The following is a 119,150-nucleotide window of genomic DNA, read 5'->3' on the forward strand; positions in this document are numbered from 1 at the left end:
TTCGACGGTCTGCCTCATCGGCTCGGGAGAACTGGTCCGCAATGTCCCACATCTCTTGAGCTGTTTGCGGACTGCATTCCACGAGCTTTTTGTAGAGAGCTCCGGGCAGGATTCCATTTTGGAATGCCGAAATGACAAGTAGATCATTGAGATTATCTACTTGTAGGCATTCCTTATGGAATCTCGTCAGGAAGTCGCTGATCTTTTCGTCGCGACCTTGACGTATAGAAAGCAGCTGAGCCGAAGTGCTTCGGGCTTCCGCTTTCTGAAAGAACCTCCTGTGGAAAGCATCCATTAGATCTCGGTAGGATCTAATGCTGCCTTGAGGAAGGCTGTCGAACCACCTTCTGGCGTTCCCGATGAGCAGCTCGGGGAACAGCTTGCACACATGGACCTCATTGAGACCTTGGTTCGCCATATTATACTGATAGCGTCCCAGGAAGTCATGAGGATCCACGAGCCCGTCATAGGTTATCGACGGAGTTCGGTAGTTCTGTGGAAGGGGAGTTCGGGTGATATCGTCCGAGAACGGAGTCTTCAATGCTCCGTACATGGCGAACCCGACATCTCTTCGGTATGGAGGAGATGGAGATCTCCTGTGATTCCGGTACCGAGGAGGTACAGGAATGTGTCGGGGTTGAGGATTCTTTTTCCTGGAAGACACGGCACTACTGCGGTAGTGACTTTCATGTCTGGATGAGGAAGGAGAATCCCCCGTTTTCTTCTCCGGCTGCTGGCTTTTTTGCAGGAAGGCTAAGAACTCCTCCTGCTTCTCGGCCAAAAACAGTTTGACAACCTCATTTAAATCGGGCTGCTGGGAAGATTCTGTGCGATGACTCCTGGAGTGGCTTGCTCCTTCGTGAGAACTGGAAGTAGATGTCTCCCGAGGCCGTTTTTCAGACCTGCGAGCTAGACTTACTTCCTCACGGTTGTCACGGACAGAATTATGGGTGTTACGTGATCTGGAATGCATTTTTTTGGTGGAGGAGGATCAAAAACTCGCTTTATCACAAATTTGGTTCTGAGTTTCCCACAGACGGCGCCAGTGATGAGTCCGCGAATTTCTGATGTTTGTAAATGCACAAAATAAATGTAGATCAACACACAATGGATTTACGTGGTTCGATTTACTGAAGTAAATCTACGTCCACGGGAAGAAGGGAGGGCAAGATTGTATTGCTTGATCTGTTTTCTACAGCTTACAAATACAGACTTGCTATTTGCTATATGGTATTTTTCTCTAGAGAGCTTCTAACCCCTTTCTACCAGATCTAAGTTCTATTTATACATTGAACTAAGATCGTGGCTTACATCATCACTCTAGGTCGTGGAGGTCGTGTAGGTCATGGCCTAAGATCGTGGCCTGAGTTGACGCCACGTGGTAGTGGGTGTGTTGGAAGTTGTGGAAATCCTGCATGGGTCCACTAACTCCTTGTTCGGTCGAAAACTGAGACCGAACTGCTTTGGTTGCCGATCTGAGAGTAGAGCTTGGTTGGCTTTTACCGAGCTGTAGGCTGAGGCCGAACTCTTTGGTAATGCCGAACTCGCAGAGCTTGATTGGTCGGCTTTTACCGAGCTGTAGGCTGAGGCCGAACTCTTTGGTAATGCCGAACTCATACTCTTCCTTGGGCTTTGGGCTGATGGGCCGTCATTGCTGTCGGGCTTGTTTAGTACGCACCCCATCAGTATTCATTTTCAGGATGATTCAAAAATAAGTTTGTCCTTTATTCTTTTACAAAAATCAACATTTTCATTTATTCAATTAGTCTTATTTATCCAACTAAAACCACTTTCTTAAATCTATACTCTACACTAATATAATGAGAGAGTTGACACTCTTCCCAAAACTGCCGTTTAGATGGGAAAGTCATCCATTGGGCAATAAAAAAAAAAGGCATGCACTATTGGAAAAAATTGGTCCAATGAAATACTCCTTCGTCCTCTATTAAATGTCTCATAATTCCTTTTTTAGTCTGTCCGTCAATAAATATCTCATTTCACATTTACTATATTTGGTAAGTGGACCGTACATTTCACTAACCCATTACACTCACATTTTATTATAAAACCAATATATAAAAATATGGCCTCACATTTCACTAGCTTTTCTAACCACTTTACTACATAAAGTAAAAAAAATTCTTAAAACCCGTGCCGGTCAAATATTGGATATTTAATCACGGGCGGAGGGAGTACAAAGAAACTAGCTTCTCAAAGAAGTTTTCAAAACACTATATATAAGTGCAACATTAATTATGCATTTATGTGAACTAGTTTTTTTTACTGCAACTTAGAGCATCTCCAATACGAATAGCCCAGCCATAGCCCAGCCACAAACTCCTCTTACCACATCATCAGCACTAAAACTCCTCCTGCCACATCATCAGGACAAACAACTGGATAAGCAATAGCCTAGCCATAGCCCAGCCACAATAAACAAAATTATTAAAAACAAATAATTAACAATCACACAAAATACGAAATTAAATTTACGACACATATACAGGAAAATTCAATAATTTTATTTAAATTAAAAAAAAGTAAATTAAAAAAAACTCTCTTCCACACACGAATTACGGAATTACAAAATTAAAAATTACAATCACGCAAATACGGAATTAAATTTACGACACAGATACGGGAAAATGCAATAATTTTATTTAAATTTAAAAAAGTAAATTATAAAAAAATTACAAATTAAAAAAAATCGGCTAGCCGATTCCGGGCCTACAATGGCGGCTAGCGATCGGCTAGAGCCCCGAATCGGCTAGAGCTCGCCGATCGGCTAGCCGTTTTGCCGCTCGCCGCCTACAATGGTTCGGCTAGCGACCGGCCAGCGCCGGGAATCGGCTAGCCGGTCCACTAGCCTATCATTGGAGATACTCTTAGCTATCATATCACATGAAGTGATTCTGCCCGGAATCAGGCGACCACTTCGGTGATCTTTCCGGCGATGAGGTGAACATACCAAATCAGCTAGAAATGTATAGAATCTTTCGATCTTTTTGAAAGTTTGAACAACAAAGCATTAGTTTTGAATTTGCAATCATGAAATAAAACGCAGAGAAAGAAATCTCACCATCGACGCCGACATGAACAGAGACGTCACGAGCGACGCGTAACGTAAAGACGGTAGCAGCGACACCAGGGCGGCGGTTGCATGAAATGGCGGCGCAGAGCTGTGGAAGAAGCGCCGACGAGGCAGAAGGATCGGTTCTATGGTCGGTGAGATGAATTTATTTTGACTTTTATCATATTTAAAGTAATAATAATAATATTTATAAAATAATAACTGATATGATATATTAAGAAAATTTAAAAGCATGATAAAAAAAATAACAGCAATAATAATAGTAATAGTAGTAATAATAATAGTAATAATAATAATAATAATAAATAATAGTAATGATGATGATGATGATGATGATGATGATGATGATGATAGATGTTTTATTGTATTCCTTTCGGATTGTGAAGATTAACTTCATGATTATTGTTCATGTTGTTTACAAAGAAGTGTTTTAAAACTTTGTTCGTTGTTTGCTTCTGAATTTTATTTCTACTTATTAAAATTTAGGTTTTTGGTCCCCAAAACTTATGAACTTCTCTTATTTATTGAAAATCTAAGTTATGTGAATAGTGCATGTTTCTTTTCACAAATTACAAATGTATTAAATTGTGTTTCGAATAAAAAATCATTTTTTAGATTAGGACCAAAGGATCATGCTTTTTTTTTGTGAGCGTATATAGTTATGGATGTTTTTCTTTTAAATTATTTACAATTTTCATTCATTATTTGGAAGGGATATTGCCTCTAATATTATGGAATTTTAAAAATAGTTGGGTTTTTCCCACGAACTTTAGAATTGGTAAATAATATCACGAATTTTATCCGAATTTGTTATTTCTCACCGTCCAAAAGTTATGAAAATAATACCATGATATAGTTTTTTTTTCGTAATTTCTTGACAACAATTTCGAGAGATTCAGAGCATCCACAACCGTGCTCTTGCCAGCGAGCACGGTTGTGGGCCCGGCGCCACTATTCCTGCCTGCTCTCTGTCAAGAGCACAACACCCACAGCCGTGCTCTTCCGCAAGGACGAGCACAATTCAATTTAAAATTCAATTAAACAAAACCACTTCCATAATATTAAAATTCATTAAAAAACCACAATAAATATTACAAATTACAAATAAAATAAAAAAGACATAATTAAAATCCTAAAAATTAAAAATTACATAATTAAAATACTAAAAATTAAAAATTACATAATTAAACTCCTAAAAATTAAAAATTACATAATTAAACTCCTAAAAATTTAAAATTACATAATTATTGGCTAATATTACTCGTGGAAGACTAGTGATCCGGCGGAACTAACCCCAATTATTTTTGGAGACCCAATATCATGGCCTCGTGCGTTTGAAGTTGCGTGGGGGTCATAGTTGACCTATCGGCCATATTGAGTTGGCCTAAGAGCATCCACAGCGAGTTGTTCGGGGTGGAGGTGGCGCATAGGGAGCGGGTTCGGCGCGACGGCGGTTGGCCGCCGCCTTCTTTCTTCCTTGCGGTCGGCGTTGGGAACCGCTCGGTCCGGCGTCGGGGCTACCCAAGTTAGCTCCGGCGAGTTGGCTAGCCACTTCTTCAGAGCCGGCGTCGGATAGGGATACCGACCTTGACCGTTTGGAGGAGCCGCTAGAAGAGGATGTTACGGCGAGCGACGCGCCACCAAAAGTGCTCGCCGGATTGGTTCGTGCCAACCACCGCATCTTCAGAGATTTCCAAGTACGCCTTGAACAATTTATCCATCTCTGCCGGAGTGTACGGTGTGCGGACACCGCGAGTAGGAGGAGTCGGAGTTTAGGAGGGGGCGGTCGGCCTAGGCTCCGGTGTCCACCCGTATCGCCCTTCGGAGGCACCTTGATCGTCGATTGGGTATGGCCGGTAGCCACCCGGAACGCCCGAACTTTGGGTTTGAGGAGGGGCCGAATATTCCGTTTCCGGACTAGGAAACGGTTGTGAACCGAACCATTCGGGGTTCCAACCATGAGAGGGCGGGTGGTCATCGCCTTGGCCGGACATTGATATGTTGTAGGGTGGAAGAAAGATTGAGAATGAATATGAGAGAATGAAGATGAGAATGAATATGCGAATTGTGTAGTTTGATGTGAATTTTTGGGTGTGAAAGTGGGGGTATTTATAGATGAAAGTGTGTATTTTTGGGGGGAAAAATAAAAAAATAAAAAGTGGTAAAAAGCGGTAATAAACGGATATATTTTTTTTGGGAAGTGAATTTTTTTTTAAATTTTTAATCGGTTTTTTAAATTAAAACCCGATTTTTAATAAATATATAAAAAAATATTCAAAGGCAACGGCTACGCTGTTGCCCAATCGCCCTTCGCCACGTGTCCTGCTCGCTAGCACGGCTGCGAGCCTCGTCCTTGCCAGCGGCGCGGACGGACGCGGGGCCCGGCGCCACCGTTGTGCATGCTCTCAAGTTCTTCAATATTTAAGGATGATTTTTCTTGAAGTACACCCTTCAAAATTATTTTCCAATCCATTAAGATAACTGGAATTTTTTCGTTGGTGGGAAATAACAAACTCATGTAAAGTTTGTGATATTATTTGAAAATTTTAAAATTCGTGAGAAAAATCCAACTTTTTGAAAGTTTCATGATATTAAGGGCCATTATCTTTTTTGGAATTGTCTTGGCTTAGCATAGCATGAGTGATAAAACTAGTTTAGCATAGCACAACACAGCACAACACGAGTGATAAAACTAGTTTTAAGTAACGAAATTTTTAAATCACTTTAATTTATATGATCACAATTTAATTAATATGCCATGAAACTAATTTAGGCGAATATATACCTTACCCATCGTCTCCGACTACCCACCGTTGAACATTAGTTCTCACAATCAATGTCCAACAAAATTGTACACGAAAACGACTGAATCAGATTGATATCATGCAATTTTTAAAGTCAAAATTACTGTTAATCGATTTCCCGATTTCATTGATATAAATATGTTCACCAAATTATTCCAAAAACCCACTCAGCCTCAACCTTCACCTTCTTCCCAGGTGAGCTCCATAATTTATTCTTAATTTTCTTTATTTTAATTTTCCGGTTCGTTTCATATTTTTTTTGCGAATCAAAGCTCGATTTTTTTTAATGAATTGCCCTCGTTTAAAATGTTTGGGTTTTAACAATTTGGAATTTTATGATTGCTGTGGGAGCTATTATAGTCATGCATATGTTTTCTGTTTTCTGTTGATTTAATTAAGTTTAAAAACCATAGTCTGCCAACATAGTATTTGGAGTGTTTTGTTTTGTTTTTGAGTAATGGCTAAAATTGGTCCTGAACATATGGTCATTTTACGTTTTTGGTCCTAAACATTATCTTTTGGATTTTTTGGTCTTGAACATATGAAAATTTGATCATTTTGGTCCTGGACTAACTGTTCCGTTAAAAACTAACGGTCAACGTAAAATGATCATATGTTCAAGACCAATTTTGGTCTTTACTCTTAAATCCTAACTGATTAGTTGAAGTAATGTATGTATTTTGGCATAAATGTGGAGTGGAATCATGATGTAAAAGCTTTATTTGACATCAATAGATTTATTAATGTTTGAATTTCTTGGTAGTAAGGTATGTATTTTGAATGTGGAGTAAAGTAATGTATGGATTTTTTAACGTAATAGTTAGTCCTTGACCAAAATGATCAAATTTTCATATGTTCAGGACCAAAAAATCCAAAAGATAATGTTTAGGACCAAAAACATAAAATGACTATATATTCAGGACCAATTTTGGCCTTTACTCTTTGTTTTTTTATAAAAAAATTGTTGTTGGTGTTCATAAGTTTGGAGCTGTGCTATTCCAAGATTATTGAATTTGTCACAGGGCATATAATGCCTATGTAACCATCGTTTTCCAGTATGCCGAGCACCTATTGGCAATCCGTGTAAAATTTACTGATAATTATGGTTGTCTTCTTATATTATTGTATAGCCGGATGTTACTCAGCACACCATGGCGTCTTCCGAATGGGCACCGCTTGTCGCTGTTCACTATGGCATCCCATCAACTGCATCGACTCTAGCTTTTGATCCCATTCAAGGCCTCTTGGCAGTAGGGACTCTGTACGTTCAATGTCCAAGTAGATGTTCGGTGCATTTGTCTTTTGTTATGCCGGTAGCTATTATTATTATTTCTGAGGCATACAAACTGGTGTATATTGTTTTACATTTAGCAATTTTTTACTTCCGATAATTTACCGATCTTGTATGTTCAGTTGTAACGTGCATCTAGTTTCAGTAGTTAATAAGCTACATTCTTTTACTGTTGCCTCATTCCTTCCAATTTAGCATAATTTGCTATTCCGATTGCAGTAACTCGTCATCTCAAGTTTGTGTCCATTTTTGTTGCCTATGAATTAACCATCATATATTTTATTGCTTGCTCTTTTTCATGTTAAGTGATACTGAACGAGATAGCTGTTTACATGGTTGAGTTACAGAACATCTGATCACAGTGGATATCTAGCCCTTAAAATGGTATTCTATCCGTACTTTTAGTAATCATTTGTTTGGATGGGCTGCAGGGATGGCAGGATTAAAGTGATTGGTGGTGGCAACATTGAAGCTCTTCTTATCTCTCCTACAGCTTTACCCTTTAAGTACCTAGAGGTTTGTTACTATAGTCGTAAGAAATAAGAACAATTTTCTTCCATCCATCTCCTCCTCTCTTCTGATTTCCTGAATGTTTCACTAGATTATGACTGCTCCATGTCAACCTTTAATACTGCTCTGTCGAATGCTTTCCTATTAATTTCCTATATTTACATGATAATGATGCTGACACTGACTGCATTTACATCAGTCACCCATTCATAAATGATTGAAGTTCTTATTATATACCTTTTGGTGTACACTTGCTCTTTTCAGTTCCTGCAAAACCAAGGTTTTCTAGTGAGTGTCTCCAATGAAAATGAAATCCAGGTATGTGCTCTGTCTAACTTACTGATGCAATTGTGCATGTATTGTACTCTAGCTTATCTTCTGGCAATCTTCACAATTTTTATAGTTACCATTAGGATATTCAAGTTCCGAAATCAGCTATAGATTCATCTCCATCTTATGCCTGATACTTGGTTAGATTTTTCGTTTTCTAATCAACCACCATTTTCTTCTTTAACTTATATATGTATGTAACTTTCTTAGGTATGGGATCTTGGGATGAGGTGTATATCTTCTAAGATAAAATGGGAATCCACTATAACTGCATTTTCTGTTATCTCCGGAACCAATTACATGTAAGAGATTTTGACTTCTAAAGTATTTTATATGTTTATCTGAAGTAGTGCATCAGACATGGCATAAATGTCCTTCCTATTACTGAACTTCCAGATATCTTGGAGATGAGTATGGCTTCCTGTCAGTGCTAAAGTATGATGCTGAAGAAAAAAACATTGCTCCATTACCATACCACATTCCTCCAAATCTTATTGCTGGTAACTGGATCTCTAGAATGACATTCTGAAAGTAATGCATATGAGTTTGATTTGCTAGTGGTGGTAATGCAAGAAGGCTGAGGATTTATATCTTGTGAAGATTTAGTGACCTAAATACTTAATAAATCTGCAATAATTGCGTAGTCCATCTTTGGTCAATTATTGTTTTTGCTAAACATGGAAAGTGTGCATCTTCAAAGTAAATGAGTGTGTGAAAAAAAAACATTTCAAAAGCTTGAAGGGACAAATTATATTTATATATATAGGGAGTGGTTATTTAACAAACCACTCTTAGACTATATATTAGGAACGATTTCAGCCCTTAGATCATAAAGATCTACGGTGGACATCACCTTGTTGAATTAATTCATGGTCCAGAGTTCGAATCCCACAGGTGACAATTTTCGATTTTCAAATTCATACAATTTCCTAGCAAATTCATACACATTCCACATCGGAATTCATGGTTCACAGTTTATATCTTAAAAGTGGTTTTCGTACCCATGTATATATACACTCACATATACATGGTTTATTCGACAAGACACTGTTAGGCTTATAAACTAGGAAATATGTCTTCATACGGTGGATTCATCACCTTGTTGAATGAGATCATGGTCCTGGGTTTGAACTCCAAAGATGACATTTTTTTTTATTTTTGGCTTCATGCAATTTCCTAGTGAATTCATATGTGCTCCTGTTCGTGGTTTATATTTTTATAGTAAGTTTTATTTAGAAGTGAATATTATAAAAATATCGTTATAATTTATAAAAAGCATTGTTATTTAAAAATGTGTTGTTGTAAATTATCATAAAATACATTGTAAATTGTAATATATACAAAGACCATAGTTCCTATGCTCCTACACTAAGTATGTTTTTACCAAATACATACCCAATCATCCTATATATATATATATATATGTTATATTTCTATGCTCCTACACTAGGTATAGTTTTTACCAAATACATACCCAATAATCCTATATATATGTATGTGTTATATTTATGTTTGCCCTTTGGCCTATTGGGCATAAATATGATTCATTTGAAGTCAATCTTGTTTCTGTTTTTCTGATTTGCACTTTTATTTCGTAATGATTAAAGTGCATCATTAAAGTAACTTGCCAATGCCATTAATTTTGTAGAAGGATCTGGGATTACATTGCCTGATCATCAGTCCATTGTTGGCGTGCTCTCACAACCTTGTTTGTCTGGAAATAGGTAAATATATTATGATTCATTGAATCACTTCTTAATTTCTTGGAAATTAATTACCTCAGTTCTGTGCAATTTCGCCTGGGGTTTGCAATTTATTACAGCTGCAACAATACTCTGCTTTAAGATTGTCATTAAATTGTGTGAGCCATCTCCAGCACAATCCTGGTGTTATAACTTTGGATGAGGGATAAAGTACAAACAGTGTTGATTAAAGATATTATGCTTCAAGTATGATAATGGGCTACTACACTATGTGAGATAGCCTTTCTACAAGTTTATATGTCATTGGGTTTGACCTATGCATAAGCTACAGAGTGTTGATGAAAGATTAATTTCTCTTTATATTTTTCCCCTTGTTGGCCTTAAAAAAACTAACAGCTTCTAGTATGTGCATTCAGATATTTTATCACTCGCTAATACTGCGGTTTCGCATCATCAGTTCTCTACTCTGACGCTCCATTTCAAATTTTCAATAATCTATATCCACAACAACATTCTCTCGAACCTACCTAAATTATTAGTACTCGAGTCTAGCCATTCAGTTGCTCTGTTTGTGCAAATTCTTCTTTCCAATTGCTTGGGAAATAGATTTCTTCTTTTTATCTTGCTTTCCAAGCTTGTATCGTTCTGATTGGCAAATGAATACCATTTGGTAGTTTTCTTATCAATTGTTTTAGAATGAAATTACAGCAAACCTTTTCTGTTAGACTTAGTATTTTGATCAACATTGATGAATCAGGATTTCACCTGTTAGGTGTGCTTAAATTTACTAACTTGTTATTCGCTGATTAGAATTTCAAATGATATAAGTAGAAAATAAATCTCATCAAATAGTTCTACATTATAGGCATGGACACACAAGAATATACACGAATAAGAAAAGAGTTGTCTCTGCATGGCGGTATAGAATAAATATTTGGAAGGTATACTCTAGAGAGTTTATAGCCATTGCGCCTCCAATATCTTATTTATAAAAGGCATTTAGTACAGATGTTATCCAAAGGTGAACAGGAAAAAAGAGAAACTTTTGTCGTTTGGTCATTTGTATACTTTATTCAGAAAAATTGTAAAACTTCTAACATGGAGAAGATAGATGATAAAGGGAACAACTTTCAACTTCCAAGACCATGAAGACCAATATAAGTCATCTATGATTCAGTTTTCAAGTATTAGCTTAATCTATAGGTATTATGTAATTAGCATGCTTCCTCAATTCATAAATTCCCAAATATTATACCACTACCCTTCTTCTAAACAATGATTACAATAATTCCTACATCCTAAACATTACAAATTCACACTAATTTAGAAGCAATATTTCTGAAACAGAATTAAGTTCACTTATCAACATGCTAAGATAATCAAATTAACTTTGTTTTAGCATCATAATTCATATATCAACAAATTGCTTCCTAAATTTCTAAAAAATATTCAAAATAACAAATTCCAAGTAAAAATAACATCACATTAATCATAATACACATAATTGGTAAAGATATAAGAAAAATGAAGGAAATCTTACCAAAAAAAGTGACGAAAATCAGCTGGAAAGGGAGGCTCGTGGTGTGTGTGTGAGTGTGGTCTGTCTGTTTGGGTAGAATAGGGGGGTATGCTGGTCCCCGTTTAATTTAAGTGGAAAATGCACATAGACTGCATTTTTCAAAACACACAAAGCGTGTGCGTCTTCAAAATGCACATGGTCTATGCGTTTTCAAATACGCAGCGTTTTTCCTGTTTCTGTTGATAAAAAATGGGACTTTTTCATAGATTGACCCCAAAGAAGAAACAAACCTGAGTTTGTGAGATGACATGTAACTCCGGAGGAGGGAAAGTTAATTATCTTCCAATCTTCCAACTTGCTCCGCATGTTCTTTAGTGTCTGAAAGATAATCAGGGATATACTCAGATGCTGGATTGCAGTAATTCTGTTAAGAGTAAAGGCTACCCACACAAAGTAGCACGAGATGTGCTGAATAACAGTGAATTATAGAGAAAGGAACTGGAAATTTTATTGCTGGAAATAAGGAAGGAAAAACAATCCTCACAAGGAGGCCATACGACAAAAGTCGTTCAAATATGATCACGTTCAGAGATGATTTCTCTCCTTCTGTTCTCTATATTTATAGACTCCTATATCAGCTGCTTGAAATTCAAATTACATGAAATTAGGAAATTGACTAACAACCTAACAACCTGAACAAACTAGAGAAATTGTTGCTAACAAACTAATTCGAATTCTCCTCTACTGTTGTTGCTACTTACTCGGCCAGATCACTCCTCTCTCTCCCCTCTTGTAAATCTTCCACTCCTTAACTGTATCAATTGCCGCACTCTCAAAACAGCCTTGCCCTCAAGGCTGAGCTCAAAACTGAAACCGATTACATTGTTCGGTGGAGGCTCCCATCAGTGTTGTCAAAATGTCGTTCGGGTCGCTCGGGTCGCCCGGGTCGCCTGGGTCGAGACCATCACTTCCCCAACATGGGTGGGTCGATCGAGATACAAGGTCGCCGCTGGGTCGAGTGGGTCGCCTGGGTCGAGTGAGTCGCCTGGGTCGCCCTAAACACATGCTATCTCTGATTTTCTCAAATCTCTCACATGTTTTCTGACTCTCTCAATCACAATTCTCTATATATATGCATGCACCACATCAAACTTTTCAAACCTACTTTCTACACTTAAGAATTCGGCCTCTTCACTCCTAAACAAATAAACAATTCAAAGATCTGTTGCCGCCACCCTTCATATATTCCTTTGTTTTGATATTTTCAGACAATGGTTTCAATTATTTATTGTGTTATGACTTATGAATTGTTTTGATATTTTGATCATTTCTATTTTCCATTTTATCTCTATTCACATGAATTGCGTCTACATTTATATTATTTGATATATTATAAACATTAGAGCAATATATTTATTTTATTTAATATTAAAAGGCAAAAAAATTAACCTAGCTTTGTGGGTCTCTCGACCCCGTCGACTCGTCGACCCGCGACCCGAATTTTCACCCCATCGACCCGGTGCGCCCCGCGACCCTAACAACACTGCGCGAAACCAGCACGGACTTCCTCTATCATGGAGTCGAGTTTTGACCCCAACGCCGAGACCCGTTCGTTCGTCTGCTGGAGCTGGGCGTTGAGTTTTGCAGTAGCCTTCTCCAAACCGTCTGGGCGTGAATCGCCCCTAGAGTTGACCATCGTTCACCGCACCAATTGTTAAGAGTAAAGGCTACCCACACAAAGTAGCACGAGATGTGCTGCATAACAGTGAATTATGGAGAAAGGAACTGGAAATTTTATTGCTGGAAATAAGGAAGGAAAAACAATCCTCACAAGGAGGCCCTACGACAAAAGTCGTTCAAATATGATCACGTTCAGAGATGATTTCTCTCCTTCTGTTCTCTATATTTATAGACTCCTATATCAGCTGCTTGAAATTCAAATTACATGAAATTAGGAAATTGACTAACAACCTAACAACCTGAACAAACTAGAGAAATTGTTGCTAACAAACTAATTCGAATTCTCCTCTACTGTGGTTGCTACTTACTCGGCCAGATCACTCCTCTCTCTCCCCTCTTGTAAATCTTCCACTCCTTAACTGTATCAAATTCGTCCTATCATATTTATTGGGTGCCTCCCAAAACTGTTTTGAAATGTATTTTCTATGTCATGCATGGCCATATTCCATTTTCATTGGGGTAATGTGTTCCAGGCTTGAGTTTTTAGGCTGTGTATACCTGGAATTACAATGAAATGAGCTAGTTTTCTGCTTAATCTACTTAGACAAACAGTTGAAATACAAATCTAAGATTCCTTTTTTGTACACTATTTTTTCTATTGCAAACAAATTTTACTGTTTAATTTTCTCTTTTCCAATTTCCATCACTTCATGTTATAATTTTGGTTAGTTTATGTTTGCAACTTCCTGTATATTTTTCATGGTAGTTCCTTGGAATGTTTTGTGATGCTGGTAAGTAAATGAATGGAAGTTTTTTCAATCTTCCTGATAGGATACTGATACGGAGTGAAAGGCGGGTGGACCGTGAATTCTAGATAGTATGTCAGCATAAGTAGCAGAATGCACTGTTGCCATGATTACTTGGTTGAACACAATTAGGATATAACAAGAAAGTAAATAGAAAACTCTTTCCAACAAGGAAAGCCTCGGCTAATGCCGTTCAACTACAAAGATAGATAAAAGTGATAATATCTCCAACTTTTAGGGACAATAAATAATACTTCTACCATGGAATTGCAAAAGTCTCTTATTCACGTAACTGTCATTTATTAATGATAATGATAATGGCTGCATTGAAGACTCACCATTCCCCCACCCTTTCACTTGACTCTTCAATACACGTGTGTATCAGATGCAAATTTCCATTTTTAAGTCAATTAAGCAATGGATATTGTGGATTTTGGTAGTCTCAGCTATTACAGTCAACACTGACCAGTCTGCTATTTTGCAGGGTTTTGATTGCTTATGAAAATGGTTCGATTATTCTGTGGGATGTTACACAAGACAAAGCTATCCACGTTAAAGGCTGTGGAGATCTGCAACTCGGAGGTGGTGCAGTTGTCAATTTTTCCGACAGTGAGAGCCACACCCATTTGAATGATTCTTTAGATAATGAAGAAACAGAAAAAGAAATAAGCTCTTTGTGTTGGGTGTCACCTGATGGATCCATATTAGCTGTTGGTTATGTGGATGGAGATATTTTATTATGGAACTTATCAGCTTCTGACGGTGATAAAGGTCAGAATTCACAGAAGTCACCTGATGATGTTGTTAAGATACAACTGTCGTCAGGGGATAAGAAGCTTCCTGTTATTGTTCTCCATTGGTCATCCAGCAAAGCTCATAATGGTTATGGAGGTCAACTCTTTGCGTATGGTGGAGTAGATATTGGAGCTGAAGAAGTATTAACGGTATGCTTGAGCCATGAATGTAATTGATCTTCTCACCTTCTTTGACATTATGCTTTTTTGTATTAGTATAGAAAAGGCAACCATATTTCCAGGTCTTAGTTACCAATCTTTTGATGTATGTCTCTTCGTATGCACCTCGGACAAAGTTGGCCTACTGTCAATCTTGAATCCTTTGTAATCAGATTGAGGTCCCATTTGTTCAAGTAGATTGATACAGGAAATAATACATACATAGATTGTAATGGGTTATGTATTGAACAATATGTGTCCCTGAGTCCAAATCTTCACTAAACTTCGTTTTGAAGTGTATTAATGTTCATACTTATTTGGTGATAGAGGAAATCACGTGACACACGGAGCTGAGAATGGTTTTAAGAATGAAAGTCTTTATGTGGAACTTTATGATTGCTTCATAGTTCTTAAAGCCAGAGAAGAATAATAGTAAGAGATATTGAGTTCAAACTAGTCTTTCATTGTCTGTTTAATCAAATTACATCTGCTATTAGGTTGGATGTTTTCAAACAAATTTGTCTTGGACCATCTCTATCTTTTTCAGTAAATTTATTGCTTACTATTTTCACAAAGTCTGTACAGAATTACAAGTGATTCCCAAATTTCCTTCATTCTAGCATTGTATATATCATTTTTGAAAGTTTGCTTGCGCAATGCAGATCCTTGACCTCAACTGGTCTTCTGGGTTATCAAGATTGAAGTGCATTGACCGTGTTGACCTCAACCTCCACGGATCTTTTGCAGATCTTCTTGTAATATCAAACAGTTATAAGGCAGACCACAGTAATGGCACTTCATTTTTTGTTTTGACCTGTCCAGGGCAATTGCATTTTTATAAATATGCTTCGCTGTCTATGTTAAAGTCTGAGAAAGGAAAGAATCATTGTATGCACGCCGCACAGTATAATTCACTCATACCCACTGTAGAACCATATATGACTGTGGGTAAGCTTTATATGATGGGTTCAGAGGGGAATGTTCTTGGCTCACTCTCAAAGGTACCAGATATTTTCTGCCTTGATTTGTGTGCAATACTTTTCTGTTTTCTTCCATTTTAATGATCATTGATAGTTTTATTAGGCATTTTCCCCTACAAAGCAACATCCAGATAAAATACTGACCGGTGGGAGTACAAAGTTGCCTCTTAGAGGTGGTGTTCCTTATCAAATTTCTGCAAGCGAATGCTATACTGTTGAGAGAATTTATATAGGAGGGTATCATGATGGGTCTGTACGAATCTGGGATACCAGTTTACCTGTTCTGTCACTTGTTTCTGTTTTAGGATTTGAGGTAAATAGAGTATTAACTATCAATTGTACTAATGGTTTTGGTGACTTCTCTATACATGCTGTTCAACAGCATAACCGTTTAATACATTGATGCACATTCCTGCTCCTTGTGCTTGCAGGTAAAGGGTATTGAAGTTACTGGTGCTAATGCTCCAATATCAGCATTGGATTTGTATCCTCCAAACTTAACCTTAGCTGTTGGCAACGAATCTGGTTTGGTACGAAAACTTTGTTGTCAGAAGCTTCATAAAAGTGGAGATATAACGCTGCTAAACTTTGATTTCTGTGTATAGATTTCCCTTTATCAGCTACAAGGAGACTCTTATCAAGCAACAGTTACCATCGTAACTGAAACAAAACATCAAGGTATTGTTTAAAATATGACGTTGAAGTTTTTGGTAGCTCGTTTGGCACAAACCAATAGGGATGCATGTGATGATGTTGATCTCTTGAGTTTACCTTAATTTGCAATTAGAACATGACTTCCAAAATGCTGCATTGAATTACTACCTTTTTTTTGCAATTACAACTTCCTCAAAACAGCAGTAAATTCACATTGTTTAATCTGCAATGTCTATTTAGCTTGCATGTGAGGCAAACTTCACATGGTTGCAAAAAGTTAAAAGGTGGTGTTGTAATCACAACATTCTAAAAGTCGTGTTGTAATTGCAGATCAATGTTGTGTTACTTGAGATCAATGTTGTGTTACTTGAGGCAATTAATTCATATATGGATTCAACTTCAAATTAGTTTGCTCTTCAGGTTCTTTGATCTCATATGTATGATAAGTGACCACAATTGTATACATTGGGCTTCTAATTAAGTGCGTAATCTAGCCTTAAAGTTAGGTTTCAGTATTTGTGCATTATGTAAAAATCTTCATGTCTCTCAAATGCAAATAGAAGTTCTTCCTAAGAGTGTCTATGGAAACATTTGGCTTCATTGTAAAACAACACTCTTAATTGTGAACTATATGCTGTTTCTTGTATGAACTGTGGATATTTCCTTTCCTTCATTGGGAGCAACACTATTCACAATTGTAGTTCTAATGCTGTCTTCAGTAGTTATGGCAGCTTACATATTTTAATATGACCATTTATATTATCTACAGTTTACCTTTGAATGAGTCTTGTTGCCTCTTTCAGTAGCTTATCTGACAGAGAATTTCTTTAAAGATATGATGAACATCATGTACCTTATCTACAGTTCAACATTGCCTACCTCAAGAGGGAAATTATTGTTCTACCATATATTTCATCCTTAGTTCTCCTGTGTGTGCCTTAAGGTTTGCTACTTCTGGAGTCAGACTTGTTGCTGGATTAGAATGTGGACAGGCGAGAACTGTTTCTACCAAATTAATAAACTAATAATTGTTTCGTAACCTGTAAATTTCATTCTAAAATTATGTTGTACCTATTGCAGATTGCAGTGCTTGACACCGGTTCAGCTTCAGTTGTATTTGTTACAGACTGTATATCTAACTCAAAGTCTCCTATCACATCTCTCTCTGTTAGAACGTGTCCAACTCGTCATAACCCGGCTGACAAATCTGACAATGAAACTGAAAGTGCATCTGCTCCAGAGGTTGTGTTTGCCCTGACCAAAGATGCTCAGATGGTCTTGATGGACTGTTCCACAGGAAATATGATCAGTTCACAGCCAACTCATCCAAAGGAAAAGTCTATTGCAATAAGCATGCATATATTAGGCAAGCGTGCTCCTTGCTTACAATTTTATGCAGTGTTTCAGACTCGGATATTTATATTTTCTGAATTTTGAGTGCAGACCAGTGTCATCTTGGTGATGGGTCCAAAAGTTCTGTTACATGCTCCCAGCATACCGAAGCTCAGAATGAGGCTTCAGTATCCATTCATAAGAATCAGAGTGGTTTGCCAAATGCTAAAGCAGTGGAGTCTAATTTTGGGCACAAGATGCTGGCATCTCAAATTTTACTTTGTTGTGCGGAAGCCTTCTACTTTTACACTTTAGAGTCTTTGATTCAGGTGCTTGTCTTTCAACTGGTTTTCTCTTTAATTTATGAATTTTCTTTCACACCTTATAAGAAATTCTTGATCTTTAGGGGGATAATAACTATTTCTACAAAATAGAACATGGAAAACAATGTTCCTGGAGTACAGTCATCAAGAGAGATGAAGAAAGATATGGACTGGTAGTATTCTATCAAAGTGGAGAAATTGAACTCAGGTTACTTTCTTATTCTGTTGCATATCTGACTTTTTTAGACCATGATACCCTCTTAGGTGGACAGTTTTCATTGAGATTTATACTGTACAAAGGTGATTTAATACCAAGCGAGGCTCTGTTAAAACTTAAGTGTGAACTGCATGGTATTATTAACTTGATTACATGTACTTAAAATGCTTCAAGTGCCGTGTTTGCAAATGGTTATCCTGCGAGGTACTTTATACTGATAAAAGGATATGATTTACTGATTTAAGATAGTTTTAAATTATTGAGAATGATTATCTTTATTAGGGGAGCATTGAAGATGTTAAAAATTAATATCAAAATGTGATACGAATCCCACATTGGTTCCACGTGAAAGTGTGGAATGACATATTAGAGGGAGTCAACCCTTTACCTTTGACCATGGTATATGCTTATCAAAATGATAAAATGAGATTAGGATGATATCACTGAATATTATCTGGCAATCATCCACATACTAAAAGTTAAAACTTAAAATTATTTTACTGTCTCACACTTCTTTGGATTCAGAAATAATGGTGTGCATCTCTTAGGTCTTTACCAGATCTTAAACTGCTGGGTGAGAACTCATTGATGTCAATACTAAGGTGGAACTTCAAGAACAAAATGGACAAGACAATCAGTGCTTCTGAGGAAGGGCAGATTACGCTGGTTGGTACCTTTACAGAATTTTATCTGCCCTTAGGTTTTACTCCCTCTGACCCAAGGTAGTTGAGTCGTATTCCTTTTCGGGTCATCCTAAGGTAGTTGAGTCGATTCCCTTTTTGGCAAAAAACTTTGTTCTCTCTCACTTCAGCCTTTGAACACCAATTTCTTAAATCCCGTGCCCAAAAGAAACGTCTTACCTAACTTGGGACAGATGAAGTACTTTATTGCATATATTTCTTGAATTAGTGGAATTAGATTCTTCCCATTCCTATAAAATTTTGTTTTTTCCACCATGTATTGACAAGAAATTCTGTACGAAAAAAATACTCCTGCACAGTTATTTAGCTTAAGTAAAACAAAGCATATTGTGCTGGTTCTCTGTCGAACACTACTCTCCTGCATTCATCCTTACACTGCAAATTCCAATTCTAATTTCCTAAATTCCCATCCAGCTTCGTATATTACTTTAAATTTTGTTATATCATCCCAACTCTTGATATGTTTTAGTGTAGCATACTGCATTTCAAACCAATATTTTCCATTGCCAATTATGAGCTGCAGTTTCAATCTCGTTTTGTGAGGGTATGTAACTTGCACTATGGTTTGTATCTTTTACAGGTCAATGGTTGTGAATTTGCTCTTGTATCTCTTATGGCATATGCGGATGAATTCAGGTCTTCTGTCCTCCTTCACCCCCCCCCCCTCACCCGAAAAAAAGAAAACCAATCTGTCTCTCTCCAATTAGTCCTGACTAGAAACTATGTTTTCTTAGGATTCGTAAGCCGTTGCCTTGCCTACACGATGAAGTCCTTGCTGCAGCTGCCGATGCTGATGTTAACTACTTTCAAAATCAAAAGAAGGAAGAGGTAGTCATAACCACAATCAGTTTATAGATTTCATTACCTGAACCTGTTTAAACTATATTTTTGTTTCCACTACCAGAGGGCTCTGCCTGAGTTTGTGAATAATCTGATAAAGGGATTGAAAGGTGATAAGGAAGAGCAACATATGAATAATGCAAAAGGTCGTGAGATGGTGATTGCTCATTTAGAATCTATATTCTCACGGTTTCCGTTTTCTGAACCCTTTAGTTTTGAAGACTTGGAACTTCAAATAGGTGAGTTGTGTTGTACATCTTTGTATCATACGTTGCTACTCTTATTTTTTTTTCGAGGAGGATCAATAATAGTTCCTCGTTCACCCCATAGTTGTGGTGACTTGAACTCCCAACCTATTAGTTGGAGAGGAAGCAGCGCCTTACCAACTAAGTCGCACTTCCCTTTAATTGTTAAAGAATTCTGAAAGAAAATTTAAAATAATTATGCTCATGAAAGTGTTCATTATTTGCAGATGACCTTGATATTGAAGAGCCTGTTCCTTATGTAGCATCTTCACAAAAGAGCACCGGTGGCTCAAAAGGTGAAGAGCCTGTTCCTTATGTATCATCTTCACAAAAGAGCACCGGTGGCTCAAAAGGTTAATGCTACAAATTTCTGATTGGACATTATTTCTAGATTGTGGATACATGCCCTACTGACCCTTGAACATTTGTTCCTACTTATGCTTTATCCAGATGAGGCAACTGAGCGGCATAAATTATTCGAAGGTAGTTCTACCAACACTAAACCGACAGTACGTACAACAGAAGAAATCATTGCAAAATATAGGAACAGAGGGGTAAACTTTTCCCTTCAAATAGATCCTGTCAGGCATTAAGATTGGTGAGGAAATGCATAGTCTGATTTTGTTAGTTTGTTTCAGGATGCAGCAGGTGCAGCATCACAAGCAAGGGATAAACTTATGGAACGCCGAGAGAAACTTGAGGTAATCGTTAGCACAGAAATTGGTCACTGCTAGCTCATGTGGAAAATGAAAAGATAATATATATGTATTCATGTCTTGTTACGAAACCAGAAACTCAGCCTGCGCACTGAAGAGCTACAGAACGGTGCTCAGAACTTTGCGGATATGGCTAGTGAGCTTGCTAAGGCTATGGAAAAACGTAAATGGTGGAACATCTGATTGGATAATATACGACGATCTCGTTTGTGAAGCTACCTTTTCACTATTTTGCACTCCATTTTCGTTCTCAAGGCATAACAAATTAGTAGGTTGCTAGTTGTTGATAGTAGCATTTATTTCTTCTTTTCCCACCTGGGATCAAGACTACTTTGTATGGGTAGAAAAATATTGTTATATTGGAAAATTGTTTGTTTGTTTGTATATAAACGATTTGAAACGACTAGGATGTTGACAAGATTCTTTTTCTTGTTTACTACTCTCTTCGTCCACCATTTAACTATTTTGTCATTTTAGTTTGTCCATGATTTATAGAACCATTTGTTTTATTCCACTTTTAATATGCGGACCTCACATCCCATCAACTTTTTACCCTCACAATCTAATATAAAACTAATACTTTAAATGGGTCTCATATTCCACTCACTTTATCCATTTACTTTTTTTTTCACAAAGTTAAACAATTTCTTAAAATCCGCGACGAGTCAAAATGGCTCTTTAAAATAGTGAACGGAGGGAGTATTTTCTCATTGAGAGCTACATGACATTTATATATCGCTCTCACTATACATTGAAGTTCGAGTTTTGAAAGTTCAAGTACCAAAGTACATACCAAAATAGTTAATACTAGTAGTATAAGAGCATCCACAATTGTTTTGGAAAAGCAATAGTCCAGTCATAGCTTAGCCACAAACTCTTCCTACTACATCATCAGTACTAAAAACTCTTCCTGCCACATCATCAGGACAAGCAACTAGACAAGCAATAGCCTAGCCATAGCCTAGCCACAATAAACAAAATAATAAAAATAACAATCACACAAAATACAGACTTCAACTTACGACACAGATACGGGAAAATGCAATAATTTTATTTAAATAAAAAAAAGGTACATTTAAAAAATTACATAATTAAAAAAAAACCTAACTCCGTGCAGTCCTCCGCGCCCACAACTCTTCAATTAAATCCTTTTGGAGTCGAATATGAGTTTCTACTTGGCGCATGTCGGCATGTGCTTGGAGGCGGTCGGCTTCATCGTGAGGTACCCCACTTCATACGTTCGGGGCGGCCACGCCGTGGCTTGGTCCGGCTTCATTATCGTCGTTGGCCCAACTAGTCAGTTGTATACCTTCATCTTCGACAATCATGTTGTGCATGATAATACAGGCGTATATTATATCAGCAATGCAGTCGACATGCCACAAACCGCGTTGGACCCCTAATTGCCGCCCATCGAGACTGGAGCACACCAAATGCGCGCTCCACGTCCTTGCGCGCCGCCTCTTGCCGTTCTGCAAAGTAGGCCTTCCTCTCATCTGATGCGCACCTGATCGTCTTCACAAAGACGGGCCACCTAGGGTATATCTCATCCGCCAAGTAGTAGCCCATATCATGCTGATTCCCGTTGGCGATAAAACTAATGGCCGGACCGACGCCCTGGCACTGCTTGTTGAAAAGGAGCGACGAGTTAAGGACGTTGAGGTCGTTGTTCGACCCGGCTACCCCAAAATATGTATGCCAAATCCACAGCCGGTAATCAGCTACGACCTCGAGGATCATCATGTGATTCTTTCCCTTGTAGCCGGTCGTGTAGAACCCCTTCCAGGCAGCGGGACAGTTCTTCCACTCCCAATGCATACAATCTATGCTGCCTAACATAACCGGGAACCTATGCTTCTCCCCGTGCATCTGCATCAGCTCCTGGCAGTCTTCGGGGGTAGGGCTTCGAAGGTACTGATCACAGAATATTTTAACCACGCCCTGACAGAAATACTTCATACATTCAAGGGCAGTCGTCTCACCGATGTGGAGGTACTCGTCCCACATGTCTGCCGCGCCTCCGTAGGCCAACTGCCTGATTTCCGCGGTGCACTTTTGAATAGGTGTGTGGCTGGGTTTGCCAGCCGCATCGTGCATGAAGCGGAAATACAGATATCGACGCTCTAAAGCGTCAACAATACGCATAAACAGGGCCCTGCTCATCCTAAAACGCCGCCTGAAAAGGTTGGCGTTAAACCGCGGCCGGTGCGAAGTAGTCTTCATATAGCCGCTGATGTGCAGCTACGTGATCCCGCTCAATCACTGCTCGGCGATGGACAACGGGTCGAGGTCGAGGTACCGTCGGCTGCAACGCCCTCTGTAACAGCCGGTCTATCTCACGGGACGTATACGCCTCCAACGCTTCGTTCATTCGCCGGTCGTACTCCTCAGCATCCCCACTACTACCACTCGTGCTACTCATTTCGCGTTGTTGCTCTTGTACAGAAATTAAGATAGAGAGAATACTCGTTAAAACAAGTTGTGCAAATGAAAATGACGTGCAAATCGCGTATATATAGTGTTTCGAAAATTAAATAAAAAATAAAATAAAATCCGCTTGTCGATCGCTCGCCGATCGGGAGCCTGCAATGGCGGCCAGCCGATCGGCGAGCGCATAGGCCAGCGGCCGGGAATCGGCGTGCGTTCGCCGTTTTTTCACCGATTTGGCGCTAGCCGGCTGCAATGGTTCGGCGAGCGGACCGGCGAGCGCTAGGGATCGGCTAGCCGGTAGGCTCGCCGCCATGGTGGATGCTCTAATTAAATGAATTAGAATTGACTACAATTAATAATTTACAAACCTGCAGAATTTCCAACACCAATTTCAATTTCGATGGCCATAAATAGAATGCGTCACTAAAACAAATTATCGACAAAACCCTTCAAATGGATCATCAATGTAAAGTTTGTCCCCACTAAAATTCTATCTTTCTCTATTGACTAAATGAGTTTTGTTCATAGAAAAAGCATGGTCGGTATTTCTCTCTCTCCACACACAACAAGCACACACGTTGTTCATAATAAGTTAAGTTTTTTTCTTTATCAGAAATGAGAAAAGAGGAAAAATGATAATTATCCCCCACACTCGGTACTGATTATAAGAAATGTGAAGAAAAGATAGTTGAAAATGTTAAATAAAATGTAAGTCTTACTTTTATGTACTCCCTACATCCCTGAAAAGTATGACCATTTAGTTCGACACAAGTTTTAAAGTATAATTGGTAAAATAAGAGAGAATGACACGATTGACAGTCTTACTGGAGGATGAGTTCCATATCATTAAGATTGTAGTGGTAATGAAAAGTTAATTAGGGGAAACGTGAGTCCTACTTTTAAATATTAATTTTATAATAAAATGTGAATGAAATGAGTTAATGAATTATAAGTTTCATTACTAAAAGTAAAAGTAGCATAAAGTAAATGTGCCAATTAATTGGAGACAATCAGAAAAAGAAAAAAAATTGATGTTAATTAACCAAGGATGGAGGGATTATTAATAGTACCAAAATAAATAAATAAATAAAGAGTTGACCAAAATTTCTGCAGCCGCCCTTTGAATATGGGCATGAAAATGAGTCTAGCTGTTTTGAATTTCCCACATGCGGAAAGGGGTCAAAATATAATTATTCACAATATAATGGGACTCTCAATCTATAACAATAAAGATGTTTGATGTATACCTAATATATTTCAAAGTCGGAACTTTGAAAGTGGAAAATAATTGTGTGAGTGGAATAAAAGAAAGATAAAGCTATAGCACACGGTAAAGTCATATTTTGATAACGCATTCCATGAAAGCTGTTTGCATCTCCTACAAGAGAATGAATATAGGTTGCCCTCCTGAAGAGATCTCACCTAAAATAAATCTTAAAACATACTCACAAAGATGTGTAATATAGACCCTACCATCATTTATTAAAATTGATCATGTTTATAAAATTATTTTATTTTGTTGTGAGTGTGTTTTAGGATTTTATTTTCGGTGATCCCTTCCGGTTGCCCTCTGGCTGTTAAAATGCAGAGTAATTTTGATATGGACACCGCTTATATTAGTTACCGTTATCAAAGATATGACATTTGAGTTACGAAGAATTCATATTTTAAGAAGTCAAAGTTGTGCATAATTATTATTCAATCCATATCCATTCCCTATAAGTGTCCTATTTGATTTTCGTACAAGTTTTAAGAAATATGAAGAAATTATGCGACTTACTTGTACTCCCTTCGTCCAGTAAGTCATTTTTTTCGGCACGAGATTTAAGAAAATAGAAATTTATCAGTTAAGCAGAAAAAAATAAAGTAAGAAATGAAATAAAATAGAAAAGATAAAAAAAGAAAATGCCAAAAAGACTCATTTATCTTAATTTTCAAAAAAGAATATGAATAATTTAACAATGAAGAAATGAAGTACTATACCATATATGACACCCCTACTTTAAAGTACATTACTTTAATAGTATTTTTTCTCTATCTTCCCTAATAACTTTTCTCCACGTGACCACTAATTATATTTCCTTTTTAAAATCTCGTCACTAAGTTTCATTTTTTTTTGAAAAAAAAGCAAAATATTCCATCACTTTTATTTTATTTCATCAGATATTTTAGTCTTTCAATTTTAATTTTCGTATCCAAAAATTTTGACCAGTTTTATCACATGCCTAAAAACAACTCGTTTGAAATAAATATACTAACACTTACTCAACATTCGTAGGACCAAAATCGAGACTGAAACCAAAATCGAAGCCGAAGTCAAATTAACCGACTCGATTTAGACCCTAAAACGGAGGGAAATCCAAATGCACCAACGGCCAACCCATCAATAATCAACGGAAAACCTAAATACTAATCAAATTAGATTTGAGGCTTAAGAATCACGTGATATTATTAGGCCTCTGTAAAATCGGAAATAGAGAAGAAAGAGACGATACGCGTTGGCTGGCTGTATATAAACATAGTATACAACAACCATCTCTCTTTCATGTTTCAACCCAGCCACAAATTGATCCCACTTGCATACTTCAGAGTAGTGAAACCCTTTACACAACTTGATTCCAACTTGGCCCATCAACCTCTCACCTCTATTCCACCAAAATCAACTTGCGCTCTGTTTCCATACACAAATTGTGGACTCCTCAAGTCCACAATTCTTTCCCAAACACACACAGGGAGAGCGCCCTTCTTAAAAAGGTGAAATCTTTATTGGATTGCCTCTCTCTCTCATGGCGAGTTTTGTCATATCAGGTTGTGGCCTGAAGCCTCTTCCAAGAATCTATCCTAAACCAAGGACTCCCCATTCTCTCTGTAGCTCCAATTTAAGAATTTCAAGGCCCAATCAGTTTTCCTCTTCGTCAATTGGGATTACTCAGAAACGGAATTGGGGTTTGGGAGTGAGTGCGCCATTGAGGATTCAGCCACTGGAAGAAGAGAAAAAAGAATTCGACCCGGCGGCGCCGCCTCCGTTCAAGTTGTCCGACATAAAGGCGGCCATTCCTAAGCATTGCTGGGTGAAGGACCCTTGGAGGTCTGTGGGGTATGTGGTGAGGGATGTCGTGGCTGTTTTGGGGATGGCCGCCGCCGCCGCCTATTTCAACAGCTGGCTTGTTTGGCCATTGTACTGGTTTGCTCAGAGCACCATGTTCTGGGCTCTCTTTGTCCTTGGTCATGACTGGTAATGTTTGTGGGAGGTTGCTTTTTGTGTTTTTGGTGGGATTTATGTGTTAAAGATTTGATCTTGATGTGCCTTGAATTGATTGATGCAGTGGCCATGGAAGCTTTTCTAACAACCCCAAGTTGAATAGTGTGTTTGGCCATTTTCTCCACTCTTCAATTTTGGTGCCCTATCATGGATGGTATGTTCATATTTGATGTCTGTTTCTCATTGCATTGGTAATGTTTATGTTTAGTAAATGAAGCATTTTGGCTGTTGATTGTTGATTGTTATGGTTGATTGATGTAGGAGAATTAGTCACAGAACTCATCATCAAAACCATGGGCATGTTGAGAATGATGAATCTTGGCACCCTGTAAGTTTGTTTCTGTGGATTCGAAAATCTCGATTGTTTGTTGATGCTTTTGTATGATGTCTCACAAAATCCGGAATTCATACTCTTAAATGCAGTTGCCTGAGAAGATTTACAATAGCATGGACAGTATAACCAAGAAAATGAGGTTTACATTGCCTTTCCCAATGTTGGCATATCCCATTTATCTGGTGAGCACCTTACTTCTTCGATGTGTTTTTTTCCCTATGAATTCGTTTTAATGTCTTGTTTTTTGTTGTTTGTTCGCAGTGGAAACGAAGTCCGGGGAAAAAAGGCTCTCATTACCACCCGGACAGCGATTTATTTGTCCCGGCTGAGAGGAAAGATATTATCACCTCAACAGTTTGTTGGACTGCAATGGCTGCCTTGCTTGTAGGACTATCTTTTGTCATGGGTCCGGTCCAGCTTCTCAAACTATATGGCATTCCTTACTTGGTCAGTCATTTCAATCCCGTTGATTATATGATATTTCAACTGTAAAATGTGGTGTCTTCTTCTTGTCAAAGATTTGAGCAGTTTTAGAATTAATTAATCATGAATTATCCTATCTCGGACTTCTTGGTAAAACTTTGAATTTGACTTGTGCTTCAGGGCTTTGTAGCGTGGCTTGATATCGTGACTTATTTGCATCATCATGGCCATGAAGATAAGCTCCCTTGGTACCGCGGAAAGGTAAAACTTAACTCATAATACTCTTTTCGTTTCCTAAACAAACTCTTTCCATTTTGGTCTGTTTCCTAAAAATAGAAACTTTCCATTTTAGGAAACTTTTTTCTCATAAAGATGGAACCTATTTGTTTCTAATACACTTTTTCTTTCTATCTCTCTTACTTTACCAATTTTGCATTAAAATCCGTGTCTTTTCAAAAGTTCTCATTTTTATGACCGAGAGAGTATGAAATCCAGGAGGAGAGAATGTTCACTCAACTTGTACTAGAAGTTATTTTTTAATAATGTCTCTATTTTCTTGGATAAAACAGGAATGGAGTTATCTGAGAGGCGGGCTCACGACACTTGACCGTGATTACGGGTTGATTAACAACATCCATCATGACATAGGAACTCATGTCATACACCATCTCTTCCCCCAAATCCCACACTACAACTTAATAGAAGCTGTAAGTTTTGTTTTTTTTCCATTTTTATCCGCACGACTTTGCCTCAGACAGTTGAGTTGGTTTTACATGTTTTTGACTCGTGACCTTGGCCGATTCTTGCAATGCAGACGGAAGCAGCCAAGGGGGTGTTGGGCAAGTACTACAGAGAGCCGAAGAAGTCAGGCCCTCTCCCACTCCACTTGCTGGGAGACCTCGTGCGAAGCATGAAGAAGGATCACTATGTGAGCGACACAGGCGACGTCGTCTATTATCAGACAGATCCTCAACTCAATGGGGGTCAAAAATCTTGAGCTGTGATGAAATTTTTTTATGGATTCTTTAGCAGATGCTAATTCTTTGAAGCTTTTTGTTATGACAATGGTCTGAGCTCATACTGCAAACATGCTGACCTTTGGAAAATATAGATAGTTTTTTTTTGGCAACACAATTGATTTTTTGCTTCATTGCTTTGATGGAGCAATCATATATTAGTAATAGATTGACTGCATTTGTCAAAGAATATAAATGATAGTGTATTTGATTTTTATGTTGAGTTGTAGGGTTATGGCATTCAAAACTGTATATTTGATTGAAATTGCAACATATATGTGCGTTTTATAGTCACTTTTAGGCTAAAATAAAGATGGACCTAATCTTTATCTCTTTCTTCTCTTTATGAAACATTCCACCATGACAAGTTAACCGTGACAAATGTTAAAAGACCGAACCAATAAGCAAATTTTCATAACTATTGAATTAATCGAATTAATTTGACTACTGATCACGAAAGACTATATGGAGTAACATATATATAGGGTAGTGATCGATAAATAACTAAATTATATTAATGTATCATTAGTGATGAAATCTCAATCATTAGATCAAAAATTGATAGAATGAGATTGAGTTTTAAAATTTCCTCATGTGATATAGACGAAGGTCATTAAGAGTGTTGATCAATTCCAAGGATAAAATGGTCTTTTCAGATTTGGAATGCAATGTTTTCCTTTTGAAATGATTGACATCATCTGGCATATTTAAATGATTAGGGAATGGCCTAATTACACCCCTATAATGATCGGAAACGGTTATAAAATAGTAATCTTATTCGCGTAAATTACATTACACTGAATTAATAAAATGATCTCTAGTTATGCATTGGGATCTAGTTATTTATAGATCACTATATAACTAAATGAGATACAATCAAATGCAAACTCTAAATATCGTAGAAACTCTAAATTATGATCTGTACCGTTAGAAAATGTCAACAGATGACAAAATAATGAAAACAGAAAATGTCAACGATTTATGTTGTATTGATATTGTGTTGACATGTATTGAGCAATAAACGTAGTAAGGTGAAGAAAATAATCAAGGGTAATACCGTTCTGGTTAGGCGGCTGCAAAAACAATTCAATAATAATCACTCCGTCTAATTTAAGAAAGCTCATTTTTAATTTCTTTTATTTTACAGCTAATTGAACTTTTAAATAGTGTTAATAATTGATAATTGATAATTTAGTGGGGTGTATAAGTCGTTGTTGGTCTACTTTGGTAGTAGATAGTGGCTTACAATTCAACAATTGGCACACTTCTTATATGATCCATTACCTAACTTTCTTTTATTTTCTTTCCTTTTGTTTAAATATTTGTTCATTGTTTGTATTCTCTGCGTTACCCCAAAATTTTGCTTCACATACTGACATACATATATATTGAAAATTGGATAAAATAAAATGCGATATCAAATTATAATCTAGAAATCATTTTCATCTATTAGATCATAGACATATATATTTGATTCATCACTTTGCATGAAGAATTTGTATTGCTCGATACCTGCTAAATATTACACATTGCACTTGTTCACTTTTATGATCAATAATATTGACTATTGACATAGTTAACTGTTAGCAATTTAAAATATTTAGCAACCTAATTAAAGTCATATGAGGAAAACGTAATTAAACAAGCAATAGAAATACAGAAATTCAATCCTCACATTTATTCATCGATTTGAATATGAGAATTACATGAAACTACTCCTCCAATTCCCAAGTAAACAATATATATTCATATCAAATAAAAAAATTTAACTAATCTAATATCCCAATCTAAAACTGATATTCCCATCAGTAAATCCTTGAAGCAACCATAGCTAAAGATATGGTGTTAAAAATGTAAGAATCAGAAAGAATATGATCAATTCCTAACGATCATCTCAAGCCTCTATCTGCTCCTGCTCTATGTACATTTGCTCGAGCCGGAGTGGCATCGCCGTTGGCGTCTACCCACCGGCAGCCTGCCTCTGGTGCGGACTATACATCCCCGTGTTCCCACTAGCCGGGACGTCTTTCACCAGCGTGTTAACCCACGACACATCTGGCTCCCCTGCATTAGAACGAGCGTTCACACCGGCACTGTCGGATCGAAAACCGAATGAGGCGGATTTCCTAAGCCTGTTCACTTCTTCATCATTGAAGCCCCATTCTAGCTTCCCATCAGGAGCACCCCACTCCGAGTGATTCGGCGGCATGACACCGCCAGGCGAATTGGCTGTCGGCCCGTAATGATATCCGTTGCCACCGCTGCGGTCGATGAAGCTCTGGCTCCGTTTCGAGAAGGCAGCTGACCGTGAATTCATGACCGCTGCAGCTACTGCTGCGGAGGAGTCAAAACCGTACACTGAGGGATTTCTTGATGGCGAGGACGAGACATTTGTCGGGTAGCTTGCTCGGAGCTGGTTCATATTCTGTCGAGTCGGGGACTGCATCTGTGAGCCGTTGATCTTCGGTGACATTCCTTGTAACTGAGACAGTAGAGAAGGGTTGATGGATCCGTATACGTCGTCAAGGTTCGTTGGTGTCAAATCAGCCATTCGGGAGTACGGAGACGAGAGACTAGCCATCTCCTCAACCAACTGCTGGCCGTGTTGGGTCCGGATTCTGTCCAATCCGAGCATCTTCAGATCCAGATCAACGTCTCTCGCACTCAAGGCCGTCTTCAGCCTACTACCGGGAAGCTGCAGAGCAGGCGGTGTAGCAAGGCTCATCTTGTTCGGCCACATGTTTCCCCCCATTGGAGACGAGCAGGTAACTGATGGGGATGTTGGTGGTGTCGACGTGTTACTAGTCATCATCAACGTTGTCGCCATGTCCAATGCAGAAAGAGTCTTTGGAGACGGCATGGCCGAGCCCGTGGAAGCATACAACGGGCGCAGCTCCTCGGGTTTGTGCGCGAAAAAGCACACCTTCCTCGAGCAGCCCATCTCGTCCTTGCAAAGGCGAGTCCTATATTGGGCGGGATGCAGCCACGACTCAAAAACACCATGAGCATACTCGCATCGATCGCCCTTCCCACAGTTCCCCTTCTTGAACTCGGGGCAAGGGACGCAAGTGTAGTGATACTTCCTCGGATCACGCCTCCTCGCGTTCTCACCGGGGTGGACAAATGGACACTCGGTCCAGTCGTGCGAGTAAGCCCTCGAGCAGGGCTTCACCTTAAAGGTATACATCCTAAACTCATCACTGCCATAAACACCATTGTTTATATCCGGTAACGATATATCAATCGGATACTCTTTCCTCTCACTCACAGCCAGTGGCGTCTTGCTACCCTCTTCCTCCCCCTTGCTGCTCACCCCGTTCAACAACATCTCCAGCTGCTTCCTCCTCGGATTGGCGGAGGATCTCACACATGGGGCAATGAGGTCACCAGGCTTCCTCCCAGAGACATCCACAACGCTGCTGTCCGCAGAGGCAGCCATCAACAACTCAACAACCTCAACAGAGGACCACGAGCCACCAGCCGCAGCACAGTGGAGGGCCGTGGCTCCATCAGACCCACACGCCCTATTGACATCGACTCGACCAGTTGTGATTATATACCCCAAGACCTCTGTGCTCCCATACAACGCAGCAATCATGATAGGGGTTCTCTCCTCATACCCCATCTTCTTCCACCCAAAGCTTCTCCCATACCAACAGCTCACTTCATCAACATCACAGCCCCTCCCCTCGACTTCGTGTAGGAAGCCAGCCAAATCATCCGTGGCTGCAAATTCGAGCAGCTCAGAGCAATTCCCATGTTTCCCCACATGAAATCCAGCCTTCATCTCCAAGTCAGAAAGGCTGTGTCCACTCTTTGAATCACTGCACATTCAAAACCTGAAATGAAAGAACAAATACACTTATGAATCACAAATCCACAACCAAATTATTATTGTAAATCAGATTTGCTTATAGTCTTCACATATATATACATATAAGCAGTTTATAGATTCAAACAGTTCTAGTTGTATTGACAGCCTGGTTCTGCTAATAAAAACAAATATTTTCATATTTTTTCTCGGAGAAATCAAAGGCTTTCTCCAACCATAAGACAGGTTGTAAACAGAAATAATCTTCCTCAATTTTTTAAAAACCAGTTAATCAAGAAGCCCTTTACAAATCACATCCCACAGCATAAAAACCCTAAAATTTAAAACAAAGGTAAACAAATAATTTCACATAGACAGACCTAAACCAACAAATTAATCGAAATACCTTTAGCAAAACAAACTAAAATTGGGATCTTTATCTCCAAAATAAACAACCCAGTGAAGCACCGAAGCATGAATTCCAGATATAAAGTTCACCGAGAAAAAAAAGAAGAAGAAAAATCGAATCTTTAACTAGAAAATAGATAAGGTAGACTAACCTTTATCAACAAGAAGAATTTTGAGGGACGAAATTGAAAAGCTACAAGAGTTGTCGAGTGATCCGAGTTGAAGAGTAAGTTGTTAGAGGCGGAGAATTGAAGCTTTATTTGAAAAAATTTCAGAAAAGGGATGCGAATTGGAAGAAGGATGGTGTGACTTTTATTCTCGATTCAGTTAATTTATTCCTCTCATTTCTCAACTAGTCAAAGTCAAATCTTCACCCTGGGACCCACTGTTTCTGTGCGGTGCAAATGCAAATGCAAATGCAAATGAAATGAAATGCGAATGCACATGAAACACATAATTCAAATTCAGAATGTGGGTGGGCCCCACCGCCATAACGGGCTTGTCTCGTCACCAGTGGCGCTGGAATCATATAAAATAAGAAAAAAAAATATTCAGCCGGCCATAATAAAAGTATTAATGATATTTTGGTCTTATTAATCTATACTAATAAAAATGGACACTTGATTGAAAAGACAATAATACTCTTATTTGGCGGAAAAAAATATATCATGTGAGATGGTTCTTTTGGTAAATCCAGTTAGCTCAATTTGGAGGTTATCTTCTGATTTCTTTTTGGATGTATCGAGACTGCAGACTATATTTGTTAGGGTTGCAGTTTTTACTAAAAAAATTTATTCTATTACAATATGTATATTTATTTTATTCTTTCAAAACTTTTGATCCATTAATCAATTTCCAATGCCCTTTGTCCATGAAAAAATTATTGATATATTAGTAATTATATTTAAAATTACTTTCAAGACTAAACACAAAGAATCAACAAGCAAATTTAGAAAACAGTGTGACATCCTATTAAATATAAGATTTTTTGAATTAGTAAAATATTCATTCAGTATGTATGACATTATATCTACCAAAAATAATAGATATCCCCTAATTCAGTTATCAGCCCACGTAAATCTCATTTGGCAATGCAAACATTTGATAGGCTGTCACACAATTAAATAAAATAAGCATAAGATTACAATTTTAGAAAATTTAAAAATAAAAGAGGGAGAGGAGATAGTAAGAGAGAAATAAGACCGAGAGAGAGACACAAATGGAGGGAGAGAGTGAGAGAGAGACGACCTATTAAATATAAAAATCTTTCCTGCAAAGCAATATAAATTAATTCATATGTTTCCAATGAAATTTGTCCCTAAAAAAGGTAAATAATAAATTAGTAATATGTATAAAAATTATCATATATAGATTTGAAATTATCAATGAGAAATTGAGAATGAGATACTGAATATAATGAAAATTTTAGAACATGAAAAATAAGAGATAGAATTAAATCACAATTTTAGAACATGAAAAATATAACATAGAAAAATGTAAATTTAAGATTATGTTCTAAATGTAGGAACAATGTACCAAATGAAAAACCTTTTATGTATATAAATTTTAAAGAAATTCGTCTGTAAAGAAAATGGGGAAAGGGAGCAATAACTAATTGAAACTGACTGCATTAAATTTTGAAGAACTTCATGTATATAAATTTGAAAAAATATTTATGAAATTCGTTTCTGCAAAGAAATTGGAGAAAGGGGGCAACATATTGTATGTGATAAACTTACCTCCAAAGCATTAATAAGATTAAGTATCAACTTAACATTCTTAAACCCCTAAAAAAGTGATTTGAAATAGTATGTTCTAAGAGATACATAGACAGTAGAAGTGATAGCATGAACTGGAATTAATGTGCACCCATCAAAGTACATCCGAAACATATCATTGAATAGCTCATTTGCTTCAGTTTCAGAATGTGCAACCTTTAGAGCATTTATAAAGAATTTCATACCTTTTGTTTTTATCTTGGTATATTGTTTTGCTGATATATTGTTGATGTAGTAGAGTAGGTTCTAGCCTCCCACGCCTGCCATGTCATCTGTCCTCTTTGTGTAATGATGCCATGTTATCTGTCCTCTTTGTGTAATGATTATAGAGTGAGGAGTGAGAGGCGGTTGTTTGTGTTCTTTATGGTTCTCCTTCTCTTTCCTTTTTCTGTAGAGTGAAGAGTAATAGGCGGCGGCTCTTATGTTTTTAGGATTTAGTTTGTATCCTTATAATTCTCCTATAAATAACACAAGAATAAGTTAATAATTTCTCCTATAAATAACACAAGAATACGTTAATAAATGCAGAAATGTAATGGGCCTTAAATAAATGCAGAAACTTATAAAATTAAATAAATGGCCAAATCTTACACAATATTTCATAAGTGTTAATATTAATATTAATATTACTTTATAAGTTTTAGTATTAATATTTCACATGCTACATCTAAATTTGTTTTTTTATGCAAATTTGTAAAAAAAATATTTATTAATATCTAATATTGTTTCTAATATTTATATCTTAGTTGTATTATATGAAAGGTCTCTCATGATGATGTTTTTATGGGGAACCTGCATGATATCTATCTAACTTGCATGATGAAGAAGAGAGTCCTATAAATACCTCATCTCTTAACACTCCTATAATCACTTACTTCCTCTCTCAACCAAAATCAGTCAAGAAAATAAACAGAAAATTAGTTCAGTTTCTTAACTTTTCCCTAATACATGATCTGCATACTATCTCTTCCTATTTGTTCTTTATATATTCTCTTATGATTCTTCACTCTATGTTCTTAATATATGTTCGTTTTTCAGTGTTTTCATTTTTTTTCCCCAGTTTTTAGTACAAGGTATACAATTAATGTAGTGTTCTAACCTTTAATCTTTCACTGATTCCATTTTGAACAGTTTGTCCCTGCATATACTAAAACATTGTTAGTGACTATATTTCCGGTATCTCTATTCTATATGAATTTATTTTTCATAATTTAATTATTCACTGACCTTATTTTTCAGTTTCTATGCATTCTTTCTCCTTTTTCTTTCACTTTTACTTTAAATCCATTAGGATGATTACCTGCAAAAAAAATTGAAGCAGCATTTATAAACTTAGCATTTAAATAATGTATATGCTTTTGAGGAAATAGCAAGACTTGAGAGGTTTTTCAGCTATTAGGAAGGACAGTTGCTGATATTGTTGATGCAACTGAGGTATATATCTCACTGAGTATGCTTTACATGTTAAGAATTTTTTAATTTACTTGTATTATTCAGCTTCATTTGTGGAGTACAAGTTGTTTACTTTAGAATGCTTCTTCGATTTATTTTCCTGCCACCCAGACTTATTTTGTTAGTTCATCTTTCTAAAATACTCCATGTATGTATGCATTTTTTTGGCAGAGAATTGAGTTCTACAATTTTTGACAAATATTGCCTTTTAAATCGTTATATGCAATATGACTACCTGCCTTAGAGTGACATTTCTTAAAACCGTAAAACATAATAAGCTTTTGAACATGCTAATATAGGAGAGTTTATTACCTTCTTGGACTGAGTTACTACGAATTTGGAAGCTTTCACCATTAATGTCAAGTCTTTGAAGTAGTTTAGCAAAGTATAATTGCAAATGAAAGTAATTGTCCCAAATATATTAGGCAAACACTTATTCCGTCCCCAATTTTTTTAAGATATGTTGCTTTGTAAAATTAATTTGAATCCAGTTAGTTGAAGATTTAAACATGCAATGTGGAAAATAAATTTAGGGTTTAGGTAACAACTTTTGCCTTTTCTTTGGTGATGGAGATAATTTCCTCCGCCGTAGATGGTGGCCTTTTCTCCATTTTCGTCGGTGGAGGCGGTGAGATGGAGAGGGATCTCAGGTTTCGTCTCTGGGTCAGTGGTTCTGTACTGATTTCGTGAAATAGGTGAAGTGTTGCATGCACTATTATCTCGAGCAATATTCGTATGTGCATGCAACATAGCTAGCTGCGTGGTGCGGTGCACGTGGCGTAGTTAATTAATAGATATGAATAAGCTTATGTGGATCAATAAGTAGCACATGGTTCAACCGAGCTGGCAGGCTGAGGTGGCGGAGTGAGGTGTCAAAGAAGGCGTTGGGCGTGTAATCAGATGCATATAAAAGGGACCACAACACCATCTTCATGTCATGTTATGCTGTGTGTTTGTTCATGAGCTTAGATCATGGATCTGGAGCTATATCCTCTATTTCCTTACGTCGCATTGTATTTGTTGATCGTTTACATTTGCATTAATATAATTTCTCTTCGATTGTTCCTTGTTGCGTTAATTTCATCGATTGTGGTTTGTTGATTTACGTTGCGATCTACAATTGGGAAATCATGGGGTAAGGTCGTAACATGAAGTCGCACCTGATTTGGATTGCATTGACAATTAATACTCCGTCGACGACTTCATTTTCTCCGTGTTTTTCGTTGTTGCGGCGAGATGGATAGCGATTTAGGTTTTCACTGATGCTGTGATGTTTGAATAGCCACGAATTTGACATGGAATAAAAGGGACCGATGAGTAGATGAAGTCTTCGCTGATTTGTGGTGCAGCGGAGTCGTAGGTGTCGTCGACGACGACTTTTTGGCAGCGAGAGATGGTGGAGGCGACGCGATTCACGCTACGGTTTTTTCAGCTGAGGCGACAGATAAAATGGGAAATAGAGACTGAAATATTTGGTTTATGCTGATTAATTGTATGTGGTTATTATAATGTTTATTAATTATGTTGATTAATTGTAATTAGTCTAATGTTATGTGATTCAGTTTTAAAATAAAATCGGTTTGTGCATTGTTTTGTTTTGGACTTTTCTTGGGCCTCGAATGATTGTGGTATTTGGAGCTTTTCAGAGAATTTAAATTATTGAACTTCTCTTTTTTCTTTTCTTTTTTTTTTGTGTGGGCTTTTCTTAATAATTTAAATGGACTGTTTCATATATCTTTTAAATATTTGGGCTATATGTTCAGTTTTCCGTAACCCATTATTATTATAAATTTTCGTCCCCCATTATAATTATAAATGATAAATGATAATATTTTCTATTGTATTTCCGCATTTATATAATAGTTGTGCAAATTTTGTAATTTCTTCCCAAGTCTAAAATAATTTAAAATATTATTTTATTTTTAATATTTTTTGTATGTATTTTAGTTTGACTCTTCTAATTTTAACTTTTCTTTGTGCAATTGATGTTGGTGGATCCGTTAAGAGTCCCATAATTATATTGATAGTGTGATTATTCAAAATATAACCGTCTTACTTGGACAACTCTGAGTTATTATTCAAAATTATAATTGATTGCATATCGAACTCTGATTCGAAAACCTCTCTTTAGTCATGGACAACTCAACGTTGTTGTATATAGAGTCACAGGTCGTGAATGTTTGAAGATTTTAGTCTGTAAAGATGAACATCAGATAAGTGGTGATTCCACTGTAAATGGCATTTATAAAGCAATTTTTCAGTACTTATGAATGAGTATTATTTAGTTTGTTGTTACTTTTATTTATTATATTTTCATTTATGAAAACAATTTTTTGGTGTTCCAAATTTTTGAACTCTTTATTTTGTTTTAACGAACTATTTTTTTATATATGAGCTATTCATTATTAAAAAATATTTTTTGTTTTCTTTTCATTTTAAAATTTTTAAAAATATCTTTTAATTAGCTTTTGTATTTTTATTTATTTATAGGTACTTGAAGCATGTTTTTATATGTATATATTTGATTCAGTATTAATACATATACTTTGCTCTCAGATCTCGCACATTACCCATTTTATGAACTTATAATCTACTGTTTTTGGGTTATCTATTAGTATATATTAATGTTGCCATGCTATTCTTCTCATTTAATATATAGTTCATTTATTTTATTTTACTCCGATTAGATCATAGGTATCGTTTGCCGAATATGAAATGTTTGATCTAGAGTGAGTTGGGAGGAGTGCATTTTTCTTTTTGTTATTGTTTATATTTATTGTAATTAACACATATTCTTAATTATAAACGTCATTATATTCTTATTATCTATCCTGTTTTTTAATCTATTTATCTTATACTTTTTCTTCATTAGTTGAAAATTGTTTTTCTCGTGCATAGCACGGTGTTAACACTAGTTACTCTTAAAGTTCAAAATTAGTTCTCTGTCCAAAAAAATTTGATTAACATATGTTAGCTTCGACAAAACATCTTACTCACAATAAAAATGTATTAAATCAAAAAATAATTATCTTTGATTTCTTCATATCGGTCCTCCACATTAGTCTTGATTAGTGTTTTATTATTAAACTAGTCTTTTGAATTGAGGAAGAATAAGTTGCAGTCAATATACATTCCAACATACAAAAGCTTTACACAATATTATTGAATGCATACAAAAGCTGGACAATTGTAGCGTACGTTTGATCAATCAAAAGTTTAACAACAAATTTTTATATAAAAGCAATGAATCATCACAATAGAAGATAGACAAAACATAGTTGGTTTTTCAGCCGCCATACTTGAAGTTGTGCATAGCATCAACCAATATTTTTAGATGTAACTCTTGTGACCCAGTTGATGAGACATAGTAAAATGAGTAGATCGGTTTCTCATAATGTTGGTTAACAATATTTTTATATGTTAATTGATTAATATAATGAAGTAAATAACCCTACGGCCTTACAAAATTTCCATTTTGCCAATTTGGGCAGATCGCTATTTAAGTCTCATTTACCCTCACATTTCTAATACAAAACATATGCATTTTCACTTACAAAGTCAAACAATTTTCAAAATCCGTGTCAAATCAAAAGTAACTACATGGGTTTCACAAGTAATCCCTTCATCTCAGCCTAAGTAACACATTTCTTTTTTCGTACGTGTTTTATGAAAATGATACTCCCTCCGTCCGCGAATAGGAGTCTCGTTTTTCCATTTTAGTCTGTCCGCGAATAAGAGTCTCAGTTCATTACTACTATAAATGGTAAAGAGACCCCACATACCACTAACTCATTCCACTCACGTATCATTTAAAACTAATATATACAAGTGGACCCCATATTACACTTACTTTCTTCCATCCACTTTTCTTAACATTTCTTAAAACCCGTGCCAGAATGAAATTAGACTCCTATTCGCGGACGGAAGGAGTAATAAATAGTTAGAGTGAAGGGAAAGTAAAGTAAGAGAAAATAATGTAGAAGAGACTCTCATATACAATATTCTCTCTTTTCATTTACTTTATCTCCACTTTAACTATTTATTATCATTTGCAAAAAAAAAAGTTTTGTCACTTATACTGGGACGATGGAGTACTCTGAATTGTTTGAATATATCAAAAGATTTAGACTCGTGATGGTGATGAAATACTAATATAACCACCTATAGCTTGAGTTGTCATAAGACCAAACATGTTAGAATAAATAAAATCTAGTATTTCCATTACCCTATTCCCCATGACTTTAAATAATATTGATCACCTTGCATTCCAAACAAGATTTGCAGGTTGAGTAAGGTTTATGGTCGACCACCATTTGGATCCTTAAGGATTTGCATGGTATAGTCTAAGTTGCAACAAATACATGGAGGATCATTCATTGCGAGACAAGTGGACTTTCTTTTATCTAAAGAAGTCAACGTATTATTAGACTATGTTGCGAGTACTGTGTAGGTATAATAGGGGGTACAAGTTGTTTTCTAAAATATGATCATGACAAATATAAGAACACATTTCTAAATGATACATGAATAATTTCTAAGATATCACGAAAATATAATTAAGAACCATATTTCTCAATGATGCATGAATAATCAAACAAAATTAAACATCCTTCATCCACAAGTTATAGAAAGTGAAATTAAAGTTCAGCTAACGACGATACCAATTAAACATTATTCAACACAAAAACTCTATCATGAGCAAAATGTAAATAAACGGCCCCAACTGCAACGGCCGCTACTATCATAGCATCCCCTAACTGAATATAAATCCCACATTCATGCAACTGTCTTGCCACCTGCAGCAAAATAGGATCAATGCAGATATGATCAGTGGATCTCGTATCCACTACCCATATATGAATAGAAACCACCGCTAAACATGAGTCTACAACATGAGCTTCGTGCATACTTGAGCCATTGTCGTATCTTAACATAGGACCATTTGGCTTGTAATGCCCCTTTCGCCGCGTTTGAAGAACTTTCCAGTTTATTTCCTTAGATGCACCATTTTTTTGTTTGTAGCCTTATTAGGAACAGCCGACTTTGGTGCCCCTTCTTCCTCTTTCTAGGCTTAAAGTCCGAGGAAAAAGCTTTTGATGCCAACATGGCTTCCTTAGTTTCAATCATAAGAGTCTTGATTGCAGTCAATTGTTCTGCCAACGTGTAGTTCCTTTTATTCTATCTCATTGTTGAGCTTTAATTGAACTATTGATAGCATGCAAGCAAGCTTTGAAGGTGATGCTAACTTGGGTTTCCACATTAATTCACTGTTCTAGCCAAAGTCTTAATCAAATTTAGATAGGACATCAATTTGAAGACAGTCTCTCGTACATGTGTCCCCTCATTCATTGCATGTTGATTAGTACTCCCTCCGTCCCATAATAGATGTCACGCTTTCCTTTTTAGTTTGTCCACAAAAGATCATTTTTCCAATTTTGGAAAAAGTTATCTCTCACATAAATATAAAAATTATATTTTCTCTCTCCATTTAACACACAAAACAAAACCACCTAAAATTTCGTCCTGTCTCACAAGTGTGACATCTTTTGTGGGACGCTTGGAGGGAGTATATAAATATCCATAAAATGTGGTCCTCAAATCGCAAAATCTGACTTCATATTTACAATATTTAATTAAATATGAGTTCACATCCGGAGTTTTTCAAAGTTAGTAGTATCAATTTGTGGAGTTTTTCAAAGTTAGTATCAATTTGAACTAGTTCATGCTTTACATTTGTCAGTGCTCATTTTGCAGCAAATACATATTAAGTCTAAGTGGATCAATGAAATTGTTATCTTTCATTCAAAGAAATATTAGTACTAGTAGATAAAGTTGGTCGTGGACTAAGACAAACGTTCCTTTTAATCTTAAATTATTGAAAGACGTGGTCAAGGTCTAATCCACTTTGAATATACAAATAAAACCGGCCAGCAATTGCTATAAATACGAAAATATATTTGAATTTCAGCTCTCCTTACCAAAATATACTATTCAAATTTCAAAGCAAAGAAACATGCTTATGCAACTCTTGTCTCCCGACTCTCCTCCATTTCTCAATCTCAACGCAATCGATTGCGAAGCCCCGATGCCCAGAGCGGTGCGGGGCCCAGCCGATCCCGTACCCGTTCGGGGTGGGGCCGGGCTGCTCCATGGAGCAATCCTTCGAGATCAATTGCAACGCTTCTTTTAACCCGCCAAGGGCGTTCCTATCCGTCCTTGGCGGGGAGATCATGGGAATAAACCCGGCCAACGTCCGGGTCAGTATGCCGAATTTGGCGCTCTCTACGTACGGCCAGGATGGGAGGATCCTGACCGTTATCTATAGATTGTCGGCAACTCGGTATACGTTCTCCGACCAGAACTGGCTCACGGCCATTGGCTGCGGTCACGGGGCTAGCCAACCGGAGCTTCAGCGGCGGGTGCGTCTCGTATTGCCAGAGCGCGGGTGATTCGGGCGGCGTCGCCTCCGAATGATAGCAACGGGTTTGGGCTTGGCACCGGCTGTTGCCGTACCCCTATTCCTAAAGGTTACGGTCGTTTTCCGAATTACCTATTTCTTCACGAACTATATTCTTTCTTCTATTTAAATATTCTTTTATCTCACATTTTATTTTTTCACTATTCGATCTCTTTTCGGTTAATCTTTAAATATCAATTTTTTAAATTATACTTATATTCAAAAGAAATACATATTGAATATTTTTTTGAGCACATTATAGTGACATACCGTGTTGTAGTGATATACGGAAATAAAACAATTTGTCTAGTTGGAAATCTATTGATTAATAAACTAAGTGCCCGTTCGGTTAACCATATAAAATAATAGTGGATAACAATATAGGATACAACAGAGATGAGCTTTTTTGATAGGATGAGTTTTATCTAGGATTGATTTAGTCGGAGGGGGTAAGACTAAATGGGCTTTATCTAGGATTGATTTAGTTGGAGGGGGTAAGGCTAGATAAATAGTCTAATTAAAATAGTCAAATTGCATAAGCTTCTGTGCGGGTGATAAACCGGAACTATTCATCTTTTTTATAATTCTTATCATCACCTTAAGGTAATACTGATCCCTCCAACCGAACGGGGACTAATTATAATAAAGATAATGATCATTTAACCATCCAAAGTTGACCACTTTTCACAATCATGTCTTTGTATGGTACATTAAGAAATTAGACCAATTTTTTTCAGTATTAGTTTAATGATTAGAATCACGACCTTTTAGCCTAGTTCGCACTCTAATGCCATCAATTCCAGATAATCTTTGCTTAGTTAAATACTGGCTTCCTGCATCCCCCACTGCTCAAGTGATTGATTTCTATTTTGCATCCCCCGCTGCTCAAGTGATTGATTTCTATTTTACTGTTATTTTAAGAACATGATAATAAATAGTTAAAATAAAGAAAAAGTAAAGAAAGAAAGAGAATAACGTAAAAAAGAGCTTTATCTACATTATTCTGTCTCTTACGTTATTTTCTCTCCACTTTAACTATTTATTATCATTTACCTAAAACATGTGCCGAAAAGCAGTCAATCACTTAAGATGGGACGAAGGTAGTATAAAAATGGATTTTAAAAAATAAACAACAATAATGTTTGATGCTCTTTTTTAGTGTCTTTTTTCAATAGACTAGCCTGATTCAGTCGTTTTGTCCTAAGTAAAAACTCCCTCCATCCCTCGTTATATAGTAAAAACTCCCTCCATCCCATGTTAATAGAAGCGTTCATTTTCTACATTTATTTTGAAATAATAATAATAATAATAATAATAATAATAATAATAATAATAATAATAATAATAATAATAATAATAATAATAATAATAGTAGTAGTAGTTAAAGTCGAGATATAGTAAAGTAAGAGAGACTCTTCTCTACGTTATTCTCTTTCTGATCTGACCATCAATTGCATGCAGGCACCACAAACTTGTTCGTAAATTTGACAGACGTACACAGAAACTGGAGAAACAACAAGTTATTCTCTACTAGCTACGCCTTTGTGGGGGAAATGGTCACCTCCAATTTTTCATACCGCTTGAACGACTTAAACAATGCCTCAATATTCTTGAGTGATAATTGTTCAGCCAAAAATACTCCCCCTGTGGTCCTTGACAGGAAGATCGGGCAGCAGAATTGCGACGAAGCGCGACGGAATCCGACCACGTACGCATGTAAAGCCAATAGTCAATGTGTTAATTTCGATACCAACATTGCAGGGTATCTTTGCAACTGATCCAAAGGATACCAAGGCAATCCGTACCTCGACCCTGGATGCCAAGGTTGGACGATGGTCCAATTATAATTTTAATTAGTACTCCCTTCGTCCCTGAAAATTTGTCACATTTCACTTTTCACTATTTTTAGTAGTGGATTCCATATTCCACTAACTTCATTCTCACTCACATTTTATTATAAAATTAATATATAAAAGGATTCACATTCCACTAACTTTTTTAACCCACTTTCCATTACATATCTTAAAATCCGCGCCCGGTCAAAGTGTGATAAAATTTGCGGGACGGAGAGAATATATAATATAATTGTTATTTTCTGAAAACAAAATTATTTTTCTTGTTTTGGTTATGAGCAGAAGCAGATGAATGCGCTGATAGTCCATGCGACCCCAACGCGGAGTGCACGAATATTCCCGTGAGTTTTATCTGCAAATGTCGTAATAGCTATCGTGGCGACGGAATGAAAGACGGAAGTGGTTGCACTAAGTTGCCACCATCTACAATTATCAATGTCGCCATAGGTAACATATCCTCACTGACTAATATGATATACGAGTGTGTATATTGGTCTAGTGGTAGAGTAATTAAGTCTGTTCGGATTTGAATCTACCATGACTCGAGCCTTTAAAATTTCCATTCCTAAAAGTGAAATATTTTATTTTCTTGATTTTTATTTTTTTTAATTGTTGTTACATTTGTTTTGCAGGAGTGGGATTTATAATGCTACTGGCAATATGCTTTTATTTATATAAGGCAAAGCAGAAAAGAAACAAGAGAATAGAGAAGAGAAATTCTTCGAACATCTTCTCTTGAAACATCAAACAAACAAAGGCACACTCGAGAGAACCAAACTTTTCCCGGCAAAAGAGTTGGAGAAAGCCACCGATAACTTCAATGCGAGCCGAATTCTCGGACAAGGCACGGTGTACAAAGGAATGTTATCCGACGGTAAGATCGTCGCTATCAAGAAACTGAAGTTGGTCGACAAGGATCAACTTGAGCAGTTGATCAATGAAGTCGTGATACTATCGCAGATAAACCACAGAAACGTTGTTAAATTGTCGGGATGTTGTTTGGCAACCGACGTTCCTCTCCTCGTATACGAGTTCGTCTCTCACGGGACTCTTTTCGATCTCATCCAAGAGCGATGTGTACAGCTTTGGAGTAGTACTTGCCGAGCTTCTGACAGGACGAAGGCCGATATCGTCAGAAGGCGACAGGAATCTAGCGACGCGTTTCCTGGCTTCGTTGGAAGCTGGCGATCTCGAGAGTATTCTCAATGGCCGGGTGTCGGAGGAGGGTGGGAGGGAAGAGGTTAGTAGTGTTGCAAGGCTTGCGGAGAGGTGCTTGAATCACAAGGGGAAAATGAGGCCAAGTATGAGAGAAGTTTCAATAGAGTTGGAAAGTATTAGAATGTCGCAATCGGAAATGCCTTCTGCAAGGGATGAAGAAGGTGTAGAAATTAGTGGCTGTGAAGTTAAGCCAATGATGATTACAGACATAGATTACACGTGGGGTAGTGGTAAAACTGAGATTTCATCTCCATCGGATACACGTAGGCATGCACAAACCGAACTGGACCCGCCGGTTCATAAACCGGAACCGGAACCGACATGGCAGTTTTGAACCGCCGGACAGTTCGGCGGTTCACACGGTCCGGCTCAGGTTCAACGAAATGCGAAACCGGAACCGCCGGTTCAACCAAAATTTAAAAAAATATATATATAAGAAAATCGATAATGATAAAGAATTTGTATAATAATTATTCTCTTAATGTGTATAATGGTATTTATTAGTTAACATACACATAAACTTATACACAAACAAATCGATAATGATAAAGAATTAAAGAATAATACTTTATGTAATTATATTTGTTGTTAAGTTATAATTATATTTATTAGTTAACATACACATAAACTTATAGACGTCCTTAGGGATTGATTGAGTTTATTAAGGTTTTTTTGTAGTAATTACTATTTTTTTAGTGGTGTATTATATGTTGTAATAACAAAATTCACTGTTTGCTTGCTTATTAATTACAGCAATTTGAAGTTATTGATTTTGGTCGATTCGAATTTGTCAAAAGAACTTGAAATTATTGTTGTTACTCAACAAATCAACGTGCGCTAAGTGGATTTATATTTATAACTGGCGTGGGTTGCTAAGTGGACTGCTCAACAACTCCTTCGAATGTGGCTAATTTTTATAATTATAGGAATAGCGCCGTTCCATTTATTCTCTGCCAAAGAACTATGCTAAAGAAACGTATTTAATGGAAATAAAAAGGCATATATACTTTTAAGAGATGGGTTAAAATGAAGATAGCATATTTATTTTGTAGGGACGGGGAATAGTATTTAATGATTTAATAGATTAAGTGGAATGAAACTAATAGTAGAAAATATAATTATAAGTAAGTTCAAAATTTTAAAAGTCATAATTTTTGTCAAAGAGATTAAATGGCTTATTCAACTTGAAACATTTAGAAAACGAATATGAATCAATTAACAGTATTTTCTTTTATTGGTACGGATAACTCCCTACCAAATGAAAACTCATGTTCGACACAATCAATAATCTTGTTTTTTTTGGGATCGTCCACAAAAATGAGTCGCGTTTTGATAAATTCATCTTTCTCTTATGTGGTAAGAGTGAGATTTGTATCTATTATATTTTCTCTCAATCTTTCTTGCTGAACCAATTTTGAATTATAGTACTCCCTTAATTAATTTGTTATTGTCCACTATCAAGACCATATATTATTGGAGGGGGTATTAATTTGGAAACAATAGTCCAGCCTTAATTTGTAACAAATCGACGGCAAATTAATAACACAAATATAATACTGAAATTTTAACTAATAAAATCCTCTTATATAGTTTTATGAGGTTTCTTAGCAGCTAGATAATGTACTACTAGTAGTTAATTATTGGCATGACACCATTCTTCGAGTGTTGGCGTTGCCACTCCGATGTTCTTCATGTCGACAACATTGGCTGAAACATCACATACAATACTACCATTATTTATCACCAATCAATTTCAATAATTCATATGTATATTATAGAAACAAAAATTGCACCACAGTGAATTTCAGATGTGGCAGCAGCAGTTGCATCAACAATTACAGTAACCTCATCATAGTCCAACGATACCGCATCAAACACAGTCTGTCTTACTCAATTTGGAGTTTGAACCCCTATACAATTAATTAAATAGGATTATAGTACTAATTGCTTATGTAAATTTAATCTCCCTAACAATAACAAAAGGAATTTATATTTATATTTAAATTTAAATTACCACATACTACTATCTTGGAGATTCCAGCTCCCTGTAGATATGAGTGAAGGTTTGTGTTATGGAACGCGCTAAATCGGGTCTTTATCAGTTTGTAGTCATGGGATTTGATCTCGAGGCCTTCTACTAGTTCTGCGCCAGAGCTACCCTTTACGACCAATTTTGTTTTATCCGCAGCATAGAAATGTCTGCGGAATAATTCCACGTCTCTCCCAAGGGAATCATGCTCGCGAACAACCTTAGATCATTAATTAAGGCAAAATACATCTTTAGGTCGCTATACTATTTATTTTAATACTTGAGCATAGAAATAAAAATGGCACCCAAATAATAGGAAGATCGCGGTTTCGAGCTAGTTCAACGGCCTTGATAACATTCGGCACAATAGCTTCACCACCTTTCACAGCGGCCGGACTGTACGGCAAGATCAAATCTTTCTACAAAGATGTCAATTTAGAGAGAGAGAGATAAAGGAGCTAAGTTTATAGTACTATTAATTAATTAATTAATAGAATATACATAACTAAGTATGGAAGTATAACTAATTTGAAATGGAAATATGACCTGCATATCAATCACAAGAAGTGCAGTTTGCTTCCACGCCTCTGCCATATCTACAATTGAAGAAATAACTTGTTTAGGAGTTTCTTTTATAGAGAAGGGAAGATGCTAGATTTCGAAATGACAAAAATGGATTGTACTATTCAGTTTGAAAAAGTAGATAGATTTTCTATGTATATTTTGTTTAATTTTATATTAGTATTATTAAGGATAACCGGATATGGTACATGGAAATGTACTGGTACTAATAAGATAACTGGATATGGTACTTGGATAAGAAAGATATATCACACACTTAAAAAAAAATATACTCCCTCAGTCTCTCTAATTTTACCATTTTGGGATGTTCACCAAAATTAGGAGTTCTTTCTATTTTTGTTCCAGCCCACTAATAGAATTCCATTTTAATGAATGAGTTTAGTTTTATTCCGACTTAGGGATTGTCGCATAACCATCATGCGTCTTTGTTAATAAGATGCATAACTGGCATGCGTCTTTAGGTAATGACGCACAACCATTACGCGTCTTAGTCTAATGACACATAACCATTATGCGTCTTTCAGTCGGGATTTAACAAAACGCGGAAGGCAGAAGCAGCGCACAGAATACACTTTCAATTCCTCTCTCGGGTGTAGGCGATTTCCGGCGATTTCAATCGATCTCCAACGTTTTCTCCATAAGTTCCGGTAATTGTTCTTCAATTTAGCTACATTCTTCATTATTCATGTTTATTTTGCTTTCATTTGTTAGTTTTACCCAATTTATTAAATTAGGGCTTGTAGGAAAAATGTCCATAATTGTTGTTTTTAATGTTTTTGATGCAGAAATCATGCAAGTATTTGTGAGTTTGTATTGGGGTGGTAGAGTAGTTCAACTACCACATATGGGTATTGGTTATGAACCACCTCGTGCGAGGAGCTCTATCATATTAAATTCATGTGTTTCCTATTCTGAATTGGTAGCAATGATATGTGATGCGATGAGAATAGATATGAACCAACACACAATTGAATTATTATGGAGACAATGTATAGTCTTTGCTTCCGGTATGAGTTATACATGTTCTGTGATTTGCAATGATGAAAGTGTGATGTTTATGTTCAACAATGCTCAAAATTCAAGTGGATGTATTGAATTATTTGTTGAGTATTCACCTGTGAGGAGTTCAGAAATCCCACCAGTTGTTGATTATGGTATTGGATCATCTGCGAGGGTGGAGCATATGAGCTTTGATCGTAGTATGAATGAGCAGAGAGATGTTATAGGTGTTGCTGATGTTGGTGTTGGAATGAATGATGGGGTAGATGTTGCAGATGATCTTGATGAGCCAACGCCACTATCTGAGACAGAGGCAGACCCCGATCTCAGTGATGGTGATGGTGCTGATGATGTTGATGGTAGTTCTGATGATGAGATAGTAGCATGTAAACCTGTTATGCAAGGTGAACAACCACTTCCGGAATACAATCCTAGGGGTTTAGATTCTTTCGCGAATTACCAAGTCGTCCATCTGGAGTATCTGATGATGTTGTTGATAATGAACACAGCCTTTTGTATTGGGATGAGAAAGTGCCGCATCAGATTGTGTTGGGAACAAAATTTGACTCCAAGCTACATGTGAAGACTGCTATAACTATGTGGAGTTTGTGGAATGAAAAACAGTTTAAGGTCGTCGAGAGCAAATTAAAAATGTGGCATGCCGTATGCAAATTTCCAGCAGGAACGACAACAACAGGGGCAGGAATCATCAGCACCACCGACGCTGAAAAGACAATGGAATGTAAGTGGGAGGTTTCAGTTACACAAAGGTCGCATGACGATATGTGGGAAGTTAGGAAGTGGAAGGATCGACATACTTGTGCAGGCCATAGTGCTAACAGAGATCATGCTAACTTTTCATCTGCAATGATTGCTCTGTTGATTCGACATCATGTGCGATAATGTGCCGATTTCAAGGTCTTCTCAATAATAGCTGATGTTCAAGACAGATTTGGTGCGTTAATCAGTTATAAGAAGGCATGGTATGCAAAGAGAAAGACTATAGAGTTTGTATATGGTGGATGGGAGGAATCATTTAGGCAGTTGCCAAGCTACATGCTTGAACTCCAGTCACAGAATCTGGCCACATAAAGGGGACCTTGCACCCTGTGGTGTCCGGTATAATAAGCCCCCCTAACAAGATCAAAGCATGTATATGTGCCATTTGGATGTATGCATAATCATGCAGCCCATCACCCAAAGGTATCGTTGCTTGGTGGATAAGAGATGTCATTAACAAACCGCCCTGCTTCGTTTCTGTTTCTGCGTCAGGTATCCATCCCAACACATCTCGACACTTGCTGGACCAATCTTCATATCCGTTAGGGTAGTCACGACTAGTGAAAACACGACCGTCTGCTCTCAAACCCCACAGGCTTTGCACATCCTGCAAGGTTACGTTAACTTCTCCAACTGGTAGGTGGAAACAGTGTGTCTCAGGCCTCCAGCGCTCGATCAATGCAGTGATAAGCTCGTTGTCCATCCTCATCGGCCTTTCACATTCCAACACGCCTTTGAAACCCCATACATCAATCCAATACTTCACATTTTCATGTATTTGCACTGCCCAAATCTTACTTTCCATCCGACGAACTCTCAAAACATTTGATGTGCCATTTGCCAACAATGAGGCTGAAATGTGTTCTTTTTGATGAAAGAGTAATGATGGATCCTCAGGTCCATAACATAACTGTTCTTCGGAACTTGAAGATGTCATCTGCTTCAAAATATTCACCCATAATTTTTATGAAAAATATTGTACAACATAACCAAGATTCAATTTTTAACATAAAAACTCAACAATCTAACTAAATTGCAACTTCAATTGAAAAACAGCAAGCTATATTCCAATTTGAAAACAGAATCAAGATTCAAATAGGCAACAAAAGGGGCGCAATTACAAAAACTGAATCACTTACTTCTACCCATTGAATTATATGCATGTGAAATACACAAATAGGCAAAAACACAACAAAAATCGACCAAAAATCCATCAATTTCATCATAAACCCTAATTTTGCTAAATTACGGAAAACCTGCACAAATTAAGCAATAAAGGATGTATGTAGCCAAATTGAAGAACAATTACCGGAATATGTTTGAAAACGATGGAAATTCGCCGAAAATAGCCAGAATTCGTCGAATGAAGTCGACTCTACGAATTCTGCCTGTTTGTTCGCTGCTTCTGCTCTGTGCGAAGCCTTCTGCCTATTTTAAAACTCGAGTCGAAGACGCATATCCCTTATGCGTCATTCTACAAAGACGCATATGCGTTGTGCGTCATTAAGTGAAGACGCATAAGGGTTGTGCGTCATTTAAAAACGTAAAATGTTTGTGCGTCATTATAGAAAGACGCATAAGCTTTGTGCGTCATTAGCCGAAAACGCATAAGAGTTGTGCGTTTCATTAATAACGACGCATAACGGTTATGCGTCACTCACTGAGTCGGAATACAACTAAAACCCTTCATTAAAATGGAATTCTATTAACATGCATTACCAAAAATAGAATTTTTCCCCAAAATTAGACTAAGTCTAAAATTAACTTTTCAACAAATAATAATTCTACACATCATTTAAAATATGGACCACACGATCTACTAACACTCATTTCACTACCTTTTCCCTTACTCTCTCTTATTTTTTTCTATCACTTTCTTATTTTACCAATTATATATTAAAACTCGTGTTATTTACAACCTTGTCTATTTTTGGTGGACGGAGGAAGTATGAAAATTGTCCAATGTATGCATGAAAAAGTTGGGGGGTTTGTCACCAAATGCGGGGATGGTGTTATATAATACATAATTTATGAAATTTAGTGTCACCTAAATTGAAGGATATAGTTCTATATATAAAGGGCTAATAGTTTCCAAAATCATAAAATTTCAGTTGAAATTTGGTATTTTTCTTTAAAACTTGGTTGTTGATATTATAAACTTACATCCTGCATCAAATTTTCTACAATTTCATTTTTTTCCATAAATTTTATTCAACATAACACGTCGGAAAATGTAGGTAATAAACAGGTCAATATAGAAACGGTGTCACTTTTAGTGGTTGTACATATCGTTATTTTGTACGTTACTTGAATTTGAAATATTTTCCCAAATTTTGCCAGAATTCCAAATCGTGGAAATTCACTATATTATATATATATTCATGATTTTTGTGACAAAATTTTAAACTTAACAAAAATACCAAATTTCAATCAAAATTTATAATTTTAAAGAATAATAACCCTTTTATAAATGATGGGTTAGTCATTGACGCCGCAAGACCGTGGGTGCGTATAAAAAAAACTTATTATAATTATCATACAAAAATTAAGATGATTGTGACAATTAACGGTTGTTTAGGCAATGCAGATATTTAAGCATGTTATGTAAAAGTGGATAGATTTGGCATATAGTCTCATTTTTTATTATTATTAAAAAGAAAGGCTTAATCCATTCAAAAATAATGAGCCTTTACAAAAGCTTGAACAAGCAAAAAAATACAAAAGCTTGAACAAAAGTTAAAGCTCCTCCTCAAAAGCAAAGAAACGCTACAAAAACATCATATCAAACAAAGCAAGCCCAAAAGGAACACTCGATAAACCAAAAAACTTGTAGCAAGGTGTCAAACATCCACAACAAAGATGAAAAGCCACAACTCACCAGGTTTATTTCATTTGTGTCCCAACCATCTTCTAACTTTAGGCAGGTCTTCGCATACTTGCTCGGGCGAGTAAGGAAAATTTGGACATCATCCTTTAATCCATAATTCAAGCCTCCAAAGAAATAGTTTTTTCTCTGCATCCCAATTTAGTTTCATCTTTTCGAAGATTATTTTATTGCTAAGCCACCAGATTGACCAAGAGATCACGTAAAAAAAAGCTTTAATTTTTTTTTATCAAATCTCCTAAATGGTGGGTCCATCCATATAATAAAACAAGATATTGGATCTTTGGACCTGCAAAAGGTGAGATTGGCATATAGTCTCTCATAAAAAGTGGAATCAATTCGAACGAAAAGGTTGCATGATAAAGTGCCTCAACAAATTAATTAAGAAACGTACAACAAGTTCAAATATCTACCATCTCAAATAATTAATGTCATGAAACTGAATTACCTTCTTTGCACAATAATACTAGCATTCCATTTTTGTAAAGGAATGTTTAAATCATTATTCATTTTAACCCAAAGTAGTGGATATTTTAGTTACTTTACCGAATGAAAGTGGCAGACAACGAATAAGTAGTGGATATTTTAATTACTTTACCAAATGAAAATGGCAGACAAAGAATTAACCCTAAGAGGTGGATATATTCATATCTTTACCAAATGAAAGTGGCAGACATAAAATCGTGATATATAATTTGGTTTTGGTTTGTTATCTTTTCTATACAATTGGCTTTCCATATATATCTAATCCATTCAGCTTAGGAAAGAAGGATATAAATCATAGAGATGCATATTAAACTGTCTCAACTAATTAAGAAACATGCAGAATTCAAGCTATTATTAAGTTAAAATGGTTATATTATAATTTCCTAGAGATGCTTGTTAAACTGTCTCAACAAATTAGGAAACATGCAGAATTCAAGCTATTATTAAATTAAAATGGTTGTTAATACTCAACAAGACTCACAAACTCAAGATGAAAACCTAATTGCAGAGGCTAATCTATGAAGATGAAGAACAAGAACGAAATTGGGGATTCTTAGAGAAAAAGTAAACTCTCTTATTGAATTGAACTATCAATCTACAATTACAAGAAATCTGCTATATATGAAGCACATATATGCAGTAACAGCTCCCAACAAATTGGAGCTAAGAAAACAACAAACAAGAGCTTCCAAGTGCTCTTTTTGTAACCAACTCATCTTCAAGCCCAACGGCTCTTTCCAGCTTCTTCTCTTTGATTCCTCAAGCTTAGAGCTGAGTGTGAGCTCAATCTCACAATGGTTATATCTTAATTTTACGTGATGGTGCATGGTTATATCTTAATTTTACGGTTCGGAACCGGCGGTTCACGGTTCAAGATTTGCATGAACCTGAACCGGCCCGCCAAGGTTTCCGGCGGTTTCGGTTCCGGTTCAAAAACTACCGGTTCCGGCGACGGTTCAAAACCGGCGGTTTTCGGCGGTTCTATTTTTTTTCTTTATTTATCTATGAAATGTGCATAAATAAAATTCAAAAAATCACGATTGAAATTGCAATTTTATTGAGAGACTACAAGTTACAATTTACAACAATTACAAATCACAAAAACCTTGAAGTCTTTAGTCTAGACTTTTTAAACAAAAAATTAAAATACAACGAGACTACTAGTCTACCAATTACAAAAAAGACTTGAAGTTCTAAACAATAAATTTGTACGTACATATACTCTTGGTCGACGAAGGAGATGTTTCTACATAACTAAATTGATGACACCTTTAGCAATTCAACCTTAAATGTTGAGTTTAGTCTAACAATCAACAATTATAGTAGAATTGTCAAAAGTTTCCCGAATTTAGTAGTGTAGAGAAATCTCCTTCACCGACTAGAGTATATACAAATACAATTATTTAATTGTATATGCATATTTTTAAAGTATAAACAAATGAAAAAAAAAATAAAAGAAAAAAGGACTTGAGCTCAACTTAAATTTAAAATTTAAGTTGGGGTGTCTACGTATCCTCAATGCTCATTTGCATTGAGGAATCAAAGCCCACGTAGTTCTCTTACCTTACTTACCTATTTGGCTTGGCCGGCGGTTGACGGTTGGCCTACGCTTCATCCCCGGTGAATTCTTTTTGTGATGCCTCCTGACGATCATCCCAATTAGGTTCTTAATCTCTGATGGCAGCTTTGCACCAATCATCAAGTAACATCACGGCTTCCATATTTTGCGCGGAGAGCTTACTTCTTGATTCATCCAACATACGTGCTTGATAAGTCGTATTCTTGGCTTTGGTTACTGGTCAGGATAATATGCATAATTGGAATATATCTGCAAAACAGTTGCTAAAGTGTGCAGGGAAGTGTTCTAGTCAGTATGAGAATGTTAGGAGAATTCAGGTGAGAAGGGCGTCAGTATGTTGTTATCCTGACCAGTATGCATGCTAAAAAGGCTCGAGATGGAGAAGAAGGATAGCTGGGAAGATTAGCCGCAAGCAAGGGGGCAAAAGAGTCATTTCATGTTTGAAGTCTACCCTAAAAATCAAGGGAGGCCTCCCTATAAAAGGAAGCCACTTGGAGAGAGAATTATCATCATAGTTCATGAACTCCTACGCTTAGTTAGCAATATCTCTTCGGTATCCTTCAGCATTATCCTTCATATTCTCGTTCCTCGCCGACAGCCATGGTCACCTGAAGCTCATCAGTTCGCCGGAGTTCCCCATCCTCTCATTCCAGTCAGCGTGTTTCGTAGTGTTTACAGTCTCATCGCCCGGAGTGGCAAAACAATCTTTACTTGTTTTCTTAGTTAATCGCTCTTTATTTTCTTACGTTGGATCTGTTGCATTTTCGATACTTGCTTACTTTGAAGTCTTAGTTGTGATCCAAACGTTTTTATGCTATGAAGTTGTTTTCGTGCACTGGTCCCTGTTTGATTCTATTTCTTTCTGCCTAGATAGCTTAGATCTAACTGCTTCGGTATTTTCAAGTGTTGCGAGCATGTTTTCATTTCCGAATTGATAGATCTGAGTTCATGAGTTTATTTTGCTGTTAGATTCTAGATCTGAATGGTTAAGTGGGAAAGCCTAGTTTACGTGATTTCTGTCACCTTGCATGTCACCCAGTAAGCTTAATTTCAGTTTCGATAGTTAATCTTTAGATTTGGAGTTTTAATCATAGATCTGTTCTTGTGAAGTTGTTAATCTGCATTTCTCGTTCATGGAATCTGAGTTGTTTGATTTGTGTTCATACTTGTTGAAGAAGACAACGTCCACATCCAAGTTTGGGACCACTTTTACTTTTTAGTTATTTTTGCTTTTGTCCTTTACTTTTCTTTACTTTTCGGCTGGTACCCTATAGATCTGTCAGCCTAGTCACCTAACTACCACTTATTCTCTGATTTTCCGTTTAGCTTTTTATAGTAATCCCGTACCTTACACATATTTTCAGAGACATAAAGTCCCCTACTCTCACGCACACAGCTACTTATCAAACGTCTCTCACACCTCCTAATCAGTAGAGTAACATCTTAACTTCCAGCCTAGATAAAGTCTCAACCCAAAGAGTGGTAGCTAACCAAACCTCTCCAGAATTTCACCACAATTCCCAAAGCGCATTCATCTCTGTGGGATTCGACCCTTACGTCCACTATACTAGTCAGTAGAAGTGGGTTGAGGAATTATTGATACCAGGTTCAGGCATAGCTGGGGTTCCATCCTGATCAGTAGGATACATCCTGTGCTCGATACGACACCTGACACAAACCTGCTCTTTCAGTGCTCCAACACTGAAAGCGGACTCGACAGCGACAGTGGAAGTCGGAACCGAAAAAATCTTCTTGGCCATTGATGCAAGTACGGGAAAATCTTTATCGTGTGTTCCCCACCAATCGAGGACGTCGATTTGGGCGGGAGTAGGACCTTCATCACTAAAGGAAAATAGTGAATCGTAATATAAATCCAACTCACTCATCATACCTGAGGTCGACCTCCCGCCGGTGCTGTAGGCATATAGGTCGGATAATTGGGATTGCGCGTCGGGATCATCATAAACATTTTGAAATGCGAAGGTATGTTGTTGAGGAGGGGGTCTTCTGACTTGGTGGGTACTATTATACTTGGTTTCATTTTCAGTGTAGAGAGCATGCAAGTTATACTCGAAGGTTTGTTGGACAATTGTTCGGTTCAGGAGGTTTATTTGAAATGTTCCTGAGAGGTCTACTCCGAATTCGTCACTGGTATCCGATTGCAATGCTTGAAGTGGACAATGATCAATAGAACTCAAATTGTTATAATAAAAGTCTAAAATCCTGGTTGTACCGACTAATTTCCATTTTGGATCCAAGACCTTTGAAATCAAAAACACCGTTGGAATCTCACAGAAATACTTAAGCCATTTGTCAATCATATAATATAAAACACACATCAATTCATGAGAAGAAGCCGCATTTTTCATCGCAGTTTTAAAAGCAAGTGATATATACATGCAATGCTCTAAAACACGAACAACAGTGCAATAATAAACACCCGATTATTCAATAGTCACATTTTTTAAACATTTGAACAATTTAAATAAACTCATGCTTTGTTCCCAACAATTATGCGACAGATATAAATCACGAAAGGGATAAGTTCTAAAAAAATCACACAACTCATCTCTATGCCCCAAAGTAGAATTCAGACAATCATATATCAAATTTCATCTATGAGACACATCCATAATAAAATTCGTATACCTTACCTTCTTTTGATGACAATACTTCTTCCAAGCTTTGACAATGGGCGGCTTTTGATGGATCACTCTAACTCCAGTTCTAATAGGACTGATATGCTTTTGCCATAAATCAAGTGCATCATGTACACATAAATTCAAAATATGACATATGCATCTTTGTTGAAAATACTTACCGTTAATAACCGGACCACAAGCCGCAATCAAGTCACTAATAATTGCAGTGTTAGCAGTTGCATTATCAAAACAACAGAAAATATTTTGTTGCATAATTGAAATTCATTCAAAACTTGAATAATTAAAGAAGCAATTTCGGGTGCAGTGTGTGGTGTGGGAAATTCTCTAAAACCAATTACACGCTTGTTCAAAGACCAGCTATTGTCCACAAAATGAACCGTAATGCCCATGTATGAATGTCTGTTAAAACAATCAGTCCATACATCTGAGCAAATGTTCACTTTGTGTCCCAAGTTAAGTAGATAACGTGCTAACTCAATCTTTTTCTCCAAACATTGTCGAACGGTAGATCGTTGAACGGTCATTCGACTTATTTTTTTTACCGCTACGTTAAAAGCACTTTGCATAGTAACCTCATATCCTTTGTCATCATAAACATTAAAAGGAAAATGCTTCATTGCAGCCCGTCTAGTCATAGTTTCGTTAACATTTTGGGATCTAATTTAAAAAGAGGCGCACCTGATTGAGACGAACCTGAGCCACCGGGCTGGAAGTTTAGTTGGGTTTGGGTATCGGTAGTGCCACATTCTACCGGATGCTTTGTTGTCAAATGACGACGGAGGGTGCCATATCCTCTACCGCTCCCAAATTTGTAGACTTTCGGACAATAGTTACAGTATGCACGAAACTCCGATGTCTCTTCTTGAGAGGTCGGATCATCAGGACTTGGAATTACCACCGGGACCTTCTTGTAATGTTTAACAAAAATATCATATTTCAATGTTTTTTTAGTGGGTGGAGGGGGAGAGGGCATGTCCTCATTTCCGCCAGTTAGACCCATCATCATTGTTATTGTCCGACGATATAGCCATGTCGTACTCGTCACCTTCATTGTCACTGCCACCCCCAACTTGAAGCGTTTGAGTGAGTAATATGGCAGTCCTATGATCATCTTCAATCTATAAATATTATATAAGTAGAAGGTATGAATTAGGAACACAAACAAAAAATAAATATAAAACTCATTATTATGAAATTATGAATGCTAAAAATAAAATAAGAACTTACTTGCAAACGTTCAGCCTCCCGTCGCGAAACCTCATCCAAAACTTCTCGACTACTAGGTCGTCGTCGTCGAGATCTTTGAGAACGAGTAGTTTGATCTTGGGCAATTCCTTTACCCCGATCACCGCCACGAGAAGAAGACATATTGCAAAGTGAAAGTAATATAGAATATGGATTATGGAGTATGGAATGGTAAGCAAATAAGAACTTAAGTAGTGAAAGAGAGCACAATCACAACAATAAAGTAGTAAACAACTTGAGCAAATTAGAGAGAATGGAGAAAGAGAATAGAGAAATTGAGATTGAGAATAGAAATCCTTGTTATCACAAGAATATGGTGAGTAAAATGATGAGGAAGTGGGGTATTTATATGAAAAAAATTGGAAGATATTAAAAAAAATATTCAAATTTCAAATTTCGGCCTATTTACCGCCTGAATCGGCGGTTTTGGACTGAACCGGCGGTTCAGTCCACGGTTTCTGACCAAAACCGGCGGTTTCTGCCCGGTTTTCAGGCCTATACACTACCATCTATACCCTGCCACCTGAAAAAGTACCTGAACCGTCAGAAACCGGCGGTTTAAACCGACGGTTTCTGGCGCAAACCGCCGATTTCTGACGCAAACCGCCGATTTTTCTGCACACCTAGCCTAAAAAGCCTGAAAACCTATGACCCTAGCCGGAATCCTACCGTTGGAACCGTTGAACCGCCGGTTTGAACCGACGAACCGCCAGTTACGGTTCCTAATATTCCTGAACCTGAACCGGTCCGCTTGAACCGCCAAACTGTCTGCCGGTTCGAACCGCCGCAGCCGGTTCTGGTTCATGAACCAACGGTTCCGAACCGCCGGTTCGGTTCGGTTTGTGCATGCCTGTTTTTAACTTTTAAAATTTCAAAATTATTTATTGACCTATGAAACACACATTTACAACTTGAGATTATAAAATTAAGAGCATCAACAATAGGAAGGACTTCCCCACGGACTAGCACTAGGACATCTCAAAAACACCTTCTACCACGTCACTAGGACTTCCCACCCCACTGCACAATAGTGGACAACCACTAGGACTAGCCGACGCCCTAGCCAATAAAATAAATTTAAAAATATGATTATTTCATTTTAATTGTTGGTGTTTATCAAATATACAAAAAAATGAAGTGCAGTGAGTTGTAAATACTGAGTATAAATAAAAAAAAGGTAAAAATTTTTTTTTAAAAAAATGGGTCATCCTACCTCTTGTCCGTCGCCTGCCCACAAGAGCGGACGAGCGCACGGACAAGGAGGCGAACATCCGCCTTATCTGATGGATGACCTCTCGTCCTCCTGGGACGTCCGTCACCCGCTCGCCGCCCACAATAGTGGACCAGCACAAGAACTAGTGGCTAGTCCTCTATTGTGGATGCTCTAAGTAATGTCATGAACGCGCCATAAATACTTTATTAACATAGTTTCTTAAGTATTATTTTTATGGAAGTAGTAGTAGTTTAACGTTTTATTAATATAGGAATAGATATTATCTAATAAATTTTGTTTTTTTTATTACAGTTATGTATCAATATTTTGAAAAAGAAAACAAACGTGGAATGATTCAATTTTGAATGCTCTAAATAATAAGGGCGTGTTCACTTTATCATTTAAGAATTCTTGAGATATGAATCTGGACAGATTTATTGTGGTGTGACCGACAGAAATGAAAATTAATTACGGTGTTCACCTTTAAAGTTTTATTTCCGTCATGGAACCTAAAATGACAAAAAACACCTCCATACAATATCAAATTTTCAATCTTTTGTAAATCGGACACACACCACACCACCATTTTTTCTTGTGCAAATCGGACAAAAGAACTTGTTCACCCCTCCATCAAGAAGAAGAACCATTACTACCAAGCTCGTGAGCATGGAGATGGAGTTGTGGAAATGAGCGACCTGGCTGTAGCTCAAGCCATTGCCGTTGGCGGTGGTGGTGGCAGCAGAGATGGAGCTCAACGACCAGCTCTCCAAGCACACCACTCTCTTCGCCCTCTCCCTCTGCTTCACCCCCGAAGTGAAAACAAGACAAAGACCTTCTGCCTCAAGAACCCCACCACTACTATTCCCACTATCTCCAGAAATCCGGGTCGACCCGTCTGTAATTGACCTTCAATGAAGACGGAAAATTTATGAAATTCACTGAGAGGAGCTATGATACGATGTTGATCGTATCGGAAGCTTGGATGGCGGCAAGAGAGCTCGGCGACAAGAGCAGACTGCGTGCGGAGAGTTCCTCCGTCAAGCAGTAAACTTGAGTTTGATAAAAAGAAAGAAAGAAAATGGAAATTTTGGAGTAAACTTCTCATAAATTATTGATAGTTGAAAAGTTACCCTTTTTATATCTAAGACCCTAGGGAGGTTCGACCTCCTATCTCTCGGGAAAAAACCACAAAGAAAACCCGAGATAGAGCTTATAAGGCCATCCGCAATGGGCGGACGATGGCACGCCCGATGGGGCGCATCGTCCGCACCATTCATCGTCCGCCCCCACTGTGGGTGTGTGGCATAGGCCGCGGACGATAGTCGTGGCCTATGCTTCGGGCGCGACTTAAACCGCGGACGATGGCCATCGTCCGCTCCATTGCGGACGTCGCGGACGATGGTCGCGGACGATGGCCATCGTCCGCGACATCGTCCGCCCCATTGTGAAGGCCGCGGACGATGGCACGCGGTTTCGTTTTTTATAAATAGCGTTCATTTGTAACATTTCATTTCACACGATTTCATCTTCGAAACTTACATTTACATAATTACTACGAAATGGATTCAAGCCCCAATAGCCCTACGTTTAGCGGAGAGGCGCATTGGCCGGGTACAGAACCCGGCGATTATCGTTCGTTCGGCGACAACACCCATTACGATCCCGATTTCAGTACGGAATCGTATGGGTTGTCTGATATGGAGCCGTCGCCGCACCGCCCAACCGCATCGACCGATCCCGCCCCCGCAGCGACCGGTGCCGCTAAGGGGAAGGCGAAGCGGAACCGGCAGCGGGCGCAGAAGTTGCCTCCTCTCGGTGACTGCGATGAGTACGCCCCCGGCCGTACGAACTACACCGGCGACGAAACTCTCACTTTGGCCCGATGTTGGGTAGATATATCGGAAGATCCGATATTCGCCAACAACCAGAGACAGACCGCGTACTGGGAGCGCATCGCGGACCTCTACAATTCGGTCAAGCCGCCGACCGCGTACAAGCGCAAACGTGAGCAACTCCGCAAGCACTGAGATCAAATCAAGAAGCAAGTGAACTTGTACTCGGCGGAGTTCGAGAAGTGCGCGCGATCACAGGGGAGCGGTGAGAGCGTGCACGACGTGCGCTCTAAACCGATGTTGTCGTACCGGTCGATGTTCGGCGAGTTCAAGCACGATGCCATCTGGGCGCTCTTGAGGGAGAAGCAGAAGTTCCAAGGTGGAATTCTGCACACTGGTGCGCCGAAGAGGACGAAGGTCACCGAAGCTGGTGACTACACGAGCAGCGGCAGCGGCACTAACCCGGTTGACCTCAACCGGACGTACGTGGATGAAGGGAGTTCCGGCACACCTGTGTCCTCCCGGCGTCCTCCCGGCATCAAGGCTGCGAAGGCCAAGGGAAAGGCGACCGCGACGTCATCGTCGACCGCTGCAACCCCTGATCCGGACCCGGATGAGCTCCCGACGCAGACGTCCACCGCGTTTGCGTCGTTAGCTACAGCGTCGATGGCAAGGACGATGTTGCAGACGCACAAGGCCCTCAAGAAGTGCACCGACCCTGAACAAGCCGAGTATCTCCGCGCATTACTCGATGAGTTGCGTAGGAAGTTGGGAATTGGCCCGACTTAGTTTTTTTCTTTTTTTAGTTGAATGGTGTAATTTTTTTTTTATTAAAACTTCGCCGCTTGTTATTTAGTCGTTTTTTTTACTCGTTACGTGTTATTTGAAAACAGTTAAATTAATTAAACAAAACAACAAAATGATGATGTGGCGCGTCATAGGGCGCGCCTTAGGGCGCCCCACTGCAGGTGGAGAAGGAGGAGGATAAAAATGCTGACGTGGCGCGCCATAGGGCGCCCCACTGCTGATGGTCTAATTACGCTTGACTCCTTACACTATTACATTATATGAAATAACCAAAATAACTAAGAAACTAACAATCAACATAGTCTTTGAAATGGGCTGGGGGTCTTCTTATGCGCTGAGAGGAAACATCATCTCTGCAGTCTTCATCATCTGTATCCCCTGCCTGTGTCTGCTGGACTGAAGTAGAGGGGTTCGTATCAAGCTATGGTGGACTCTATTTACCTGTGAGTGGGGGTAGAGAGAAGAAGCCTCTTGCTGCGTGAAGAAGAGAGGATTGGGGAAGTTTGCGTGAACGATGTGAATTTTGGAGGGGTATAGGCGTAAATTTCTGGGTCCGAATATCCAGGCAGAAACAAATACCACCAAAATAGCAAGAATTAATTTGTGCACATTCCTTACCTCAACAGTGTGGGCCCTGGCTGCACACAAATTAATCTTGCTCCTTGAACACCATTAATTGACCATAATTAAAGCTATTTCTTGCTATATCTAGGAACCTGAACGGGTCCTAAGGCCATCCACAACGCTGTTCCCCCACCGTTCCTAAACCGTTCTTTAAACTACTATTTGCGGGCCCCACTGTACTTTTTTACCCAATTCCTTAACTAAGGAACGAAACCTGCAACCCTCCGTTTCTTATCCGTTTCTTATCCGTTCCTTAACCGTTCCTTAAATTACTATTCATTCAATTTCATTTTTTATTTTTATTTCCAACTCAATTCAATTAAAACAAACACACTTCATTAAAATTAAAATAACATTACAACTTAAAATTCAAAAAAATAGAAAAAGACATAATTAAAATCCTAAAAAAATAAAAAAATGACATAATTTAAAATACAATTTTACAGAGACAACCAAGAATAAGTTTGTCCCACATCGAAAGTGGAACATAAAACATTCAAGGATGTCTCTATAAAATAGAGATAACCAAGAATGAGTTTGTCCCACATCGAAAGTGGAACATAAAACATTTAAGGATGTCTCTATAAAATAGAGATAACCAAGAATGAGTTTGTCCCACATCGAAAGTGGAACATAAAACATTCAAGGATGTCTCTATAAAATAGAGATAACCAAGAATGAGTTTGTCCCACATCGAAAGTGGAACATGAAACATTCAAGGATGTCTCTATAAAAGAGAGACAACCAAGAATGAGTATCATAAATTCGCAAGCCCATCAAATATATATGGGCTAATACGAATTTCTAGTATTCATTTATTTGTAAAAATTGTTTTTAAATATAAAAAATAATTTTTATAAATAAAAAATATTTTTTTAAAAATTCATTTTTTTTTTAAATGAATTTATTGCGTCAGCGTGACGACGCCCACTCGCGGGCCGGCGAGTGGGCGTCACGCACGACGCAGGGCGAGCCACGTCGCCAAAGCGCGTGGCGGCACGGACCGTGCCGCGGGTCGTGCCGTCGGCACCCGGCACGGCTTGGGAACGACACGGAGACGGAACGCACCTCCGCAATGCGTCGCGCGCCGGTTCCGTTCCGCCGGCACGAAACGGGGAACGCGGGCGGCCCGCGTTGCGGGTGCTCTAAGTATATCCATGAGAATAAATTAATACCAATTGAAATCTATCGGGATTCGGGAGTTCATATTTGTCGTTTTTAAAAAAAATGGAAAAAAGAAGAAAAAGAAAACAATGAGACGCATGAAAAGTGAGTGGCATCCTATTCACGACTCCTGTGTTGAGTTTGCTCTGTGGAGCAGAAATTTATTTTTCAATTCTGATTATCACTCGCCTCGCTCAGTAAAGATCATACTTCACCCCAATCGCTTCACAAAATAACCTAATTCAGCTTCGGACTTTGTTGCAGTTAATTTCGAATTATGGCTTTCAATAATTTATTCAGCGTTGCAGCGCAACCGTCTTTAGCAAGGTGAATCTAATCCAACCAGGAATTAATAAATTTTATTAAATTCATATTGATTGGCATGATTGTATGAGACTCCTTTCCCATTGATTGGAATGGAATTTAGGTCAAGTTGATGTTTTTTTATGAATTTAGAATGTCCATTGATGATTTTCTGGTTAACTCTAGGATACCTATGTTGAGAATTGATCAGTCTCCAGTGGAAATGTGTGGCTTAATTAAGCAGAATCAGGGTTTGATTGTTAAAGGCTTTGTTCATAGTCGGCCTTCGAAGCTGTTCTGTAGTGCTGCTAGTTTGGAGGAGGAATTTTGTGCAATTCAATCCAATAATTTCCCCAATGGTGAGGAATCCGATGTCCAGCCTTTGCCGGAGGAGACGGTTCCTAGTAGCGATGAGGTGCCGCATCTTATTTAGGTTTAAATCAAATGTGAACATCTTATCTTATTAGTGTTGGTAATTTTATGGACTAGCAGTAGCAGATAAAGATATTGTTCATTTACAGTTGAAGGCATTACTTGCTGATTCTCAAAGAGCAACACTAGTCAAGAAACTGAGCGAAGCAAATCAACACAATCGGTTTCTGAAACGCCAGGTTTTTTTTTTATCAGCGAATTCTGTATTAATCGATTGAGCTACGGTATGCTAAGATCAGTTGAAAGAATGCAAGAGATGGCATAATTATATCATGCATAATTGTTAGTATTTTTGATCCCCGTGGTTTATGTAGTTACAAGTTAAGGAAGATGAACTACTTGACTTCAAGGCTGAACTTGCAGTCATGGAGTTTGAGGTTCAGGTATGACTTTGGCATCAGCATCAAAAACTTGTTACCTCCGAGGACCATCGTGTGGCCCATATTATTCAATCTACTTGTAGGCTCTGCTTGGTTTGGCTGAAGAAATCGCTAATTATGATATTCCAGTTGGATCAAGAAAGATTAATGGGAAATACATTCAATCGCACCTCCTCTTGAAACTGGAAGGTAAAGCTAGTTAAGCTTGCCTTTGTTGAATCGAATCAGTACCTCCGAACTGAACTCAATGATCTAGCTCTGTTTTTCTTTCCATAAAGAAAATACTACAATTAAATGTTTCAAAACCAAAATTTCCAAGTATAATGAACTTTAAATAAAGGAGACTGGCGCACATGAGAGCCATAGGACTATATGGTGATACATATATCTATAGACTGTATCTTTCTGTACATTTTCTAATTATATAATGTTTCCCATGGTAAAAGCTGTACAAAAAAGGTTGGCAGAACAGATCAAGGATGTGGATGCTGCGCAGCCTCAAGAGGTTCATTTAATTTGGCATGGTGTGGCAGAGGTAATTAACAAATGTCCTTACTTGATAAAACCTGTTTATTTGAATAGGAAACGTGTATTATGACCCTATTGATTGTGTTATTGCTATCAGGAAAATTAGGATGTTAAAATAGTACTTGTTCCTGTGATCATTAATCCTGGATAGGAAAAGTTACACCATGAAGTTATCTTAATATATATCAGCTTTCGAATTTCTTTGAGCATCGAGCATGCATGGAAGTACCTTAGTGGATTTAAAGTTTGATTACAGAGTTAAGGCTGACCAAGGTACAGAATTCTCTAGCAAATGTTGACGATCGATCATTGACCTCTCAGACCAACAACCTGGGACTCACAAAGTTTTACCTGCTTCAGACAAAGGAAGCATTAGCTTCTTACAGTTCAAGAAACACAAAAAATATATTCCACACAATTCGATGAGTATGTATGTTTCAAGGTTTGATACGTACAAACCATAAACATTACACTACAGTCCACAAGTGTGTTGATAGGTATACATAACTAAAGGAAAGCTATAGCCTATAGTTTTAAGAGATCTACTCATCCTTAGAAGCATTCAGAATTTCGATTTATTAAAGATTGCTGGAAAGTCTCTTGCAGCTATTTTATCTTCCCTACATTGTTGCTTGAACACTAGTAAAGAACATCCAAGACATTGATGAATTGATAGCTGTTGATATGAATTGATAGCTGTTGATATGAATACGGGCGTTAGTACTTTATTACAGAACTCTGGAGTTTACTCCACGGTTGGATGTCAGATACCATCTAATAAAAAGTCGTGTTTATTTGATATTACATGATGTATCTTGGCTTCAGAGCGTGCAAGTGATGGGATCCTTCGATGGCTGGAGTCAAGGGGAACATTTGTCACCAGAGTATACAGGTTCATATACAAAATTCTCAGCCACATTGATGCTAAGACCTGGAAGGTACTACAAGACAACACTGCTAATCATTAAGCAATAATTGCTTTTGTGTTCTCGTCTCTAAATTTGTCAATATTTGAAGATATGAAATCAAGTTCCTGGTGGATGGTGAATGGAAACTGTCGGCTGATTTCCCCACTGCTGGTGAGGGGATGATGCAGAACAATTTGCTGGTTGTCGAATAACTGCGGTGTGTGCTGGATCTCCATTTAGGTGTTTCTTAGTATCCCATGAAGTGAATTCTGTAGTGAAATTCTATTTTTGTGTTGAATAGAGACGTTAAGACGCTCTCGTTTATGCTGATATTTGAGGCTAAGTTTTGCTGATATATGAAGTTTATTCTCTCTTGAAAGAGGAGGGTTTACAAGAAAATTGGATTATGTAATTTTGTCATGTTAGCTTTAATATACCTTATTGAAAATTAACACTCTTTTTTGTTTTTATTAGTGGGTTATGTACTTTGTTTAATTTTCAACTATATCCTTGGGCTTAGATAAATTCCAGTCATTCTGGGCCATAAAAGGCCTGTTAGAATGAAAATATAGGCTTTCTGCAAGCCTAAAGTTTTGGAGAACTTCAACAAGATTTCTTCCAAATAAAAAAATATATATATGTGAAGTTAGCTCATTCTAAACTAACTCCTTCAAACGAGTTTGAATTTTCAATCAAAAACTAAAGAGCTCCTGAACAAGAGCATAAAATGTTTATCAAATTGAAGAATCCCGAATAAGTAAAAGTATAAACTATTTGTCAGAAAAATTCAAAATGAAAAAAAATAGATAACTAAATAATAAAGTAGAAATATTTCCTTATTTGTGTGTTAATCCCTCTATAAATCAAGCAAGCTATAGCTTTAGCTTCATTATCATTCTTTCAGTTTCAGTATTTATTTTCCACATCTCAATTGACAATTCATAGTCTTGGATAAAATATGGAATTGGATTATTGGATATGGATCGTGTGGTGGAAGAGGGAAAAGCGTGTTACTATCACTTCCATATATATCAAATAAAAGCGTGGCTTGTCATCTTATTGCTCATCTCACCACTCACCCAATCGTATGAAAATGATGGACCATATATGCAAACAATTTTGCAAATTCTTGATAATGACTTATTTTTACAATTAATAAAATCATATTATTCGATGGGTGATAGAAGGACCATTCGATATTAAAAAGCATACATGTTACACACTTTTATAAAATAGAGGAAATTACAGAGAAAAATGTTAAAAGAATGCACATTTCTTATTTTGTCCGCATGCATAAACACAATGATTAATGAATTTATTCGACTCCATTTTCTAGCCCCACACATTATGTGGGCATTTTAGGTTACACTATCACAACGGAAAAATAAAAATAGGCTAGTAGTTTTTTGTTAAATGAGTTTGCTTTATTTAGACTAAGTTAAAAACCTAGTTCTAAAACTTTTCCAATGAATATAATCTTTTCATCTCTAAGTAACTATTATATTTCATTTTGGGATATTTCATTCAAACTAATACTACATTTCTAAATTAAAAACCGTGCCATTCTCTCTATTTTATTTTTTTATTTTAGTTTAATTATTCATTTTTAACTTAATATAATAAATAATAAGGAGTATTATATAAAATTTTCAATTTTGTGACAAAAAAACATAATTTGCTTTGAATGAGACAGTGTAGTGTTAATTTTATTGTAGTCGGTAAGTAAGAGAGAGATAGAAAAAGTAATTGAACTATTTCTATGATAAAGTAAAAGAGCAAGGCGAAAATGTTTCCATAAAAGAATATGAACTATTTCTATGAGATAGACGAAAAAGGAAATTCGGTCTATTTCTATGGGACGGATGGAGTATAAAATTAATATATAAAAATTGGTGCATTATCTTTTTCCACTCACTTTCCTTCATATTTCTTAAAACTCATGTCAAACTCAAATGAGACTCCTGATGTCGAACGAATGGAGTATTAATTTACTAAGACCTCATTTTTAAGCAAATAACAATAAAGACTTATCTCTTAACTTGTAAGATTCTTTTGGCGCTCTACCACACAAACGTTTGTTAGTTTCTCATGGTATGAATACTTCCGTCAAACATTACAACCTTTATGCGGTAGGTATCCGTATTATTTTCTTTTTGCAAGAAATCGACTAATTAATTAGTCACCTACTGTGATGAGTTGTATCACGACCAATATACAATGCTATAAATCGAGACTAATTTGCTCTAAGACTTAAATATTAGGTATTTAATGAATAATCAAAGATAATATGATAATATTAATTCTTCTTACACCGGATTTAAGCTAAAGTTCAGAGTTCGCCATATATACCACATTTAAACTCAATGTTCCGGTACATTTTTTTTTATTTAGAACCATTTTTAACATTGACATATTGATAGTATAAAACTATTGTACGGATTATTTTAGAGGTATGCTGATAAACTATTAAAAAACAAAAAATGGCACATGTAGATTAGGACCATTAACCTTGTTGTCGGAGGAATACATGAAGCAATCCAAAGAATGATGCAAATTTAAAGAAAAAAGACACACCATATATAAAACAAGACTTGGTATAAAACTCCAAGATGTAGCCATTTTGAATGGTGTCAATGCGTGGGTCATATAATATTCAAGTGGCGATGATGCTGAAACACCTCCTCGTCAGCATCAAATTCAATCTCTGCGATTGTTGTATTTTCATATTTTTCACAAAATAAACGAGGTAGGTCACATATTAGATTTGACAAATTTGTCACGAGGGTTAAATGACGAGATTTTTAAGAATTTGGCTAATTATAATATGTTTGTTAGTGTTGACCAGTAGATAGATACATATATATTTATTTGGATAAATTAAGAAGTGAACTACATAAATGGTACCTAATCTTTGAATTTCGCACATTAATATTTTTATTATTTATTAAATGGATACAATCATACTCCAAATGTTTATTTAATCGTAAGAAGTTTCAAAAAATAAGATGTAATGAATATAAAAGCAACAGGTTTAAACACAAAAACAAAATTGATAGGAAACAAAAAAAAAAGAATAATTATGTGTAATTTTTTATATATTATTCGTATAATCTAAAAATAATTATACTCCAGTTCATAGGATGGAATCAATACTGTAATCTTAGATGAAAGTAAATTAGATAATAAAAATTGAAGATAAAATAAAATAAAAGTGAGGTAAAACGGAAACAAACAAAATATGACAAATAAATGGGAGCACAAATTCATTGAAGGGGAAGAAATTGTTTAAAATAACTTCAATTTTATAAATAATAACTTTATTTTCCGATATACTTTATGGCCGCCTCATTGTCACAAAATAACTTGCATGACTTTTGTGACACTAGTCCTACTTCAGTCATTAACTTCTTTAGCTATAAGACCTTAGTTATTTCACTCTCCATTCCTCGGAACTCGACTTCAACACTTGATAAAGTTACCACCCTTTGTTTCTTGCTTCGCAAAGTCACAAGATTACCTCCTACAAATGTGAAATATCCAGTTTTCGACTTTCGGCCCTTCGAATTCCCTGCCCAATCAGCATCTATGAAGCCATGTATATCCATATATCCATTTTTTTCAAACAGGAGTCTATGGTATGGAGTTCCCTTCAAATATTGAACAATCCTCAATGTTGATTCCCAATTATCTGCTTGAGGCTTGAGCATAAACTGATTGACTATTACGGCTGCATAGATATGTCGGCTTTAGTGTGGGAAAAAATAGAACAGTTTTCCTACTAAACACTGATATCTCGTACGGTGAGTAAGTTCAGCTCCTTCAACAATTTGTAGGCCATGGTTCTGCACCATTGGTGTGTCTGCCGGTTTGCAAGCTAACATTCCTATTTTCGCTAGTAGGTGAAGAATATATTTCTTCTGGCTTATGAATATCCATTCATTTGATCTTTTAATACTTCGATCCCCAGAAAGTACTTGAGCAATCCTTGATCTTTCATCTCGAACTTAGTAAACGGATTTTTCTTCAGCTGGTCAAATTTATTTCCTCTTCATCATCCTCAATTATGATCATATCATCTACATTAGGGTTGGGTATTCGGTGGGTTCGGTTAATAACCAAACCGACATATCAGTTAACTGACCAAAAAATTGAACCAAAAAAAGAACTGGGACCGGGACAGGGATCTGAAAGTATTTAGTTAGAACGGTTATATCTGATCGGTTAATCGGTTCTTAAAAAACCTAAAATAAAAAAATAAAAAAATACTCCCTCCGTCCCGCACTACTCGCACTTATTTCCTTTTTGGGCGTCCCAAGTTACTTGCACTCTTTCCATTTTTAGTAAAAAATTTCACCTACAGCCGTCATTTTTGACTTTCCTATATACTCATTCCTTAATCTCCGAGCCAAAAAGGAAATGAGCGAGTAGCCCGGGACGGAGGGAGTAAAATTTATTTAAACTAATTTGAATATATTTTTTGAGCTTTTAGTTGGTGGACTATATAATCCAAATACAAAATTTTCAAGCTTAGGCCACCTATTTATCATAATTTATAACAATTTCTTCTTCTCTCGTTAATTTCACGTTTGATGTGGGACAAATTTAGGAATTACCTCAGATATCATTGGAGGAGGAATCTGTTCGAGCGTTGGCGGTTGAAGATGCTCCACAGTGGATGTGACATGCTCGGTGACAACGCTAGCTTGCTTTGTTAGTTCCACGCTCAGGTTGCTCGACAGTGGCATAAACCAACTTAGGGGTCTAGATTGACTACTCTCCCCATGATACAGCATTGCGACGCTGCCTTATTGAGTTATTTCATCCATGCAGTAGAAGCCTTGACGCTCAGTGTCATGCCCAATAAATCATTCTCTTCTTGATATCCTACTATAATACGTAGAAATTTGGATGCATCAAAGAATACAAGTTAACTACTTTGTGAAATGGCTAATGACATCAGATTGTGAGACAGTTTGGCACATAACGGCAATTTGAGAGTTTTAGGATCGTTGAAATTTCATTAGTCCCCCTTCCATTTAATGATGTCGTCAAGATTTAGACATTTTAACACACTTCTGAACATGTGAGTAGAAATGAACATCAGGTTTCCATCACGTGGATGGACGATACAAGAGATAAGATCATCATCGATGTGAGCCAACATCGAACTTTCACTCGTGAGATAAAGAGATCCATCATCGACCTTGATCCGCTTTGATACCACGTTGAATATTGATCTATATTATTCAAATGAATTTTAGAATGTGTGGATTTACACGGAAGGGATCACCTCATACTTTGCATAATACATTTTATAATACACCATTAAATAGTTGACAAGTGGAACCTATTTTATGGTTAAAAAAGTTATTTCTGGAAATTATTCCCTACTTTTGTTACTTCATGCACTTTTGCTTATTATATTTAATCAAAGAAGCTACGTAAATTGTTAAAAATATTTAATAAGTCAAACTTTATTTACTTCAAAATATTTATATAAAAAGATTAATTTTTTATGTATTCTATCAAATTTAAAATTTCTTTTTTATTTCTTTTCTAATTTTATTGAGATTATATAATTTTTAATATATGTAAAAGATGTCGATCTTATATAAAAATGCAATTAACTAGAATTTGACCAAATATCATGTTTTATATAGCTATTATCGAAATATAAAATAATATAAAAAATATAGTACTCCATAAAAATAATTGCAAAATTTTAATTAATTAATTTTTTTATATATATAATTAGTTGATTCTATTATAATGAAACCGAATTTTAAAAAAAATATAGTCAACTAATTATGTCAACCTTTTTTAACTTAATACATTTTTGCAGTTATTTTTATAGAATATATATATAAATTTTATATTGTGATAATAGCTATATAAAACATAAAATTTGATCAAGCTTTAGTTTATTCACAATTTTATATAAGAACGACATTCTTTTAGTGATATTAAAAGGTAAATCATCAAAGTAAAATAAAAAAAGAAATAAAAAGGGAAATTTTTGATATTTTTATATTTTTCAGAATACGTAAAAGTTACATTTTCTCATATAATTTTTTTTAAAAAAGTAAAATTTGACTTATGATATTTGTTTAACAAGAGTTAACAAAATTATTTTGATTAAATATGGTAGTAAGAAAGTGAAGGGAATAATTTTCAGAAATAACTTTTTTAACTATAAAATAAGTTCCACTTGTCAACTATTTAATGGTGTATTATAAAATGTATTATGGAAAGTATGAGGTGATCCCTTCTGGGATTTACATATCTATATAGACTAGAGTACTATCAGTCTATTACATACAATCTATTATATACAGTAAAAAATTACCCTACCTATAGACTAAGGAAAGATTCACCGATATCAATCATGAGATTTCTTCCTTCCAAGTTCCAATCACGATTTCTTTCTAACAAATACAATCATTTTGGAAATAATTTTCACATTAGATATTAGTTATAATTATTTTATTTCTTGTAAGTTAATAAAAGAAAACAGTGATTAATATTTGAAGAAGAATAAACAATATTAATATTAAAAGAAGGAAGAAAGAGTAAAAAATAATAATAATGCATGTTAGGAAAAAAAATAAAGAAGGGAAAAAGAGTAAGAAATCGAAACTCACATTGAATGTGTATCAAGTGAATGGTATAATATCATTTTACTCCCTCCGTTCCATAGTATTGAAGGTGTTTCTTTATGGTACGATGATTAAAAAAAATTATGTTAGGTGAGTTAAATAAAGAGAAAATAAAGTGAAAAATGATAAGGGCAGAGAGATGAAGAGAGAATAAAGTACAAAAGAGTAAAGTAGGGGTAGAGAAATGTATTGACTTTTTACTTAAAAAGATAAATGACTTCATTACTATGGAACGTACCAAAAATGACAAAATGACTATATTACTATGGAACGGAGGGAGAGGGAGAGTATGTATTACTATTAAAATAATGCATGTTAGTGAAATTATGAATTATTATAAATCTTTCTAATAATATTACTTTTGAAGACATATCCAATTAATCCAGAATTATTGATAATCCAATTTCGTGGAAATGGAGACGGCGTCATAAATCAAGAAACAGTTGCTACTTGTTGGAGTAATCATAAATTTTACACAGACAGGGAGACGGAGATCGCGAGCCAAGCAATCGCTTAAAAAGGAACTTCCCTCACTTCCCCACTCTCTCTTTCTCATTTTCTCTTTCCCTGCCGCCTCAGTTCTTCCGCCACCATGTTTTCCTTGAATGGCAGCACTTTTCTGGTAATTATGCACCCAATTCTTCTCCTTCCATCAATCTTCTCATCATTTATCCAGATTTTTTTCAATTTCTGTTTTGCTGATAATTAATCGTATTGAATCTGTGCAATTGGAGAAATGATCTTAACACATTCTACAAATCGGAAATTCACTGGCAATTGTTGCAGAATAATACTCTGACAGGGGTGTCGAAGAGCTTGGCGCAGAGGAAGGTATCAGCTCCAAGTGTGGTGGTAGCTTCTGTGAGCTCAAATGGCAACGCTGCGGACCGAAACGTCAGCGTTTTGATGGAGAATACACTCAAGGAGATGAGAGAGAACGCTCCATCCCCTTCGCAGTCGCAGGTGACGGAGATTCAACCAGCATCTACTGTCGGCGGCGGCGTGGAAGACGTGTACGGAGAGGATACCGCCACCGAGGATCAGTACATCACCCCTTGGACTGTCACTGTAGCTAGGTCATCCATCAATCTATACCAATTTCCTTTTCCTTATTTTGTGTGTGTGTGTGAGATTTAGTGGTTGTCGATGATTTCTATGTTGATGCTTTTGCTATAAATTGTTTGGATCTTTTTAATTTAAATGATGCATATTATCTTTTACAGTCTTTTCTGGGAAATATTATTTTTAAAAGTGGGCCTTGAGAAATGATATTTCTATTCTGGGATAAAAGATTGTTTTCTTCTTTTCCTGCTTCCATTTCATTTTATTGCTTTGTTATTAGCTTGATCTTGTTTCGTAGCTATTTTGTTGAATGTGTTATGATTTGGGAATCCTTGATTTCTTTGATGAATATGAGCATTAAAGTGTTTGTTAATCCGCATAATATGAGAATTGATAATATGTTTGAGATGGCAGTGTTGTTCACTGGCTGATTAATTCGAGGTGTTTCCTATGAATACGATGACTATGGGACTATTGCCTTCGGCCTTCCATTGATTCGAGTTTCTTTGTGTGTATGTTTCCCTAATCACGGTTCTTTGCTCCACAGTGGATATCCATTGCTGCGTGATCCACACTACAACAAAGGCCTCGCCTTTACTCTAAAAGAAAGGGATGCCCACTTTTTACGTGGCCTTCTCCCGCCAGTGGTTGTAAGCCAAGAGCTCCAGGTTCGCATAATTGACTAATCAAATTTCAAGTGTTTTTTGGTAAACATCCTCATGAATTGTAGTCATCCATGATATTTAATAAGTATTTGTCTGCTTTCTCTCTCTTCGTTTGAGAAGGTTAAGAAAATGATGGCCAGCATGCGTCAATACCAAGTGCCTTTGCAGAGATACATGGCTATGATGGATCTTCAGGTAATTACACAGTTATCAGATACACATTAACTGTGGTGTTTCTTAACTCTCTGGTTTCGAAAATATTGGATTTGCTTTTGTTTATGCATTGCGAAAACCATCCATGCAATGTTGTGTTCATGTTTAATCTTTGTTGTGTTATTCAGGAGAGAAATGAGAGACTGTTTTACAAGCTTCTCATTGAAAACGTTGAGGAGCTGCTTCCCGTAGTCTACACTCCGACTGTTGGCGAAGCGTGTCAAAAGTATGGGAGCATTTTCAGGCAGCCCCAGGGCCTCTTCATCAGTCTGAAAGAAAAGTACATTTTGTCCTACCAATATAATTTGCTGCTTGGAGGTTCCTGTTGTGAACTTTTAAACTGATGAGTTGTTGCGGTTTTGCAGGGGAAGAATTCTGGAGGTATTGAGAAACTGGCCTGAGAAGAAGATCCAAGTTATTGTGGTGACAGATGGTGAGCGGATTTTGGGTCTTGGAGATCTTGGCTGCCAGGTATCTCAATCTTTTGTTCTTAAAAACTCTGATGGGGTTGTGCTGTATATATGAATATAGTAATGATGGGCGCTGTATATATGTGTTTGATAAGTCAAATAGCATGGTCAAATATTCAAACATTCTTAGTAGTAGTTGCCTAGTTGGGAAGTTTGAGAAAGATTCCTAGGAAAAGTTTCATTACCGCCCAATTCATTGGTGTTGAGTAGATCTTGTTGTTGTAACAATTCTTAATTCATGAGTTGTAGGGAGGGATTTATGTCGTCACAAACAGAAACTAAAGCAAGTATTGGATTCAAAGCGGGTGTCGGGAAACCAATGAGGGACGGTCATAATAAAGTTTACAAGTCATTTTTAGATGTACTTGATGTCTAAGGCACTGTGTTTCCTTTTGCCTAAGTCGCTTCTTTTTTTTCCAAGTTGCTTTTTTTTTTGTCGGACAAATTGGATCCATGAATCTAAGAAATGGTGAGAATTCTTGATGTCTCTCAATATCTCTTCCAATTCGAAAATCCTGGATTGGAATTGAAAAGCTACTGGCTTCTTTGTGACATTCGTTTATTGTCACCAGGGAATGGGGATACCAGTTGGGAAGCTTTCATTGTATTCAGCTCTTGGTGGCATTCGTCCTTCTGCTGTAAGTATCTGGCTACTTTGGATTCGTATAGCAAGGGTCTTTATACACAACTTGTGCTTAGTGAATAACCCGTTATTGAGGGTCTGCTCTTTTGCTTAAAGTGCTTGCCTGTCACCATTGATGTGGGAACGAACAATGAGCAGTTGTTGAATGATGAATTTTATATCGGACTCAGGAGAAGGCGGGCAACTGGACAGGTTAACAATCTATACACATCTTTCCACCTTGGAGTAAAATCTTGAAGCAACCATTACTTTTCCACTAACTTAATGTTATTTATCTCCACGAGCAGGAGTATGCTGAGCTCTTAGATGAGTTTATGAATGCAGTGAAGCAGAATTACGGAGAAAAAGTTCTAATCCAGGTTTGGTCTCACTTATACTAGTGAAAGGCGTGTTAATCAATTTGTTCGATAGTTCTGATTCTTAACAATGTCTTTCCTTCTGATGCTTACATAGTTTGAAGATTTTGCAAACCACAATGCTTTTGATCTCCTTGCCAAATATGGAACTACCCATCTCGTGTTCAATGATGATATTCAGGTAAGAGCACACTTGTCATTTCTTTCCTTTCTATTGTCTTTATATTCCTTCTTTCATCTCCAGCCATTATTAGTTTTTCATTATTTCTTTTTTATGTGTCAGGGTACAGCATCTGTAGTCCTTGCTGGTTTGATAACAGCACTCAATTTAGTCGGGGGTACCTTGTCTGATCATAGATTCTTGTTCCTTGGAGCTGGAGAGGTGTGTTTTTGTTATAAATCTCAATATCGTTTCCTATGATTGATCGAATTATTAGAATAATTAGACACCTCAACACAAATAATCTTTGATTAGGATATTAGCAAAATTCCTAAAATTTATACCACACAAGGATCACCTGCTGACCTGCTGTTTTCTACTTGCAGGCTGGCACTGGTATTGCAGAGCTCATAGCGCTTGAAATATCAAAGCAGGTACTGTAATTGACAAGAATTTGCATCTTTAGGATGATTTGTCGTACATTTTGTCTTCTTCTCTGATCTCAAATCCAGAATGATTGTTGTTGGAATTTATCTATACACATCCCCTTCTTATGTGCAGACGAATGTCCCTGTGGAAGAGGCTCGTGAGAAGATCTTTCTCGTCGACTCAAAGGTATTGTAGTTCTTAATACTAGTTCATTGACACTTTCATTTCTCTGTTCCATCTGCAATATAAACTCCCCGTTTCCTTTTCAGGGTTTGATTGTTAAATCCCGTGTTGAGTTGCTTCAACATTTTAAGAGGCCATGGGCGCATGAACACGAACCTGTCAGAACTTTGTTAGATGCTGTGAAGGTACAATCTATCTGTCAATCGATATATGCATACATACATATATATGCATTTGTATCGACACGATCATGTGTCCATCCCCAACTGTGGAATCATCTTATGCCACATTGTGATAGGCCATCAAGCCGACAATATTGATAGGATCGTCAGGAGCAGGGAGAACCTTCACAAAAGAAGTGGTCGAAGCAATGTCCGCTTTGAACGAGGTACACAATCTGATCTAGATCCCAATTTCACGAAGCCTACTCACTTGCCTTATGAAATTGCTCAATCTCTGTTTCCAGAAACCCGTCATTCTCTCTTTGTCAAACCCAACCTCACAGTCTGAGTGTACGGCTGAGGAAGCATATACGTGGAGCGAGGTAATGGTCCACCTTTCGTCTTTAATATAAATTCGTCCATCTCGTACGAGCTATTTTACTTATTTCTCCCAGTCCACTCCTCATCCAGGGTCGAGCTGTTTTCGCAAGTGGGAGCCCGTTTAGCCCAGTCGAATATAATGGAAAATTCTATGCATCTGGCCAGGTTCAGTCTAAATATCCATCAACCGAGTTTATCCACTACGAAACATTCCACACTAATCTTAGCTTTAATTTCTTCTGCAGGCAAATAATGCGTACATCTTTCCCGGATTTGGTCTCGGTTTGATAATCTCTGGTGCCATCCGTGTTCACGACGATATGCTTCTCGCAGCTTGTAAGTTCCTAAGAATTTACTAATTTTAAACATTCTACATGATGAACAACGAAGAAATTTGCAAATCGAACTTCACTTTGGGTGTGTTTGGTATAATGGAATTCAATTTGTGTTTTGTCGAAACAGCGGAAGCATTAGCAGAACAGGTTAGCCAAGAGAACTTAGATAAAGGGCTCATATATCCACCATTTTCCAACATCAGGAAGATTTCAGCCCAGATCGCAGTTAGAGTAGCAGCGAAAGCCTACGAACTCGGTAAATATATTTATTCTGCAATACACACCTTAAGCCGAACGCATCCATGACTTATTAGCATTTGATCGTAGCTAAGAAAAAGTAACACGGTCTTTGCTGTTGCTGTCTTTAACGTGCAGGTTTGGCGACTCGTCTGCCACAGCCAGAGCCGGAGAACCTCGAAAAATATGCAGAAAGCTGTATGTACAGCCCCAACTACCACAACTACCGTTAAGCCAGCGGCAAGATATGCTAAGCCATTGCCATTTTAAATCTTTTTTATCTTGCATTTTGTGCTCCGTTTCTTATGATGAATTATGTGTGTGACATAGTAGGATTTTAGGTGTAGTTTGCTGAAATTTATGTTAGTCAAAAAACATGAAATGGGTGAAACTGTGGTTTCTTTTGGATGCATTGTATTAATGAATATATTCAGAGAATATAACTAGTATTTTATGCCCACATAATTACACAAATGTATTGTATAATACGATTCTATATTGATCCTGGAATATATTATTCATGTAAATACACAAACTTTCAATATTTCTTCAATTTTTAAATTTAAAATATAAACTGAGTTTTTATGATTTTTCCTTTAAATCATTCCGGTAAAAATTAAAGCTGATATGGAATACACTTTTTATATTACTTTCTACATGGTAAAATGTGATAAAGCAATATGACATATTATTAGCATCTTGCACATGAACTTTGAACATTTTCTAAATTTTTTTCTAATTTAAATATATGAACTATGATATTTTTTAATTTTTCTCTCAATAAACAATTTCAATCAAAATAAAATTATTTTATGAATTGCTCTGATTTTTTTTTCAAAGTTGTAATGTTTAGTTTTTAGGCAATAAATATTTGTTTATTATATTGAACTATGTTTAATGTTTTGAAAAATTAATATATTTTAAGTATGAATTTTTTTTCTTTCTAATTGTATTGCTTAGAATGATAAATATTTTCATTATTATGCAATTAATTACGCTAAATCTGTGATTTAAAAGAATTTCATAATTTTATTTGATTATATAATGTTTTTATTTAAATTATGTGATTTAATTTTTGATGAATTATTGTATAAAAAATTAAATGAAATGCACATATAAATATTGATGTGTATCAATAATAGCATCCACTACGCGTCGCGTCGGCGTCCCGCGACCCGTCCCGGAGAGACAGTTCTGTCGAACGACGCGTCTCGCGCCCCGTCCCGTCTCGCACCCCGTCCCGCGTCCCGTGTCCCCGAGACAAGCGACGGGCCGTCTCGCCACGCGCCTAGGCGACGTGGCGCCAGTGTCGTGCGTGACGCCCACTCGCCGGCCCGCGAGTGGGTGTCGTCACGTGCTGACGCAATAAATCAATTTTTTTTAAAAAATCAAATTTTTTAAAATACTTTTTATTTATAAAAATTGTTTTTATATTTAAAAACAATTTTTACAAATAAATAAATACAAGAAATTCGTAATAGCCCACATATATTTGATGGGCTTGCGAATTTATGAAACTCATTCTTGATTGCTTCTCTTTTATAGAGACAATCTTGAATGTTTTATGTTCCACTTTCGATGTGGGACAAAATAATTCATGGTTGCTTCTCTTTTATAGAGACAACATTGAATGTTTTATGTTCCACTTTCGATGTGGGATAATGTCATTCTTGGTTTCTTCTCTTTTATAGAGACAACCTTGAATGTTTTACGTTTCACTTTCGATGTGGGACAAAGTCATTCTTGGTTACTTCTCTTTTATAGAGACAACCTTGAATGTTTTATGTTTCACTTTCGATGTGGGACAAAATCATTCTTGGTTGTTTCTCTTTTATGGAGACATCCAAGAATGATTTTGTCCCACATCGAAAGTGAAACACAACACATTCAAGGATGTCCATATAAAATTGTATTTTAAATTATGTCATTTTTATTTTTTAAAGATTTTAATTATGTTTTTTTTTTAATTTTAAGTTGTTTTTTTATTTTATGCTGTAATGTTATTTTAATTTTAATGAAGTGTGTTTGTTTTAATTGAATTGGGTTGAAAAAAAAATAAAAAAATGAAATTGAAAGAATAGTAATTAAGGGACGGTTAAGGGACGGAGCGTTGCAGGTTCCGTCCCTTAGTTAAGAGATGGAGGAATAAAGTACAGTGGGGCCCTCAAATAGTGGTCAAATAGTAGTTAATGGACGGTTTAAGGGACGGTATAGAGACAGCGCAGTGGATGACCTAAAAGTGTAGCAAAAAAAATAAAAAATGATAATTGACTCTAGTAGTATTCGTAAAGTTCTTTAAATTAATGATGCAATGCATACATATTAAATATGCCAAAAGTAAGACGTCAATATGAATCGACTAAATTTGCAAATTATTCAAAACTATTCAAATATATATAAACCTCAGCCACTCCAAAGATTTTAATTTTCCCTTTACAGCCTACACAGCACACACAGTGATGCATGTTTTTTCTCAGAATTTCAGCTCCTTAACTGACTTGATTTAGATGCTAGGGTTCTCGAATTTCAATTGGGGTTTTGGATTTGATTCCGCCACTCCCCCATTCAGAGGCTGGATCACTTTCCCATATCACCCAATTCGATCCATTTTTCTGAGCTGCGACATCTCGAATGCTTAACTTTTAATTCCGACTTCGTAAAGTTGAGAATTTGCTGCTAGGGTTATACCTACACTTCTCCCAGATTGGGAAGTTCAATTAGGGTTCATATCGCGGCAGGATTTATTTTTTTGCTTAAATAAATAAATTAAGAAAATATTATTCAATACGCTAGATTCTAGTTTCCCCTCTTCGAGATTTAAGGTTTTTGCTTTTCATTTTCCGAGCGTGGAATATGAGAAGAATCGCCTTTTTTGGGGGTTAATTTGGCGTTGCCCTATTGCTTATCGGAATCTAGCCATGGCGTCGTACAGGCCGTTCCATCCACCGCCGCACTCATCGTTTGCTCCGCCACCGCCGTCGAATACGAACTCCCTGCCACCTCCACCAGCAGCGGCGCCGCGTCCGCCGCGCGGGGGAAGTCAGTATTCGCAGAATTGGGGCCCCTACAGCGGCGGCGATGGCTCGAATTACAATTTCCAGCTTCCAGGCTATGGATCATCGTCATCACAGCAGCATTTTAACCCTCCAGCCCCTCAACAGCAGCCGTATCAATTTCCGCCTCCGCCACCTCCACCTCCACCGGAGTCATCTTCTTACCCGCCCCCACCTCCACCGCCACAATCTGCCCCAGCAGCCGCAATGTACCACCCATCATCGCAGTATTCACAGTTTAATCAGCCACCACCTCCACCGCCTCGTCCTTCGTCTCCTCCTCCTCCACCCCCTCCTTTACAGCCGTCATCGCCTCCACCATTACCTTCTTCCGCGCCTCTTTCCGTGGATGCAAGCAGGGAGAGTAGGCAACCCAATCCGGCCGCATCATCTAGGAAGGAGCATAAGCCACCACTGAGTAATAAACGACCGGGCGGGCGGATTGAGACCGAGGAGGAGAGAAGGGTAAGAAAGAAGAGGGATTTTGAGAAGCACAAACAAGAGGAGAAACATAAGCAACATCTCCGAGAGTCACAGAATAAAGTGCTGCAGAAGACCCAAATGTTGGCCTCTGGGGCCAAGGGCCACGGCTCGATAAGTGGATCTCATATGGGTGACAAAAGGAGCACTCCATTGTTGGGTGGTGATAGAATCGAAAACCGGCTGAAGAAGCCAACAACCTTCCTCTGCAAGCTGAAGTGAGTATATCTGAGCTCTTCATTTGAGTTTGTTGCTCATATGATAGTTCAACCTAGAGGCAATTGTTAATGCTGTGAAGTTAAGTGTGGAATAAGAACTCGGCAAGAATGATGCAGCATTGCTACCTTTACTTTCAGTAACCAAGTGGTAGCATTGTGTGTTATTCGGCACGAATTGATTGTAGGTGGCAGGGAATCATTTATTTCCTGATCAGTGGATTGTCGCAGTTTTTATGATTGGGATGATAATATGGATCTTTTTTACGTCTCTATTGAGTTTTTAATGTGGAAATTATCATATCTACTTAAGAAAACTGCTGCAATCCACACCTTGGTTGCCACCACTTTCATATGCCTAAGAATGCAAATTTTTCTGCCGCTGTTGTTATAAATATTTATTTCTTTATTTGTTGTTACTTTATACAGCAAACACTGGGGGTGAACAAAGTCGTCTATGCACTCTCTTGTACTGTGCAATTGTTTCATTCATACTAGTTCGTAACAACTGAAAACCCATGGGCATGTAATGAATGTGCATAAGAGTTTTCCCTTTTTCTCTTATTCATTGTTAATTAATTAAAATATTCACTACCAATTTTGTGTTTTTTGTAGGTTCTGGAATGAACTACCTGATCCGTCTGCAAAGATGAAGCTTTTGTCATTAAAAAGGGATCCTGATAGGTATGGAACTTATATCATGTTATAATTCAAGCGCTTTCCATCTCAGTCATGGCTAGCGGCTTATCACTGGTCACAAAATTGCAAGATTGATTAGTGGTGCATTTCTGATGCTTTGATCTATTTCTATTCTGATACATATGGTCTTTGCAGATACTGTAAATATCAAATCACATCGTTGGAGAAGAACTGGAAACCTCAGCTACATGTTGAACCTGATCTCGGAATACCTCTGGACCTTCTTGACCTGAGTGTATACAAGTAAACTTCTCTGGGCCTTCTTTCTTACATGCACATGACATTGAGCTGCCCTTCTGATTCATTCCATCACTCTGTTGATCAGTCCTCCAAAGGGTGAAAGGATACCCCTCGATCCTGAGGATGAGGAGTTGTTACGTGATGATGAACCCATAACCCCGAGTAAGACTGATGGCATTAAAAAGAAAGAAAGACCTACAGACCAAGGTGTCTCTTGGCTTGTTAAAACTCAGTACATATCACCTCTCAGTATTGAGTCCACTAAGCAGGTATCAGTGAGTTATTTGCTCACTATGAATTACTGCAGAATCCACTGGAAAATTAACCTGAAAATTTTGATATTACGTGCAGTCTTTGACTGAAAAACAAGCAAAGGAATTGCGAGAATATCGAGGTCGGAGCCTCTTAGAGAACCTCAACAGTAGGTTAGTTTTTGGTTCGTGCAAGAAGAATTTTGATTGAACTATTCACATCAAATAACCTGCTGATTCCTGTTTCTTTTCTTCAGGGATAGGAAAATTCAGGATATTGTGGCGACGTTTGAGGCATGCAAGACCAAGCCTGTTCATGCAGTTAATCGACATCTACAGCCGAGAAGGGTCCTCCCACTTTTACCTGATTTTAACAGGTATGCTATATTGTTGTGTCTTCATGTACTCCACAATATTAGCTATTTGGTGTTGTGTGTTTTGAGAGGAGTAATCTGGTGTAAATATAATTATATTACTGCTGCAATAGTTTTGCTAGACCAGCAGATAACATTTTCAATTTCCTCATTTTTTTATCAGGTATGAGGACCACTTTGTGGTTGCTACTTTTGATAGTGCTCCAACTGTGGATTCAGAAATCTACAGAAAATTGACTGCAGCTGATCGGGATGAGTACGAACAGAAAGTAAGTACACATTAATTAACTCTCCATGGGATTATGCGATTAATATTTTAGATAGTGCTAGAGTATGTAAATATATAACCTTCATGATGTATCGGGTCATCTGGCTATGAAGGCAATCATGAGAAGTTATGCGTCAACAAGCATGGACTCAGAAAGACCGAATGGATTCTTAGCGTACATGGTGCCATCAGTAGACGAGGTATACTTTCCTCAAAATTGAGGTTTGAATTTGTGCGTATCCATTAATATTCGTTTTACTTAATCATCTTTTCTTGGTTATGGTGACAGATAGAGAAGGATATATACGATGAAACTGAAGATGTCTCATATTCATGGGTCCGCGAGTATCACTGCGATGTACATTTCCAAGATGTTTTTTTCTTTCAATTATTTTTTGTTATTATAACTGCTTCTCTTATTATCTCCTTTGACCACTTGACAGGTTCGAGATGATGATGTGGATGATCCAACAACATACTTTCTGTCGTTTGGTGATACTGAAGCCAGATACTTGGTCTGCCCTTTCTCAAGTTTACCTTTCAAGTTCCTTATTCCATCAGCATGCTCGACTGATTCTTCTTAATGCAGCCCCTTCCAAAGAAGCTAATCTTGAGGAAAAAGCGTGCCAGAGAAGGAAAATCAACCGAGGATGTGGAACAATCTCCGGTGCCTAAGTCAGTAACAGTAAGGAGGCGAACCAACATATCTATTAAAGATTTGACAGAAGAAGAGGTATGTAAAAAAACTCTCTACTCCTCCCTTGTTCGTCTATACAGTGCAGGTTCTCACTCCTCCACGCTAATCTGGATTATGTACCATTGAAGGGTAATCTAAACTCGAGATCTGGAAGGGGTGCCAGCCTGGATAGGGGACCCGGTCGCTTGAGTAGGATGAGTAGTCAGGACATGGAACCTGATGATTACAGCGGCGCCGAGGATGATTTGTCTGAATAGTTGCTCCCTTCTCTCTCTGCCCTTTCCTTTCGGAACCGCATTAATTTTTTCTTTTCGCCTCCTCTGGTAAATCAAACTACAGTGCTATTTAGATATCAAAGGAAGGAAAACTGCATCACTTGCAAAATGTTATCCTTCGATCAAACTTAATTGCAAGCAAAAACCTATAACATGCAATCAAGAGTGGTTGACATGATTTCTTACAACATGAGGAAACCAGAATCCAACATATTTCATGTAAGTATTTTAATTTCTGAGTTTGAATATTCCTATGCTTCAGATATATGTACTTCCTCAGGGGGTTGAGATTCTAGCTTTGCCGCTGCTTGCAGCACCCGGCTTTGGACCTCTGACGAGGAGGGCGACGTAGGAAGTCCGTTCCGGTTCGTCTCCAGCTTCCCAGCACCCCATGAAATCGCCTGACCTCCAAATGCGACTGGTTCTAGCAGAGACCTAAGGTAGTAGTAAAATTTTCAACAGTAGAGAAACCAAAAATTGTGTCTGAATATATGTTGTAACTGTATCTGTAGAAAGCTTTTATTTGTTTAAATGGGAACCTTACATCTTTCTGGAAGTCTTCTGCACCTTGATACAACGCGGTTCGTCTGAGTAGAGTCTGTTTGATCATGTATGCGGTTACATGCCGGATTTGGATGTTTTTTTAATTGAACAAAAAATGAATGATGATCTCTCGTACCTGTCCAAGACCGATAACACCAATGAACTGCAGCGTCGTATCCTACTCTGCAAGAAGAAATTATAAGCATTGCTTGAGCTTGATTTTGACTAATAAAAACACACAGAAATGGTGATTCAATATGTATTGATAGTTACCCAGTAATGAATAAGCTGCTGCAGAAATGGCCTATACATGGAGACTTTTGATGTTAGTAAGTGTTTCAAGCCAAGAAATAAACAAAAAGAGTTAATTTCATTTTCCTATGAAAGTGGAAGAAAAATCCTTACCACTCCCAAAGCAACAAGTTTAAATGGGGTAGGTTTGATTTCCTCAAGGATAGATTCAGCTTCCTGTGTATGTCAACAAAGTTACAACCCTACCATAAACAGAGCAATAGAACAAACAAGTGTGCTCAATGTAGAATCGAGACCTCGTTGAGTACTGTAAATGCCGTCTCCGGTTTCAGCTCTTTAACGCGACACCCTTGTTTCGACCATGATTCGAAACCTCATATGCTCTCTGTTCTTGCACAAAAATTCACCATAAAAACAAACTGTTCACATCAATTTTCAGTGTATTTATGCTGGTTTTTTTGTTTCTTGCCTTTGTTCCAAGCTTCCTTAGTGATCTTGCAACATTCTTGGAACGAGATCCATCAGCATCCATAACCAAAACATTGGACCTGTCCTATAAAATATAAAACTGATTTCAGGAATCATCATAGAATATTTGAAAGTCTGGTTTATCATGACTCATCTTGAGAATGTGACCATACCTGAATAATTTTGAGGTCACGAATAACGACAGCGAGCAACGAGTCCTCTAAATCTCTTACACCCTTCAGCAGCTTTCTGATGGAACTCTCCACCTGAAAATTCATATGCCATTCGGAAATTGAGATCCTTGAAACAGTTTTGTTTCGTATATTGCGAAAAGCAAGTATAGAGTACAAACCTCGGGAAGCCCTACGCTTGCATATCAGCAACGGTAAACATTGACTATATCGGTCTGCAAGAATAAGAAACTTTCTACCAAAGCAAATGCGAGAGAAATTACAGTCTCTTGCCTCGGGCCGAATGTCAATAAGCACTGCACTGTCCTTCCCTCGTAAGAGCTCCATAGCTGATTCGGGAGATAAATCTCCAGCATATCCACTATATTTCAAAACTCTATACGAACCCCTGCAAAAATCTGATGACAAGTTTAATTTACATTTAAAAGAGAACTAATTTTGAGCCTAGAGAAACAAGTGAACAAATAGGAAACAAGAAATTTTTACCACAGAAATGCTGAAGCCCCAAACACAAGAACGACTGGTATGAGTGGATCGTTTGGATCCAAGCCGATTCTTTCTTCACATCCCTCCAATGTGATGTAGACCTTTACATACGAACATGTTAATAAGATAGAAAACATCTCCAAAAAGCTTTTTATTTTCAATTTGTTGTCGAATTTCACCTGCTGAAATGCAGCAACGATAGGACTAACTACTTCAGCAACACGTCCTTCAGTTGATCTGAGAACATCTTGATAATCTTGAGGGAGAAATCCCTTTGCAAAATCATAAGCATATCCAGCATTCGTCGTTACAACAACTGTTTGCCTCATGACATCGAGTGCAGCAGAGGCTGCTGCACCTGATCCATCCTTCTTCAATCCACTCGACACACCACTCAGCTTGTTACCAGCTGATTCTCCAGTTTGATCAAGAAACGTGTTAATATCGTTGATGACACTATCAACCGCCTCACTAGCACTTGTTAGGGCAGCATTCAACGAAGTGGTGATGGCTTCTATTAATTCGTTCAAACATCCTCTCCCCCCTCAACAATATCCGCAAGCTGTGTGTTTTGGACAGACAACGGGTTCACATCAACGAGCAACGAATCAGAGACCAAAGCAGGATCAACATAGCTAGGTTGGATATCAGTGCTATCAACGGCCTTAATGATAAAGTCTGTTAGCCGAGCCTCACTTGAGCTATCTACACACACCAAATTAGACCCTAAACCGCGCATGTCATCACTCTGTTACAATGACTAAGTTATGGTGTCTATGGGGCTAAACTGATCATCTTTCACAACATAATCTGAGTATAAACACGTAACACCTCTTTTCGTGCAGAAATTCGAAATGTTCTTGATTGTTTTATTCACATTGCTGCAATCAAATGCCTCAGGGTACGAGGAAAAACATTTCAAACCTCCATAAGCAGGAACCTGCAGAACTATGTGTAACACTTGATCAGTTTAATTCATTAACAAGTATAATTTTTTTCAATTGAGCATCATATCATTCAACTTTCACACCAAGAAAACTTAAATAAAAAATTCAGTATCAAATTAAATACTTCAGCTGAAGAAATTAGCAACAAAATAAATTGTTTACCTGTCCATGGCTGGGAGGAGCAGCTGGTGGTAGCTGAAGAAACAGGCAACATTGTAAATCAAACCACTCAATCAAATAAAAATTAAAAACCTTATTACTTTGCTAAACCCTCATTTTTAGGGCAAGAATCTCCAACAAACACCGAAAGATGAGAACTTTGATTGAAAATAAGCTAAAGTGGAACAACCCAACAACAGTTTACAAGATTCTTAAAATGTGCTATGACAGAAAATAAAACGAAAACAGTGTTTCTGGAGCGGAATTCAACGGTTTATGAAATGGGATTTCTGCTTTAGTCTCTAAAATATGATTGATTCTAATTTTTAAGGAATTATCCAATGAAGTGAAGTGTAATCAAAACATGAGAGGTGGGAAAAATGCATGGCCAATCTTTTCTCTCTTGTGGGGACAATTTTTAGATTTAGATTTGTTGTTTTAGTTTAAAGAAATGAATATTTGCCAATAACCTCTTTTGACAGGAAAATTTAAATAAAAGTAAAACTTGCAATATTTAGAATAGGATAATAGTCTTGCCAAATACTGTAATTTTCCTTATTTCTAAAAAGAATGCTTTATTTCTCCTATTTCTGTAAAAAAACAAATCCTTCAAGCCCACTGAAAATAAAAAAATCTGAGAGGGCAGCGGCGATTCAAAACTTCTGGTCGAGATAAAGTGAATGGGAGGCAGCGATGAGGGCTGCGCCGATGCCCGACCCGTCGTTGTAGTGCTCGAACACGACGCTAGTTCCAGTTGTGTCCCCGAGCAGGTCGAACACTGTGCTCTCCAAGCACTTCCTGTACTCCATGTAGTGCTCGTACAGCCCGCCATCCATGGCTATTATAGTCTTCTCCTTGCTAACGTCCTTCCCCAGCTTCTTCAGCACCCCCAAGATCCCCGCGGCCGCAAGGCGGGCCCCACGCGACGAGATTATGTTGATGAGCTCCACCACCACCCGCCTCTTCTTCACCGAGGTGTGAGATATCTAACAAACAAACAACGACAGAGACAAGATGCATCGTGTCATCATCATATATAGCCGTGCTTGAGATCAAACAACAACACAAGGCGTTTCCAAACGAGCAACGAAACAAACAACAAACGTTACCTCCAGTACACTCTTCAGCTTGTCATCAACCACCTTCAGATCAGGCGATGTATCATGATGCATAGCCGACATTTCAGGCGTCCTGCGTTTATATACGCTCCACAATCAAGCCTACATATCAACGGCTTCTTCCTTTTTTTTTCGTTTCTTTCATACATTGTACATATTCGTCGTTGATTATTTTCTATGTTCGCAGTTTCAAATGCATAAATCACGTCATATGGTTCTCGCGTAACCACAGATTGAAGTGACGAGTCGTGTGATAAACAAACTATGGTAGTAAGATTGGATCAAATCATGATGTTAAAAGTTGAAGTGATTATAAACCTCATTACTTCATAGAAATACCTCAAAATGAATGGACTTTTGAGTTTGGCCGGAATTTCATCGCCGAAAAAGCATGCTTCTTCAGCCAACCTAAGCAAAACGCGGCGTAAAATCTCTCCCAAGTACATCCCAGAAATTAGCTTCTCGAATATCTGCATTCGCAATAGTTATTTAATGAGTTCTCCAGTCGAATAACGGAATAAGACATTACTCGTACCTGTTCACCCGGATTCAGGCTGTCAGCATCCATTGCGTTGTCGTACTCAGTCAGTGGGAGATGCGACGATCTGAAGTTGCCCCACTCCATGTTTATCGCCTGTGTCGTGTAAGATTTGAGCCTTGAACGATTCTTTTGACCGATCACATTAATAGTTTTAAGCGTAAAAGAGAAAGCTAACCATTTCTCCAGATTTAGGCAGAGGACCGTGCCATTTTGGGATGGCTTGAGCACGTTCGACATATGCAGCATTCGATCCAGTGCCCAGTATAACAGCAACAGAGACATCTGGATCAGAATGTCTCCCTCCTGCTAATGTCCCGATCGTATCATTAACCTGGCACGATGATCACAAACGTATATCAACTCCCTTTCTCTTCAAGTACGTTTATTTATTTCACGAAAATAAACAAACAAACGCACCAAAGCTGCCACCCGCATATCAACGCCCTTTCTCTTCATGGCTTTCGTTATTTCAACCACCACGTCTTGGCCAACCTGCGACAGTCGATGTATATGACTAACGAGCAATTTAACAAGTATATGTGCTTGAGATGAAACAGTACCGCGTCATCAATAGAGAATCCTTTCGTCCACCTAATTAGAGTTCCAGAATTTATCGAGTTCTGCATCACCGGGAACGAGAAAGTGAAACCTAACTCCCTCTCCTTCCCAGCAGGCTGTTCATAAATCCGTTCTTCGTCAGCCACAAACGCAGCAAGCTTCTCCGCAATATAGTCAAAAAGTGCCTGAAAATAACAGGATTGGTTCGATCAATAATGTCGTTAAAACTGGCAAACTACATGAACAATAAGTAATTCCTGACATCCGAGCTCCCACTCATCAGCGCTGGGGGGATTGATGCCTCAGCAAATTCCTGATGGACAACGCCACGCTCTTTGCCTCCTAGCTCAACGCGCAATACACGAAAGTTTGTCCCACCAAGATCTAGTGCATAAAAGGTTCCTTCCTCATCACTGCCACACAAACCAAATGAATTCTATAAACCAACAAACTCAGCCAAAAAACAAGAATGCCCAATCATCCATGGCACAGCAAGTACTTATGCAAACATCTTTTGTTAAAGAATCATGCTCGAAAACCTCGGATTCGCGAATCGAACCAAACAAGCTACAAAATGGCTAGATTATGAACATTTCATTATTCTACACAACCGAGGGCACATCAAGAATCATATAAACCTCCACACAAACAAACAAGGTCATGAAAAAGAACAGATCTTGCAAACTCTCCATCCACATCAAGAACCATCTACTCATCAAGAAACTTACAAATTCGGGTTTGGATCCCCTGATGTGGCTATCAGTCACATCATAGCCACATCAGGGGATGATGTTCCATACATTCAATTATTTTATGCAAAAAATCAATATTTTAAGATTATAATTTAGGAATAAAATAATTGGGTGCGTGGAACAACATCCCCCTGCTATGCTAGGGATCCACACCCGCTGTGATATATGTAAAACTCAATCCTATTACATAATACTGAAGCAAAAATAAAAATACGGATGTCTTTGTTAGTTTATTTTTAGATTATTTTAAAAGGATGATCTATAAATGACCTCAAATACCGAATTTTTTAAAATAACTTAAAAATAAATTAATAATGACGTCATGTATATACCCAGTGGGGAGATTATCGACATAGCTGATGAGCATCTTGATCTTGCTGCCGCCCTCAGAAGCCAAGCCAGCATGCATTTCAACATTAAGGGCATCTGCAATCTGCTTCAATCTGGCGTCGGGGGTCCCACATTTCTCCTCCAATTCCTTCACCACCGCCCTCACACTCGCCCACCTCCCAGAGTTCTTCATCCGCTGACGCACCACCAGCGCCGCACCGGCCACCACCGCTGCCGCCCCGATCACCGCCACCCCGACAGCTACCCTCCCCATTTTCGATCTCACTCGAATCAACAAACGAAGGAACTAAGTTGGGAAAATAGAGAATTTGAAGGAGAAAGAATGTTTATTTGTTGAGTTGAGATGTTTTTTCAGACTAAAATGTCAAGGTGGAAAATCCGACATTGAAGCTGTCTCCTCTACTTTGGAGATCTTCGCGGCCTTTTTTTTTGTTGCTATTTTCCCTGATTTTATTCTATTTAATTATAAAATTTACGTGTACAATTTGAGCATAAAAATAGTAAATACACCAAAACAACCACATTTATTGTCCGAGTAGAATTGATATAATAGTAGTATTTCGTTGCAGGTATGTTTCAGATAAAAATTTAATTGACACATTTTTAAAATTAAAAATACTATTTTCTGTATTATTCTTTTTACCATTTTATTTTTTCTCCCCACTTCACATAATAATCCGTTCGTTGTCAACTGAAATTTTATTTTTCCATTTTGGTATGTCCACCGATAAGAGTCTTAAATCACATTTGTTATAAATTTTAGTAAATTCCACATTTCACTAATTCATTTTCTAAATTAATATTTCCTCTATCACGCATTTTCCCTTTTGGGACATCTCACTCTAATTGATACATTTCCTATGTGGAAAGTGTGACATATACTTTGGAATAAGGTAAGTACTTGAAAGGATTCATGTTGTTGGCATGGTTGAGTTTTATGGTGACTTTTATAATATTTGTCTCGCTTGCTATGGATAGCACAATCGGGATTTCGAGTCTCACTCGGGCAAAATAAACATGTAAATGAGTGCGCATGAGGTTTCCATTCAACTTGTACGCCTCAACAAGTCCAGACCCTTTGTCCTAGCGGCAAGGAGCTTAGATATTATTGCATGAGGTGCCGAGTTCGAGCCCTCTTGACACCAATTGTAATTTCCTCCTATCTATATTATAGGAGTTTGTTTGTAATTTCCTCTCTTATATAGGAGTTAATTTAAAAAAAAAAAAACTTGTACGCGTCAACAATTCTTTCACAAAAAGTCTTCACCTTCTAGTTGTTTTCGACAATCAAGTCTTGCAAAGTGTTAATACACACTTCGAAGATCCGGTGTACGGTAAACGTGTGTGCCCTGCTCCTTCATTGGAAAGTTGGATTTCATCCAATGACTGCATAGGAATGTCAAGGATACCATTGATTTTAGGCAGGTACACACCTATGGGTGTTGACGAGTAGGGCGTCGAGGATCCTGCAGAATCTGGAGTACCAGTTGGAAATAAAGAAGCGTACCATTCGCGCCACTAGTTTTAATCGTTGGCTATGATACAAGAAAGAGAGATATCGAGAGAGAAAATTGAGAAAAAATAGATGTTTGGCATGCAAAAATATGAATTGGAAGAGATAAGGTTGTGATCAATTGCTAATTAATTAGTAATCCCATATTAGGGTCAAATCTTAGCTCTTAGGAGATCTAATAGTTGAAATAATGTCAAGTGATTATATTTTAATTTAAATAATAATTAAATAAACTTAAAGAGTATTAATGTCAATTCTTATATGCTAGTTAAAATTAACCACTTTCTCGACTCAAAATCATCTTAAACTTTAAATTACGTAAATCTCTCGATTGAAATTATTTTTCGTAGAAAATATATCAAATTAAAGGTAATATCAAATTATTTCTAACGAGATCTCAATTGCATATGCTTTGACGATGATTGGATGATGAAATTTTATACTTTTTATTTTAATTTTTGTATTTGTTGACAAACAGATTTTATATCAATAAATGCATAAAAAAATTTCAAAATAATGCATATACAATATCAATAAAACATTGTTGATATTTTCGAATACTTGTATTGATATTCTCACGTCACTGTGTTGATATTGTAATACACTATGTTGATATAAAAAACATCGTGAAATTATTACTATGTTACTCCCTTCGTTCCATAGTAGTGGAGTCATTTTTTGCTATTTTGATACGTTCCATAGTAATTGAGTCATTTCTTTTTTTAGTAAAAGTCAACACATTTTTTCTTACTTAGTTTACTCTCTCTTCATCTCTCTACCTTTTTCATTTCCTATTCTATTCTTTCTTTACTTAATTCACTTAACCCAATTTTTCTTAATCTACGAGCCAAAAAGAATTGCCCCCACTAGTATGGAACGGAGAGAGTATAACATATTGACTATTTTACCTTTTAATAATATTTTATTTACAATTTATTGAAATCCGTGAAATTTAATCTCATCCACCCATTTTAAGATTTAATGGTGTAAGATTGGTTTAAGTCGTTGATTAGATATTATATGCATTTGGTTTTAGCTGTGAATTAGATATTCTTGTTAGGTTTCGTATACTGAAAAGAATGTTTCAAGCACAAATAGAATCTTGCTTGTATACCAAAAACTCTACAATCCACTTTTAACCTGATTCAGTATTATTCAAGCAGTTTCGCACGAATAGAATCACTATTATTATTACATTGTGTTTGTTTGTGCATTTATAAGATGTTTTACAAACATTTAAATGCATAAGAAGTAAACAAAGCCTAAGTCTTTTGCTTAGTAGACCGGTTGTGGGCGTCGTCCACTTTAAGGTAACACGGTCAGTTCTATGCAATACTTTGCAAAAGAGAAAGAAGAATTTCACAACTTAGATAGGCTTTGGCTACCTATCGTGAAAGGTTCCCTTACTGAAATAAGATGACATTAGTGTGGTATAGCACTGACGGATCTAACAGCAAGACGTGTCTTTATGCTATCTACTGAAAGACTAGGTCTTGATAAATAACTATTTCTTAATATACATACGTTAGCATTGAGCATACGGTATTGATTATGCACTACTTTGACTTATCAAATGGTGCGGGTTTTTCGTCACCCAATAATCCTGATATATTGGGTAGTGGTGATTAATATCTAGCAGTGCTAGGATTACTTTTATGTTGAATCGTGCACGAGGTGAGTCTCGTTTGATAATGTCCTCAACAGGAGCTCGAACAAGGTTTTATTATTCGAAAACTGGCCAGTTGAAATTTAATTACTCCATGAATAATAAATAAGCGTTTCTTGCAAAGTCTACTCTTGGAATTAAAAAGATGTTAATTAATTAAGTCCATAGCAGATATTAATTAATTAATTAATGGACATTTATATCTTAAGCGTGGGAAATAAATAATATAAATAACGGAAACCCGGATTACTTGTAATTTCGGATTTGGATGGAGAGGTCAATATTACTTCTGTAGTGGTTACTCGTAATATTCCAATATAAGTTTGTATTAAATTGTGGGTTCAATTTAATTAGTAAAAAGCTAATTGGGGTGAGCCCATATCCAAAACCTTCCATAGATCCCTGACTGAGCCCAATATGAACTTAATATAAATAGGAGAATAAAGGAAAGACAAAAACACAATTAATTTTGCAAGATATTTTCTCTGTTCTCCTCCGTGAGGAATTTGTGTCTTCTTTATTCGAGTCCTAGTATTTTGATAAGATCAACCCACCCTGATATCGAGATACAGTTCGGGAACCAGTTAGAAGATCCGTGGTCTAGTATTGAAGATCATCGTGGAGAAGAGGCAAGCAATCGTCGATTCTTTGGAGAATCAAATCGGTAACTCTAAACCGTAGAAATCATGCTTTAGGATTTATATTCTTTGAGCATGAATTATCTGTGTTCTAGCATACAATTCTGTGCTAATATGTGAATATATAATTCCATAATTCGTCAAATAGATCCTACGTCTGATTTATTTGTATTGTACAAGTCTTTCGCTGTGCAAGGGACACCAAACCCCAGCAATTCTCTGATTTATTTGTATTGTACAAGTCTTTGGCTGTGCAAGGTGCACCAAACCCCAGCAATTCTATGCATTTTAACATGACCTAAAAGAGAGCCTTTGTCCTAGCGGCAAGGAGCTTAGACATTATTGCATGAGGTGCCGAGTCCGAGCCCTCTTGACATCAGTTGTAATTTTCTCCTATCTATAGTATATGAGTTTATTTGTAATTTCCTCCCTTATATATGAGTTAATTTTTTTTAAAAAAGAGATATTTATAAATGAGCATTGTCGAAAAATAAAAAAAAAGGCAAAAATCCGCTGGGTAATAACTACCTATCTATAATATAGGAGTTTATTTGTAATTTTCTCCCTTATATAGTTATTTTTTTTAAAGAGATATTTATAAATGAGCATTGTCGAAAAATAAAAATAAAAGGTAAAAATCCGCTGGGTAATAACTATATTAGTGTAGATAGGTAATTTTATTAAATTAAATTATTCGAGTTTTATACTCCATATAAAAAAATTTAAAGGCTAAATTAAGTTTCTGAACCGATCAAATTAATAATTTTAAGCTTGGAACAAACCCTAGATAGTTAAAATCAAATTTCTTGGGTAATTTAAGTTTCCAAAGAATTACACACCAAATAAGGAATGACGAATAAATATACAAGAGTTGATTAGATAAGACAATATTGTGATATCTTTCATCAATTATCTAATCTGAACCAATCCAAACTTAAAATTAAATAGAAAAGTCATCCTGAAGAGAAGCAATGAAAAGAATATTAACCAAAAATACTCATCAAAAAGAGAAACAACATCATAATCTCAACCAAGACACCATAGCCCATATAATTCCGACAACCTTTTTCTCTCTCTTCTCCTCCTCTCTCTAGATATATTGATCACAATTTGTCATGGGGAAAAAATTATTAAGTCTCTCATTTGCGTCTAATCTTTTCAAATTCCTGAATTAAAAAAATAAAAAATAACAAAAATCATTAGTATTTTTTGATATATGTTTCTGTCTCTTTCTGTATCTCAGATGAGAGAGGTGGACACGATGCAGAAGAGGGTAAATCATGTAGATTGATATATGATTTGTTTGATCGAAAATGAAAATGAGAATCAAAGGATCAAAGGAGGTGGCCACAAATACGAATTTAGGGTTGACCGTGGCCTTGTCCCTCGGTGGGGCACTTTTCACCTATCTCAAAATTAAACACATCAAACTTCCTCCAGGTAAAAACAAACTAGCTTAATTGGTTATACATTAATCAATATTTCTGATCTTTTTAATGTGGATGAATAATAGGTGATGGCAGAAATGTCGATTCAAGAGATGAAAATGATGATCAGGTTAATTTGGTTATGATTTTGTTTTGGTTTAATTCGATTTTATTATGATTTTGAGGCTTGTTCAATGCAGAGCGACGTCGTTTCATCAAGCAGTTTAGAGATCAGCACCCGAGTCAAAATGCTCGAGGAGAAGGAGAGGAAGCTTGAGCTCCGGCTCTTCGAATTCTACGGTATCAAGGAGCAAGAAACCGCGGTCATCGTGCTCCAGAACCGCCTCCGTTTGAACACCATGGAGGCGAAGCTCAAGATTCAGTCCTTGATGTTGGACAATAGGCGGCTCGAGGCTCAGGCCGCGGATCATGCCAATGCCACGGCCGAGCTCCAGGCCGCCAATGCCAAGATCAAGGTGTTGAGAAAGAAGCTCAAGTCGGAGGGCGTGAAGAATGTGGAGATGAAGATGCAACTGGAGGAGACGTGCGAGTTGAGGTTGGAGTTGGAGGAGATGAGGAAGTGCAACGAGGTATTCAAGTTGGAGAACATCGAGCTTGTACAGAAGCTCGAGTACGTGAAGATGCTCACAGTTGACAACGAAGAGGTGCGTAAATTATAGGGCATATTGCTGGAAAAGTCATCAGATTTAGTCAATTCTGGTCAACTTACAAAATTATTCGTTTATTATATCATAACTTTAACATCTTTCTCAATTGGCTCATGGCAAAAAATTCTGACGTGCTATGTGTATGATTGTACGTCACTGACTAAACGATGTCGTTTGATTTAAGTAGTTAAACGTTTTATCAACATATTTCTTTCCGCACATTATACATACTTCCTTCCCGAATCCGAGATTATAGACCAAATGTGAAAATTGGTAAAATCATGATATGTAGACTATTTTTTTAAGATGCGGAATTGACCAGAAATTGACTAAGTGTAGGGTTTTTTTCATTCTCACGTCCACAACCAATAGTCATGTTCGAATGTGCAGATGGCGGAGCTGAAAGAAGAGAGCCTCCGTCTAAAGCAAGAGAACAAAGATTTGAAAGACGAGATCCAACGGCTGAACGTGACAGACTTAGAAGAGCTCGTCTTCCTACGATGGATCAACACGTGCCTCCACAAGAACCACGAGCCGGCCTCGGGGAGGAACCTCAGCCCGGAGTCCGAGAAAAAGGTGAAGAAGCTCCTCCTCGAATACGCAAACAAACAGGGCAAGAGCATCGACTCCAACTACCTAGAATCCGACCAATGGTCGTCATCGCAATCTCAATACTCGTGCATGACCGAGGAGCGCGAAGATCTGTACTTGGATCTCCCGCCCTCGAGCAGCAAGCCAAAACTCTTCGGGAGGCTACGAAGGCTACTCCTCGGGAAAAGTTCTAGCCGCCAGACTACAACCCACACCGGGGAGAGTCTCCCCGGTCGGTTGTCATGCGAATACCCGGCGGGATCACCGAGGGTGGTCGACGCCGGGGGCCATGACATCAACGAGATCTTGTCGAGGAGCAGCTCACGCAGGTCCCTCGACATCCCAAGGTCATACTCGCGAGGCAGCGGCGGCGGCGCCGCCACTCCTAAATATTCGTTAAGGAGTTTGTATGAATCTACTGCTTGATTTTGTCGATAGGGATTTTCATTTTTGATTAGTGAGAGCTGTTCTCTAAATTGGAAATTTTGACATTTTAATAATAAAAAAAATTAAGCATGCGTCCTCTTCTACTTCAATTTTTGTAACACAAGTTACTTTTTATTACATAGAAATCTATTATCATAAAGATAGGTTTAATTTTGTGGAGCTCAATAACGATTAATAACGATTCACTGACTCACCAATTCATATCTGAGACATTCAAGTTATGAATTACTATAACAATTTAAAACCATAGTATTTTGAATTATAGCAAAAATACAAGTAATCTACTATTCCCTACTTTTCATAGTAGTGGAGTTATTTTTTGCTATTTTGGTACGTTCCACGTAATGAAGTCATTTTTCTTTTTAGTAAAAGTTAACACATTTCTTCACACTTACTTTATATTCTCTTACTTTATTCTCTCTCTTCATATCTCTACATATCATTTCTTGCTTTATTCTTCATTTACTTAACTCACTTAACACAATTTTTCTTAAATCGCGTGCCGAAAAGAAACGCCTCTACAGGCTCTGCTGTTGTGGAACGGAAGGAGTGTTCTATAAGTTGTAATTAAATTGTTATACACTAATCTACACCGAGAGTATTCTAGCTGTGAGTCATAGAAAAATATTAGTATTACTCCTAATGCTCAACTTAAAGCATGTCGATTTGTGAAATGCGATTAAATTTTTGTCTAGAGAACTCTGGTAATATTCGTACTATTTTGTTTTATATCAAATGCTGGAAATGTGTAAATCTCACTGTTCATATAGCACTTTTTTTAATAGTTGACGTGCTATGGAGGAGAGACCCTGCCATCGAGGCCATCCACTACGATATCTCTATACCGTCCTTTAAATCGTCCCTTAACTACTATTTGACCACTATTTAAGGGCCCCACTGTCCTTTTTTCCTCCATCCCTTAACTAAGGGACGGAACCTGCAACGCTCCGTCCCTTAACCGTCTCTTATTCCGTCCCTTAATTACTATTCATTCAATTTCATTTTTTATTTTTTTCCCAACCCAATTCAATTAAAACAAACACACTTTATTAAAAAACACACAACATAAAAAAAATACACAACATAATTGAAAATACAAATTTAAAGAAAAATAAAAAAACTACTCAGCCGGCTAATCATCCTCCGGAGGCGGTCGAGGTTGAGGGGGAGTCGGAAGGCCAAGTTGTGCTGCCATATGCACAATTCCGTTCCACCAGGCCGTGAATTGGGCGTACGAGAAGCGGGAAGTGTCCGCCATTGTGGCGGTCATGTACGCCACCATAAGTGTGTCCGAGCCTCCCCGCGAACCCGATCCCGAGGCCGGCTGGCTTGATTCGCCTCGGCCCTTCCTTGCTCTAGCCGCTTTAGCCGCCTTCGTCCCTTGCGGCCGACGGCGCCCACTCGCGGATCCTCCAGCATCGCCGACCGTACCCGCAAACTCCTGGGATTCAGCCTCAGGTTGGCTGATGCCCTCAGCGGTGTCACCACCAGACGAGTATTGACCACTCGTCGTATGCTTCGTGCGCTTCGAGGTTGAGCCCGAGCTGGAGCGGAAACCGTCGTCCCACCGTTCCTCATCCTTGACGGCCTGCCAAACATCAACAAATCTGAATTGATGACGTTCGTCCTGGTAGTAGGCGCGCAAAGCGGACGTCAAAATGTCGGTTGCCGTGGCGCCGCTTTGGTAGCGCGCCTCTTCGGCCGAGTAGATGTCGCAGAATATTTTGACCTGTCGGTCGACTCGGTCAAAGTGAGAGCGGAGCATTTTAAATTTGCGCTTGCGGGAGCCTTTCGGCTTTATCTGGTGGTAGACCTCGCAGACCTTTTCCCAGAAACACTTCCGGGATTGTTGATTCCCGACGATGGAATCGTACGAGACGGTGATCCAGGAGTTGTACACCGCCAGCGTTTCGAGGTTGTTGTACGGATGCCGGACTATATCCTCTTCCTCTTCCTCCTCGTCCTCGCCCGCCTGGGGTTGTACACCGCCTCGGCCACCTCCACCGCCTCGGCCTACTCCCGACGTGGGATCAATGGGAAAATCCTCCCGGATCTGGGATAATCCCTGCGAATACCGCGGGGCGGAGGGACGGGCATATGCATCAAGGTCAAAATTGGGTGGTTGGTACCCCCGGCGTCGCCGAACCCTAGGTCCCCGGCGTTGACGAACCGGAACCGCTCAATGTGTTGATCATGGTCTCCCAATCGCCGAACGCGTTGAGATCCCACCCGCCGGAGCCGGAACCGCCGTAGTTGCCATCGCCGTTGCCGGACATCTTGAGTTGTTATATGAAAATTTGAGAGAAAATTTGAGAGAAAATTTAGATGATGGGAATAATAGATGTGTAGTTGTGTGTGAAATGAGGATGAGTTTAGGAGTATTTATAAAGTAAAAAAATTAATTAAAAATCAAAAAAATTTAAAAAAAAACAAAAAACGGTATTATTACCGTTAGAAATTTTTTTTCTTTTATTTTTATTTTATTTTTTTTAAATTTCGATTTTTTTTTAAAATATTTATTGCGTCAGCACGTGACGACGTCGGGTCGCGCCACATCGCCTAGGCGCGTGGCGACACAGCCCGTCTCTTGGCTCGACGGGACGCGACGCGGGACGAGACGCGGGACGGCGCGGGACGGGACGGCGAGCTGCAACGCGTCACGTCGGGGTCCCGTCTCTCCGGGACGGGACGCGAGACGCCGGCGAGACCCGTAGTGGATGGTCTGAACTAGCATATGAAGAAATTTTACAAATGATTTTCTTCAAATTTTAATAAGAAATCACGGTTTATACGTCATATTTGGATGAATGTCAAATCAACACCTAAATCGCACTAGAGCATCAACAGTGGCGCGAAATTCCCGGCGGAATTCCCAAAAACACCTCCTGCCACGTCATACGGACTTCCCACTGCACTGCCACGTCATAAGGAATTCCCACTGCACAGTGGCGGACATCTCCAAGGACACCCCGAAGGACTTCCCACAATTAAAAAATGTAATGCAATAAACAGGAATTCCGCGCGGACGTCTGTGGGAGTCAACGCAATGGCGGACGTCCGCGCGGCGTCGCGGCGGAATTCCGCGTAAACGCCGCGAAACTGCGGTGTCCTCGGCAGAATTCCGTATCCATGCATACCATGCAAAATGGCAGACGTCCGCCGCGGAATTCCGCTACGCCGGTCGGAATTCCGCCGAGACGGGCGTCATTGCTGATGCTCTTAGCAAGTTAAAATTCACGAGTAATTTGTTCGATCTAAAAAACAACGTCAATACTTTTTCACACACTACCCTAATTGGAGCGTGATGTCCTTTCAACTCTCCAAATGCAAGAAGCGTAAAAATGCTAAGTTTGGAAACAATATACTTCTTCGGCCTCGGGTTAATCGCACTTTTCTGTTTCGACTCGTCCCAAACTACTTACATTATTTTTATTTAAAGTAAAACTTATAACATTTAAATAATATATTATAGTTAATTATATCTTCTCTTTGTTAAGTGATATCTTGTTACATTTAAAATACTAATTTAAGTAAACTAAAAAATCAATCTCAAATTTTCAAACTAGAAAGAAAAAATCTGAGAGGGAATATATTAATTAATGTCACAATAAAATTGTACTTTTATATTCCATTTCCAATATTTTTTGTGCACAGTTTGGCCGTAGAGACGTAATCTAATCGCCCCCATAGGCCAAAACATAAGAGTTATGCACCACCAACTTGATTGTTTGATAAAGTGAAATGGCAGAAGTGTTAAAAGGATTTAAACTTATTTTTAAAATATCACCAACTTTTGTCTTTAATCAAATCTCCCAAATTTTCTGATTTTCTTCACCTCAATACATAAGAAGACAAAATCATTTTAGCAAACAAAAAACGAGAAGTACCTCTAACTTTTGGCCTTTTTGGCATATGAAAAAACATCCTTTGAGTAAAACAAAAGTCCAAGGCATTTTTTATAGAGTGATGTTAAATGGCCATAATATGGCCAGCCATAAAAATAAAATATTAATAAAAATCTATACATTTAATGCTAATATTACTTGAAACTTGTTCATCTAAAAAGTATCAATTTTTTAAGACTATTTTACCCTTGTGCATAAAGAGGGAGTAGAGTAAAATTAAATAGGGAGTATAGTAGTATACTAATTTTTTAATACTAGTACTCGTAATTCTTTCCAATTCAAATATAAGCAAATGACGCATAATAATGTTTAGATATGATAGAATCTTATCATGGGGTACCTAATATGTTGACATGGAATTTATTGTATACAATTCAGATGTCAACTTACAGTAAAGGATATTAGTTTCGTCTAATTTATCAATCTTGGACATTATTAATTAAAATAGTTGTACATATTTTTGTATTTTTAATAAAAATATTTTTTTATTATAAATAAGAATACTTACAATGCATCTGCAATTTCTAGAAATATATCTAAAATTGAAATCCATTTGTATGCAGATGAACACATTTGGAGTTGCGTATAAAAACAAGATCATGTCATATCTTATTTTCAGACTTTCTAATTGGTTAATTTTACGCCTCTATTAAATTAAGCGGAGAATTTATGGATATGAAATAGTAGTAACTAGTACTTTCTCCGTCCTATAAGAATATGTATTCTTTCCTTTTTAGTCCGCCCCAAAAATATTCTCTTTCCAATTTTGAAAACTAATTAGTGTGGGACTCATTCCTAATAACAATACTTTAATTTCTTTTTTCTCTCTACCTCTCTTACTTTATCAATTTTGCATTAAAATTCATGCCAAACCTAAAATAATAATAGGATAATTGCGACCGTAATATACTAGCTCATAATATTACATGGCACCATGTTGTAATATACTATATATTAGCAATTATATAATAATATGATTTTTTTATTTTTAATACTATTGTTATTGGTCTTATTAATATAGCCTATAGTATGTATTCGTAACAAAAATTTAAATGTTTGTCATACAATGAAACTACTATATAATAATGATAGTACAATGCTACTAATATATCATTACAAATTTATGGCCAAACTCACCCTATTAGTACCATGACGGCATGACCTTTAGATGCGTTTTGCATATAAAGTTTATCCATGTTATCCATAGAAGTTAATATTATTAGTACTATGTTTATGTTATTGTTATTATTATTATTATTATTATTATTATCATGTTTAGTTATTGGTATATAATTGTATTGTGTCCTATGATAGTTATTTTGGCCATAATTAGTTATAGTTATTTTTGTAATGTAATAACATTATATTAGTACTCCGTATATTTTACATAATACATTGTGGGAATATATTAGTAGTATCTTAAATATACAATTATTTATAACATTAATATGTGACATATATAATGAAATTAAACTTTTGATTATATGATACAATTATAATATATATAAATAATTTTATGATATGCAATACAATTATATAACGCACATTCATGAAAAATGACTAGCAAAATTAGAATAGCTAGGAGTAACATTGGTATAAGATTAATTAATTTTATTTGACTTGATCGTAAAATATATTAACTATATGCAACCGTACATACTTATTAGCATAATTTATTTATCATATATTGATATCTTTTACTAAGATATGGTAGGATTTATTTAATATTCATATATATATATATATATATATATATATATATATATATATATATATATATATATATATAATTTGTTTTAAAGTATAGAAGATTGTGCATAATAAAGGTTTATTAGTAATTTTTCTTGGAAATAATAATTGTCATTATTATGGTGAGAGAATGTTGTATTAATAAATTTGAAGTGAAATATTAGTAATAGTTTTCGAAATAGTGGGAAAAGGGCAATTACATAAAATCACACTTAGCATTAACTATTACTAATAATTTATTACATCAACTTTTATATTTATTTACAAAAATGCCACCGTGTGGCTGGCCACATTATGGCCACGTAGCATTTCCCTTTTTTATAATATCCTAGAAATTGGAGATCTAAACATTACTTATATGATGAATAGCATGATAGTTTATTTTTAAAAAAAAAACTCAAAAATTGGCACATTTAAAATTGTGCAGATATTTTTAAAATAAGATGAGTTCTGAATATAACAATATCCAACTAATTCAATGTAAATGCAACACAAATGGTATGCATTAAAATCATGATCACTTCGTCAACAAAACAAAAAATTCTGAAAATGTAATTTTTGCAAAGTCACACATACCGACACTAAAGTCCAATTCAATCAACACATTATACATCCACCATTAATGCTTATACCAAACCAAACCTCATAAACACCAGCAACTAGAGAAACATTCTTACAATATTAGTCACGTATTTTTCATTTTTCTTAAATACTATAATTAGATTCCTCAGAAAATTAGAAACAAAAACAACCAACAAACTCTTCCGAAACCGAAAAAACTAAAAAAAATTAGCAGATAATAACTCCTCTGCAGATTCTGCTTTTGTTTTCCTAATTAATCTCACCTCAATGCTACTGAAAATTCGAGCTAGGTGTGTAAATCGCAAGATCCGGCCAATCTCCGCCGCCGCCGCCCTGCAAATTCAAGAATTCATCACCATCACCATCACCATCACCATCACCATCACCGCCTCCGGAAACGTCCAAACCCGGATTCGCATCTGGGCCCGGACCCGTTTCATCGAAATGGGCTGGCCCATTAGGGTCCAGAAAACCGTCGAAGTGGTCCACACCTGAGCCCAGCAAGGAGCTGAAGCCCAAGGTATCAAACTGCCCAGTGAAATTCTCTCCTCTCAGCGGCAATGTGTCGAACACCTCGCCGGCCTTGTCCTGATCGCTGCTCTTTCCGTCTTTGGGCGGAGGCGGGGGTGCGGCTACGGCGGGGCGTTTGGAGGTGGTTTCGGAGGTGGTTTGGGAGGAGCTTCGCTTGGAGGTTTTGCGGGAGCCGCCGCCGACGGGGATGTTCCGCAAGGTGCCGCCTTTGGTCCAGTAGCGCTTGCAGCTGCGGCAGAAATGGCGAGGCTGGGAGAGATTGTAGTTGTTGTAGTAGCAGAATTTGGTGTTGGGGGAGTCGCAGCGAGGGCATTTCAGCTGCTCCTGCTCCGGGAATTGAGGCTGCTGCGATTGCGCCTGAACCTGTGAGTACGGATTTTGCATTTTTTTTGTTGTTGAAAAAGATTCGATTTTTGGAGGGGAATTGAAGATCTGCGATGAGGGTTTGGAGAATTGGGGGTGAAAAAATTGAAATATTGAGGCAGTGTTCCGGTGTTATGGTGGTGGTGATGTGAAAGATCTGTGGGAGTCCGCGTGAGAGAGACGATCCGACATCATGATATATACATACACGATGCATACAAGAGAGAGAGAGAATTGAATTGATAATCACTAGTCACTACAGAAGTCTCTCAAAGTTGGAATTTTTGGGTGAGGTTTGACGTGACATGACTACTCAAGGAGTAGTTTATTAATTAGAGGGGAGGTTTATTTCTTAATCACTCATTAGAATAGTATTAAGATTCTCTGCTGTGGAATGTGGTGTAGCAGCATAAATTCTGTTGATTGATTATTTTTGGCCTGGTTTTTCTTCTTTCTTTATGGCTCTTGAAAATGATATGTAGGCAATAAAATTAAAAAACATTTGTTTTTTTAACAGTTAAGTGATAAAGAATAAAGTAAAAAGAAGCAAAAATATTTATATGATGTTATTATCATTTTGGGCAAGTGATTTAGGAAAATGATTTTTAAAAAGTTAGGCGGCGAGAGAATAAAGTAGAAAAGATACAAGAGAATAAAGTAGAAAAGATAAATAATAAAGTAAGATAAAGAAGAAAAAACTCATTTTGAATGAGACGTCACAAAAAGATATACAATAGGAATTAGTTATGGTAAGAATTCTTTGAGACTGATGTATAGATAAGAATGGGAAATGACAAAAATATTCTCAGATTTTTTTGAAGTTTAAGAATAATGTCATTTTTTATTTATGTGTTAAAATAGTATTCCTCCGTCCCAATTTGCTTGAGTCATATTTGATTTTGAGTTGTCCCAAGTTACTTGAGTCATTTCTTTTTTTTTACTAAAAACAAAATATCTAATCTTACCTACTTTATTCTTTCTTTTACTTTATTCTCTAGTCTATTTTATTTAAGTCATTCAACAAAACTTTCTTAAATCTTAATAAACTTATTATTCATTTCAAAATATAATTAATCATAAATTTTTTTTGAAACTTTCTTAAATCTTAATGAACTTATTATTCATTTCAAAATATAATTAATCATCATTTTTCTTACGAAACTATTAAGTACTGACCAAAACATAATTTCTAATACTAGAAGCTATCACGCTTAATTAATAAATAGGTCCAAAAATCTTTTCCAAATAAATGCATGAGATCAATATTAGCGTTAAATTTAGTAACAAAATGTGAATTAAATAAATTAATGATATGTGAGACATACTTACAATATATAGTTAAAGTGAAAAGAGACAACTAATTGCAATGCACTAAAACGATAAAACTGAGACATGTATTAATAGACATAAGGAATAAAAGTTTATAAAATGATAAGAAACAAATTACTCTTGATCATGCAATCTTGAGGCTTTTAGCAAAAATCGTGCACTATGGAGAACTTTACAATTATAGTACTCTCTCATTTCAAAGTTAAGTGAATCATATTTTATTTTTTGGAGTATTATCTCAAATTAGTTAGAGTCAATTTACTTTATAATTAAAAACTAAATATTTAATCAATCATATTTTATATTCTCTCTTATTTTAACTTTTTATTTTATTTTATATTATAGTATTTATTTAATCCATCAAACATAACTTTCTTAATATTCGCGCAAAAAGAAATGGTCCAACAGATCAAATAGAGAAAAAACATAATTCTCCAAAATAGTTTTACACACCAAAACACTCATTGTTATATACCTGGAGTACAACATAGAAGCACCTTCAAAATCAAAATGTATTTCACAACCACATTACATTTTTATTTCTTATTTTACTAATTCTTTATTATTTTATGTAATTTGAAATTATATTTTATAACTAAATTTATATGCAATTTTATTAAAATTAAAATTACCTATTAAAAAGCCGGAAGTTATATAATTAAAAGCTGGATATTACATAATTAAAAGCAAAATATGATATGATATGGTGGATCATTATTCATCTGAGGTGTCCTATTTAAAATTTATTAATCATATATGATGTAATAGTAGCACACGTCGCAATAATTAGAAATGATCTTTCAAGAAAAATATCTAAATCGGGGGACGCAAGATGATGCAACACATCATAAATCATATTACATGCGTACGTAAAAACAATTGTTTAAATAATAGCTTGATATTAAATTATAAACATTAGGTAGTGTTCGAATTAGTGGAACTATCAAACCAAACAATTTAGGATTATTTAAATCTAAGGTGACCAATGGCATAATCTTTTAATATGGCGTGAGTGTCAAGAAGAGACAAGAGGTCAATTGCAATTCTTATTATGTCAAAAGGTGATCTTTTAATCACAACCAACCTTAATAATCTTTTAAATATATGTAACTAGTGTTCCATAATAATTTAGACGAGGTACTTTTTCCCTTTAATAATCCCAATATTCTCCTTAAAGTGTAAACACTAAACAACCATATTACCTTACTAATTAAAGATGTATAAAAAATTATATATTGTAAAATTTCAAATTATCAGCTATAAACCTACGTTAAAAAGAAAGATATTGTATAAACCCTCTGTTCCGTTGAAGATGACTCACTTTCATTCTGTTTATTCCAACAAAAATGAGTTATTATTAAAATTATAAACATCTTTTATCTCTATTTTATTCTCTCTCTACTTAACATACAAATTAAAACTGCATAAAATCTCGTGTCGCCTAAAGAAGATGTCATCTTCCTTGGGACAGAGGAAGTAGTTTATTTTGTGTTGTACATAGTAATACTTAATCGAAAAATTTTATCAATAGCAGTTACTCCCTCCGTCCGCGAATATGAGTCATAGTTCATTTTTACAATAAATGGTAATAGGGTCCCACACTCCACCAACTCATATCACTCACATTCCACTGACTTTTTTCCACCAATTTTTTTTAACATTTATTAAAACTCGTACTGCCAATAATGAAACTTTTAATGACGAACAAAGGGAGTATAACATTGTTACAATGATATTCTCGACTTTCACTCTTCTTTCAATATCGATGCTACTTCTAGCGACAGTCACGATAGCTATATCTAGTTCCATTTCAGGCTCCGAATCCGAGCCAAGCTGGTAACCGATCAAGCAAGCCGTCAAAATATAGTGGCATCATGCCATGTTGAATCTTGACCGTCCATTTGTGCGCAAGCAAATGAATTGGTGCCGTTGATCTTCGTGGACTTTCTTATTGGGCCCAAACCCAATAAGAATTCATAATAGTGCGGTCTGACTATTTTTATACAAATACAGCCGTACAATAATAATTATTGCCTTTTTTCTTTTTCAATGTTTTTTGTAATTACGTGAAACAATACACAAGCCAATACGCCAAAACTATTTTAATGTATTGACATATTATTGGATGTAAAGAGTCACCATCTCAAGATATTTTAAGTAACATATTTATTCTTTTGGTTTATTAGGTTATTTTTATATTAGTTGTGTGCAATTATAAAATGAATCTTATCCATGTGATAATGGTTGTCTTGCTCTTTCAAACGATCGAAACGTTGAGTTGGCTAGTATTTTTTTATTAATTTACAAGAAATTTTGTGGTGCAATTTGATTAATTTGGCGGCACCAAATTAATGTGAAATATCTACATCGTTTCCCCACCACAATATATTGGATTCATATCCAATTAACAAATACGTACCACATAATGTTAGGTACCAAAGCACTGCCACTAAAAGGTTAATAATGCTATTAAGTATCAAATACAAACAAAAGAGTTAATCACAAAGTAATGTCTATACGTATAACGAACCCTTTTTAACAAAAGGGTAAAACAAATTTCATACGTTAAGTAAAAATACATCTTAGTTTATGCATTAAAATCACACCGGCTAGAAAAATAATTTATTTTTAGAATTCATGTTGAAGTTTGGTAGGGCAAACTTTAGGAGGATGGGCGGAAGACGCAGCACTCACGCTGCCCTTAGATCCGGAATGGAGGGCAGAGCGGCGAGGGGTGGTCGCAGCACCTGGTGGCTAAAGGGGCGCAGCTGATGGGCGGTGATGATGTAATCAGATCAACCACAATCTAATTAATATATATATGAGCAAGATATACGAGTTACTCGGCTGTTTGGTAAATAAATAAGGTCTATGTTAGGCCATCAAAGCTCATCTCAACTCGAAGCGGATTAGTTCAAAATGGTGGATGATTTAACAGTCCAAAAAAGTGAGATAACATATCCTTATCTTAAAGTCCATTTTAATTCATTATCTTGTGCTAATTTAACATGTCTACCAAACATGCACTAAGATACTAACTACCCTTTAGATTTTAGTCCATATCATACATTGACAATTTTCGATATTCAACGAGTCGACAAGATTGAATAAGTATACATAAATTTGTTTGACTAAATGAACGACTTAATTTTGTCATCAGTCGCTAGTGTCTCAACTTATTTTATAGTACTACCATTTTACCAACTTTATATTCATAACTAAGAAACTATCAGAATTCTCAGTTTTTATGTAATTCGAGTTTAATTGAAATGTCATTGATGATATAAGTTTGCCTAGACATAACTTATAAAAATTAGAATTATGTGAATGAAATGACACACAATATGAATAAGATTGTACTTATATACTGTAGACTTTATTTACTAGTAGAAGAATATTAATGTTAAATACCACAAATATAAAATGGTTCTTCTGAAAAAAAAATGTGAATAAATTTAAAAGCATTCTTTTAAAGGACTGAGGAAGTAATGAAAGGCGTTGGCGTTGAAGTTGAATAAACTAAAATGAAATCATTGAATAAAATACTGCACCAAACCCCAAACCCCAAACCCTAAACTTAATTATTCTACTAGATATATATAATATCAAGTGAAATGTTGCAAAAGACTTGGCAAATACAGTATGATGAAAGAAAAGCGAATGTTCACATTATAAGTTGTAAAGTAACATGAAATCTATTATAACAAAGATTTACTTCATTATGAACCCACCTCAATTACATCTATAATTTTGTTTGTATTTGAAAAGCATATATGAGTAAGAAAAGGTGTGAATACCAAGCTACAATATTTGACCAATGAACCTAAATACCTAATCACTCTTCTAGCAATCCAAAAATCTGAATAAACATAAAAATGGTAATCAAAGTAGACGGTGGATTTGACTATTCCTAATGAATTTACCCTTTTGATAGGATATATATACTCCTACATATACTAATATTCAGTTTTTTCATACGGTTTCATTCACACAAATTAATCTTTTTTGGGTAACCTAATTAGGTAAGCCCCATTCTCCACTATATCACTTTCTCTTTCCTGCCTTACTAATTTTTACTAATTTTGCATTAAACTCGTGTTGCCCACTATTAAGACTAGTAGACGGAGGAAGTATAATTTATGCATGCTGAGAAAAAACAAAAAAATGTTCCAAAAGTGAGTATAAACAGTATGCCATATAAAAGAATATAGCTTAGTCACAACCCATTTAACTCCTACATCTTGGCAGCCTTCATATCATAACATTTTTAGAAAAAGCATCCATTCATTTGAAGATGAGAGAGTGTCACTAAACTACAAACCACACAAATAAGCTTACACAAATACTAAATCCAACAATCCATGAACAAATAACAATATTAAGTTGCAATGCAATACACTTCTCATGATCATCATCACACACAGTAGCTATTCGTAATTCGCATTAAAAAACGCGATTGCTAGGTTTCGAAAGCATGGAAGTACCTTGCCTTTAAACTATAGTTGAAATTGAAACATTTTACAAATTAATATAAGCTATAAGATTCAATACTTTTACAAGCGAAAATATCCAGCAAAATATTCTATAGTTGAAGAAAAGGGCTAAAACCATCCTATGATAAATCGATGTGAAAAGTATTAAGCTACCCATGGAAGTTAATAAAACTTAATGGCCTGCAAGTTAGCAGCATCAAGATTTTCAGAGTGAGAAGAAACTACATTTACCTTAGAACTAGAGACAATATATTGCATCTTTAGTTTCCGTTTTGTAGGAGTACTACAACCACATTCCTTCCCCGTTAGCTACCTGGCACAAATAGCAACAGAAACACATCCATCCGTTTGGCGTGAGAGGGTAAAGAAAAAATAAAACAAATATGGTGGGCGACGCAGCAGAGGGTGAAGATGGAGAACATAGATACGTTGCTCTGCTGCTTGCAAAATACACCACTTCCATTTCTGGCACCCGACATTCTCATTCGTGGTAAAAGTTTTATGAAGCACTTCTAGCTAAAATTGGTGCGGCCACATGTTGCTGAAAGAAGTGTTTCTCCACTAGCAACCCAAAAATGTTTACCCACCACCAATTTCAGACTTCTTATGCATAGTACATGTACAGGCTATTTGCGGCGGCACAAGCAATCGAGTTTTCTGATGGGTGCCAGGCTAGGTGGAGCAGCTTAGTAGTGAAATCAAATGAGTTCCCATTGGCATCAGGTCCTGGACTTTCAGCACCTGCAACATATTTAATAGCTAGCATTCTTGAGTTGGGAAACCAAAAAATTAAGCGAATGCGGGTAAATAAGAGACAAGAAAATGTCATACCTCGCCTCACGACACGGCTGATGCTACTGGTCAGAGATCTGGAAGGCCGAGCAGGGGTTTGGATCTGCCTTCTGAAAGGCCATTGAGCATGTTTAGTAATAAGCGAGGTTTCTTCAACAGAAATAAAGACTGCACAGTCAAGAGATTAGATTTTGCCTCATTGGGTTTTTGCTTGCTTCTAGAGTAGTTGCCTCAGTGCTTCCCGGAGCACAGCCAAATATACGAAATAGATTGCTGACAGTTTTCATTCTTCGGTTAGAGAGAGAGCCAATAACAACTATGATGGAAGTAAAGAAAGTCAGGACAGACCTGTATGAACCAGTAGCCACTCGAAGACCATCACCACTCAGGCAGCATTCGAATTTATCAAAGATGGAATCGTTTTCGTACAAGTCACAGAGCTGGGCTTTGTCAAAGTACAATTTAATCAACTCAGAATACTCGTATGAATATTTCAGGAAAAACAGTTTGAAGTAGTTCACCTTTGGTCTTAAATACTCATGAACCTGGAAAGTTGCCACTGGACCAGAATCCATATTAACATCCCATAACTGCAACCAAATCATATTGATCAGCAAAAGATCAATTGTGAACTACCTGAAATTTTGATGCATTACAACAGCTATGTATCTCAGCATCAAGAATGCAGACACATGAACTTCCATAGGCATGTTCATGAAATTGTGAAAGAACATTAGTTAAGCAAAGTATGAGTTCATGCAAGTCCATCCAGATTAAACTTAAGAAACAAAACCTAGCAACTAACATCTAACCATTCACTCTAGTTTAACCTGGAGCAAAATTTCAATCATAACATTAAACATAATTAACTATAGCACTATCAAGAACATATGATGCATAAAACATTCACCACAGCATCCTTAATTGATCTGCATTAAGCAAGTCAAAACAAAAATCATTAAGCATTCTGACTAGTTTAAGCATTTGCAGCAAACAACAATATACCAAAGGCAGAACCTTAAGGGACATGTAGTCACGACTCAGTAAATATCTGCCATCCCTCGCAAACTTAACATCTGAAATTGAAGCAATAATTTCAGTGAAAAATGATCTTGAGCCCGGTGCCTCCTGCTCCTCAAATCTGTTGTGAATGAAAATCATTATCTCATCCATTAGAAGTGAAAAGGAGTATTACAATGGAGCTAAAATAGTTTTCTGGAAACAATGAAGAACTAGAAGCCTCATATCTATGCAACATTTTATACATTGTCTTTCAGAATAAATAAAACGAATGCTTATCTAAGAACTTACATTTTAGAATGTGAGTCGCACAGTGCAGATTGTCGCAAATCAATAAGACGAATCGATCCTTTTGAACTACTATATGCTAAAGTGTTGCAGTGAGTAGGATGAAATTCTGCTGATGTTATTACCTCTGCAGTGAGTAACAAAAAGGAACCAACCAAAGCATTTAGTGATATGCATTAATGCAACCGCCGAAAGGTGGTGGACTATAATAAAGCTGAAGTGGAAACATATTGGGCAATGGAGAACTGGAGATAATGAGGGTGTTGGAAGAAAAGATCATCATTGAAAAATATTGTACACTTGTACTTAACCGGCAATTGGCTGTTCATGGTTCAAACCGGAACCGACTATTTCTAATTCTTTCACAGGCCGATTACGGTTCACTAATGAACGGCAATTGTTAGTCGGGGATTTCCTTGTAGGAAAGAGGGCTTTCCTTGAAAAATAGAAAAGAGTTATATATTTATATTCTTATTTCCGTTCTCAATCCTATTTAGTTTATTTACAATGGCCAAGGTGCAATATGTTCTTTTGTAGACATCATATCTAGAGCAATTTCGTCACCCGCCTTCAACTCCATATCAAATAGTTCGATGAATGTGGACTCCTCAGGCTAAACACTGACGAATTGGAGAAGGTGGTCAAGATTATCAACAACAGCAAGGGCCAGCTTTGTGCAAACAAAGATCGCACAGTACGCTTGCAGGCAATGTTATGAATGCCGTATGGCGGGTTACAGCAGTTGACCAAAAACTGCCAAGGTTATGGCAGATGGCATTGTGGGTTATGGTGGCCGATAAATAAATAAATAAAAGATAGGAAAGTGCAAGAAGTGAAAACTCAGTATTAGCCCTTTTCCAATCTGCTCTATCTTGAACTGAATTATAAAAATCAACCATTGACTAAAGAATCGGACTGGGAACCACATGGATTCCATTGGATATAAATGAGGTGAAAATGAAATGCCTCACTCTCACACCAACTCACCCACCCCTTCTGCCCCCAAAAAAGATATGAATAAAGAAATAAAGAAAAAGAACAAAATAGAGATAATGCCTAACCAGTCAGATCCTCCATATTTGTTGGTTTCACATCAACTATATTGAAACTTTGATTGCTTATTTCCAAGTTCCAAAGATTTATTCGGAGATCATCAGCTGATATAAATGTTTCACCATCACTGCGAAGAATTGCAAGTACAAAAAAATGGTAAATGTTAATAACATAAAGAACCAGAGAAAAATGAATATACAACGTATCCACAGAGCCAAATAAATGTTCAGCATCTTAGAAGTTCAGGTGACAGAATAAATGTGTAATCATGTGGCAAATTAATGGCCTTAAATAGTGCACTTTAGTCAGATATAACAAATTTCAAAATCAGAAGTGCATTAGTTGCATTTACTAACTATAAGTATCAGAAAAAATAAAGAAGATGAAATTAACCAGTCACAGATATATTGTTACATTACCAGATAATATAAATTACAGACTATTTTCACCATCCCCGTCAAATAAGCCTCCTGCCAGCAGGTGGTTCACATTTTCCATGGGGAAATAAGACGCATCATTTCTTTTCATATTATTCTGGAGCTGAGTTTAAGAATTTTCTCAAAGCTTCTATGGTACCAATTTTCTAGAGTACTGATATCTCATAGAAAAAGGCATATCTATCTCTCTCAGTTATATTTCTAACTTCTTTCCACAAAATAGTTCTAACTATTCTACTTCTAGGTCGAGCACGCCAAATAACATGTACAGGAAAACTGTGATCATTATCAGATTTCTAGAAAGTGACTTCAACAGAGAATGTATGGTTACTACTTACTAGCAAGAAGGAAAAGAGGTCTCTAACCTGTTATTTGAGATAGAATTGATATGGTAATCATGTGCATGAGCATATACTCTCCTGCATCTTGCATCAAGACTGGTCTCACTACTTGTGACCTACAATTTTCAGGAAAAAGATTCAGGAGTGCTACTATGACTAAAGTCCACCCTTGAAATGATTTTATCAATAAGGCCAAACAATCAGCAGTGATCCGATTTAAAAAGGTCGTTATAAAATGATTCCTAAGCATACTGTAACACCAGATCAAGCACATATAAAGGAGACAGGATCGTATATATACTAAATGGGAACCAACTGACATGTGACATGACTCATTTTCTAACAAAATTACAAAAATGTTAAACACAACAAATCAAAAAGTAAAAATTTCAATGGAATCCTTAACACCGCTGGTAAAACTCTAGATGAGTTAAGTACAACTACCAGTGGTAATCGTAGAGAGGGGAGTCCCCCAGGAGGAAAGGACAAATCCTTGCTCAAAGGATTGTAAGAACGATCTGAATAGTCTCCATTAGCAAAAAACTGTTTGGAATTAGAAGATTTGCTAGAACTTGCAATACCACCGTTTCCAGCAGCTTTACCCGAGTCAACTTTTATTTCAGAAATTTTCTTCACCTTCTTCTCTTGGACCTGTTAAGATAGGACAAGGAAATTTAAATTATCCAGCAAACATAAATTACTAATGAGTAATCTCTGTATCAGAACAAGAATTCTCCAGGCTTAGATACAACCAATTCAACAAAGATATGGTACTAGCATGATAGAAGAAAATTGAGAAGTCCCAGGGTAGGGGGGGGGGAAATCATTAATATTTAAACACCAAGATTATTGTTCAAGGTATTGTATCTTCTGTTATATCCAATTCCCGTAGAAAGATATCCAAATCTTCTATCTTTTTTCCATTTTCCCCAAAGTTATAATAACCAATTTAGACACCACACTACACTACACCAAGAAAAGTCTAGCAAAAGATCAAACCAATCTCTATGTATATAAGAAACTAAGTGAACAAAAGGCTACATTAAATATTGACAAAAATTGTTATTATAAGAAAAGAAATGAATTCAAGGACTCACGGACCTTCCAATACTTAATGGTTTTGTCATTAGTTGACAGGAGAAAGACGGCACCATTGGCTGTCTGGCACCATCTGATCTTGTTGATTTTCTCCTCAATCTCCAAACTCTTGAGATAGTCAAACTGAAGAAAAAGGATATGCATGCATAAGTTATAACAATTAAATGAAGAAGTCCTTTTACCCCTTTCCCTTTCAGCAAAAAGTCCAAATAAAAAAAGGAAGCAGGAAATAGATGCTTATTTGCTACCTATGCATTTAAAAAAAATCTCCCAATACAATTACGAGTTGAGGACCCATAATTTGAAAAGGAAACTATTTGTAATTGAATGAGTAGGATTTAAAGCAAAACAATAGAAGAAGTGTCATAAAACTAAAATAAATACCTCAGGTTCGTGACTCTGAAATTCAGTTTTGTAACGAAACTCCGGGTGTCGTGAGACTTGGTCCATCCTCTCTAAATCTCTTTGATTTCCACCGTGCTGAAAATAAGATTTTTGAAAGAAAAAAAATTATGTAGAGAATGCAGCATATCAACATAAAGAATACTGCAAAGAGCAGTCTCACCTCTTTTGCATCGGTCCTTTCAAATAAAACCACCCTTCCACCACGATCACCAGTAGCCAGATGGTTGCCATTTTTATCAAACTCAATGACAGAGATGATATCCACTGCAACAAATAACAATTAGATGTTTAAGACAGCCATCGGATAGAGGCAAGGCACAAGAATAGAAAAGCACATATCCAAACACTGTACGTGATTAGTGATTTACTAGTAAATTCATTTTTCATGATACAGATAAGTATTAGTCATATTTGTATCTCTTGATAATGTGGCACATACCCATAAAAGAATACAATCTGGAAATAATTGGGGAAAGTTTAAGGAGCTGGTCGACATATTGGCATATTTATGAACCGAATAAGCTCTCTAGAAGACTTTCAATCAGTATGCTGGCAATTTTATCACAATAAATCCTCTTAAGCCAGGACGACTCATGTTTTAAATCTTAGATAACTAATCTGCTTTGGCTGATCTGAGTTCTGACAAGACAAAGTTATCATTCAGCCAACTTATTCTCTAGCGCTTTCCTCCATGTCAACCTGCTCCTCACAAACCAGATTACTAGTCTAGTCAAGCATCATCCAATGTGTATGTTGCATGTTTCCAAATATACAAGAACCTAACTCCAAACCAGTCAATAAAATGAAATACCCAACAAATAGAGATAAAGTTCTCTTTTACTTGGGAACAACTTTATACTAGGCATTTTTCTTTTGGTATTTGGCCTAACTTAATATGCAACCACTATAATTTGGTAACTGCCAGTGCATGCCATGTGTATAAGCATACTTAAATTATCCACCGAGGTCAGCACTAGCACTTTTGCCCTAAAACTGGATCCTTTTCAACTCACAGAATATTATGGATATATTCCTTGACTGCAATTAATGGCTTAAAGCTACACATAATCAATAAAAGAATGACTAATGAAAAGGACTCAACTCAAGTCCAATATTTTGGAATCAAGTTAGTCGACCAAACACCACTAGAACAGTTAGCAACGCATATTCAACCCCGAGGCCCAGAAGAACATTGTCGGGATGTAACTAAACAAAATCATGTCTCGCTTCAATGCCCCATAAAAATTGATACTTGCAATTTAGGCCAATGAGTTGGATCTTCAGCGGAGCTTCCATTTAACAAACAGACATTAAAAAATTGCAACAATCTCGAGTTTTAAACCCAAAGCATAGAAATTTCTTCAAAAAAAATCAAGTGCATGTAGTAAGAAAAGACACAAGCATACTAACACTGAACTCAATTCACCTCACTTAAACACTAATTCTTATTGAATAATTAATTATCACACTGGCACACAGATCAATTACTCAAACCCAAGCCATTACCAATATCTCCTGCTGAATCAAGTAACTAAACGACCAAAGACAGATCAAATTCACATAAACCAAAACCCTAAGCACAAGATCCGACCTCAAAGCAAATAAATTGCTCATCAAATTATCAGTTTTTACCTTCCTGTACTTCTTCGCCGGCCGCTCGCTCGCCAAAGACCTGAGAAAATTTCCATTCCAGCGGCGTAGGTGGACCGGCCGCAGCTGATGCCACCTCTCTACCGTCACCACCGTGCATTCTTCCCCGCCCGCAATCGGCAAAAATCAGAACGCAATCAACAAAATCAAGATAATACACAATAGCTGAAATGTTTTCTCCTTCCGATTTTCACTTCATTGAGAAATCACAGAACCCGATTTAGAGCTCAATGATTGAGGAAGATCGGAGGGGCAACAGCGGAAAATTGGATTCAGATTCGGCCATTTTTCAGAGTATGATTATACGAAGCATCGATTAGTACAATAAAAATGGAGGATTCAGATTTCCTCTTTCTCTCTCTAGATGTATAGATACTCCATTCATTGTATGTGTACGTATAAATTTGGTTACCAATTGTCTTTTCAATTTAGATTGAATCACTCCTCCGACGGTGAATACAAGTCACGTTTTTTTTTCTGAATTTTCAGTTCATAATTATTATAATTTGTAAAAAGGTTCCATTAATATGTCATTTAAAAGTAATATATACAAATTAGACTCGTATTCCATTAATTTTCTCTACCAACCTTTTCTTTAGCATTTCCTAAAACTCGTACTTGAAAGAAATGAAACTCCTATTCGCAGACGGAAGGATTACAAATTTAGAATCTTGGATCAAAATTTCATTGTGGTACATATACTATACTACCTTATTAATG

The 119,150-nt window shown here is 36.9% G+C and overlaps 13 protein-coding genes across 29 annotated transcripts; 6 read left to right on the plus strand and 7 right to left on the minus strand.

Annotated features, from left to right (window-relative positions):
* Positions 1-5,848: 5,848 nt before the first annotated feature.
* On the plus strand, positions 5,849-21,134 carry LOC121782456. 3 transcript variants are annotated; one of them, XM_042180311.1, is made up of 24 exons: positions 5,849-6,090; positions 7,026-7,156; positions 7,618-7,702; positions 7,961-8,014; positions 8,237-8,328; positions 8,423-8,526; positions 9,675-9,750; positions 14,219-14,678; positions 15,350-15,688; positions 15,771-15,980; positions 16,099-16,197; positions 16,273-16,345; positions 17,186-17,313; positions 17,402-17,687; positions 17,765-17,982; positions 18,060-18,184; positions 18,742-18,859; positions 19,475-19,530; positions 19,629-19,722; positions 19,799-19,973; positions 20,207-20,275; positions 20,430-20,533; positions 20,618-20,680; positions 20,771-21,134. In XM_042180311.1, exons 1-24 carry the CDS (start codon positions 6,034-6,036, stop codon positions 20,876-20,878), a joined length of 3,324 nt encoding a protein of 1,107 aa, XP_042036245.1. In that variant the 5' UTR covers positions 5,849-6,033; the 3' UTR covers positions 20,879-21,134. The 3 variants fall into 3 exon arrangements, with proteins under 3 accessions (XP_042036245.1, XP_042036244.1, XP_042036243.1); XM_042180310.1 differs by having other exon boundaries at positions 19,835-19,973; positions 20,207-20,332; XM_042180309.1 differs by having other exon boundaries at positions 5,850-6,090; positions 20,207-20,332.
* Positions 21,135-25,664: 4,530 nt separating this feature from the next.
* On the plus strand, positions 25,665-28,377 carry LOC121782532 (omega-3 fatty acid desaturase, chloroplastic-like). The gene is made up of 8 exons (XM_042180407.1): positions 25,665-26,360; positions 26,452-26,541; positions 26,649-26,715; positions 26,811-26,903; positions 26,983-27,168; positions 27,325-27,405; positions 27,714-27,851; positions 27,959-28,377. Exons 1-8 carry the CDS (start codon positions 25,912-25,914, stop codon positions 28,139-28,141), a joined length of 1,287 nt encoding a protein of 428 aa, XP_042036341.1. The 5' UTR covers positions 25,665-25,911; the 3' UTR covers positions 28,142-28,377.
* Positions 28,378-29,815: 1,438 nt separating this feature from the next.
* On the minus strand, positions 29,816-32,679 carry LOC121783064 (zinc finger CCCH domain-containing protein 29-like). Its single transcript, XM_042181113.1, has 2 exons — positions 32,532-32,679; positions 29,816-31,999 (listed from the first exon to the last, which is right to left on the minus strand). Exon 2 carries the CDS (start codon positions 31,990-31,992, stop codon positions 30,121-30,123), a length of 1,872 nt encoding a protein of 623 aa, XP_042037047.1. The 5' UTR covers positions 31,993-31,999; positions 32,532-32,679; the 3' UTR covers positions 29,816-30,120.
* A 13,994-nt stretch (positions 32,680-46,673) lies between these two features.
* LOC121782983 (probable inactive nicotinamidase At3g16190) lies at positions 46,674-47,866 on the minus strand. 8 transcript variants are annotated; one of them, XR_006046501.1, is made up of 5 exons: positions 47,713-47,866; positions 47,472-47,585; positions 47,159-47,386; positions 46,931-47,047; positions 46,674-46,844 (listed from the first exon to the last, which is right to left on the minus strand). XR_006046501.1 is itself a non-coding variant. In XM_042181002.1 (4 exons), the coding sequence occupies exons 1-4, from the start codon at positions 47,758-47,760 to the stop codon at positions 46,827-46,829; spliced, it is 408 nt and encodes a 135-aa protein (XP_042036936.1). In that variant the 5' UTR covers positions 47,761-47,866; the 3' UTR covers positions 46,674-46,826. The 8 variants fall into 8 exon arrangements, 4 of the variants coding, with proteins under 4 accessions (XP_042036936.1, XP_042036933.1, XP_042036935.1 ...); XR_006046500.1 differs by having other exon boundaries at positions 47,152-47,386; positions 47,713-47,865; XR_006046503.1 differs by having other exon boundaries at positions 47,152-47,386; positions 47,472-47,581; positions 47,713-47,756.
* A 1,917-nt stretch (positions 47,867-49,783) lies between these two features.
* Positions 49,784-50,464, minus strand: LOC121782741 (protein MAIN-LIKE 2-like). Its single transcript, XM_042180689.1, has one exon. It carries the CDS (start codon positions 50,462-50,464, stop codon positions 49,784-49,786), a length of 681 nt encoding a protein of 226 aa, XP_042036623.1.
* Positions 50,465-64,071: 13,607 nt separating this feature from the next.
* LOC121780696 (protein PTST, chloroplastic-like) lies at positions 64,072-67,045 on the plus strand. The gene is made up of 9 exons (XM_042178325.1): positions 64,072-64,129; positions 64,289-64,351; positions 64,514-64,742; positions 64,849-64,938; positions 65,074-65,142; positions 65,223-65,328; positions 65,586-65,674; positions 66,493-66,605; positions 66,685-67,045. Exons 2-9 carry the CDS (start codon positions 64,302-64,304, stop codon positions 66,785-66,787), a joined length of 849 nt encoding a protein of 282 aa, XP_042034259.1. The 5' UTR covers positions 64,072-64,129; positions 64,289-64,301; the 3' UTR covers positions 66,788-67,045.
* A 6,588-nt stretch (positions 67,046-73,633) lies between these two features.
* LOC121780873 (NADP-dependent malic enzyme, chloroplastic-like) lies at positions 73,634-79,055 on the plus strand. The gene is made up of 20 exons (XM_042178514.1): positions 73,634-73,853; positions 74,018-74,307; positions 74,841-74,961; positions 75,079-75,153; positions 75,300-75,451; positions 75,537-75,642; positions 76,214-76,279; positions 76,381-76,476; positions 76,572-76,643; positions 76,738-76,821; positions 76,924-77,022; positions 77,187-77,234; positions 77,362-77,415; positions 77,499-77,597; positions 77,711-77,800; positions 77,879-77,956; positions 78,045-78,119; positions 78,200-78,290; positions 78,417-78,545; positions 78,665-79,055. The coding sequence occupies exons 1-20, from the start codon at positions 73,824-73,826 to the stop codon at positions 78,757-78,759; spliced, it is 1,950 nt and encodes a 649-aa protein (XP_042034448.1). The 5' UTR covers positions 73,634-73,823; the 3' UTR covers positions 78,760-79,055.
* A 1,847-nt stretch (positions 79,056-80,902) lies between these two features.
* Positions 80,903-85,634, plus strand: LOC121780757 (protein PAF1 homolog). 3 transcript variants are annotated; one of them, XR_006046088.1, is made up of 13 exons: positions 80,903-82,277; positions 82,890-82,958; positions 83,109-83,216; positions 83,299-83,482; positions 83,565-83,638; positions 83,722-83,841; positions 84,002-84,107; positions 84,220-84,306; positions 84,396-84,464; positions 84,550-84,621; positions 84,696-84,839; positions 84,932-85,297; positions 85,341-85,634. XR_006046088.1 is itself a non-coding variant. In XM_042178382.1 (12 exons), the coding sequence occupies exons 1-12, from the start codon at positions 81,445-81,447 to the stop codon at positions 85,058-85,060; spliced, it is 1,995 nt and encodes a 664-aa protein (XP_042034316.1). In that variant the 5' UTR covers positions 80,903-81,444; the 3' UTR covers positions 85,061-85,634. The 3 variants fall into 3 exon arrangements, 1 of the variants encoding a protein (XP_042034316.1); XR_006046087.1 differs by having other exon boundaries at positions 85,393-85,634; XM_042178382.1 differs by having other exon boundaries at positions 84,932-85,634.
* Positions 85,180-86,261, minus strand: LOC121780759. Of its 3 annotated transcripts, XR_006046090.1 has the most exons (6): positions 86,170-86,261; positions 86,027-86,089; positions 85,895-85,925; positions 85,758-85,804; positions 85,618-85,676; positions 85,180-85,513 (listed from the first exon to the last, which is right to left on the minus strand). XR_006046090.1 is itself a non-coding variant. In XM_042178384.1 (4 exons), exons 1-4 carry the CDS (start codon positions 85,931-85,933, stop codon positions 85,330-85,332), a joined length of 324 nt encoding a protein of 107 aa, XP_042034318.1. In that variant the 5' UTR covers positions 85,934-86,021; the 3' UTR covers positions 85,180-85,329. The 3 variants fall into 3 exon arrangements, 1 of the variants encoding a protein (XP_042034318.1); XR_006046089.1 differs by having other exon boundaries at positions 85,180-85,676; XM_042178384.1 differs by lacking the exons at positions 86,027-86,089; positions 86,170-86,261 and having other exon boundaries at positions 85,623-85,676; positions 85,895-86,021.
* Positions 86,262-88,611: 2,350 nt separating this feature from the next.
* On the minus strand, positions 88,612-91,856 carry LOC121780758 (hexokinase-1-like). Its single transcript, XM_042178383.1, has 9 exons — positions 91,426-91,856; positions 90,604-90,754; positions 90,344-90,526; positions 90,201-90,275; positions 89,959-90,114; positions 89,778-89,876; positions 89,582-89,712; positions 89,234-89,315; positions 88,612-89,110 (listed from the first exon to the last, which is right to left on the minus strand). Exons 1-9 carry the CDS (start codon positions 91,695-91,697, stop codon positions 88,778-88,780), a joined length of 1,482 nt encoding a protein of 493 aa, XP_042034317.1. The 5' UTR covers positions 91,698-91,856; the 3' UTR covers positions 88,612-88,777.
* A 4,718-nt stretch (positions 91,857-96,574) lies between these two features.
* On the plus strand, positions 96,575-98,373 carry LOC121782742 (protein CHUP1, chloroplastic-like). Its single transcript, XM_042180690.1, has 4 exons — positions 96,575-96,701; positions 96,775-96,818; positions 96,889-97,353; positions 97,747-98,373. Exons 1-4 carry the CDS (start codon positions 96,575-96,577, stop codon positions 98,371-98,373), a joined length of 1,263 nt encoding a protein of 420 aa, XP_042036624.1.
* A 6,257-nt stretch (positions 98,374-104,630) lies between these two features.
* LOC121780635 (dof zinc finger protein DOF1.7-like) lies at positions 104,631-105,959 on the minus strand. The gene has a single exon (XM_042178251.1). It carries the CDS (start codon positions 105,543-105,545, stop codon positions 104,901-104,903), a length of 645 nt encoding a protein of 214 aa, XP_042034185.1. The 5' UTR covers positions 105,546-105,959; the 3' UTR covers positions 104,631-104,900.
* A 5,354-nt stretch (positions 105,960-111,313) lies between these two features.
* Positions 111,314-118,825, minus strand: LOC121782628 (serine/threonine protein phosphatase 2A 55 kDa regulatory subunit B beta isoform-like). 4 transcript variants are annotated; one of them, XM_042180553.1, is made up of 14 exons: positions 118,413-118,825; positions 116,941-117,044; positions 116,760-116,855; positions 116,379-116,498; positions 115,719-115,928; positions 115,302-115,393; positions 114,508-114,626; positions 113,450-113,573; positions 113,144-113,279; positions 112,660-112,728; positions 112,487-112,578; positions 112,334-112,411; positions 112,178-112,248; positions 111,314-112,087 (listed from the first exon to the last, which is right to left on the minus strand). In XM_042180553.1, exons 1-14 carry the CDS (start codon positions 118,528-118,530, stop codon positions 111,951-111,953), a joined length of 1,566 nt encoding a protein of 521 aa, XP_042036487.1. In that variant the 5' UTR covers positions 118,531-118,825; the 3' UTR covers positions 111,314-111,950. The 4 variants fall into 4 exon arrangements, with proteins under 4 accessions (XP_042036487.1, XP_042036490.1, XP_042036488.1 ...); XM_042180556.1 differs by having other exon boundaries at positions 113,156-113,279; positions 115,722-115,928; positions 118,413-118,824; XM_042180554.1 differs by having other exon boundaries at positions 115,722-115,928; positions 118,413-118,824.
* Positions 118,826-119,150: the final 325 nt, after the last annotated feature.

Source organism: Salvia splendens, chromosome 20, assembly GCF_004379255.2.
Source record: "Salvia splendens isolate huo1 chromosome 20, SspV2, whole genome shotgun sequence".
NCBI classification, from domain to species: Eukaryota; Viridiplantae; Streptophyta; class Magnoliopsida; order Lamiales; family Lamiaceae; genus Salvia; species Salvia splendens.

Coding starts and splice junctions, on each gene's coding strand:
- LOC121782741 (XM_042180689.1), bottom strand. CDS start 50,464: ATGACATCTTCAAGTTCCGAAGAACAGTTATGTTATGGACCTGAGGAT.
- LOC121782456 (XM_042180309.1), top strand. CDS start 6,034: ATGTTCACCAAATTATTCCAAAAACCCACTCAGCCTCAACCTTCACCT. Junction 6,091..7,025: donor AACCTTCACCTTCTTCCCAG/GTGAGCTCCATA, acceptor ATTATTGTATAG/CCGGATGTTACTCAGCACAC. Junction 9,751..14,218: donor CCTTGTTTGTCTGGAAATAG/GTAAATATATTA, acceptor GCTATTTTGCAG/GGTTTTGATTGCTTATGAAA.
- LOC121780758 (XM_042178383.1), bottom strand. CDS start 91,697: ATGGGGAGGGTAGCTGTCGGGGTGGCGGTGATCGGGGCGGCAGCGGTG. Junction 90,527..90,603: donor TGATGAGTGGGAGCTCGGAT/GTCAGGAATTAC, acceptor TGTTATTTTCAG/GCACTTTTTGACTATATTGC. Junction 89,877..89,958: donor TGCCTAAATCTGGAGAAATG/GTTAGCTTTCTC, acceptor TACACGACACAG/GCGATAAACATGGAGTGGGG.
- LOC121782532 (XM_042180407.1), top strand. CDS start 25,912: ATGGCGAGTTTTGTCATATCAGGTTGTGGCCTGAAGCCTCTTCCAAGA. Junction 26,542..26,648: donor TTGGTGCCCTATCATGGATG/GTATGTTCATAT, acceptor TGATTGATGTAG/GAGAATTAGTCACAGAACTC. Junction 26,904..26,982: donor TGGCATATCCCATTTATCTG/GTGAGCACCTTA, acceptor GTTTGTTCGCAG/TGGAAACGAAGTCCGGGGAA.
- LOC121782628 (XM_042180553.1), bottom strand. CDS start 118,530: ATGCACGGTGGTGACGGTAGAGAGGTGGCATCAGCTGCGGCCGGTCCA. Junction 115,394..115,718: donor CTCTACGATTACCACTGGTA/GTTGTACTTAAC, acceptor TGAAAATTGTAG/GTCACAAGTAGTGAGACCAG. Junction 112,729..113,143: donor CCCTTAAGGTTCTGCCTTTG/GTATATTGTTGT, acceptor ATTTGGTTGCAG/TTATGGGATGTTAATATGGA.
- LOC121780757 (XM_042178382.1), top strand. CDS start 81,445: ATGGCGTCGTACAGGCCGTTCCATCCACCGCCGCACTCATCGTTTGCT. Junction 82,959..83,108: donor TTAAAAAGGGATCCTGATAG/GTATGGAACTTA, acceptor TGGTCTTTGCAG/ATACTGTAAATATCAAATCA. Junction 83,217..83,298: donor CTTGACCTGAGTGTATACAA/GTAAACTTCTCT, acceptor TCTGTTGATCAG/TCCTCCAAAGGGTGAAAGGA.
- LOC121782983 (XM_042180999.1), bottom strand. CDS start 47,760: ATGGCAGAGGCGTGGAAGCAAACTGCACTTCTTGTGATTGATATGCAG. Junction 47,586..47,712: donor TTCTTGTGATTGATATGCAG/GTCATATTTCCA, acceptor ACATCTTTGTAG/AAAGATTTGATCTTGCCGTA. Junction 46,845..47,151: donor CTCCAAGATAGTAGTATGTG/GTAATTTAAATT, acceptor GTGATGTTTCAG/CCAATGTTGTCGACATGAAG.
- LOC121780696 (XM_042178325.1), top strand. CDS start 64,302: ATGGCTTTCAATAATTTATTCAGCGTTGCAGCGCAACCGTCTTTAGCA. Junction 65,675..66,492: donor TTTGGCATGGTGTGGCAGAG/GTAATTAACAAA, acceptor TCTTGGCTTCAG/AGCGTGCAAGTGATGGGATC. Junction 66,606..66,684: donor TTGATGCTAAGACCTGGAAG/GTACTACAAGAC, acceptor CAATATTTGAAG/ATATGAAATCAAGTTCCTGG.
- LOC121782742 (XM_042180690.1), top strand. CDS start 96,575: ATGAAAATGAGAATCAAAGGATCAAAGGAGGTGGCCACAAATACGAAT. Junction 96,819..96,888: donor GAGATGAAAATGATGATCAG/GTTAATTTGGTT, acceptor TGTTCAATGCAG/AGCGACGTCGTTTCATCAAG. Junction 97,354..97,746: donor TCACAGTTGACAACGAAGAG/GTGCGTAAATTA, acceptor TCGAATGTGCAG/ATGGCGGAGCTGAAAGAAGA.
- LOC121783064 (XM_042181113.1), bottom strand. CDS start 31,992: ATGTGCAGTGATTCAAAGAGTGGACACAGCCTTTCTGACTTGGAGATG.
- LOC121780873 (XM_042178514.1), top strand. CDS start 73,824: ATGTTTTCCTTGAATGGCAGCACTTTTCTG. Junction 76,644..76,737: donor GAGAAAAAGTTCTAATCCAG/GTTTGGTCTCAC, acceptor ATGCTTACATAG/TTTGAAGATTTTGCAAACCA. Junction 78,120..78,199: donor AATTCTATGCATCTGGCCAG/GTTCAGTCTAAA, acceptor TTTCTTCTGCAG/GCAAATAATGCGTACATCTT.
- LOC121780759 (XM_042178384.1), bottom strand. CDS start 85,933: ATGTATAGGCCATTTCTGCAGCAGCTTATTCATTACTGG. Junction 85,677..85,757: donor GTGTTATCGGTCTTGGACAG/GTACGAGAGATC, acceptor ATGATCAAACAG/ACTCTACTCAGACGAACCGC. Junction 85,514..85,622: donor CAGAAGACTTCCAGAAAGAT/GTAAGGTTCCCA, acceptor CTACTACCTTAG/GTCTCTGCTAGAACCAGTCG.
- LOC121780635 (XM_042178251.1), bottom strand. CDS start 105,545: ATGCAAAATCCGTACTCACAGGTTCAGGCGCAATCGCAGCAGCCTCAA.